At 46.2% G+C, this 144179-nt stretch overlaps 4 protein-coding genes across 4 annotated transcripts; 1 reads left to right on the top strand and 3 right to left on the bottom strand.

The window, feature by feature from the left end:
• The first annotated feature begins 8920 nt into the window (after window positions 1-8920).
• Window positions 8921-12090, top strand: LOC115317841. Its single transcript, XM_040216429.3, has 4 exons — window positions 8921-9068; window positions 9210-9300; window positions 10064-10510; window positions 11602-12090. The coding sequence occupies exons 1-4, from the start codon at window positions 9001-9003 to the stop codon at window positions 12088-12090; spliced, it is 1095 nt and encodes a 364-aa protein (XP_040072363.2). The 5' UTR covers window positions 8921-9000.
• A 2762-nt stretch (window positions 12091-14852) lies between these two features.
• On the bottom strand, window positions 14853-16584 carry LOC121047676. Its single transcript, XM_040503130.2, has one exon. It carries the CDS (start codon window positions 16084-16086, stop codon window positions 15031-15033), a length of 1056 nt encoding a protein of 351 aa, XP_040359064.2. The 5' UTR covers window positions 16087-16584; the 3' UTR covers window positions 14853-15030.
• A 2434-nt stretch (window positions 16585-19018) lies between these two features.
• On the bottom strand, window positions 19019-35093 carry LOC121834196. Its single transcript, XM_042287940.1, has 9 exons — window positions 35071-35093; window positions 33429-33572; window positions 31720-31871; window positions 28407-28511; window positions 26941-27052; window positions 25449-25616; window positions 22532-22722; window positions 20375-20491; window positions 19019-19180 (listed from the first exon to the last, which is right to left on the bottom strand). The coding sequence occupies exons 3-9, from the start codon at window positions 31816-31818 to the stop codon at window positions 19019-19021; spliced, it is 954 nt and encodes a 317-aa protein (XP_042143874.1). The 5' UTR covers window positions 31819-31871; window positions 33429-33572; window positions 35071-35093.
• Window positions 35094-38218: 3125 nt separating this feature from the next.
• Window positions 38219-78168, bottom strand: LOC121834201 (laminin subunit alpha-like; the record flags this gene model as incomplete). The annotated part of the gene is made up of 16 exons (XM_042287945.1): window positions 38219-38307; window positions 38802-39013; window positions 39541-39627; window positions 39695-39751; window positions 40906-41127; window positions 43409-43624; window positions 44355-44506; window positions 47265-47388; window positions 50965-51221; window positions 53469-53627; window positions 55365-55529; window positions 57725-57859; window positions 60204-60338; window positions 64135-64272; window positions 65670-65807; window positions 78135-78168. Coding segments are annotated over 14 exons (1977 nt in total), but the record flags the coding sequence as incomplete, so codon positions are not given.
• Between the last annotated feature and the right edge of the window lie 66011 nt (window positions 78169-144179).

The raw sequence follows: 144179 nt of genomic DNA on the forward strand, positions 1-144179 counted from the left end.
AATCGAAGAGGACCGAACACGCGGACATGTGCGTTTAAATGACGTAAAAAAAAGTTTGTGTAGCCGCGGGAGTTGCGGTCTTGTCTGAAAAATGGGTAGTTCTTGTGCGTTGAAGTGCCGGAACAGAGCTTCCAGGGGAATTAGCTTGTTGAAGCTGCCGGAATCCCGGAGGAGACGGAAACTGTGGCTTTTGAGAATCAAGCGTGGCACGGGGGGGAAACCTCCCAACTGGACGTACCTCTGCGAGGCGAGGTATTGTTCATTCTTAATATTGTGACGCGAACACGGTGGACACAAGTGCACTGCGACCAAACCGCGTATTTTGTGATCTTTTCTCTACTGCCGTGGAAGCGTCCTGTGTACTTTCGCTTCACCGCAGAAAGACGAGTGGTTCAGGCCTGTGGCGTCGTGCGATGATGGATTTGTAAGACCGTATATTTTGAAAGCATGAGCCTCTCATCAGTGGAATAACTGTACTATGACCTGAGCCGCTGAATACACAGCTTTGACGTCTACCAAAACGTTATTCGCTGCAGGACCACTTCCAACCCTCCCAGTTCCAGACGAGGTGCTCTGACGACTGGAGGAGACAGAAAGCCACCAGCAGTTCCAAGCTTGTTTCTACATTCTGAAAGTCAAGTGAGTGCATGTAACGAGGATAAGTGAGATTTTTGTTCCTTTGGTAATTACCAAGATTATGAGAGTAAATTAAAAGCAATAATTTATCTTGTGTTAAGATGTTTTTACTGACATGATTTGAAAGAGGCACAGGTGACCTATAATATTGTGGACTTGGTGTGCTGTTGACATCTCTGTTCCATGCCAGAGACCTTTTTTTAATTTGGAGTGGTCCTTGTGCAAGGGTGCATGAGACACCATCAGTCAGTGTTGCAGCCTGACGCAGCACAAAGCCCCGCCTCATGGAAATGTAAGTCGAAATCCAATAACTCATATTCTGTTGCTTCTGTTAAGTTAATGCATGAGGCATTCGTCACTCTCAGCTGCCTTGCAATGCAGCGACAGCCTCACCAGCTAGGTATGTGTCATGGTTCTTGGTCCAGTGGGTGCTGCCCACCTCACGAGACACCCCAAGCCATGCAAGAACCTAAATACCTGGAATGCGCCTGTCCGTGTCGTATGTGTCTCTTTTTTCGTCCTGTTCGTTCGCGCCTTTTAACTTTTTAATCTAAATACCTCGTGCCTAAATAGCCAAACTTTCCAAGCAACTCTCATTTGCTCTTTGCATTACTGAAGATGCCTCCCACAAGGGAGGTGAAACGTTTAGCTAAATTATTATTTCCGTTGTGCCAAGCCGACTTTGTTACTGGTTATCATGTCTTCGCCCGGCTTCTAGAGTATTTTTGCATGCAGATTCACGTAAAAACAAGTATAGCAAGTCATCCCTTGAAGTCCTACTGCATGCAGCATGGGAAAACAAATGTGAAATTGGGGAATCTGGATCAGGACGTGCAAGATTACATTCAAAAGCTCCGATAGAAGGGAGGCATCATTAACCAGACGACCACCATTGTCACTGGTTGGGGAATTGTTAAGGGGAGACACTGCCCAGAAAAAAAAATTTCTGCAAAAAAAGCGGATTTTGAAAAATGACATTTTTACATCCACCAACATCTAGAGAGTATTCCAAAAAAGTTTCATTAATTTTCACTGTATAGTTAATTTTTTATAAATTATTTTCTGTCCACCAAAGCTATAGAAAAGGCAGGGTTTGGAGCACTTTGAACACATTTTTCTCCGTTCCACTTTTTGGTATAAATTCCATTTTAGTCAATCTATCATTTGATAATGGCAAAGCACGGAAAGCTCATTCTTCCCTTTTCCTGACTGAAATTTAATAAGGAGTGCGGCTATGGAACTTTTTTGTCACTTTACGGATGTCTTTTGAAAAAATGTTGACATTTTGTCGAAGGCACAGAAGACCAAAAAGTTGACCAATTTTGCAGAAGAGAAAATTTATAGAAATAAATCACTTTTTAGAAAACATTTTCCATAGCCGCACCCTCTAGGCATTCTGCTACATATCTAGCAAATAAAAATCTTTAATATCGCAATAGTTTTCTGACGATAGATTAACTAAACAATGTAGGCATGTTGCTGGTAAAAGCTACTCCAATTTCCTTCTCATCTACCTGAGAGACCTGAAATTTTGTAATACACCCTCTAGCATGACCACCAGCCTACCCTGTAAATTTCATTAATTTTAAGACAAGGGTTCAAAAGTTGACCCCCCTAGGGGGTGTGCCCCCTTAAGGGGGGACACTACTCAAAAAAAAAAAAAAATTTTTCTGCAAAAAAAGTTGATTTTTGAAAAATGTCATATTTACATCCACCACCATCTGGAGAGAAATTTTTTACTTTGAACACATTTTTCTCCGTTCCACATTTTGGCATAAATTTCATTTTAGGAAAACTATTGTTTGTTAATGGGACAAGAGGAAAGACTCGCTTATTGTTTTACCTAAGTGGAATTTTATGGGCAGTGCAACTATGGAATTGTTTTTTGACTTTGTGGATGTCTTTTATAAAAGATGTTAAGGTTTTGTGGATGACATAAAAGGCAAAAAACTTTATTTGATTTTTCACTGCAATGTTAGTATAAAGTAAATTACTTTATGGAAATTTTCCTTTCACAGATGCGCTCTCCAGGCATTCTGCTGCGGCAAAATGGGCAAAATCCATGATAAGAAGAGTGAACCTCGTCCGTAGGAAAGTAACGCGGACAGCCAGGGAAGTTCCAACTGATTTCGAAGACATCAAGAGCGAGTTTCTAGCAAGAGTTGAAGACGTGGTGCGCGAAAATTAGATTCCGAAAGACATGGTAGTTAACTGGGACCAAACTGGCTCGAAGCTAAGCCTGGTAAGCCACTGGATCTCCACAGGATCTCCACAAATCTCCTTGGTTGGACGTGACAACAAGAGAGTGATTACTGTCCTGATCGCAATAGACTACTTCCATAAAGCCCTGCATGCAACACGGCGCGCGTTGCACTCTGGGAACTAGTTGGCCAGGGAGGAGGGTGGCATGGTTTCGGTTTCGATCGACACGTCGACAAGAGATTGTTTTCTGGTCCCGAGAGCGTCATTTGTGGTCTCTAAACTAACCTAAATGGCCAGACCTCGAAGCTTTAGCACAAGCCCGAGACGTATAGCTTGTCTTAAAACATGCTTGTTTTATTTTTGTACTTGAGCCTTCCTGTTAGCGCTCCAATCGAGGTATGTGGACGAGCCAGTGCTGGGAGTCTCGACGCTGCGAAGCTCGGGTGCTCGGGGATCTTGCTTGTGTACGAACCAACAAGCTGTAGCAAACAATAAGTATGCATACATCGAGCTCGCGCCTTTACATTAGTGTTGTTGATCAGGAAGTTTGTTTGCTTCGTGCGTCCATAGACGAAATATTTCTTTTTGCAACTACTGTTTTTCTTAATGTGCCTGAGTATGCGAGGTAAAACTCGGAGGTGCCATTGAAAAGCTCAATTTGAACACACTACTTACCTCTTATCTGTACTGACCCGCAGCACTGCACGAAGTGAAGTCCCCACCCGCTTGCATTTCACTAATATTCAACATCGCGTATGCGCATAAAGTTATCCTGCAATCATATAAGCACATTCGCGCATACAGACCGTTTTAAGAATGCAAAAGTCGAGCACTTGTGTGACGAATGTCGCACCGTTCGCCGGAAGTGCGTCAGACGGGCATGAACCCCTATGCGGTCCGCATTGGAGTTCATGCCCGTCCGGCGCACGGTGCGACATTCTTCAGACAAGTGCTCGAACGAATTCAAAGCGCATTTGACGGTTGCTAATGGCCATAATATTTGTTATGTGTTTGCTTTCTTCCTGCCTGACTATGCCGAGATAATTTCAGACACACCGTTCCCGGCACAGATCTCGGACGTCAGTAAAAGCTTGTCCAAAAAGGCTTAGCGAGGAGTAGGAAACGCTTGTTAGGGCCTCCGTCGTAGCTAGCCGATCTCAGCGTTTGCGAAAAGTGAATCTTCTATCAGCATAAAATTTGAGTGGGAGATATATGATGTCATGAGGAAGACATCATAGTAACTTTTGTGCAGTAGTGAGGTCGAATTTATTGCGTTTCCTTAAAAGTTCATGCGTAAACGCTGGCCTCAACTTTGATATCCTGTGAGGATGCGGCTTGCTTTTCGCCCAATGAAGTAACAAGAAGCGGACGTTTGGCAAACAAAATGCGTGTAAGGCTCCAGACGAACAAATTTCAGTTGTAGCTCACTGGTACTAGACGGGATTACTGACATTTAGCTCAAAGATGCACTCGTGGGGTGAGGTGACTAAGCCACGACTTACTACGTTCACATACGCACGCACAATATCCGGTGTTTCGGGAACCAAGGAAATTGCCCCGGTCTTTGTTTTGTATCGCTCCAGAATGAGTGTATTGTACGTTCGTGACAAGTCAGATAATCGAAAACGCAAGCAGCGCGTTCGGTCGCGGCGTGATAGCATGAGATGGAGCTGCTCAGTCGAAACCGAAACTGAGTGGCCAACTAGTTCCCAGAGTGCACTACGTGGTATTTCGCCGCAATGGGGCGCGTCGGTTTTGGAAGAAGTCCATTGCACTGGGAGGAGCCGTTCTGCCTCCCCAGATAATCTACACGGGAAAGACAACGAGATGCCGTGTAGCAATTGGTTTTCCAGCCCCCTGGGACATCTCGCATTCCCCAGACCACTTGAGTACTACCAACACGATGCTGCGTTACATAGACGCCATGCTTGTACTATAACTATCTACATTAGTGCGAACACATCTCTGCGTGGCCCGTGGTACTATCAGGGCCTCCTGTCGACTGCTCTTTGAAGTATGCGGAGAGCAAGTTCGTCTGCTTCTTGTGCAGGGGTTGCAGTAACGTCAGAACGCCGAGCTCTGATTGGCTCGAATGAAAAAATAGTGGGTCGCCACGACCCACTATCTAAACGTCGTCTGCTCCTTTGCAACGTCGTCTGCTAATCAACAGCTGTCTTACCTTTACGAACGAGCTCGACTTCACCTTTCAGAGAGGGCAGACGAAATAACTTGAGAGGTAAGATGTGTTCTTGTCTAACAACTAGCAGACACACATCAAGGAGTGAAGCCAAAGGACTCGCGGCCGAGATGGCTGACGCGCCAAGGATTGTTTGCTAAGAACCGAGAACGAGGGAGGTTACCGTCCGCAAGTTCCCTCTTTTCGTGTACGGCGAGACTCCTCACCCTTTAATGGCTTCAGCGGGTTGGCGCGGTTGACGCAGTTTACATCGTCTGCTTTACGTCTGTTAGTCAAAGCAATGGCTGTTTTATCTTTCCTGCGTCTGTCGGAGATTCACCGCTTTTTCACAGACAAGAATGCGGCCTTCGAAAAAGGCGAAGGAAAATACCTTGTAGGATACGTCCTTTCTTTTGAGGCGAAGAGCTTCACTCTAGTAGCGAATATACAGGCGTCGTTTAAGAATTGTAGCTACGCAGTAAAAATGACGCTCTCCGATAAAGGCGACATTTTAGAGAGTCACTGTGAGTGCCTTTGTGGGGCCGCAAAGTGCAGCCCCGTGGTGGCTACTGCACTTTATGAAAAAGTTGTCCTGGAGCCGCGCGCGCGCACCCACAAACTGGAAGGTCATTGAGTTTGTGCATGCGCGCGCTTTCCGCGGCAACGGTCGCGCCCGCGGAGAGAGCCTTTTTATGGTTTTCGCTTTTGTCACCTTATTTTTGCTTTTGTACTGGGTTTGTTTTAGGCGTCGGTTAAAGGCTGCCGGTTTGCTTGGTTCCGAAGTCGAAAAGGAAGCGGGACCCGCTTTCCTTTCAGCTTTCGTCACCTTTGCTCGGTCACAATGGCTTCTTGTGATTTTTCTTTTCTTTTTCTTTTTTTCAATGATTCTCTTCTTTTTTTTTTTTCCGTTCACGTTGGACCGAAGGCTGCAGCGGTCGTGGCTTCGAATTGCGCTTGCTCGGAGGAGGCGGAAACAAGCTACCCGTGAAGCAGTGGATTTTGCTCGACAGTAAAATGAGTCGCAAGTAAGATACCAACCCGAGATTTGAGTTCAGTTAATCTCCTGTCTAGCTTCGCTATACACAGACCAAAAAAAATCACATTTTTAAACTTTTGTGAAACTTTTCGAGCTCGGTACCCGAGTCATGGCCCACCCCACAATTTTTGAGAATTTCAGGCGGTGGTGGGGGGGGGGGGGGGGGGGGGGCGTTGACTCGGGATATTACGGTATATATTTTATAGCTTTCATAGTTGAACAGTACAGCGCACATATACTGAACTACACAAAGTTAAGCCTCATAAAAAGTCCTACCTCTGGAACACGAAAGTAAAAGAATAAAGGTCTCAGCTGTTCTACAAGGAGTGCGCTCTGGAGAAGGAGCACATGCAAGTACATTCAAATAGAACATACATTGTCGTGGGCTTCGTTCGAAGTAGCAAGGGCCGCCTCCGAGATGTTCTGAGCCTCGTCAATGATCTTGGCAATCTCGTCGTAGGCCAGGGCCGAAGAAGACGTCTGCTGTGTGGAGTTCAGGATTCTGCAAAGCAGTACTCGTTCAGTAGGTACCCTCGTCGTCTCCCACACGGAGCCACGCATAAAAGCATTTGGACGTCCACCAGAACGTCTGGTAATAACAGCAAAACACCCTCGGCCAAATACAATTCAGATATGTCTGCCCATGAATTGGCCAACTACAACCAGAACAGAAATTCTCCAATATTTGTGTTGCTCGCATTAAAGGTTCTAAGCAGGTTGCACACTTAGTGGCCTGAAGTGAATGGTGCTGTCAAAAACTCGCGGATGAAGATGACGCAATACAGTGTCACTGGACGGGGTAAACTGAAAGCCTTGTTTTGGATGACAACCTATTAGCTCGCTAAAATCATGTTTGCCACATTTTTCCTGTTTGGATGTATCAGTTTTCCTCGGACGCTGACACTCTTCGATTGTGGAAAGCTTCCCGAGGTGAAGACTAGAATAAATGCCACTTCTAACGAGGGTTAACATGTTTTAGCTCTGTTGAGCATGCACAGGGTAGTCCCAGCTAGAAAAAGTAAAACTTCATGGCCTGCTTGCTCAGCAAGCCACTGGCATGGTAAAAACTTTTGGGGAAATAAATCCTACATGATTATAAATGAAACTTGCTGAAACCGTGCATTTGAAGTTAATAAACCCAAATATAATGTTTCTCATTTTTTATTAAAAAATGTCTTCTAAACACATTTCTTTAAGGGGTTAGGACATGCCGAAAATAAAATGAGATAACTACCGTAAATTCCGAGAGATAGCCCACCTAACATTGAGAGCGGGTGAAAATATAGGAGTGGGCCAACTTTCGGAGTACGATCGAGAAAAGTTTGAAAAAATTGCTATATTTAGGTTGTGTCCCTTCCAAGCTTTCTTATGGTGGGAGGGACAACAAAGCAAAAATGACTGTACTTCCCAGTCAGCAACGTTCGCTTATACCTCGCCAAAGCTAACCAGCCGCATTTATGCTGAGGCCATCATTGATCCCAACACTACTTGTACTAGACTGGGCTATCTCACGGTGTTTAATAAAACATAGGAAATCAAGCCAAAAGTAGGGGGAGGGCTATTTTTCGGGGGTGGGGCATCTCTCGGAATTTTACGGTATACTGCTATCACACATTGTATCTTCCTATATTTTTTCCAGCATTAGTAGAGATGCACGGAAACTGGAGCTTAAGTTAATGTGTCTTCGTATATCAAATTGACTCCGTAAGTGTGACGTCATGGGTCCAAACAAATCGTTGCTAGGGTCGTTATGGACAAATACATGTGGCTCGGTTTTGCTGCGAAAACTTGAGCGTTCAAAAATCAGGAGTAGGATTCATACTTCTAAAAATCACATATATACAAAGCTTGAATGTCATATATGTTTCGACAGAAGTGTGCCGGTAATCGCTACTTTCTGAAATATTTACGACTGCAACTTCCGGTCCTTAAGATGCCTGCAGCAGACGACGAATGCAAGAAGTATGCCGTCTGCCACACGCCGGCCGGCCAAGCCGGCGCAGTCGTTTGAATCGCGTGAATAAAGACGATATTCTGATATTGCATTTGTTTGAAATATAATGAGTTTCAGACACTTACAAGAATTCATAGTGGGATAAGATGCAAAATATGGTTTTTCGAAAGTCCTGGCGTCGATCGAGATGATCGTCTGCTCAAAGATCACATTTGCACCCGTGAGAAAAGCACTTCAGGCGATCGGTTGACTTCCCAAATTTTGTTTGAGGACTCGCGCTATGGGAGGGTGCTTCGTACCTGGTTGTAACCATCGCGTGGAGAAAGATTCTTGTAGTTTCTTTAGATTTCCGCAAGACCCCAAAACGCGAAAGTACTGGATAAAAAACATAAGGTGAGTACATGTAGCACTGGCGGACAGTCGCCTTGGTGTAAAAAAAAAGGACCGAACCAACCGAGAGCACGTAAAACCCGTATTCTGTTCGGTCATAATGTCTTAAAATATGGCGCTATATTTATATATTATTACTATAACATTGATAAAGTAGTTGCATGCAAGTAGTAGTGAGAGTAAAATCCAGCTGAAACCTGCAGTAGTCTTACATTGCTATGGTAAAGCAGCGTTAAGAAGTATGCCTGTGTCCATGCGCTATCCGGTTATTTTGTTTATGCTTATATATCTACCTTTGCTGTTGTTTTTTCATTGTGCTCTTCATATGTTCCCCTTTACGGACTAGCTCTTGAATTTAGCATATTTAGTACAAGACTGGTGGATAGCGTTCTCCTTGTTCACCTTTGTTTATATATACTTTTAATTGAGTGTTTTATTTAACTATATATTATTATTATTATTTTATTGAGGAACAACTGCAAGGTTGTTCATGGGTACAATAAAACGTTGATTGACTATTATTATTTTTTTAGGAGAGCAGACAGCGAGCCGGGGCAACAAGCACGCATTTGCAGTTGCCATTTCAAGGATGGAAAAAAAAGCAAAATGCCAACCATTTTCCCTTGGAATAAGGAAACTCGTTTCCAATTTCCAGAAACCCAATGTGGACGGAGGTGAGGACCTGAATATGCGTTATATTTCATTATAAGGTTAATAACACACAATTAATTTTTTCTATCTCTTTATATTTAACAAATATTGTTTGATGTAGCATATAACCTGTGTGTATGCTTTGCACACATTGTGATTTGCAGGAAGCGAACAGAACCCCACACACCACAGCAGGCACACAAACCTACCACGTCAAGAGCTGTACTAGAAGCGGAGAATTACTTCCTGCAGAGAGTATGTGTGCTTTTAATATGTTCTTTAATTGAAAAGATGTCACATCAAACATGCCTCTTTAACATATGAATCATAACCATGATTTTTCATCTGAAGGTTTAAGTTAGCATGCCTACATGCACATATTTTCACATCCAAGACAGTGGCATCAGGAGTTGTGCGGGGAGGGGGTGGAGGGGGGGGGGGGTGACAGGGGTGGGGTTGATTGATTCAGCCCCCCTTGCACAATATATCTTACTAGTATTACTTCAAACATCACCAGCTGCTTCAACACGGCAGATTATATAGTATAGCGAACAATGATTGAGAACTAGAAATAAGAGACTTAACTGGGAAAAACTTCAAAGAAGGGTTTGCTCTGATCTTAACTTTTGATGCACTTCAAACTTGAGTCAGTTGCCAAATTAAGATAAATATTTTCTTTTCTCCGGTTTGTATGCTGATTATGACTTGTCAAGGTTCCTCTGCAGATTTTAAGGGAAACCCATGTATATTGGGCACAAAATAGACTAAACTAATCATCAGCGATCATAATTTACTGTCAGCACTACTACATTCACAGAATATTATTATAGCATGCAACTCTGCATTTAAAGTATACATAAACTGAGAAGCGAGCTTACAATTTGACAGCATCAGTTATAGCACACATTTTTCGTTCCATTCAGGTCAGAGGGGGGTTACAAGTCGTACATACTGTAATTTGAGTACATATTTTGCTATGATATATCATATATATTAGGTTCACTAAATTATATTACAGGAGGAAGAGGCTTCCGGGAAAGAACACCAAAGACGGTTCACCTTCAGTTCAATTGAGGAGAAAACCAACCTGGTCGTTCTCTACACGGGGCTGCCACACAAAGATATGTTTTATCTCTTGCTAGAGCTGTGCCAGAGGTTCACCATAAGCTACCATGCGGGATGGCAGGTGCAGTCCATTGAGCTGGCTGACCAGCTATTCATGACTCTCGTCAAGCTGCGCTCGAACACCACCCACCTTGACCTTGCTGTTCGATTCAGCTGCAGCACTGCCACAGTCTCAAATGTGGTGCTCACATGGGTCAACATATTACACAAGGTGCTTTGCGATGGGCTGATGGGCCAGATTCCTTCGGTGAACAAGGCCTGTCTCCCGTCATGTTTTGCCAGCTTCACCAACTGCAGAATCATCCTCGACTGCACAGAGGTTGAAGCTGCTGTCCCAAAGGTATTAAATACAACTGAAGTTTTCAGCTTAGCCATATGAAGGAAATATGTATTATATTCTGCCATATCACACAAATACATTTCATTGCCTTAGTATCGAAGAGCATTCTGCTCTATCTTCCTAGCAGTGAATTTTTAGGTCACGGGCCTCAGGGTGCTGCCTCCGATTTGTTTTTTGGCAATCATTAACTTTATAAACTACAGAAGTAATACAATGTCAAATATAAAATGTCAGAAAAAAAAAAACACAAGAAAGAATTGCAGCTGCTACAGGACCTGAACGTACACAGCTCACATACCGTTCAATGTTTCACACATATCACATTCTCCTGCCTGACCTATATTTCTAGCAATTGTTTCGCAACACATGTGTTTTGAGTGCTTGTAATATTGGGTGCCTCAGCCCAAATTTGTAACAGCCTATATGTAGCTGGCAAGAAATGTTGCCAACACATACAGTACTGCCTGAAAGCAGATGCTGTCTTTGCCCAAGTGGTGATGTAACTTGTGAAGAACGTCAAAGTGCGATGATTAATGATAATCTTGTGAGAGACAAGTTTGAAATAGCTAAGTAAATAATTGATGCCATATAAAAACTCAAAACTTTTATAAAACATGTGCATAAATATCTACATGAACTCCTGGAACTTCTGCTTCTCCCCATGCACGCGGAAGCACCGTGGGAAAGCAGCAGTTCGGCTGAGCCTCGATCTGCTGGTTTTCTTGATCATGGTAGATCTCCATCAAAACATAACAAAAATCACACACGTCTTTGCTGCAGTCAAGCGCACTTCCCTCTTAAGAAGCTGGTATATAAGTTCTCAAACCTATGTGTTTCCTCTTAGCCCAGGTTTTCCGAAGAGCACTGAGTGAAATTTTATATTTTATAAATGTAAGATAATCTACCTTAAAATGTATAATTACTTACCCACTTTGTGGCGGAGGGTGTTAAGTATACATGACCCACTCGTGCCACTTCAAGAGATATAATTTGAGTGCTATTGTGTTTCAGGACAGTCTGAGCTAATCTGCTCATTTGTCTTTCAAAAATCCTCAATAACTTTGTTTTCATTTTTTTCTACAATGCAACAGGAGATGAAACTCCAGAACATCTTGTACAGCCCCTACAAGCGCAGCACTACTCTGAAAGGCCTGGTTGGTGTGGCGCCAAATGGGGTTGTGACGTATGTCAGCAAACTCTACCCAGGATCCAACACGGACAAAGATATCGTGAAGGACTGTGGCGTGCTAAAACAACTGGTGCCAGGGGACCTTGTCCTCGCAGACAAGGGCTTCCTGATCAGAGACCTCCTCCCTCCTGGAGTGAGCCTTAACATACCACCGTTCCTCTCAACGCCACAATTCACACCACAACAGGTCCTGCTGACGAAATCAATTGCCAGGGCCCGTGTGCACGTTGAGAGGGCGATCGGTCGCATTAAGGGCTACACGATACTGGAATACATTCCAGTTACATTTTTTCCCATCGCTTCAAAAGTCTGGGAAGTCTGTGCTGCTCTAACAAATTTCCAAAATCCACTTCTGAAGGAAGTCGAACAGTTTTACAGGCCGAAGAACTAGCCTGGAAGTAGCTTTTGTAAAAGGGGTGTGAATAATGATTTTCCAAATCAAATCGAGCGCGAATCGAATAATTTTCTATTAGTTACCGAAGAGTTGGGTGCAGACTATAAATTATTATGTTTTTTTAGAAAGCATTAAAAGAACAAAATGCTATATACAAATTACTAGAATTAAAAGGTGTGATTAGATAGAGGCAGAAACTATAACAGTTTGTACGAGTTTTCTGGCCACAGCAGGATTTTGGCAGAATGTAAAGTGCAAAAGAAGCATATAAATCACATCAAGAGGCCACTCGGAGTCAGTCAATACAAAGTATATACCCAAAACAGAAGAAACGAACAAGGTCAAGATGCGGAATGTGAGCTCACAACTCAGATAGCAGAAACAATTGCAAGAAAAAAATTATACAACTTGTAATTACACGTCTTTCCACAAGCCACATTGGGATAGAAGTAGTTGAAGATTTATAATTCAAAGCATGCAAGATTAATTTCATGAAAAAGTGTGCAGTTAACAGTATACGCGCAGTAGAAGACAGGTAGAATGACCCCATACGAACATTGACCGGTACTGCTCGCGATCATCCTGTATAGGTGTGTGGCAAAGGCCTGTGAAGAAAAATTTGTGGCATGAATCATTTAGAGTGGTACTGAATCTTCGAAAATTATTAGAAAAATATTTGAAACTTTAGAAAACATTTCATTCAGATGCTTAAGACGCTGAATCGAATAGGGCGATATTTGACCCCTTATTAGAAAATTATGCAGATTTTTGCACCCCTAACTGGTAAGCTACTCCCAGGTAAAGCGTGCACATCCACTATAAACTCATTACAAGTAATCTGGTTGAAGCAGACATTTGTATACTTATTTGCCAGGTTTGGCTGGTTTTTCTTCCTGCCGGTGATTCAACCTCGGATCTGCATAGTGCCCACTCTTTTTACAACGTACCAAAATGTTGTTCATCATCAAGGTCTGAATTACGAGTTTAGACTGTTCTAGGCCAAACGCACAGAAACCTCACCTTAGCTTACGTTTTTCATGCACCTATTGTTCTATATGTCGAAAAATGCCTTTTTAGCAACCCAGCTTGTAAATATATTGTGGGTGCAGCAGCATTTCACCAGTTTGGCCCCTGTGTTATGTGTTCAATTCTCGTACTGGTGAAAAATGTGTGTGTCATCACAAGTGGAAGTCACCTACTAAAGGCAGGTGTTTCTTTTTAGAGGTTTGCGTTATTAAGAAACAAGGAAAGTAATTCAGGACACCAACCGAACTCGCATGGCATGTTGCATTGCATGTTGTTATGTGCACTTCTTTTCTTGGATGAACTTTTGATTATTAAACTATATTTCAAACACAATAGTCGAGAGGCCATGGATGTTCTACAATAAATGAAACACGGATAACTTGGTATAATTTCAGTTGCCATCCATACTTTCCCCTAATTTCCTTACTCAAATACTGAATGCATAAGGATTTTTTGACCAAAAAAAAAGTTTCTTGGCTGTCTTTACCCTAAGAAAGGTGTATAGGCAGTTTAGACATGACTGAGCCATGCATTTAAGCCTTTGATTATAAGCTTCCTCACTAGCTTACATAGTGGCTAACAAGATTTGGAAGTCTCTTAATTATAATAATGCTCAATTCTCTGTTCTCAGCGAAGGTTGCTTGGGGGTTTCTGCTATTTTAAAAGATATTTGAGAATTTAAGTGTGGAACTGGAAGCCCCTGTATCTGTGAGGTATATGTCAATAAATATTTCCAAATGAATTCCTATAAATATGTGCCAGTGAGTACTGCTTGCTCCAGTCCCTACCTATTTAACATTGCATTCAGCTCACTGATGGAGAGAGCTCTGTAGAAAAAAAAAACAAAGTATAAAATACAGAGCGAGATTATTGAGGAACACTAAATAGTTCACAATGGAAGCTTGACAGGTCAGAGATGTAACTGTTTGAAAGACACAGCTAGTATAAAAAAATACTGAAGTCATATGCTTCAGACAAAAACTAAATATATGTGGCTGCAGTAATGATTAACAGCTGGGCTGGTCATGTCTTCCTTCGTCTTCACTCATTGAATGATGTCTCTTGATGTGTAGTAGTGCGAAATGCATGCAGCCATGTCTCTCGTGTAGAAAAGACAGGATTCGTTAGATTGAACTGGATCATTTTCAGTTTCTTTTATTTTGCATGAATAATTATAGACAACAAACTGTACAGAGCATGACATAGTAGGCATAAACCAATGAACAATGGCTTTTATATTTGTGGTTAAATGCGAGAATAATGCGAGAAAATGCAATGTCATGTTTAGACTGCCTGAGTTGAGAATGTGGAGCTAAAAATACACTAGCATGTGCATAGTTCCCCTCTGTAGCAATACTAGTAAACATGTTTTGTATCAATTCGTGGCAAAAAGATGCTCCTAACATGAGAAGTAGTAAACAAATGACCAAATGTGTGATGATGAAGAGCAGCACCTGTAAATGCCTTTGTGTTCGAGTTCAGGGACATACGTAAGATGAGCATGAAAGTCAGTGTTGGGTAAAGTACACCTAAAAAGTATTTCAAGTAAAGTACCAAGTAAATGAGACGTGATGTACTTCAAGTAAAGTAGTAAGTACACTGGCTGCAATGTACTTGAAGTAAAGTACTATAAATACAATGTACTTTAAGTAAAGTAGTAAGTACACTGGCCAGTACTTGAAGTAAAGTACTATAAATACAATGTACTTTAAGTAAAGTACTACATGCTCAGAGAATGTACTTCAAGTAAAGTACAAGTTACCTAAACCTACTTGAAAAAGTACTTTTAAGTACAATGTACTTAAAGTACTTCCCAACACTGATTAAAGTACACGCAAGCTGGTCAGCTATCATGACTGTAGTAACCGTGAGACAAGAATCATGATTACTTTAATCATGATCTACATATTGCTAGTACGTGAATAAGTGTGGAATAAAAGTGTCATGATAAAAGTGCAGTAGAATGTTGAGATTAGCTGCCCACTCTGCATCCTTCTTAATGCCAACAGTGATACTGCCTTTTGGGTTCCAGATCGTGAGGTACCCCTTAGTTCGCTTCGCAAAATACATCTGAGCTTGGAGTTGGTGGTAGTGGTCATGGCCTTTGTTCACAAGCACGCTGCTGCCATCATAACGTAGGCTGTAGTCCTTGGCGTCCTTCAAGTGGCATAGCAACGACCCCTCACGAAATTTCCATGGGCATTTTACTTCAAGAACAGCCTCGTCTCCAACAAGACCATCTGGTGATGCACCTAACAGGCCCGACTCGTGCAGCCAGAGCCCTGTTGGCGTTGGCGTCAGGCTGGTGGCTTCGCTAAATGCCTTGATAGCATCTGGTTCGTGGATGATGCCCCATTGGACAGCTTTTACACCTTCCAGTGAGTATTCGCCAAGTAGGTGACGAAAGAGTGAAGGAGGAAAGCTGTCGTTCTCACACGCCTTGAGGACTTTTCCAAAGTTACTCGCGGTCAGGCGTAGCTTTCTCTCCACTTGCCACAGCGGATTTGTGCGTTGTCCAGCTGTAGACTCTGCCAGCTGCTGGATCTCTTCACGTGACTTTGCGGCTTTCTCAACCAGATAGGCGGTTCGGTCGGCTGCCTGGGTGTATTCATCACTAAATATTAGGTCCTCAATAGTGACATGAATGGGCATGTCTGGCTCTCTGGACAACAGCCATGTGTAGCCAACTGTGGCCCCAAGAGCATCCAGGCGACTCCTAATCCAGTCTTTGTCCTCCTCACTAACGGGCCGATTCAGTGAAGCGGAAGTACATGGACTCGGAATCAGAGTCTCGACTGGTCCAACCTGTCTGTCCTTTGAAGTCGTCTTCATGGTCCATGTGCAAGCTCGATCTGTGCAGGAAATATTTTTATGAGCAAAGAGGAGGAGAGCTGCCATGTGATGGCATCGAAGGGAACCTCGAGGGCAGTTGCAGGTGGCCCTGGCCACAGTCTTGGGGTTCGTCATTTCAACCTGAAGAAAAAGATTTTTTTATAAAATTCCCTAGTTCAGCTCTATGTACCTGTCATTAGAATTTCCTGTTTGCAAAATCTTACTCAGCTTCACGAGCATGCTTCTTTGAAGCTTGACAGCGACATATAGCTATATCCCAATTAATTTTTTAAAATGTATTTATATGTTATTTTCTCAATTCGATAGATGAAAACAATTAAGAGGGGTCTTCTAAGTTGTCTAAAGTTCTTATAACTACAATGTATTTTACATTGAACTATATATTTTCGCGGTTTCAACGTAAATCAATGATTACAAGAGGGGTCTTTTTAATTGCGCACAATTAAAAAATCAGCCTTCTACAATGAAATTAACAACACTAAAAAGGGGCCCACTAGTCTACAGTTATTAAAATTACGATGCATTTTACAGGTTGTACTCGCATCGCGGGTTCGATGGAGATCTTCAACAAAAGATCACATCCACAAAATTTGATGTATACAAAAAAAAAAAAAAAAAAAAAGCAAACTAGTGCGAAATTGCGATAGACATGCGATTCTTTAATAACCTGACAACCTTAATAATAATAATAATAAACGACTTACCTCGACGGCGTACGATCTGTTTTTCATGCTGGCCTGCACTACGCCGGTAAATCACTTAAGATCGTCGTCGTAACTGATTTGCATGACATGGTTGGACTTAACGGCATTTTCACCCCTTTCAACTAAACTCGGTTCTTCACAGAAAAAAACGCACAATGCGGAGGCCTCTACTGCCATAGCGATGCACTTGTTTTTGCCGCAATAGACGCCCGCTGCAACCGTGTCGTCTGCTACCAAAGCAAAGCGAAGTGTAATACTCCCAAAATGGCTTTCATCGTCGGAATACGACACTGAGACGACAATAACATCTTAATAATTAGATATCAAAAAGTTAGGTTGCTTACAAAAAATTATTTACTTACTCGTAAGCAAACATTTAGCCACATCTGGAGTCTCCATGCATTGGTCCATAGCAACGTCCCTAGCAACGGTTTGTTTGGACCCAGACGCCATGTTGTGACGTCATCACTTACGGGGTCAATTGTCATTATATCAAAATATTTTACACTTCCCTTTGAATTCTATATATACGGGTTTGAATGTATCACTGTAACGAAGTGGTCATTCACTGCTGTCGCAACACTCTAGCTCCCGCCCCCGGTGTAAGAAGGCTCTTTAGGTGTAGAGACTCCGCTCTCCGCCGCGACCAGATAATGACACCCTGCGCGCTTCACTTCACGGAGCCACCCCTAGATGGCGCCGTAAGTTTCAGGCCATCCGGCAGCGTACCGGGCTACTTGTGCTAGCTGCCTGCTCGGCGTACAGCTTGCTTTCGGTGGCTACGGGTTCGCGTACGATGTGGTATGTAGGTGGGGCCACTATCATCTCTCTCAGCACACTGATGTTTACATAACCCGAAAAATGGCAGGCGGACAAACAAGAGTAACTCCCTAATACCAGCTGACGCGGGGGTCTACGAGTGAGAAAGAAATATCCCTCTGCTGTAGATAATTTCTAGCCTAGCTTACATTAACGTCGGTAAGCGTTTGTAAAATGAATAAACTCTGAATGCATCGCAGGTAAACGATAACTTGAGTGCGACCGAAAGAAAAAAAAAAAAGAATGCACAAAAATAAAGAATGTTTAACACAAACCTTGTTAGCGGATAATAAACTGAATTGTTTTAAGCTCCGTTCGCGTGACTTTTCTAAAAAAATATATATATTGGGTTCGCAAATTACTGTTAATTCAACTGGACAAATAAAAAAAAAAATTTTTTTCAACATGCGGGGCAGCTAACGTGATTATTCTTTTACATATTAAGGCAGCCTTTGAGTCCTGCTAAATTGAACTGCTGACCGAACTGGCACGAAGTTACACATTTTGCACGCAGTTTAATGAAAGCAGCTTTCTTTGAAAGGTTTACTTTGTTAGTACACTTACGTTGGCATGTAGCAGATTGCAACAAAAGTTTATAGTAACCACACTCGTCAAGGAAAACAAACCGGTTGTATTAATGGCACTTCTGATATAAGTATAATAATAATACAATCACAAACTTAAAAAAAAATAAAAGAAAATTGCTGTAAAAAGAGATGCTGTTCAAACATTGCTTAATGTATGACATACTCTATAGTTGCTTTTGGAGTTCTTTTCTACATTACGAGTCGCACAATCGGGACTCTTCCTTCTTCTCTAGAGACTACTTCTTTGCATCTCGGTTTTTACCTTTGAAGTCCTGTTGCATTCTCATGCGATCCGAACCCTTTTGCACGTTCGACTGAAACCAGAGAAGCGTCTGCCTTCCACGGAGGTGTCTGCATTCCACGAGAACGCCAGACAGAATCCGACCCTGAACAGATGGGCAGTCTGTTGTGTCTGCGTCTACCGCATGCAAGACAATCCCATACTAGTCGCCCTCAATTCGGAGAAGAACAACAACCGAGCATGTGACTGATGCATTCGGCAGACGTCTTTATCCTGATCGTCTCTTTTACTAATATTTTCATGTCATTGTTTTCCCTTTCTAAAATGTTCACGTTTCCCCAGGCTGGAGAGCAGTCGGCGTGTTCATTCAAATGTTTGGCCATTTCCAAGTTCGGATCTTTGGTTTTTTACATTTCTTTTATGCTCTTTTCACCATTGCAAAAAAAAAAAAAAAATTGGAAACAATTAGAGGGGGCGGAAGCAATGGGTGACTTGGCCCACGTTTCGGCAGAGGGCCGGCGACCGGATGGCCTGAACGTTTTGGCGCCCTCTAGGGGCAGGCGGAGAAAACATAGGAAAGGAGGGGAGATGATGTGTTCGCCGTTCCGACGGGGCGAGGAGAGGAGTCTCCACACCTAAAGAGCCTTCCTACACCGTGCTCCCGCCTTTGTCCGTGCCCTCCCGACGCAAGGGACTCACGTCTGGCACGCCCTGGCCTGCTGCTGGAGCTTGTGCGAGTGGATCTCCGCCTCCCGCACGTAGGGCACGGCCTTCTCAGTCGCAGGGCTCAGCTTCTCCAGGAACGTCTGCAGTTGGTCCACCATGTCTCGCAGACGGGCAGAGTTCTCACGCAGGCCCTGGGGGCAAAACGGGCCGGGGCGGTCATAATCTGGAGGTGCGTTGCATCGTCAAAGGTGCATTCCATATTCGCCCGCATTATACTTCACGAAACCGACGGGCACACTATTCTGGCAGGGGCAGTAGTGACACTGAATGCACCTCGTCGCTTCGCGGTGATGTTCAGCGCCATTTTGAGACATGCAATGCCATCTGGGATATTAAGAAGGAACTCTGCTTGAAGTTTCCGTTTCATTTTTTTTTCTCTTCTGCGAGGGGGCGTTATTTTGCGTGACTTTAAAGTTCCAAGATCGTGAGTGATCGTACAGGCACAGCGTCTTCGCTGCACGCCGACGCCCCTCAGCAACATCACCTGTCTCGTGATTCCGGTGCATATGCAATTAGTTTTCTGGATAAAAGTGGCAGCAGTGAGTCAGAAGATGACTTTCATTGGATCTTAGTTTCAATTGTGGCAGTGGGTCGAACCAGCAGGAATTATCCACAGGTGCCTGTCGGTACGTTTCGTGTTAGCTCGCTGAAGGCATTTCTTGCCTCCGTGAGCTTCTGTGGACACACTGGGTGTGTTCGAAACGCTTTATTTTTCACCTGCAGGGCGTCAACCTTACGTACAATTGGTTTTATGCTGTCAGCAGGAAAACGAGTGGAGTTTTCTCTGAAAAAGCGGCCCGGTCCTGACCTCGGCATCAGGCTACGGAGTAGCATGGAACGAGTTGGGTGGGGCTTTAAGGAATGGTACGGTCGTCACAAGGGCTGCAGAACAAGAGGTTTTGCATGGAAACTTTTCAAATTCGCAGGACTTGTTTCTAGAAAAGTAAGCTACAAAATATATGTTTTAATTTTTTTTACTCCTAATACTTTGCAAGGTACATCAAATCAAAATAACTTCTGCATTGGTTACACAAAATTTGACATTACATTTTTTGTGCTACATAATATCTTAATGACATTTTCGTTTTTGAAAAGAGAATTCCTTTAGCTACATTTTGGTATGCTTTGTACAGAATTATACCTAGTAGGGATATTCGCAGCTAAACAATTTTTCCTTGAGATCACCCCATAACAGCCTCTTTTCCTGTAGTAAGAAAGATTTAAGTTTACTCCACTAGCAAGCATATTATGTAAGATTCTGAGCGCATTTCCCAACACTCCTTGTGAAAGGCCATCGCTTTCAGTAAGGTAGCATGGGTGCTCACCTCATAGGCGTTTTCTGCGTCCGGGTAGTAGTCCTGGCAGGCCCGAAGGAGTTCCCTGGCCTCCTTCTGAAGTGCCTCGGACTGCAACTTGAGCTCCTCGCTTTGGGCAATGATCCCCTGAACCAAGCCACAAAGAATATTCAATTGGAATAATCCGCCAGCACACAGAGCCACCAAAGACGAGGTAACAAAATTCCATGAACTCATTGTAGAGTGACAATAACATACAATTTATCTCAATTGTGTTTCACTTGTCTTACCTATCTTACTAATCCTTTTAACTTGTTTTTGTACATTTTTCTTGTTTTGCCGTTATGTTTAGATATTTGTTACTTTATAATAATAATAATATTCTCTATTTTGGGTGCCCAAAAACAACCAGATCGGTCTTCCCCTTGGTGCACCAACACAAACAGCAAAACCAGCAAACAAACAAAAAATCCTAAACACACATAAAGTTAAGAGACAAATGTAAGATTATCCAAATGGCGACGGTACATTGAACAGCTGCAGATATATCAAGGTGGGGTGGAGCAATGGCGTTATAGAATGACTGAATCCGAGAGAGAGGTGAGGCATTGCACAGTGGGTGAACATAGAAGCAAACAAAATGTCCGGTTAGACGTGAATACAATATATTCTATATTGTACCCTACATAATATCCTCCCTTGGAGAGCCTTAAGGGTATGTTGAATAAATAAATAGATAAGAAGGTTTGAAAGTGCACTACACAACAAGTAACAATGCAGCTAGAAAAAATTGCAAAATACAAAACAAAACAAAAATCACATTATATTACTGGTTACATTAAGGGGGACACTACCCAAAAGAGTTAACTTTTGAACCTTTTGCTTATTATGAATTAAATTTACAGTATATACTGGCAGTTGTGAGGCAGAATGCAGTGCAAAGCTTCATCTGCATACATGAATTGTCAAATAAATTATAGTCGTTTTTATCAGAAACACACTGACTTTGTTTGAGAAAACTATCGTTTGAAAAATAATGTAATACCAAACGTTTTTCTTCACTAGATCTGTAGCAGAATGCCTCAGCGTTGACAAACGTGCATGCAAGATGCCATTTGTTTAGGCTTTTACTTTAGAACAGTTATTGCTACAGACGCCAGCACATGCAACGCGTGGAACACCATTCCCTGCATTCTCCTCGATGCTTGGGTAATTTAGCAATAGGTCTATTAAGTAGATAAGTTATCAATAGGCACCATTTTCAAGATCAGTAGACTCCCAGGTAGATAATAAAAGTTTCTCGAAGATTTGCCACTGTGCGACCAGCGTCGGCCATGTTTACGCTCGCACTGCCCTCTATTTGTCGTCAAAGTCAAAAAGCCAAATTGGATGTTTAGTGTTTATACAGCGTAAGGTCGCTCTGCCAGGGGGGGGGGCGACACTAGTTTACACTGTAGATGAGCAATTTTGCCAGTACAGTACGACTGCTAGCCTGGGTCTTTAACGTGCATCACGCAGTAGTGATACACGACCACACACCGGTACGATGCTCATCCAGATCGAAACGGGCAGGGGTGGGGCTCGAACCCTGGCTTCTGCAGCGCGAGCTTTCGCTCTACGCGCGTCAAGCTGGGTGTGCACTGTAGCCCACTCGGCCATTGATTCCCCCCTCTTAGTCGTCGTTCTCAGCTCTTGCCTGCCTAGTTTCCTTTCCTTCCTGTCTCCCGGAGGGGTGCTCCTGTTGTGCATGTCTAGTTTCCTCCAGCTCCTTAGGGCGGGTCTGTTTTGTGTGCTCAACAGCTTCGCAGGTCATGCACCTTCACACAGTGGAGTAACTTATGATTTCCGTGTTTTTTGTCAAATATGATATAGAAAAAAAAACATTTGCATACAGCAAGCTGGTTTATTAAGCCCCTCAATTAGCATAGCTGCGACAAATATGTCATTTACATGCCCCAGTTAATAAATATAGTTATATCAAAATTAACCGAGCTTAGAAGTGGACAAGCGGAAGGTTGGGAACCATGGGCGCCGACTACAAGGGACCTTGTTACCATGATCAATGGCAACATGAGAAAGAGAGGTCTGTGGAGGGCAACTGCTCTCGGAGCAACGTGATTTTTAATATGGTGCACTGCACGTTAGCATGGAGCAGAGCCTCTGGCTCAGGATGGCAGATGCACTCACCCTGAACGGGGAGCTGTTAGCCGTGTTCTGCAGGTGGGCCACCTCCCGCACCATGTCCTCGACCCTCTGGGTGTGGTTGGCCAGCTCGTAGAGGCGCCCCTCCAGCTCCTCCGCCATCGTCTGCCGCAGGTCCTCCAGGGTTGCGTCGTTCTGCACCGCCGGCAGCGAGAAGTTCTGCGCACGCTCCAGGCCTGCAACGGCACGCAGTGGGCACCTTCAGCAGAGAGTAGAGAGGCACGGATGTCGAGCACTCGGCGACTTATTACAAGGAGGATTAGCCAGGGCCAAGGCCACTCATCCTTCTATAAAAACAAAAGGAAGAGCTAAAAGGAGGGTAAAAAAAAAATTGACTGCATCTCCACGTGGTGAATGATGTTGATTGGGGTAAAGCTCTGGTGGTGCTTGTCTGCGCAGATGCTGAGCCGCAGCATGCCGAGCATTTCGTTCCTTTTCATCCATGTCAGAAAGAGAATGTGTAGTATGGAACGTGGTTATATACGCATTTGAGCATTTGACCGCAGCGCCTTCTCGTCTATTAACGTTGAGCCAATGCATGCAAAGTTTAACGCAATTATATACGCATTTGACCGCAGCGCCCTTTCCTGTATAGACGTTGAGCGGCTACATGCAACCTTTCATCCATGACACCCCCAGCTCTTAAGCTACTACCAGATCTCAGAGCCCTCTACTCGTCTTGCAGTCGTGGCCGAGTGGTTAAGGCAATGGACTAGAAATCCATTGGGGTCTCCCAGCACAGGTTCGAATCCTGTCCACTGCGCAAACTTTTTTTTTTTTCATTTTTTTTTTGCACGAGCATGTGAGCACGTGAGCTCACGAGCACGAGCACCAGCAAGATCGATGTGAGCACGGACACCGGACGGACAAGGCTAGACCCTAAGGAGCTTTGCCCCTAAAAGCCATCACTTCAACAAATCTGCAATGATAATATTAAGGCTAGGTTGCAGCAGCATACGTGACATCACAGTTTACACTGGCCTATTGTCTGTCTGAAATTTTATTGCAATTTTATTTTGCTCTTTAAATACTAGATAGCATTATTAAGGTCACCCTTTCTTCGTGTTGGCGCCGTGGATGTAGCCTCGATGGAGAAGAGCGATCAGTCGCCCATCTGTTCTTGGACTGAGGACTTCTCTCGGTAAATGCTCAACAGAAGAAAAGCAGACCAAAAGCAATATGAAAGCTTTTGCTTGCAGCCTTTGTATATCACCAAAATCCTGCAGGAGCGACAACGGCAGGTGCAGCTTGGTGAAAAAAGAGCAGCGAGGGACTCGGCTGCCAAAAGGAGAGTGTTGGACCCAGTAGTGACACAAAGTCAGTCGCTCTTAGTGGCCGCCCGGCAGTTCAAGTGCCAGTTTACATATATAACCCATTTAGTATGGCGATAACGTCCAAGACAGACTGGTTTTAGACGGACGGGAGCAAAAAAGGGGCTTCTAAATGCTACAACGCCTTAGGTAAATGCCAAAGACTGCTATTGAACAAATATTCTAATAGTTATAATTAACAATACACTATTCAATATCTGCTTCGAGATGAACTGCGATATTCTCGCTTTTACAGCGTACCTGTTAAGGGCTAGTTTCCCCAGGATCGTGTCCACCAGCAAAGAAATGATGACACCGAACTCTGGACACCTGCTGCCATCTATGAGCGATGGCGGCAACCACACAACTGCTTGCCGCCGTCGCTCGTAGATGGCAGCAACCTTTTTTTCGGAGGAAGAAAAGTGGGAGTGGAACGAGCGGCGATGTGCGCAACAGCGTGAATGGTTTCGCAATTGCTGCGAAGCCGCTATCACCCAAAGTTCCACCGCGTCGAACGGCTCAGATTCCCTTGGAATAGAAGAGCAGATTGCTCGCCTGGAAAGACATCACCGAGAACAGAAGCTACAGCTCCGCTGCTCTTCCTTCTTTACTAAAGTGGAAAGGCTGAACGTTTTTTTTTTTTAGTGCGGAAGCATTAACTGTCCCATGGAGCGAGCCGATGTCATCAGCCGTGCGAAATGGCAGATAAATTCGTGAAGCCACGATTTGAGGCATCCCAGCTTTGAAGCCGCATAAAACGCCACACAAAACGGCCAATAAATGAGGCCGCCGCGCGTCAGTTTCAATTAGCACCAATCCATGGCGCTGCCTGCCCGCATCTCCAGCGCACTAATAAATGGAATCGGCTGGCGCGCTCGGGTGGCGGCACGGCTGCCGGAGCATGCCGGCCGATTCCTGCAGCTGATTCTGTGCCACTGCGGCACGGCCGGTGTCAGCGAGGCGCGGCAACTTCACGAGGACGTGTGCAAGAACGACATTCATACTTTCGCATTCACAACTCATAAGAAGCCTTTTTTGTTGCCAAATTGGAACTTGGAAAAATAATATTTGCATATAGCAAGCCGACTTATAACACCCCTCGATTAGGATAGCTGTGACAATTTTGTCGTTTACATGACATAGTTAATAAACATAGCTATAAGAAAATTAACCAAGCTTAGATGCGGACAAGTGGAAGGTTAGGAACAACCTGCATGAGTTGAGCTGGAGTTTTCTTTAAACGCATGGCACACGGTAGTGGAAGGCTTCGAGAAACTATTCGATATTCGATTTAAAAATATTCGGTCAAAATCGCCATTCGCTTCGAAATGGCTTCCAACTCAAGATTCACTCTTCGCACAGGGTTACTAAAGAGACAGCCAATTTTTAACTCGGCCAATTGTCTACCACATGCTAAGACGACAAAAATAGCAGGTGCCACATCTTTGCAGTAGATTTGGAGCCATCTTAAATCGCCGGCGCGGTTTTCGAAGCGCGTGTCCGGTTGGCCGACGGAGGCAACCTTAGTGCCATTAGAACCAAAGCAATGGATCGATTCATCGCGGCGGCGGAGAAGTGAACGAAACACCCACCTTCTCTGGCCTGCGCCAGCTCTTCCTCTGCTTCGGCGAAGGGCCTCATGAACTCGGTGGCATTGAGAAGCTCCACGATGCGGGTGGCTTCGTCGAGCAGCGGCTCCACGTTGGCGGTAGAAGTCGAGCCCAGGCCCTCGGAGAAGGCTGTCAGGCTGCTCAGAATGTCTAAAGAGACGGGGCAGAATGGAGCAGCTAGAAGAGCTATGCTTCACACTTTTGGGGGTTTATTTTTCTTAGTTTGGGGCTGTTTTTTCTGGGTTTATTTTTCTTCTTGGATTCAGTGTTTTTCATAGTAAATTTTGGATGTCAGGCAAAAAATCTGCACTTATGGGTGCTTAAGTTAAAAAAATAAGACATGGACGTCGAATTCCTCGCTCCTCAACGAAACAAACGCGTGATGCAAATACTTGTAAAACATCCTAGTACCGATGAGAAGATGAAAGGAGAAAACTGGCATGGCACAGTTCTTGACGAAAGCAGCTGCAATGAGGGTCAGTTCGGGGGGCTGTCCCGGGTCAGTACAGAATAAAGCTGTACATAAGGCTCTTCTTTCTCCAAAGCTTACTGGAATTCTCTCATCCAAGGACAGCTCCAATTAGGGTTTCTTTGGTGTTTCCTCCAATTTTTAGTGCAAAACATTCTTTGGCTAGGAGCTCTGCATTTCGTGAAGCCCAAAAGTAAAACCTGGATCAAAGTGTGGCTGTAAGGCTTGACACTGATTCGTTTTGAGCGGGGGGAAGAGGCCATCGGCAGTAAAAGTGCGTTTGCACTTAGTGAAAATCGCACCCAGACCTATAAGATTTATTAAGTGGGCGTTTTTCCAGCATGTCACAACACGTCGGCGTAAGTAGAGCTGCTATTTGGAAGAAAAGCCCTGCAGGGCGTCCACTCTGCGTCTGGCAGATGTCAACTGGACACCCTGTCACACCTTTTGAAAACCCGGGTCAGCGCCAGGAATCGAGTGCACATGCCACGCATTAAGCCAGCTCACAAAAACTAACGCACAAAAAGAGAGCATAGATGCCACACGTTTAACATGCAACACAATTGCCCAGTTTTTCACAATGTTTCAGTCGTCATCGAAAACATCGAGCCCTACTTACGACACACATTATCTGAAATTTCAGGAAATACGCCGTATCTAAAGTGCGAAAAGCCGCATTTTCAAATCGTAATGGCTGCCCATTGCACCCGCTCTGCACAGGCAACAAAATGGCAATGCCCGCAAGACAATCGGGGGAATACAGTGCCGATACGCCGAGCGTAGCTTACTCAGTGGGTCTAGTGAGGAAGACACAAATCCAACGAGGGAAAGAAGGAAGCGGTTGTCAAGATTAAAAAGACACCTGGCTGACCCTTAAATCTCACCAGCCGCTTTCCTTTCTACCCTCGTCCACGCTGGCTTCCTCGTTCGTCGGCCGTCGTGACACGTCGTCAACTACTTCGACGGAAGCAGCCGAGCTTTAAATTAAAACGCACAAAACGGTACCTCGCATCTCCTGGACCGTCTTCTCCACGTTGAGCTCTTCCCGGTCGGCTTCCAGCCTGGTCTTGTACGCCGTGTGGATGTTCGCCGTAGCCGAGAGCGCCAGGCTCGAAGCCTGCACGAAAAAGAGCAGAAATCGTCGGTGGTTGCGCGCCCTCCCCAGAGGTACAGCACCCGTTACGCGTGGCGTGATTTACAACGTCTCGGTTTGCCGATTCCTCCATTTCCACCCGATCACGTTGCACGTCTGTCGCGCCGGCGTGATCCCAGCGGTGGCGGAGCAGCGGCATGAGCTGCAGATGCCTGTTCCGCTGCAGCTCGTTTAGCAGCCAGACGGTCGATGGAAACCGAAGCAGACCCGAAATGGGACACTGGGACGGCGGGGACCGTTGTTTCCAATCGCCTTTTTTGCCGGCATTTCTACCACCAACCGTCACAATCGCGACATCCAACAGCATGACAGACCGTCTTCTGCGACTTAATCTGAGGCCACATCCCAGCCACTTGCAACACACAGAGAGTGTAGTGCAGTAAACACACCAGTCAAAGGCGTGTTCCAGGCGTTGTGCACCCGAAACGCGTCTCTGACCGGTGAGCTTGGCATCCCATACTGGCAATGCATCAAAAGCGGCTCCGAGTGGCAACTGGCGTTGCAGAAGCCATCATGTCGTGCTGTCGGACGTCGCGATCCTGACAGCTTGTCGAAGAAGGTTGTGGGGATCGTGATCCCTGAACATTCTGTCGCGTCAGCGTTTTGGCGCGCCGTGGCGGCCGCGCTGACGTAGCGAGAGGTGGCACTGCTTATCACTGAGTGGCTTCCTCCTTTCCCCCCTGGGGGCGATTTTCGTAATGAACCCCCGCAGAAAGGAGATAGACGTGTCGCTCCTTGATTAGCCACTTCGCCCCGCCGTTATCTTAAAACCAGCGAACAGCGAGATCTTTCTCTCTCTTCTTCCTGGGATTCGGCGGCGGCGACAACGGGGAACCGCCCGGCGCACCGGTGAGCATTTACCTCGTCCTTTGTATCTTTGTGAACGACTGTTCGGCCGTGGGCGATTTCCACACCAACGGCGTTCACCAGCTGATAGCCGCTGTTTTCTTATTTGTTTCGTTGTTAATAAACAGAGTTTATCACCGTCACCAACGTGACTGGTGTCTGATTGCGCTCAAAGAGCAGCATGCCATGCGAGTACGAACTCGCTTCGTGGTAGAGCGTCTCACCGCGAACGTGGTACTCCCAAAGGCAGTGGCCCAAAGGAGAACCACAAGGTCTGGCAAAAAACTAGGAGCGAACGCATCGCAACTAATGGCCGCCGAAGCTTTTGTGGAGAGTCAAGCCAGAGAGCAGCCTACCGCATCTACCTCCGCTTTTGTGTGGATCGTGGGAGGCGACAACACTTCATGATGTGAGTGGGTGGACGGAGAAGCTTTCCAGGCACCATAGTAATGAAGGCGAGAGAATGACTCACGTCCTTGCGCACTGTCGAGGCCAGTGCTTCCAGATCGCTGACGTTCTGCGCCAGGGGGCTCACGTCCAGGGAGGCGGGCTTTCCGCTGAAGCTCATCAGCTGCTCCTGTCGAGGGAAAGAGCGTCTTATTTTATTTTCTCGTAGTCTCGCAAAGCACGGAGAGTACTCTGTCGAGAAAAAGAGGCGACAAATTCGGTGCACCAACGTTTGCTCTGCACGTGGCATCGCAACGGCAGTTGTTAGACTTTGCACAAAGCGAACGCGCCGTCGGGTAAAGTTCATTGATTGTTTGCGGCATACGGTGAAACACCACTAAAACAAACAGCTGAAGAAAATTTTGTAAACTTGCCCAGCAAAACAGCACTATGTCCACTGCATCCAATTAAGTGAACTCCCACTTTAGCAAACTTTTTTTTTAGGTCCCTCAAAGTTTGTTTGAGTGTTATTTCACCGTATTTGCTCCATGAAGTCCGGCCTCAACATGGTACTTGGGAAGTATGAGCCCATTTCAGATAATATATTCAAAGGGACCATACCATTGTGAGCATAATAAAATTTATATATATCCAAATATAAAGCTGGGAACATTTGCCATTATTTTCCCTGTTCGTTTGCATGTAAGGAATTGTTTATTAGCTCGATCAATGACAGAACTGAAGAATTGGGGCTGTATTTGGGTCGCTTAAAGGGGTACTACAACAAAATTTCGGCGCTCATTTCTTGGTCTATATGTGTTCAAAGGAGCAGCATCACATCGAACATACCAATATCTTGTAAAAAAGGCTCGAAAAGAAATTTTAAGACTAATTAAACGATTAGCAAAGAGCACCTGATGGATGTCACTAACGCCTCGCTTGTAATGTCCGTCTAGGAACCTTGACAGCTAGTGACGGAGGTTGTGTCGCCTCCGGCCACGACGAGAGAAGGGGGAAAGGAGGAACTCCCCTCTTCCCGAGAATGCCTTTTGTGTGCCGTAGTAGTCGTTATTGTCCCCCTACAAGATTATAGAAGATTAACCCGTCGCTCAAAATTCGTACAAAAGCAGCCGCTTCGGTGGCTGGAACGACTAGGCCATCCTCTCGACGTCAGCCTCGCCGTAGCTTTGCTCGTCTTGAGACGACCTACGTCACGATTGCGTTGGATGTCACGTGGTCTCCGCTGGGCCTTCTCCGAGCGCTTGCCAGAGTGGGCCGTTTATAACGAAAAATACAGCCACCAGAATCAATATACAAACGTGCGATTGTCATTTACGGATATTAGGAATCATATTCAACCTATTTTTGAACACAACGGGAATCTTTCAAATATTGTTGAAGTATCCGTTTAAACCCAACAGTACTCCGTTTTTTCCCCCTTGAGAACTAGATCGGCAGCATATGCCGGAGCCATTTCATTCAACAAGCCGACTTCTCGAGCGCCGGCTCGTCTTAGCCATAATAAAAAGTGGTATGTATAAAAACTGAGTACCACCCGAAGCTCTTTTATCTCATCAGCTGCTCCATCAGACGCAGTCGATTACAAAAGAAGGAAATTTGAGCGAGCTGGAAAACACTGCCTTTGTGACCAATAATACACAGAGCATAGGTGTCCACCATGAAATCCGGTGAGATTTGAAGCCTGAAATACCAAGAAAAAAAACTGAGGTACACCTAAGCACTTCTTATGAGTTGTGAGTGCGAAAGCATGTGCATCATTCTTGCTCTACGCGTGTTGGCGCGCCGGCTGGCGCTGACCTGGCGCTGCGTGTCCGGCGAATGGGAGCCTGGTCGACGTGCGCTAGCCAATGGGATCGAAACGGCGTAAAAGGTGCCATGGCTAACCGGCGAATGGGAGCTAGCTTGATTTGGAGAGCATTTAAGAGCCGTTTGCGTGGCTTCAAAGGTGATGACGTCGGCTCGCTTCATGAGACAGTTAATGCTTTCGCATTCAAAACCGAGTATGCACCCATGTCTCAATAAGTGCCCACCCCTTACTACAGAAACATTTCAAATATAAGCCGAGAAAATATGAAGCGTCCATCCCAACAAACTTCTGAGCCCACCGAGCTAACTGAAGTGCTTCACCACACTGGATGCCTCTTCAAGAAGACAGCGCGATGCAGTAGAGCAGGCTTGACGAGAGTGCCATGTCTGCTTTGAAAATTAGGGTTTTGCCAGACCCCTATATATCTCCTATACTGTTCAATCGGATCAAACAAAAACCTGCCCTACCACGTAGCCCTTCTGCTTTTCTGCTTTCAAACCGAACAAGCACTCATCCCCATATTTTTAAATGATCTCCCGTACAAGAAAACAGTGCCAAATAAATGCCAGGGCAATGATAGACAAAACAGGAGCACTCTGTACTGTTTCTGTCTATTTTTTTCCTTACGTTTATTAGGTGCCGCTTTCTCGTACACGACAGACCTACCAGCCCAAACCACCACTTGCTATCTTTAACTTTGCATGACGCTTGCTCGGTATTTTACGGTATGTTACATGAAACAGGTCCAGAGCGCCTACGCAAACTTCCGCACCTGAGTGCACCTAATAACATTGCTCTCAATAACTCAAGAAAAAAGTAAGCTTTGCTCACGGTTCATACGTAGCGCGAGGTAGTTCTTACAAGATTTGATTGTGGGAGAAGGAAACAATGCTCTTGGCCTTTGGAATTTGTATGTCTTAATTGATAAAATAATTTACAGCTAATCTAAATGCCACCAAGATATATTTTAATTTGCTACATAAAGAAGAAAATAATTGATGCTCCGCAAGGAGCTGCACTTTTAAGGCGTTAGCGTTATAGGGCCAGCCAACCTCAGGAGCTGCCCAAGCACAAAATGTGTAGGTAGGTCAGTTTCTAACCACTAGACGATTCCGAAAAAGAGCGGTGACCGGTGCCAGAGATTGAACCCGCCACCGGCGTGGAAGCCGAGTGCGGTGCTGACCGAGCTACAAGCCCAGCACGCAAAAACGGGAGGAGCAGAAGCAGGTGGTGTAAGGTGGCACGAAGAGCAGAGGGGTGGAAAGAGCGAGAAAGCGTGCTTCACTTCTCTAGGTGACCCAGAAAATTCAGTGCAAAGGCTTTGCATCCGGGGGGTGCTGAAGGGAAGCGCGCTCAGTGTCAGAAAGAGACAATGGTGTGATGCAATTCGTTTCCATAAGAAACCCTGCCCCAGGCACCATCCAAACTATAAGCACCGCTTAACCTTTAAAGCTACAGCATTTAAATGCGATTGGGAGGTTGACCAAACATGCCGCCAATTTTGATGACTACAGTTCTTTGGGGAAATACAAGTACATCCCATAATTTGAAAGAAAGACGAGGGACCCACTTTCAGGTCGTGCGCAGTCTGGTTGACGAGCTGCAGCCGCTGGTTGGCCAGGTAAGTGGAAGAGATGTCACGCATCTCGTCCCCGATGTTGTCGATCATCTGCTCCAGGCTGTCCGTGTCATCCAGCAGGGCGTGCACGCACTCGCCACACTCTGCGTCCCTAAGCAACGCACATCGGTGAATTGTGCTGTGTGCACATTTAGACGGCAAGAAGTGAAGACAGCCCCAATGTACATCTGGTCCCTACTTTCCTGCAAAGCACTTGGGTGAGTCAATCGCTGCAATCCATAAAGAGAGCTCGGTAAATGACAAGGCTGTAAATACAGTCTAAGCTCGTTACAACAAACATTTGGATATAACATACCGATCTATGAAGTTCGGTTGGTTTTCCTTTACATGCCATTGACTCAACTTCATATCTGATACAACATACTCCTCTTACAACAGACCGAAATCTCGGTCAAAATCAAAGTCTGTTATAACCAGCTTAAACTCTATGTTTAGGCTTAAAGAACTCTTTGCTGAGACAGTAGGTGCGATGAAACGTCATGCCCAGTCGCGCAGCGCACAATGCTTTTTAAGTCTTAACATATATCCAGCCTCATCATTTGCCAAGCTCGCTCTGTAAATCAGAACGACTGGAATGTAGACTTTTCAGATTTCTTAGAACTGTAGCTGAGAAATTTATCCAGTGCAGTACAACTGCCAACCTGGGGTCTTTAACGTGCACTGCGCAATGGTGACAGACGACCGCACGTCGGTACGATGTTTGTAAAGATAGAAATGGGTAGCGGTGGAGACTGAGCCCGGGATCCCTGGGGTCTGCAGCACGAGCATTCGCTCCTCATGCTACGAGCCGGTATGCAATAACACACTCGGCCATCCATCGCACCACGCATAGTTCAGTCTAAATATTTTAACTGCTTCTTCAATTCTACTGGCTGTAATGCGCAACGGTTCCTTTACCACACGTGATGTGCGCAATAAAACTAAAGCAGACGAGAGTAGAAAGTTGGGCTTGTTGGTGATTCCTAAAGATTAAAAAGCGCGACAGGACAACGGACACAGAAGGAGACACAGACACAGTGCGTATCGCTGTGTCTGTGTCTCCGTCTGTGTCCGTTGTCCTCTCATGCTTTTTAATCATTAAAATAAAGCAGTTGAATTATATGTGCCACCCAGAGAGGTTGTCAGCCTATGACAAACCTTAAAAAAATCTTTTTAACCTTTTGATTTATACGATTGGTTGCAACGTTTACGTGTTCTGTCACAGAAGGACACCTACTCCTTTTGCTTCCTTTTTTCTGGCACTTATTCTTTGAATCTATAGGGTGCATTCATCTGCAGGCATCTGTCTTAGGACGATGACATGAGGTCATTCTGCAACATAACACGACGCGTCTTTCTTTTCTGTGTTCAAGGATTCTGAAACTTTGTGACAGACCCCCCCTCTCTCTTGACTGTCAGCAAAGAAAACCCCTCCCACTAGAGGCAGTGGTACAACAAAGCAGTGCACAAGCCTAGAGAACATTGTCAACAGTAGTGCAGATATTAGGAAGCCTGACGTCACTTGACAAGGTGACGCCACGTCACACCATGACATCACATGACATTGCGAACTCTTCATACATTCACAAAACCCTCACAATGTGACCACGCATTTAAGGCGCCCTATTTGAGCCTGTCATGGCTGGTGAATGGAAGCCCACCCTTGCAGCCCTCGCGCTCCACGAAGACCCATCGGTAGGGGCACCGGTCACACTTGTCCCCTTCCACGCCGGGCAGGCACCGGCACTGGCCCGTCTGCTGGTTGCACACGGCACCCGCCGAAAACTTGGCCGCACAGTTGCACGCTGAAACACGAGGCACATTGTTGGACGACATTCGGAGAGCATCTGCCACATGAAACGCCCTCCGACGAACCATAAAAATTACTTTTCCATGCAAAGCACTGAAATATGATGCCAGGACACTACCCCAAATATGTTTTTTCTATAGAGTTTCTATAAAAAGCAAGCTCGAACCAAAACCAGAGGACAAGGACAGAGAAGAATGTGATGTCAGACTCAAGAAGTCCTTGGGGTCATTTCAGTCCCCTGAACCTTTTTGTTGAAAGTTTATCTAAATTGACATGTTTTTCTGCATTTCAGTGGTAATAAAATTGTGCGTTATGGATTTTATATATTTATTAATGAATATGTATCTGACTCAGGCAGCCTATTACTTCTAAGATACATATTGAGAATTGAAGCGCTCCCCTGGGCCGACGACTTTGTTGGTGATGGTGAGATTGTTTAACGAAAGCCAGGGCGACTGGCTTCGACGAAATCCATTCTCTAACTGGCTTTTTTGCTCCAGCTTGCTCTCTCTACCCATCTGACCTTGTTTTTTAGAGCCAAACGACAATCCCTCGCAGTCACTATTCGGCATTCAACGCTACACATTACTTGATTTTCTTGAGGACCTAATTTTTGCCAATTTCGCAACTTGAACAATTTCGAAAAACATCTTTTACGCGAATATATCACCCCACGGGGAAAGGGGTAATATTCGCCCCTTTCCCATAACATTTTACTCCAAATCGCAAAACTTTGTGCCTCCAAAAATGACTAAATATTGAGCTCGCAAAGCTAAAGTTCTTTACAGTATCCAACAATATAACAAGGTCTGCACCCTCATCGTTATCATACATGACTAAGGAAAAAAAAAGTGGGGGAAGCGCCAAACAGTGGATTCTCCACAGGTGGTTTTTGCACAAAATCAAAGTTCAATCACTGGCCACAAACAATTTTTCTCGATAGTTACGCCCTCATAGTTGCGTTCCTCTAATACTATTACAGGCACCCATAAATGACTTGTCACTACAGTAACTGAAACAAGTTTCAAACAGGTGCGTTTAATGTCCTATACTGCACGAGCATGCAAAGTGGTACAAAAGCGGCAACAAATTACAACCCAGGAGGCAGTGGCAGGGTCCGCCAGTGGTCGCAATTCTCGCTGTTGGTCTCAAAAGTGCGAGCAAAGAAGGCGAAGCTACGAACGGGTCGCCACTGTCACAGCCTTTCAATTCCTGGCTGCCGGAGTCTCCGTCGACTGACCCTACAGCAAAACAGACGTCCACCATAACTGCTGCTTCACCCCTGCTTAAATCACAGTCAGCAACTAAACGCGACATCACGAGGCGGAAATTGAAAAGCCAAAAACGAGGATTGAAAAGCCAAAAACGAGGACACGACGAACACATGAGGCGGCACCAAGAGGCGAATATCGGGAAACCAGAAATAAAGGCGCAATGAACGCCACGATTGAAGATGCGCCGGTATTGTGGGCGCTCGCGAAAGAGCCACTCACAGATGCATCCGTCGGCCGAATAGCGCCAGTGGCCCGGCTCGCAGACGTCGCAGCGCGGCCCTCCAGCCCCCGGCTGGCAGGGGCACTGTCCCGTCTCCAGGTCACACTGCTTGGACTGAGAGGCCAGGCTGCAGTCGCACGAGCGGCAGCCTCGGCACTCCGAGAACCCCCAGTGGTTGGGCTGCACGGCCAGACACACGCCCACTCACTCACCGCAAGCCCAAGGGCGGTTTGTCCGCCCAAAATGTTGAGCATCCTTAAAAGGCGGGCCAAGAAGAACACGCCGGTACTTTAGAACTTCTAGGCAAAACAGCGATGAGGAAAGAGCCACTGGGAACAAAACCAGCAGCATGAGCTTCAACCATTTCAACTGGCTGACATCCTTCCTTCACTGCAGAAATGACACGTAAAAGTTTACTGCCGATTAAAATAACGACCAGAAGTCCTTTCATCTGGTGCCGAAACCCAGAAATGAGGTGCTATAGAAAGAACCCGGTCGGTCAACTCGAGAGCATCTTCAGCAGCCAACAAAGGCCTAAAATATGTCCCATCAAGCCACGACTGACCATTCTTGAAGCACGTAAACAGAAACTTTTCAGCTCTCAACAAATGTTACATAAAAAACTTTCAGCCTTTCCACTCTGGTGAAGAAGGAAGACCAGCAAAGCTGTACTATGGTCAGACGACCTCAAGGACAACTTGTTGGACGACTTCTTAGACGACGCCTACAGAAATTCAGCCTTTCCACTCTGGTGAAAACCAGAGTAAAAAGGCTGGAAACGTTGCCGCCATCTATGAGCGGCGGTAGCAACCAGACAACCGGCAAGCCAGTTGTCTGGTTGCCACCGTCACTCACAGATGGCGGTAGCTGTCCAGAGTTTTGTGTCATCATTTGTTTGCTGACGAACACGATGCTGGGGAAACTAGCCCTTAACAGCTCCGCTGTAAAAAGAAAGTAGTTTTTTGAAGCACATTTTTTTTAACACATGCAGTTCGACGAGATAAATCTTTTGGCGTTTGAATTTTTTTAAATGGTCCACAAACAGAGAGGTTATGGTCATAAGATGAGAAGCTGATAAGCTCGAAAATTACTCCACTAGGGAAAGCACTCCGACACGAGTATGCCACGGCACCAATACATATGCTCGTTGACGATGACACAAGACATCTGTTTCTCATTTGCATCATACCGATTCCATGGGTTTACTCTAGGCACGAGGGGATTTTGAGTTCAAAGCGAATTTGATGCGGATAGTGATTTTGGCCGAATATTTTCTAATCGAATATGGAAGAGTTTCTCTGAGCCTTTCACTACTGCACCATGCTTAAACGAAAATCCTGCTGAACTCATAAGGGTGTTCCCAAGCTTTCACTTAGAAGTCCATTTCTAAGCTAAATTCATATACAACTATATTTATGGACTGCGGCCTCAGAAAGTTTAATGCCTAAGGTTTTAAACTTTTAGAGATACCCCGATATACCTACCGTAGAATACTGTGCATCCACCCATTCCGCACTAAGCGCCTACCCTCAAAATTTAAAATATCTGAAAAAATATGCACAGGACATATATATAAGGGTGGTTCAAGTGACCAGGCTCGACCTAAAATGGGCCATATAAATCAACGCCTGCATGTAGCCATGTAAACTTTTCGTCAAAGGTGTATGTGTTTCACAGGTCGGTTTTTTCTTGTAAAATTACAAAGTGTAGTTCTCTTTTAGTAAAAAAAATTGGGCCAAGAAACCTGCCAGGGTCTATGGCGGACGGCGACCCAGACGACCAAGTCCAGTAGCAGGGTGTGTTTTGCGTTCGTATTGATAGATGGCGTCGGAGAGCAGCGCCTAAAGGTGCAGCCGACCAGCGAAAGATAGCAGACGAAATCCGTTGGCAGAAAAAGCGCCACCGTTATGCAGACGCGTTTCTTTACTTAAGTTTTGCTTTTATTGTTTGCATTTATTTTTTAACCGAAGGTACACTTCAAAAAGATTATATTCATTTTAATAAACCACGGTGGTCGCGAGCCGTCGCAATCAGGAGGGAGCGCCATCTATCAATACGAATGCCAAACACACCCCGCTACCGGAACTCTGTCATCTGCGTTGCTGCCTGCCTTAGACCCTGGCAAGGTTCTTGGCCTTAATTTTTACAGAAAGAGAGCTACGCTTTTGTAATTTTACAAGAAAAAACCGACCTGTGAAATACACCTTTGACGAAAAGTTTACATGGCTACGTGCAGGAGTCGATTTTTACGGTCCATTTTAGATCAAGCCTGGTGACTTGAACCACCCTACATGTAAAATTGATGACCTCACATGCGCCCATCCCCTATTTTTTCGCGATTATCTTCAAATTTTGAGTACCTGCTTGATCGGTATTTTACGGTAATCGAGGGGATTTATACTACATCTTTGTGCATAAAAAAAATCTTTTCTTCAATCTCGTATTTTATGTACAACGAAAAGGCAGTCACTAATGATAAACGCAGGTTGCCCTCTAATATATGCTCCTGCATAATAAGCACAGTCTAATTCTTTTCATTTTACCGCTACACAGATGATAACGTTCACAAAGCTCACGCAACTCCAATATTTACTTTTCCAAGCGCTGATCGCGGCAGCATAGCCCCATTGAGCAGGTTTCTTACCAAGCACCGGTACGCTCCGGAGAAACAGCACCCACGGAGCTACCTTCTGCGGGTGCTGCTTCTCCACGGAGCACCAGTGCTCGGCAAGAAACACAGTACTCGGGATTGACCCGCCGTCATCAACACTGAAGAAATATTAATATCACAGTCACCTGGAAGCAAATTTTGAATAGTGTATTAATCGAAACTATTATTTGAAAATTTCTACGATCCTAGTCAATCCTAAGCTGTTTTCCCATCAAAAGATAAAATGTTATTTGTATGCTTCCAATGAAACTACAGTTTTCATAGAGACGTATCCTCGACTGTTCCTTTTTCTTCTACTTTGAAACTTCCTCTTTTCCTGCCTCAGTCTCAGGCTAACATCAGAACAGTTTTCACTCGGCCAAATGGGAGGCCACCACGAGACAGCGTATACCACTCATACTGCCAGAGGGTGCAGGATGACACAGTGATATTGCGGTGATGAGCGGTCAACTACGGCAGCTTACTGCGCAACAGTCGCAGAGGCTCCCTTCCACGTTGGAGTGGCAGTTGCAGGTGCCCTGGAGGGGATTGCAGGAGTGCATGCCGCACTGGTTGCAGGAGCACTCTGCGAGAGAAAGCACGCAGGCTCCCGTTACACTGCCGGCAATGGATGCAGTTGCTTCAAAGCTACGGGGCCCTCTTACACAATAAACGATCGAGTGCAATGTTGCGAGTAAATGCCTGCGTATGTAATCCCTTTACAACATTTCATGTTACAATGTACCACAATGGGCGTTACGATGTACTGCAACAGACATTTCGAGCAACCTAGTTTCTAAGATAAAAGAACCCTTACGCAGGTTCTTTCTTTTTAAATGGTGATACCTCTAAAAATTACCCCCTGCGTCATAAGTCCCGCAACTTCTCACCCAATGATGATGCCACTATTACAGAACACTTTGTAAGATACTAAACCTGCAAATACGCTATCCTTCACAATATCTGCACAGTAACAGTGCACAAAGGTTTCATTCTCACACCCTAGCGAAGGGAAGCATCTTAATTTAAGATGTTTCCATTCCCTAGTTGGACTGTCAGTTGGAGCAGGCAAGCGCTTACTGCGACAGTCCTTGACCGAGATGGTGTCGCCGTAGAATCCCGGAGCGCACAGTTCGCAGGCGGGTCCGGACGTGTTGTTGAGGCACAGCACGCACTCCCCCGTCACCGAGTCACAAGAGGCCGGGTTGGCCGGGTCAATGTTGCCGCTGCACTCGCACGGCTTGCAGCTGCTGCCAATCACGTCGGGCTCGCCAAAGTAGCCCGCATCACAGCTGCATGGAAGACCGGTTTTTTCATTTAGCCAAAACTCTGTGAGCCTGCTTTGTGACTGTGCAACAAAGATCGTGCATGCATGAAAGAAAAATAATTAAGGCTCAAAAAATTCACATATCCAGGATAAACTGAATCTCTCGTGAAACTCTCGGTAAAATGCCTCTAGACCAACATCAGGGTGTTTACAAACAAGTCCGTGTTTGCCAACGCCAGGTGTGAGCACTGCGTGTGCACAGAAACCAGATTCACGCATAAAGTATCTGCGCCCGTAGCAGCGTCATGGCAGTGGTGCGACGTCAGTCGTGCGTCTATGCATGGGACTCGTATGTCAAAAGACCAAATACGTGCAGAATGATACATTGATAGACCGAAGCAGCCAATGAGCCTATGCCAATAGAAGGTATCAACAGACCAATAGGTCATCAGTTTTGTCCATCCAAAGTTTTGCTCGAGTTTGCAGTTGTTCCAACACACTCCGAGATGCCTCGGCCCATTAACAGGTTAAAACAAGACAGGTCATGCTTACACGTCGCAACGAGGTCCGTAGTAGCCCTTCTTGCAGTTGCAGCTAATCTCTTGTCCGCTCGGAGACACTTCGCAGCTGTCGGCGAAGCTGGAAAAGAAATAAAAAGAAGCGGGTGTCAAGCAGTCGTCTTCGATTTCCTGTCACTGGAACTCACTTGTTGGAGGGCAACGGGATCGGGCAGGCACAGATGAGGCAGTTGTCGTGGTTCCCCCTGGTGGCATCCCCGTGGTAACCGGGTAGGCACATTTAGGGACCAATATTGGATATCCCGTACAGCTTTATTTCTTTATTCGTTAAAAACATAACTTTCACACCTGCTGTCTTAAAGAAACTTGGCACTCTTCGTGCACAAACTTAGTGAACATCTCACTCGCCTCCAAATATCATCTTTGCAGCAGTCCTAGGTTTACAGTGACGAGCGAAATAAATTTCCCACTCGGATCAATTAAGGTGGCGGCCCTCTTTGTTTTTCGGAAAATTACTCCAACTCCTTTTTCGGCCGCAACTAGAGAAAATACCCCTAATTACGACTCAAACTCAATATATAAGAAGTGGAGAACAGCTAAATGCCCTTCTGCCCCAGCACTCATGCAACGTCACCCTCAACTTATCAGCTCAAAAAGCAAAAGTTTCGTCTGTGCGCGCTTCCGCCGCCACAGCTTGGCATGCGAAAAGGCGCCGCAGGCTGCTGAACGCGTCTCACAGTCGAACGCCAGCTCCTCCGCTAGCGGCGCTGCTCGCGTTTTTCAAAGCGCCCCCTATAGTTCCCGCACGGAGTGTATAGGTAATTTTCGTAACTAAAAAGAGTGTAAAGTTTTTTTCGGAGAGGCCTTGTACAATTTTTAAACAATAAGGAACTGATAGTTAGCAATAGCTGTACGACAAAAGTGTGTAGTCAACAACTGATAGAAGTGATGCAGGTAAGTAATTGTAGTCATTCAATGTTCAAGGAATGAATTATGCACATGACATATTAGCCCTAAGAAAGGCCATCAACTCCGCAGGTTAGCCTCCAAACAAAGCAACCTGATGATGAAGCGTTTTATGGTGCAAAATGCACCAAACTAGGTTACACATCACATTCTTTTAGTATGACATGTGACCTGAGAGACACGTGTTGTATTGGAACTTGTGTAACAGGCCAGTGCTAGAAATAAAACTGTGTAATCAATCGAACAAGATGAGAGGATGATCTCCCGGCGAAAGAACAGGCTGAAAGGGCACAAAATATCTAAACGAATCTCGCAAAAACGATGGCACCATTTTTACTCGGCACCAGAACCAAGCCATGGAATGGGTGGGATGGACACAACATCTGAGCAGTGTGCAGAGCGCGGCGGAAGCAAAGCAGCCCGTGCAGCGCACCTGTCGGCAGAGCAGGTTGTAGTTGCAGTGGTGGAAGTTTGCCCTGCCCGTGGCCAGCCGGTCGGCGCCCGACAGCACCAGGTCTGCGGCCACAGAGCCGTCATTGTCCAGCGAGTGGTAGAAGAAGACCAGGGCGTGCGGCCCGGCCCTGGGCACTCGCAGGTCCAGCCGCAGGGACCCGTGGTCTTCGTCCAGGTGAGCCATGGGCCCGCTGTGCAGCTCCTGGGGACGACCGCCACAATGATGGGGATCACGGGTCTTATGACGCAAAAAAGAACTGCTTTGTAGGCTATACTGTGTCCAAACTAGGTTATATTGCTGCGAACGGAACAGTGATGGAAGCATACACAGCTACGACACGGGATAACTGCGTATGTATATACATTTATATGCATATTTATAAAAAGCCAAAAGGAAAGCATTGTTATCATTTTGATATAAGAAGCTAAGGATGTGTTCTCTTTTTCGTTAAATTTTTGTGCTCCATATAGCGTGCAAGAGCAGACGCTGATAGATGCTTATATACCGTTCCGATGTTTACAAAATCACAGCCAGCATGCTATCTTTTCCGCCGAGCACACGCTTATTCATTGATTCGGAAAGCGAGCAAAGCACCCACCATGCGCACGAATATTGAGCACTGCACCGGCTTTAAGCCCTTTGTTTACAAACTACTCGGCTATTGAACACCACACAGCTCAGCTCGCGATCTTCATGGCCTAGCATGCGCATGTTCGTGGCAACAGAAAGCGAGTAATGCATGCATAAGTACGAACATTGAAAACTGTACCGGTCAAAAGTCCTTCTCTGCCTACGATTGCAATTTGTACATGATCAAACGATAGTCATCATTTATCCACGTCTAAAGAATGGATTGCACGAAGCGAAGTTTAACAGCGAAATTCTCGCTGCTAAACTCCATCGCAACGCACTGCCTCCTATTTGTTGTCACCAGACGAGCCCGGTACATGCAATCAAGGTGCCGGTTGTACTGGCGACTCCATAACTTGTGACAGTACAGAGGTTGTCTGCAAATGAAGACAACCAGCGTATACAACCAATGCACAACGCAATCGACAAATGTGGCGTTCACGTTAAATAGGTGCATTCAAATGGTTGAAACGTGGTTCTAACTTTGGAGCCAGTTCTACATCACTGGCTCATGTTCCGCGAACAATATCTACAGCTCGCCTAAATCGACGGTCAACAACTTGTGTCCCAAGCCAACCCTGAGCTGCATACCCAACTGGGAGCAGGTCGTTTGTTCCGGAAAAGTTTAGCACCATCTAGAAGGAAGAGACTACAAATAAATTGCCGGTGAATCCCTCTTAAGAAAGCACTGTTTTAGTACGAACTTCAATGCAAATTCAGCCCGCAGCGGTACTATAAAATTATATCATGGCTCAAATACTGGTCTAAAAAATGAAAAAAGTGGTAGATCACAAAAAAAAAATAGCTGCATTTTTAAAATAGTAATTTCCAAAACTATGATATTTTAGGGAGTTTTTAGTGCCAAAGACCCATGTCTTCCCTTAAAGGGTAACTCGAATTAGTTGTCGAACTAAAATAAGTGACTGGTATCGATTCACGGAGACTAAATACGAGCACTGCCAAAATATTACGCTAATGAGAAAGTGCGATCCACTCTAAAACCGATATTAAAGATGTTACCACCAGCTTATCCTCGGGCATTCGGCGAGTTGGCGTCGGGGCCCAAGAAACCTTGGGCCCCGTCGTCACGTCCGCACTCAAGCAGGTTACTTGTTCGTATTGCCACTTCCCTTACCATGCTTTTCTGCTTTGTTTTCAGCTGTCCCAGCGTAAGATTTCTGCTCGTTATGTTACGCTTTAGTGGTTGTTGATTGTAAGTGCTCCTCAGCGACCGTGCACAAAGATTCTCGACTCCCTGCTCGCTCAATCGGGTCGTGCTGCCGAAGTGCGAGGAGCCCAAGGGACTGGCATCGTTGCACAATGCCGAGCACTCCTTGCCAAGCTGTGGGTTGTGCAAACAACCTGCTGCGCAACCCAAGCTTGTGTTTTCACCGGTTCCTCACAAACTCAGAGTTGAGGAGGGTGTGGGTCGACGCCGTTTGTCGAATCGATTCTGGAGGACCGTGGACACCGAAACCTTCACTGGCGGCCATAATCGAGTTCGTTCCTGTGTTTGTGCCTGGAATCAAACTTTAGTATTCAAAGAGGGAAGGAAATTACGGCAGCCGTACACCTATGCGCTAGATACCCTGGTTTCTTGTCCCCGCGTAGTGACTTCAAAATTCCTCTTCCGGGTGGTTAACCCGTCGAGAGCGATACCCACCTTGATCAGCAAACCGGCCCAGGGCCGGTAGATACATTGAGGTCTACCTACTATCTACCTACTAATGACGCCTACCTACATTGTAAGCGCCATTTGAAGTGCTGCCACACGGTTCTCAGACAAAGCACACGAGTTGGAGATATCCACAAGAAAGCTTTTCAAGCCACGGCCCGAGCCGAGCTCTCGTACCTCCAGGACGTCCGCGTCGTCGAGAATTTGCACGGGGGCACCCTGTCCGTCCGCTCCCTGGGCGGCGGCCACCGGCACGGCCGTGTCCGGCAGGGCCGGGTAGCGCAGTTGGCGGCAAGGGCCCGCCATGTTGCCCCCCCGCAGGCACGGGTGGCGCACCCGCTCCTGCAGCAGCGTCGCCTCGTAGAAGGCCTCGGGCAGCAGCACCATGTAGTCCTGGGAATGCGGGGCCACACTCACTCCCACGTTCCGGGGGGCCGACCCAGCGAATCAAATCAAAGTTTTACGTGCCAAACCAATGAAGGGCATTCGGTACGCCTAAGCGTACTAAATAACCGAGGATCGAGTTCAACTGCCCGGGGACCTTTTTACACGCAACCGAAATGTTGGCTCCCAGCAATAAGCCTCCATCAAATTGCAGGGACCTCGGCCGAGATTCGGACCTGCCACTTGGGGATCCGTAGGCCGGTGCTTTGCCTCAAGACCACCAAGGCGGCAGGCCGACGCGCAGCCTTCCTCCCCGTGGGTATGGTGGCAGAACGTGTCTCCGACTGGTGTAATTACTGCATCCTCACACGTCCTCTCTCAATTTCTGACTGAGGACATCGCAGAAGTGGCGCGCCATCGCCTGCCGTGACCCCCGGCGGCGTCGCAGCCGTGGAGTTCTACAGCAGGTCGCACACGAGCTTGACAATCCACAGACGCTTGAGCAGCCAGGAGTTGGCATGCCACGACGACGACGCCACCCTCGCTCGCTTGCCTCTTTTTGCAAAACTTCTACGACCAACTGCCAGGATTGCAACGTCCGACAACGTGACATGCCAGCTCCCGCGACATACTCTGTAGCCACTTCGGGACCACTTCACTGCGTGGGAGGGACAGGATGCTAAGTACACCGGCCAAAGACGCGTCCCGGGCAGGCAGGGACCACGCATGCGCTACGTACCAGGAAGACGGGCCGGGGGGCCTTGATGGAAAGGGTCCATCGGCCGGGGTTCAGCACGAAGGGGAGGGCAGTGACCCCGTCCTGCCCCACCACCCCCTGGAAGCGGGGCTCTCGGCTCGGGGGCAGCACCAGCGTTTCCGTCTGCTTGCTCTCTGAAAGGGGTGCCACGTGGGAAGGTCGCTCATTCTAGAGGGCTGCAGGGGGTTCGCAGCACAGAGGTAATATAATAACCCAGAGGGAAAGGTCCCGTGTATTCCGGCCACGCTCAAGGTCATTTCCGCGGCCGCGCAGCAGGGAAGGAAACAAAACTACAAAAGTAAAAATACTCCCCGGTTCGCACAGTCTCAAAACTCAATGCTCGGTGTAAAGTGGCTAGCCCCATCACCATAGTGACAGTGTTTATGTCCGCCCATTTCGGCATCCATATCACGCACATTCTCTCGCGCGGACTCGTGTCCGTCGGTTTAAGATGAAAAAAAAAAAAAGGAAAAAAAAAAAACTTTTAGGCTTTATTTAAATGAAAGGGCATCACGCTGGCGGAAAAAAATAACGGAGCAGCACTTCATGGCCTCGCAATCCCAGCCACCCGACGAGCTCGCAAAATGTTCTTTAAAAGACGACCCTGCCAGAGGCGACAGCGGCGCACTCGTGCATGCGCAGGAAGCGTGGCACTTGAAACGCTTTAGACCAAAGCAAGTATTAATTACCTCTGTGGACAGTGAAGAACCATCGTCGGACTACTGCATGGCATTTATTTTTGTGTTGGCGTGCGTCTCATAAAATCTGTTCTATGAGGTATCGGGTCAATCTTCATTATTTTACTTACACGGAAGAATTGGCAGCAATTTACTTTTTGATTTTTTGAAAGCTGAATCTGCCTGCACGTTAGAATTGGGGGTGCGTCAGAATCTTGCAAACAGTTCCTTTAAATAAAAAGCTGGCAGAGTGATATTACATATACCAACTACATCATTTATGACGTTTTAAAGGTAAGTCCAGATATAACAAACTACTGATAAAACTACCACTTTTCACGGAACTGTCGCGTTCATTATAGGTGGGTTTGACTGTAATTGACAAGCACTCGAACAACTCAAACTCTTTGTGGCAAAACGAACATGTCTAATTGATCGTCTGCTTTCCTTCTCCGCTTCTCTGTCGCTCTCTTTCTCGTTCTTTCTCTCTAAACTACCGATGAAAGTGCTTATGATTTGCCATGCCTCGCTCCCATCTCCTTCCCCCCCCCCCTTGCTCATAGTGACAGGAGCCTCCATGAACAAGTACTGGGAAAAATTTGGGTGCCAGTCCACTACTTTAGAAATAAAGTTTGGCGCCACCCGGTGGGAGATGAAATAGGGTTCAAGTATTTCCAGGATGAAACAAGGCAACATCAGAAAGGAGAGGGAGGAAGCGTCTCAGAACAAACTTGGGGGCAAAAAGATGAGCCACAATAGGTATAAAAGGGACTTTGGGAGAGTGCAATGTAGATTACTGCAGCTCAATGGAGCCTGCAGGATCTAGCTTCCTTGGTTGAGGGAGTGCCTGCACTCAGCTGAGCATGTGCTCATATATTTTCCTACCAGAACCTCCTGAAGTTTTCGAAAATAGTTTGACTCGTGAGGCTTGACAGTGTTCCTCCAAGAAACAGACAATTGTGGCGTCTGTTTTATAAATTTCTTTTATACCTGTTCCAACACTAAGACCATGCGGTGTCCTGTACAGTGAAATAAATAAGGTACCGCTATTAAAGTGCAGCATAATTTAAAGTGGGATCGACTGATTCATGGGCCGACATACGCACGAAATGCTAGGCGACAGCATTTCGTGATCAAAGGGTACGCTAATCGTTCATCTAGATAATAAATTTAGCAGAAAAAACGAAGCGTTCCCAAATCTCTGATCAAGCTCGAGTACTGCAAAAGAATGCAGAAGAATGACAACTAGCACTGGTAGCTTTGAGAGCAAAGGTTCTACTCTAACTAACTTCAAACATCTACTGTACCACTTTATATGCACAGCGAACATATAATCACTTTTTCTGGCATGAGTTGCAATGTGGTGGCGCCAGTGCGCAAATTAAACACTAGATGGCAAGTTTTGTAGCATTTGCAAGATTGTATTTACACACTATTTTCGGGAAGAGGTCTCTCATAGCATTGTAAGACGTAGTTCGCTCTTACGGTGAAAGAATGACGCATAAAAAATGAGAGAATATAGGCGAATTGGAAGTGTTCCAGAGCTACCCCATAGATGGCGCCACCGAGTTTGTTGCCAATGAGAAAAAGGGCGAACAGATGTACACTCGTTACATGCTACATATTAGCCGTGAGAAGGGTAGACTATTATCACCACCAACAGCCCTTTCGGCTATTTTGGAGTGTGACGCTCAAAATTTCTTCAAGGGGTGTTTCTGCCAATAAATCCAAAACATTGCAAGAGCTTGCCCGTTATCACTGTGAAAAGGCATTCGATCCTGCTGATGACACACCCACACAATTGATCGATAGTCATCTCTAGTTGCTACAGAGAGTCCACATACTTTTCACGTCTGTCCAAACACAAAGCACTGCTAGTCTGCTGCATTTCAAGCAAATCCTGACTCTAGTGACTGACAACGTGAGGACAGCAGCGCTTTCTTTCGAGCGCCCGGACTCTGGCACGCCCTAGTAGCCTTTCGCCCTGCTTTGGGAGCCTCGCGAGACGACAAAGCGTCGTAGAAGCTAAGAAGCTTGCGCTGGAGGCGGGGCAACCGAAACTCCTCCCCGTCGTCCTCATCCTGTCAGTTATCACGGTGAAAACATTTTGCCGTGGTAATTGGATAGTTTTGGGTACAATCGAACGTGCAGCCTCAGAAAATGGTTCGTACAAGGACGCCGGTCGAGTAGCCCGTCCACGAGAAGCGGCACTGACCTCCGTACGTGTCCGGAGTGAAGCTGATGTTGCAGTACACATTGTCGCCGTTGAGGCTCACGTAGCGCGCTATCACCTGGTACAGCCCAGGCTTCTGGATGTGCAGGTCAATCAGGATCTCCTTCTGCGGGTCAGGAAGGCATTGGCACGACAACCGTTAGGGAAAGGACTCTAGCGTTTCTTTTAATGAGCCAGAACAAACTGCGTAGTGCATGAGAACAACTGGGTTTCTTGATAAATGGATCACCCACTCGTTATAACTATAACGATAATAATCATCTTTATATTTCCAATCTTCTAAAAGCCTCCGGGTCATCTGGACCATGCACAGCACATTGCAAGACAAGTGAAGGTTGCTACCGTGACAATAAAACAAAAACCTTAGAAAAAAAAAAAACAAATCAAAGAAGAAATGCATCTGGCAGTATAAGAAAGGTCTGAGTGCGGGAGGATTGACAATGGGCCAAAAAGGTCGATAGAAGAAGACTCCTAACAATTATGCGGGTCTGGCGATAATTCATGATACAGTATAGACCACTTACAACGTAACCGCTTATAGTGCAGGACCGGGTATAACGCGGTTTTTTTAAACCACCGGTTCACCTCCCATAGAACTCCATGTAATTACATACCGCTTAAAATGCAGGCGCGCGAAGGGAAGTACCGGTTATAGTGCGGTTTCTGGCGCAGCCCGCCAGCCGCGCCGACGACCGGAGCAGCGAGCTCGCTTCCCTGTGCGACACCAGATAACGACGCTGACGCAAGCTGACGGCGCGAGCCGCAAACTGCACTCGCGGGGCAAGGAGGTTGCTCGAAAACGCGGGAAGAAGCGAAGAGGGAGGCTTCAGTTGCCATAGTGACGGAGGGACGCACGCACGAGTCGTTCACGTGCGTGCGTCCCTCCGCTGCGTTGGAAACAGAGAAACAAACAACCGCAACGACAGACCAATCGCAGGTCGAGGACAAGTGTTCGCGCGCGTTGTATCATGCATGCCGGTCGCGGGCCGGCCAGGCCGCCAGGCCGGCTGCTTCTATTCCGCAAACATGGCGTTGGTTGTGATCGTCGTCGTAGACGGCGTGCATCTCATCGTTCTGCGTAAAAGCGCTATCCTTGACTGTGAATTTTCGTTGTGTGTCGCTATGATAACCCAGCACGTACTAGAAGGGAAGATCCACCTACTCGTGCGGCGATGTCGTGGCGGCGCTCTCAAGACGGCAAAAACGCCCGTGTCGTCGTGTTTGTTTACTTCGACTACAGTGGTGATTTCTAAGCATTTGTGTCCTCGAACATCGCCCGGATTTCTTATTTGGCGCAATTCATGCGTGTGCTCAAGTTCAAGGTATTACTGGCGCGTAGCGTATGAAGGATACAAATTTTCACGCGTTTTCATCTCCGGAGAAAAGTGATTAGGGTTAGCAATCCTGAACGCTCGCAACGTCCGTCCGCAACCCGCGACGCCATTAAAAGGCTGCGCCAGGCAAAAGCCGCTAATTTCTTTTAAAATGTGTGACGCACTTGAGACATAACTGTACTAGTCTATTGAAATAAAGACTTTCCTCAAACTAAGCTTATTTTTTCATCTAACATAAAATAAATTCTTTTACAAAGGTAAGTTGTGTCATGGCATGTATTTTGGCCTCAAAAATTGATGTTTTGGTTATAGTGCGGTACCGCTTATAGTGCGGATTTTCGCGACTCCCGAGACATACGTTATATGCGGTCTACACTGTATACCTATTAGCGATGTGCGCGGCCAAAAGCGTCGCTGTCGTCAGCTTTCCACGATTGGCCAAACCATGGGCATATGAGCACTGTCAGATTGTCAACTTTGACGGTGTTAGTTTTGGATTGCGATGTCTCCTAGCTTCTACTGTGCTTTTTAAACACACCATTGAACTCGTCGTCGCCCCCGATGGTAAGTAGCCAGAATAACAACTGGTGACGTCACGGCGAGGCAAATCCCAGTCGTGACGTCACGGAGGGAAACCATAAGAGGGCGCCACCAAAACATCTCGGCGCTAATAGGGAGTATTCACTGGACGCCACATTTGTGGGTGCTGTTTAGAGCGCATGCTCCGAACGAGCTCACATCAATAGGCTGCTAAGACCGGCACTCTTCATGGGCCGGAATGCACGTTGCAAAAGGACTGTGGAAGCTCGCAATCAGCACGCGCTCAGCAGTCGCGCACACAGCTATGGCCGCCAGTGAATACTCCCTATATGCTCAATAAATGATAGCATTAGGATTAGTCCCTGCATTATACTGTCAAGAATTGTGTCTTTGTATACTGATGTAGATGCCCTCTAAGCAGTGCGAATAGGGCAAGGTGGAAAACGATCTTAGTCTTGGGCAGGGTGTAAGATAGACAGGTGGGGAAACGGCCCATAGAAGCCTACCGCAGCGCCGTGACCGGATTGTGTACTTGTCTGCTTGCGGGTACCCCCGATTTGCGACAGATGGTGCTGCGGCGAGAGGAAAAAAAGTCGGAATCGGATTTGCGTGCAACTCTACGGGAGAGTGCGCAAAATAAACCGAGAGCACGACAGTCCCCCATTGAAAATCCACGAGAAACCATCTCCGTCAGTTTAGCTGGTCGCCACCGGTCGCCCACCCGGAGTGAGAGTTTGCGGTGCTCCACATAGATGGCGCCACAGAAAAAGAGAAAACCGAGGGGGACACAATCCGGTCGCTCATCTGACTCTCGTTTCCCCACCTGTCTACCTTACACCCTGGTCTTGGGCCCGTACCATTTCAAGTATAGAGTAAGACTCAGTCAGACCCAACAAGCAAATGGACAGTTTCCTAGTTCTCACAGATTCAAATACGGTACCAACTTCAGTGCTAAAGTTTGGTGATTTGCGCATACCTGCGAGAGAAAACTGTGCTAAAGGATCGGGGTAATGCCCACATTAAGATGAACACCGCTGTTGAGAGCTCCCAGGTGCTGGTCCCGTCCCAGGTGAAAACCATGCAGTCCACTTTCAGCTGGATTAGGCAACCAGTCTTAGCTGGATCCATTCAGATTGTCTGATTTTCAGCTGGAGGCATCTGAGACCACACATGTCAGGCGACATAATAACAAGACATTGCATGTCGTGTTGCGTGGTGCTCCAAACAACGTCGTCATGCGAAGCGTCATGTGATGCAACACACCATATCATGTGATGCTGATGAATCACTGCAATGTCACTCTTGCTATAATTATATATTAACAGTTCACCCGCAGCTGCATTATGAAACTGGTCCCAGCCGGATCCAGCTAAGACCAGTTCCATAATCCAGCACATTTTTGTGTCTTTTCTTATACAGACTCTCCCGTAACAGATTGTAAGGTTATATGGTATAACAGTGCTGTCTCGTCCATAGGGACGCCTCCGTTCCCCAAAACATTGCGAGTTGTTCATTATAACGAGACAAAAAAATGTGTATTTACCCAATTCATCCTAGAAAACCTTGCCTATATAAAGGGGGCATCCATTTTAATGGGGTTCGTATTAACGACACATGACTGTACAACGTACAGTGCAATCCACTTATAACGATAATTAAAAAACCTGAAAATTCAATCGTTTTAAAAGGTTAGCACTGTATCTGAACTAGAAACCCTAGAAACTGATCATTATAAGCAGTACATTGTTTTATGTGGTATCGGTATAAGTGGATTGCACTGTAGCGAGTAGAGTATTTTTGTCCCTCACCTGAATGTTGGAGAAGATGGCGTAGCCCTTCCAGGAGAAGCCCGGGAAGAGGCCGCTGTCGAAGTCAAAGCGGGCGTTGACCCCGCTGGGGGTGTGTCCGTCCTCCACCTCGTACTTGTGCTGGTGCAGCGTGGGGAAGAAGTGCGCCTGCAGGGGCTCCGAGCAACGGCGCCCCGTGATGCGGGGCCGGCACTGGCACTGCCCGCTCCGGGCGTCGCACGAGCTGCCCACCGCTCCGCCCACGTCGCACTGGCAGTCTGCGCAACACAAAAGGAGCGGCACAGTGTTGCCAAACTATTACTTATGCCTATGCTTAAACGACAACTCCGCTTCAGTTTTGAAAAAACAATGCAGTCCTCTTCAGTATTCTCTACGAAGGCCACACGTAAAATATTACGACCAAGTTCTCTCTAAATGTTTCTTAAACGGTCTGGCTGACTTTGGAAAGTGCCAAGTTGCCAAAATTGGGCGACTCTAACGGGCGTATTGAGGCACTGTTGACAGCGCAGTCGTAGCCGACATTGAGTTAAACGTCATCAATATTGCAATACTTTGTTTAAGCTGAAGTCTTGGCAGGCTTTCAGCGTTCCTGCCAAGCACGCACGCTCAAGCAGTGCAAGTACCGTTCGGGGCCACATGGTCAAGCTTGTAGCGTCGGCTGCATCAGGACTTAAGCTGAAACGAAGTCTACTTTTTGTTTGTTTTTACTTCCCCTGGCAAGCTTAATGGGGGACGTCACCAGCGTCTCTTCTCGGTGCTCGGCGGTATCCAGGTGATTGGCTAAACACGCCTACGCAGCCCGCTTCTCAGCCTTGGGAGAGCCGTCCAGCCGTCCTGCTGTTACCGCCGTCTGACACGTCTCAACCGTCGTCATCATCGCCTCGCCAGCCGCAATTATTGACTCTCGCGAGTTTTGTACACACTACGTGCACAGACTGATGCCGCAGTTATGCAGACCTTGTAAGATATCGTAGACACCAAAACGTGGTGAAGACTGCAGTGCAGAAGACACTTGCACCTTGCACACACCCGCCCTACAGTTACTTACCCTGATCCCGCCCATTGTTGCGTAGAAGATTATGTGACCGCACGTACCACGCAATAGCTATATTTTGGGCGGCCGGAAGCCAATGTTGCCTGACGGAGCCAAAGTTTTGGTTTCAGTGTCTGCTCATGTTTAAAGTAAGATTTCACAAAATATATCCCATTTCTTGAGAAGCAAATGATGTAGTGGCTTTTATTGGTGCTTTTAAATGTGAAATCACTCATAATTTTGAAATTTTCTGAATTGAGTGGAGCTGCCCTCTAACACAAATTGCCACCAAATTCACAAAAATAAAATACAGCGAACAAGTCAACTAAAATGCCTCCTACCACATATGAAAGGAGGTGCAAAAAACAGTGAGGATGAATAATTGTGTACAGCCAACTTTTCCCCAGCAGATAGCATCCTTTATGGTGGCTAGCACCTAACATCAGAAAAGGTTAAAAAAAAAGAGAGATTAAAGGATTTAAAGATCTAGCACAAACCACACATGGAAGTGTGGTTTCTGCAGCACATTCTGTGAACACAGGTTTTTGTAAGCACGATTAGGCGTGTACATTTGTTTCAGAGGCCAAGTTCAGCTTTGTAAAGAACTGGTGGATCTCTGGCAGTCGCAGGAAAAACAAGGCAGTCATTGCTACAACTAGCAGACAATGCTCCTTTTGCACACCCATTAGTATATCCTCTGGGCAGAGCTTTGTGCTTTGACATATCACTTTCCTTTAGCCCCCGTCTCCCTGATGCTTTTTGTGCTCAAATAATGCTGCTGCAATCTGGTGTCCTGTTTAGACCACCCTCACAGCTAACCTGGAGTCACTTCAAAATTGCAGTGCTCATATTATAATAACCAACTATCATCAAACACCCAGTGTTTCATTCATGAAAATTAACCTCTCTTTACCTCTTCTTTTATTGTGCCATAGGTTTCTATGTCTTCTCTACAAAATATATCATACTAATCCTCTCCTAAAAGAAACACTCTTCCTCGACCATCAGTTCAAAGTTGGCATTCCTCACTGTCAGGCCTCAGCCTATAACGATTCCTTCCAACCTAGAACATCATCAGAGTGGAACCACCTGCCTGCATCTATAATATCAATACCATCGTTAGATTTGTTTAAAACTACCATTAATAATAACTTTTGAAATCCCGTAACCGCGTTCAACTCATATGTATGTCTTTTTACTGTGTTCAGTTGCCCACTACCTTCTGTAATGCACTTTCGGCCCCGAGGGTATTGCAATAAATAAATAAACAAGTAATAAAAAGTTCGCGAGCAAATACCTGCACAGTCAGTGAAATAGAGAGAGGATAACTACAAAAGAAAGTACAGTATGAGACAAGCAGTGAGGAAAAGAAGGTTGCCGTCCGGTCAGCGACCGAAAGCACCCCACTGCCCTGGATGCCCATCTACAGAAGACGGGAGTAAAATGCCAAGGCCCAGAGGCCAAGACCCACCCTGGCAGCCGAGCAGGTCCTGGTCCTGGAGGTGGAAGGTCCCGTCGAGGCACTCTGTGCACTGGCGCTGGCCCACGTTGGGCTTGCACAGGCACTGGCCGCTCTGGCCGTCGCACACCCGCAGCCCCCCCAGGGTGCCCGGGGAGTGGCACTCGCAGTCTGCGCAAGGGGAGGGAACGGCGGCGTTAGCAAACCACCTCGAGCGCTCCGGTTTTGAGGCATTGTACCTTAAAGCGTGGGTTCTCAAACAGGGTTCCCCAGAGCACCCTTAAGGGTTCCAAAAGCAGCCTCAAGGGTTCCTTGGAGCACCCCCAAGGGTTCTCCAGAGCACTCTCGAGGGTTCCCAAGAGCACCCTTAAGAGTTCCTTGGGGCACCCCCAAGGGTTCTCCAGAGCACTCTCGAGGGTTCCCAAGAGCACCCTTAAGAGTTCCTTGGAGCACCCCCAAGGGTTCTCCAGAGCACTCTCGAGGGTTCTCAAGAGCACCCTTAAGAGTTCCTTGGAGCACCCCCAAGGGTTCTCCAGAGCACCCTCGAGGATTCCCCAGAGCACTCTCAAGCTCCCCAATTTCCTCGACCGCACTTGTCCCAAAGTAAAGTGCCTTTCCAGATTAAGTAGGCAGATTTGAGCCATTGATTGATGCTTAGCTATGAGCCAAGCACTACCTAGTAAGTGCATGATTGTTTAGAAGGCCTGTGGGCTTTTGTGCTGCTTTATTGCATAAGGAGGGGTTCCTTGGTCTTCAGTCGAGCCAGATAAAGGTTCCTCAAGGTCAGAAAGTTTTGAGAACTTGTGCTTCACTTTGTCCCCATTCTTCTAGTGCAGTCTCTAACAAAAGGCAAGATTAACTTTAAGAGCATGGGGGTGCTGCACAGATTTTGGATGGTTTCATAATGTTGCAAAACCACAACCTGACCAAGTGCATCTCCTCCCCTCAAATGCGAGCAAGCAGAATTGGGTTCTTTATGCTTTTCTTTAACCGATACCCGACACCGTAAGGCTTGAATAACAGGCTTAGGTTGAGCTAATTGGTACTTGTCAATACAAGGAAGTCAGCTTGAACATTAGACAAACACAGAGAGGTCTGTATGTTTGTTTTCTCTCTTTGCATTTGTCTAATGTTCAGGCTGACCTCCTTGCATTGACCCTAAGGAACGTCATGACAGGTGGTCCTGGTGCCTCAACCATTCTTTACCGATTTCTGACAGCGGAAGTTACAAACACTGTTTTCCTCTTTTGTCTAAAAAACAAAATGATGCTGTTTTAGACAAAAGAAAAAGCCAGGCACATGAGTGCACAGAGTTTGCACTGCCTCCACCAGATACCATCACTCATGACGCCAAATTTAGGCAGTGGTGGCAGTATTGAAAAGTCATTTTTGAGAACAAGACAAAGGAAGGAAGGACGAGTTCTTTTTCAGAGATCAATAAAGATAAGAATGGCTAAGTGGACAATTCCACGTGCAGATTCAAAGACGCTAACATTAATGAGACATGCCTTCAGCGGAATGGCGAGTTGCTGCCATTTGAACCGAATTCTCGAAACCCAATATGGCGACTGCACTGCCAACCGCAACAAAACACAAACAAAACAATTGTCGGCAAAGGGAGGAGAGATGCGACACTCCAAAAACTATGGCGGCAGAAAGCTCCTGGACGCGACATGAGGCCACGAGAGGTGATGCCAGAAGTGTGGAGGGATATGCCCTCAACGATGACCAAAACCAAGAGACGCCGTTGTACGAAAAGGAGAAATGACTTGGCGCCAACAGCTGTTCTGGTCACCGCCGGGGCCCCGAAGGGGACCAAGCGTGGTGTCATGTCGCCTCCAGAAGCTTTTGACCTCGACGCCAAAAGTGTATACGGTGTCTCTATGCCAGACTACACCCGAGCCTCAACCTCGCAACCCTGCGGGTCGCTCGGCTTGAGGTTCCAGTAGAGCGGGCGGCACTGGTCGCAGATGCGTCCCGTGACGCGCTCCTTGCACTCGCACAGCTCCCCGCTCGTCAGGCTGCCGCAGCCTCCAAACGTCGCCAGAATCCCCGCCGGGTTGCAGTTGCAGCCTGCGGGAAGCCATGCCCCCTTCCCCTTGAGACACCCTCGCAGACAACAAGCTTAGTAATTCTCAAAAACATCCGTGGGATGCCTTACAGATCGAAGGGGCAAAAACATTTACAAACTGTTACGTAAAATAGCTTAATGTACACTGCAAGATACTGTTAGAGAAAACAAAGAATTGGCAGTTTTTCTTGTCTTTTAGAATCGAAAGAGCATGATACAAATTACTAGTGTGGTGGAAAGGACTCGTCTGGGGCCCTCACCTAACGGCAAAATATAGTGGCCGCCGGTACGTGATTGAAGTGAAAAGCAAAAAAAGTGGCGATGGTGTATTCGCACTAACAGTGTCGCACAGTGTACACGCTATGTTCATACAAAACTGAGCAAGTAAGGCAGAAAAAGTATACAATGAAAAATTCAAGATTCGGCTTTGAAGTTTGTATTGGGAAGCTCGCAATGGGTGACTAGGTACGACAGAGTGTGAACGTAAGCCCAAATGGCAATATTTAGGTTTTTCGTCTTAAATTTGCTCAAAATATTTATCGCTGAAACACTGGTCTTGACAAGCAGAGATATATAAAAGCTCTTTCAACATTACAGATAAAAATGACTGCCGTAAAAATCAGATTCCTTTAAGAAAAGACGTACCACAACACCTCTTTTTTATGTAGAGACAGCGCGTGGTCCGAACTCCATTCTGTCATTCACTCTCACCATCACAACGAATAATGCGTTTTTTGTGTATTTTTGTTGAATATGTCAATATAAAGATAACAAACAAGAGCTAGAGAACTACAAAAACTGCATTTTCGAAAACCTTAGCTCGTGGAATTAACAAAAAAGTGTTAATGTCAATTACAGTGATGCCAATAAGCAAGTTCAAGTCAATCGTGATACATAGCAAGAATGTGAAAACCTTATGCCAATTTGTCCGTTATAGTAATGGACTGAGTTTGAGCACATGATATTGTCACGGATGAAAAAGGATAGACAAGCGTCAAACCGAAAATAATGGATTTATCCGCAAACTTGCGCCAGAAGTAAAATAAAACAAAAAAAAAGATCGCCGAAAAAGCAGAAGCGAGCATCGAGGTGTCGGCGTGACAGCTGGCTGGAGCGAGAGGGAGTCGGCAAGGCCGTGCTGGGCCCCTTATCTATTACCCTCGGGATCTCAAACATTCGGCCTAGAATGTTCGAGCGTTTTAACATTGGGGGTAAAAGTAAACACAAATCATTACAAGTATGAATAGGGTTCCGCGTTTACGGTTTTTATTTTTTTCCAAATTCGGCATACTTTTTTCGGTGTCTATTTTAAAATTTAATTTTCGTTTTTTTTCGGTGAATATGAAAGTTTACCTTTTTTTTCGATGAATATGAAAAAAAAAAACACCATCGGACACCGGATCAGATGATCCTTGTAGCTGTGATACTTGTGATCACTCAAAGAATAACGGCACATATACATAATTGGTCTTCGCTACAACTTCCGTCAGGATACACCTCAAAATCGCGAAATTTGCGGGCATAACCTTCCGCGCGCTTCTTTCTGCTTCCCATTCTGACGACGTGACCGTCTGAGGTGATGACCGTACAGTGACCAGCGGAATGGCAAAACAAATCCATTTTATTTATGTTCTCAACCACAGGGAAGTTTGAGAGAGGGTGTTAAGAAAGGTATTAACGGCTTTCCTGGATGTCCCCTGAAGTGCATGAAGCGATAAAACATTATACTAGCCCACATCCAAACATTTTTTGGGGGACCGAGACTTTGACACACTAAGCCCGATCACAGAAAGGACACAGATGTCCCGTGAAGGCCAATCCAAGACCTCTTTTGTTGAATATTGAACCTTGGAAGAGGGCAATCTAGAAGACGTCACACAATGTTGAACCCTGCAATGCCCTCTCCCCCCCACCCCTCCCCCCATCCACCTCGACGCGGCCCTAAAAAAACTGACCTTTTCCGGTTAAAACCGAATTTCAGAAAATGGATTCGGCGTACTTTTATCGTTTTTTATCGGTTTTAACCGAAAACTCCAAACCCTAGGTATGAAGTAGCGTTCCCCCTCAGCCATGTACACGGCTATTTCAGACCAATGAGATACATAAAAAGATGACAACAAACAGAGGCGAAGCAGATTATGATGCTACGAGAGAAGCACAACCGAGACAATTTTCTATGTGTTGACAGTGTGGATACCTTCGCAGAGGGGATAGTTGTAGAAGCCCTTCTTGCAGCGGTCGCACTTCTCTCCGTCGAAGCTGGGCTTGCAGAAGCAGGTGCCGTCGCTCCCACACGACAGTCCCACGGATCCGTACGAGTCGCAGCCACAGGCTGCAGGGGACACACTGAGGGTCATTCACTCCAGGGCGCAGCAGTTCTCACGAGATTTGAAGCATCAGAGGACCTTCGTGCCAACTTCTCACTAGTGTGAGCTCAGACGGTGCAGAAATGTTGAAGGACAAAATTACCTAAACCAAAAATTAGGAAGTCAAGATTAAAATTACATGAGACTGTGCGACACAAGAAAAGGAATGTCTCAAACTTAGCTACTGCGTTTATTTCCTCCAATTCCTATACAGCCACGAATCTAGCACTTGATAACCGACCTCACAGCACCATTCTTTGTTACAAAGTGAAAGATGGGAAACCTTTAGGTTTCCCATCTTTCACCACAGTCCCGGGTAATTTTCAACACAACCAACATCCACCAGCTCACTTGCACACTCACTGTATTTTTGAAAAGAAAGCCACTTTTCTTCATTTACGTAATCAATCACAAATTGCAAAACCGCAAGTTATTACACATTCAATCTTCATGCTGAGCAATCTGGTCTGTTCACAATGTCCCGCATAATGCTGAATAAAGACCAGTGCTGCAAAACACCGGTTCAACCATCCAGGCAATTTTTCACGTACGGGGCCTGGCACAGATGATCAAGTTTTAGCAAACAAGCAACATTTTCGCAAGCGTCACATTTAAACTGAACTATGTAGCGTTGCCAGTGATGGAAGTGCCATTTGACCTTTTGGAGCAGGCCTTGTAGCAGGCAAAATGTTGTTTTGGAGCAGGTAGTGGCCCCTTTGGAGCAGGGTCCGGCATATGTTGGCATATTACTTGAAATTGAAATAATGCTGCTGTGCTATTAAAGCCCATCCCTGTTGGAACACAGCGTCTGTCGCCTTTTTAAGACAGGATATATCAAATTCAACAAAGTAAACAGAAAAAACCTTTTTTTTTTAAATAAAGTTTATCTGCTCATCAGATAAAAAAAATACAATTAAATATGTCACACTGAGTTCTGATGGTACAGGATATTTAGTTTTATTACCCTGCACTTCTTTAAAGGTATCTGCAGCAGCATCTAACGACCCTTACTGTTGTGGAATGTTTTAGTTCAGATTATAGTTATCTTTCGGGCAGCAGCTTCAAATATTGCGGTATCTGATATTCGCTTCAAAAATTACGATTCATTTTCGATGTGCTGGCGAAGTCACGATCGGATCATGGCGAGTTAACCCGTTGAGTGCGCTCCTTGGCATGCACCGACGCGCTGCAGAGAAGCGACACCCGCGGAGCAGACACCGCAGTCGCGCAGTGCTTTGTGCTCTGAAAAGGACGGTAAGGCTTTACCAGCACTACATCCAGAGTTTGGTGCAACTCAACTAGACTTCGTTTCAGCTTCAGTGCGAGCGCATCTGAAGCTGCAAGCACGCGCATGAAGCTTGTAACGGTGCCCACACTGCACAAGCCCGTGCGCGACTTAGGAATGCACAGCATTGGGCTCGCGCTAGCTTTGACTTCGCTTGCAGCTAGCGCTCGGGAACAGGGCGGGCCAACATTGAAAACATTCACAAGCTCGGCCTTTTTTCTTTTTTTTTTTAAATAGGCAGCTCAGTGGGATGGTTCTTCGCTTAGCCTCTGCGGCTTTGGTCTCAGATGTTGCTGACGTTCCTTTCAATGATGATGATAATGCGCCCTCGCAGTTTCGGTTTGCGTAACAGTTGCGGCGCGGAAAATACCGTGGTACCGACACGCGCTCTGATAAGACTTCAGTTTCTATTTTTTATTGCTACATCTCATCTCGGCGCAGGCATGGCGCAATTCTTCGGTAAAATAACAATTTGGCGCTACATGTAGCAGGATTGCGTCCTTGGCGCAAATTGGCGCAATTGGCGCAGCACTTCCATCACTGCGTTGCAGTAGATTATTTCAGTGGAGCTCAAAGTTGTCTTTCCAGTGTGATATAACACCCTAAAAACAAAATCTTACGGGGGCTGACAAAAGAATATAGTTTTTATGCATCAAAGGGCTAAAACATTCGTGAAAGGTTGGCATAGCCTGTCAAACCCACCTATCCTTGGAATGGCACCTATACGAAAGTTTTCAATTAGTTCTTAGGCACCGCTTTTCACCTTTATGCTTTTCCAGCGAGACAGCTCGAAAGATATCTAAATTGTGCCAAAGATGATCAAATGCTTTACGTAGAGGGTGAAGAAAATCCGGGGTCTTAAGCTCTTGGCTGGAGAAGTTTGTCCGTAATATTTAGAGCGAGAAGACTGAAGACCTCAATTTTCACAAAATTTGAATGTGAATGCAAAGCCGACAAAGAATGATTTGCAAAGTCCATTTCAAGCCCCCCATACACCCTTATATGTATCGCAGAGAAGCACTCACGGTTGCAGTCTGGGTAGCTGTAGTAGCCCGGGGCACACTGGTCGCATCGCAGGCCCGTGAAGCTGGCCAGGCAGTGGCACTTGCCCGCGTTGTCGCACGAATTGCCCAGGGAGCCCTTGCTGTCGCATTCACAGGCTGCACAAATAAAGCACGGACCACTGCTGGCACTCTCTCCCGTGGCCTTGCTACAGTGTGACCACCGTCGACACGAGCAAGCAAAATCTGTGCACTGCGCTACCCTGCGCTGCTCACAACACTGCGAGGCACCACAGTCTTCTCCGCCCAAACATTGCCTCTGGAACAAAGTGTTAAGGCAGCAAGTTGCTGGTAGGAATAGCAAAAAAAAATTGCCAATGACCTTTAGCTTTAAATTACTATAATCGGGGTTCCGTGTTTCCAAAGTTTATTTTTCTAAAATTATGAGGGTGTTTTTCGGAGTTTACTTTTTGCCAAAAAGTCCGAGTTTATCGGAGTTTATTTTTGTTAGATCCCCAATTCTCCAAAATTTGGAGTTTAATTTTATTATGTTTCTTTTATTTTTAAACATAAAAATAAAAATAAATAATATAGGGGTCTATACTTGTGCTAGGTTCAAGAGAATGCACTTGTATGAAATAATATTTCTTTCGATGGATTTGGCATTGGCACCCTAGCTATTGGCAATACTAAGCTGCCCAAAGACAAAGCGTGCAAACAATGTTGCCTTAATAAATGTCGATACCTTATAATTATTAAATTCTTCGAGGTAGTCACTGGAAAGCTTGTTTTCATTCCACCGTGTTCCATCACCTTACCCGTGGCTGTGCGGGGTGGAGTGATAAAGGGTGTAAATATAGATGCTTCAACTGCCTTTCAGCTTCCCATGAAATCTCTATGGTTCGTAGATTTCACTCCTACAAAAACACAACCCTCCTTCCTCTAAGAAGCCCAGATAATATGGTCCAAACTGGAAACCGGAAGAGTGACTTTTGTCGTGACTTGGGAGCACAATGATCCATTGTTATGAATGAGCCTTTGGCTGAGATGAACGGTGCAACAACTTTTGTCAATATTCCTAGATTTGAAAGAAAACCGAGATGGCATTTTCTCAGCAGCATTGAACCTGTGCACTGATCAAACTTAATTGTAGGATACTTTTTTTCTTTACATTGGGACACTGAAATTTTGAGTTTATCAAATATAAATCCGAAGTGACGAAAACTTCGCTGGCGGTTGCTTCTCCGAGCTTTTCGGATTTATCTGAAAACACGGAAACCTACCTAAAATGCGTGAAATTCAGTATTTAGGAGAGACTGTTTCAATTGTTTGGGAGAGATTGAACAGTTGTTGCAACAGTGAAGAACCTATATTTTTATCACTTTTGGGGAAACAGAATTTGTGTGTCATGTAACCTGAAGTGGGGAGGGAGCACTGTAGGACTGCAAGGAAGGGCACTGGGAGAGGGAAAGAAGGGAAAACAGGGACACTGAATTGGTGTCACATGGCCAAGGGGGGGGGGGCAGAAGGAGGGGAAGGGAGAGCACCCTAGGAGAAGGGGGAAGAGATGGAAATAGGAAGGAGGAGGGAGAAGGAGGAGAGGGAAGGGAGGAGAAAAATGGGGAGAGGGAATTTGTGTGACATATGGCCTATACACCGACACGCGGGCTTGACGTCACGGAGCTGCGGCGGCGCTGCGATCGCGCCGGAGCCGGGGGGTGTGGGCAAAAGCGCGCACGTTTCGCATGGGCGTCATAGCATTTCAGCATGCCGCGAAGCTGTTTTGCCGTTAATTGCGCCAAAATGTACAAGAAAAGCAGCGGAGTGAGCTTCCACAAGTTCCCGGCAGACTCTGAAGCGCATAGAAGGTGGATAATACCCGTGGATCGAAAAGAATGGTCACCTCGCGCGAACGACCGTTTGTGCGGCAAACACTTTCTTAGAGGCAACTGCGGCTTTCATTTCAATCTCCGTCCCGATGCTTGCTTATGTGCAGGGAAACCGTTGACCGATCGAGACCGCCCGGATTTTGTTCCGACGGAGCTCGCGCACAACGCACCGGCCAAGCGCTCGTCGGAAGCTCGCTACGCCCGTGCTACCCAGCAGAAGGGGATCGGCGACAGAACGGCAGTGTTGTAGGCGTTACAAAAAATAAAATAAAATAAAAGTAACGAAATATGTTACTCGTTAGTAGCAAATAAAAGGTACGCGTTACTGTGCTACGTGATGTAAAACTAAAAGGAACGCGTTACCGCAACCGATAAAAAGTAAGGCACGTTACTTCTGCGTTACTTTTTTTAAATTATGATTTAACACATTTTACGGTTTTGACGATACAGGTCATATATCAAGAAACATTATGTTCATGCAGAAACTGAACATAATTACTTTATCTCTTTTTACGGTTTCAGCTAAACACTTACGAGAAAAAACGCAAAGAAAACATGGCGCGCCTAGAACACGGAAACAATTGAAGTATAATTTCTTTAAGACTTGCGATGTAGTAACGACTAACGTAACTACGTTACTTGAAATAGTAACATAAGTACATTACCCGCTACTTTGTCGAAAATGTAACGAGTAGGTTACTATACGGTACTGAAAAAAGTAACGCGTTCCTGGTAACGCCGTTACTTGTAACCTGTTACCGCTACGACTGCAGCACGGACAAGCCTTTACTAGTTGTAATGCCTTGTGGTCATGAGGCTATGAAAAATATTATACCTTGACTTGAAGACGCTCTGTGTATTTAATCAATTAATGAATACACACACTTCCGCAGACCCGCAGTCTGCAGATCCCGCCGGCAGTGCGGAAACCGACTCGATGTAATCGTAGACCTCGAGAGACTTGTATGCTTGCTCCGTGTCGGCCGTGAACTTGCTTGGCGAACAAACTAAATAAACGACGACCTAAGCCCTCGACTTCGGTGGCAGCAACTTTACGTCGGAAGTCCAGCAGGCCTTGTTTACGGCGTACGGATCCTCGTAGGCAACGCCGTCCACGCAGTCGGGCATAGCATACGACATACGTTATGAGGAAATACGACGCACAAATAAAGATGCAAGCGTCCCTACAACGTCAACAACGAGCGCACGCCATAGAGCGCAATGGCGAAAACACGGAGAGCGGGGCTGCTTTTGCCCGCATAGCTACCGCGCATGCGCGGCCTTCCGGCCGTGTTGGTAAACAGAGCCGCTCCGCGTGTCGGTCTATATTTCCCTGCGAAATTTAGCATGGAAACTGAATTTTTTTGTTGGTCATGCGGTGTCAGGTCAAGTGACGTTGATTTTCCCCGCTAAATTCAGCGGAGAAGCTCGATTGGTGTTTAGGTAAAGTGACATCCATTTTTTCGGCCCTCATCGAGCCCACGTGCTCGATGGGGGCCGAAGTTGTCGAGTGCATGCAGAAGGTAGAGCTTTTCCGCAGATCCTGTATTTCAACAGGCTACAAGATTGTGCAATAAGATTTGTGCAAAAGATTGCAGATGTGACTAATCTACAGTCGTGCAGAAACTAAATTGCTCTGAGCGAACGAGCGTTTCTTTTCTGAGGAGTGCTTTCCTGCCGGTTTTCCTTCATACTAGCGCTGACATCAGGACTCGTCCATGTGAAACAGACAAGGGGGGAGCCCATCAACGCAAAGAAACCGCTGTTATCATCCGCATCTTCTCAGCATGGTCTGATTGAAAGGGGAGAACACACACTTGATTGGAGCTATTTAGTTTCTGCGTGACTGTACACTCACGGTTTCCACAAATGAATAAAAGCGCCCATATTGCTCCGTTCAATAAACAAAGCTTTCCTGCGTTTTTTTGTCGGATTTTTGTGTCTGTCCTGGATAGCTTTTTCAACTTACACTATTTAAGAGCTTTCACCATGAAGCACCAAAATAAAAGCAGTCAACAAGCATTCCAAAAGAAGAGCAAAGTCGCAGGAGCACAGGAGGTACTCACGAATGCAGTTGGGGAAGTTGTAGAATCCCGGGGCACATTGGTCGCAGCGTGGGCCCCCGTACTGGGGCTTGCACAGGCACTGGCCCGTCTGGTTGCTGCACACCTCCTCCGTAGTGCCCGTCGGGTCGCACGAACACACTGTACGGACACCGGGCATGCACCATTGTCAGGACACGCCATTTTTTAAAAGTTTACTAGGTTTGTTCAATCTATACCTACGCCTCCCGCACCAGCTGCACTCGATGCACGTTGTCGTGTTCGATTTACGAGTGCAGCGTATCTGAAAGCGTATGCTGGCCCAGGCGAAAGTCGGCCCACCAGCAGCTGGATAACGAAACTGGTCTTTGCTGTTCCATCCAGTTCCATCATCCAACTGCAGGTGGGCCGATTTTCAACCGGGGAGCAACAGTGCCCCGCGATTTTCTGCACCGCGTTACAGTTTTCCACACCACCGTAGGCCGATGCACGTAAGTCGAACGAATCCACCACACTCCCAGAAATCATTTTGAACTGCGTGGATAGGACCTACCGTATTTATTCGAATATAGGTCGACCTTTTTTTTTTTCGGAAATGTTGTCAAAAATTAAGGGTCGACCTATAATCGTGACCAAAGAATTTCGACCTAATTCGCAACCAAAATTTGAAACCCTACCGAGGGTATGGAGCTATCAATCACCTAGCCGTTGTCGCGGTAGAGCCGCGCGGCTTCTTGTTTCAAAAAGCTTTTGATGCACAAAAAGAACCGAACAGCAGCAGCCGACAGTCCGTGACCGCCCGCTACGGCTCTCGCGCACATTCCTCGGGCATCGAGTTTCGCCATCACGCCTGTAGCGTTCCCCTCGCTGGGCAAGGGGGAAGGCGAGGGAGAGGAACGCGATGCGCCATGCACTTTACCCTCCTATGCGCTCCATTCCTCTCTCCCTCGCAAACGCGCAAAAAAAAAAAAAAAACCACCGGAGGTATTTTAGTTTTTTTTTTTTTTTTTCAGCGGGTCGCGTGTTGCTCAAGGGGCTCGCAGCGTTGCTCGTGTCTTTGTGTTTGATCTTTCGTCGCTCGCCCGTCTCCACCTTCTTTTGTTTCTTCTTGTTGTCATTTATTTTACAACGGTGTCAGTTAGGTATTGTTGCCAATTTGCGAGGATGTCTACCAAGCTGACGAAGCTTTTTTGACATCGCCCTGTGATTTAGCTGAGAGTGCTGTAAATAAAGGTTTGTTTCTTTTGCCCTAACTTTCCCCTGTTCCTTAAAAAAAAAAAGAAAGGTCGACCTATATTTGAATTATTTTTTTTATTCTCGGTGGGCTCAATAAATAGGGGTCGACCTATTTTCGAGTAAATACAGTAAGTGACAAACTGACGATTGCTCATTTACGACAATGATTTATCGACGCACCAAGCAATACATCCATTTCCTCAACTTTGTTCGTCGTTACTTCTGCGTTCACTTGATGAAGCATTCAATCGACCGACTTGTACGTCAATCGGGCAACCATTCGATCGACCGAGACAACATAAAGCAAAAATGAGCAGACTCACGTTTGCAGGTGGGGTAGTCGTAGAAGCCCACTTGGCAGTGGAGGCACTGACGGCCGCCGTAGCTGTTCCGGCAGGTGCACTGCCCGCTCTCCGCGTCGCACGAAGCGCCTAGGGACGCCGACGGGTGGCAGTCACAGGCTGCAAAAGGACAACCGCCAAATAAAGAACCCATGGAACACTCGAGTCCCTTTGTTGACTGAAGCTACAGTGCCTGGAACAAGTGTTTGACTGGCGCGTTTAGCGTCCCATTCCACCCATGCATCAAAAGCGGTACCGAACCGGCAACTGACAGCATCGCAGGAACTGGCATACCATCATGCTGCGTTGCTATCCCAGCTGTTAGTCCTAGAAATTTATTATTTATTTATTTATTTAGGAATACTGCAGGCCAATTGCGGCCCAAGCAGGATTGGGGGTTACAAAAGTGGAGTCAAAAAAGTGCAACACCAGGTAATCCGTAAAATGGGAGAGGGGAACAGGGGAAAATTATGCAAAAATTTAAATAAAGCATATGTAATAGCTCACAACAAAGTTGGGAGGGGTGGCGGTAGTGGGGAACAGGAAAATGAAACACAATGCAAAGAGTTACACATCAAACAAATGCTCAATCGACTCCAAAACATTGTCAGATATAAATAGGTGATGAGGTAGGTTGTTCCATTCTGTTATGGTTCTGGGAAAGGAGTATTTAATGCAGGCGGGAAAGGGGACAGGATGCGAGGACCATTGTCGTCATCGCGTCCCATCTCAAGTCCGTTTTTGTTTGCGTGGACCGTCTTGCTGCAGAGTGAACTGCAGCGGAAGAGGATTCTGCTGCCCCACCCTCCGCTCCCACACCACGGCAAAGCCCACAGCCGGCAACAACATGGCACTTCTACCACCACATTACACGAGAATTGGGGAACCACATTCCAGGACGCGGTAAACGCACCAGTCGGAGGCCCGTTCCAGGCCCCATATCAAAACTAACTGAAGTGTTCAGTGATATTAAATCATGAGGGTACAGTCGAGTCCACTTATAACGATACCGTTTACAACAATATATCGGTTATAACGATGAACAACGATAACACCGTCCACTTTTATATGCTTTCAATGGTAAAATAAACCGCTTATTACGATGCTCCAGGGCTGCGATATCGGATATAGCGATTAATTCTGGTTACAGCGTGCGCCGAAAATGCCAGCCACCGCCGGCTCTCCGCGGCATGCTGTGCCCCGCGACACGCATCCCTTCCACCCCTCAGAAAATGAGTCGACTGCGCCGCTTGCTAGGAAGGAAGCAAGAGGAGGAGCAGCTTTCCTTCCGAACTCCCCTCCCGGAGACGCCGCTTTGGCCTTGTCCGCGCACCCGGTCGCACCACACGCGCACTCGGCGCACTGGCGCCACTCGCTCGCTCACTCGACTGTTGTGTGCTCGCTGCTTAGATTATCTTTCTCCGACTTCGTTTTACATTTCACTGCGGACGGGGCGTCGTGGCCGATCTGTCTGCGGCGCATTCTACGCAAGATCGGGTCTGGACGACTTCCTTCATGCAGACGATGTTGTGGAAACGTCCGAGTGCCTCAGTGATGAGGCGATCGTCGCGCGTGTACATGCTGCTGACAACGGTGAGACCGACGACTCCGACGACGTGGTTGAGGAGCCTACCCAGGTACTGTCATCGCAGGAGGCCCAGCGGATAATACAGTCCCTCAGGGACTTTGTTTTCGCGAAGGACCTCCTGCTAAGCTACGTGGAGCACCTAGATGCTCTAGAAAAAGATGTGCGCCAGCTTCGCGTGAAGCAATCAAAGCTGACAGACTATGGCTTTTCTGCAAACAAGTAGTTGCACTTGCACAACCTTACTTGCCTGCAAATAAAATGTTTTGATCTCTCTTTTGTCTTTTTTTCCTCAACCCGCTTATAACAATTATCGGTTATAACGAAGGTATTTTCTTGGCACTTGGATATCGTTATAAGTGAACTCGACTGTATACTAAACGGCGGGAAGTTAGTGAGCCCCGACAGGCATTTGGTGTTTCTAATAAATTAAGCCAGTACTGCCGCTAATCTGGGGTCTTTTTGGTGCATTACGCGGTGGTTATACAGCAAGTTCTCATTAACTCGAAGTCATAAAAACTAGAAAGAAATTCGAGAGTAGAGCAGTTTCGAGATAAGCGAGGTACCGAATTTTCATTACACTGATCGTGCATTGTGCAAATGGAACCCTTCCGACAATCGCGCCAATTGACTTGGCGCTAACACATGCGGCAGGTGCAGGTGCGGTGGGGAGAACAAAACAAAATGCAACAAAATTAATATTAAAAATCAATAAGAAGAGACAGCAAAACTAAGAAACAAAATGCAAAAAAAAATTGAAAGAATAAAAAAAAAAAGATTGAAAGGATAAAGCTGGAAGATAACGCTGAGTGCGAGGGAGACAGAAACAGGGGCACCAACCACCAAGCCATATTAGGGAAAGAAAAAGGCTCAAAGTATACCTAATCACTTCTTATGAGTTGCGAATGCCAAAGCATGCAAGCGGCTTGTCCGCTCCCTTGTTTCGTCTGCTGCATACTTTTCATTGCGGGTCAGCACGCGCTCACCTGGGCGCGCTGACCTTGGACGTTCCGTGTTAACGCTACGCTAACGGACACGCAGCGCCGCGTGAGCGGTCGTTGAAACTGACATGCAGTGGCCAATGGGAGCCTCGTCGACGCACGCCAGCCAATGGGATTGAAGCCGAAAATCCATCAGCTTTATTTCACTCTTTTGGGATTGGAGAATTTTGGTGCCGCTGGCTAGCTTTTCGCGTGGTTTCACAGCTGGGAGTTGGCTTCACTTGGAGAAAGGATTTAAGATGCCGTTTGGCGTGGTTTCAAAGCTGATGACGTCAGTTCACTCCATGAGACCCGGTTAATGCTTTCGTATTAAAAGAAAGTGAGACAACAAATGTCCTTGAGGCACATGTTGCTCCGCGAAGTGCCTTTGCTGCACCTGCGCACGTTGCCGCACTCATGACACGGACATTCTTTTTCTTTTTCTTTGTGCGTTGTTGCACACGTGCGATGATGCACAATTTTTTTCTTTTTTGTGTGTTTGTGGGTTTCCTTCAAGAACCAATGTTTAGGCCACCAGGTCATTATTTGCTGTGCTCTGCCTGTTTTTCTTTTTTTTGTAATATTTGTTGTCAGGATTTCGAGATATCCAAGGTGGGTCTGAAACCTTTTTGAGATAAGCAATGAGTAAATGAATTGTGCCTATGTGAGTTCATTTTATGGCTAGGAAATCTTCCAACTTAACCAATATTTCGAGATAGCCGAGTTCGAGCTAACGAGGGATTACCGTACACGAATGCATAACGGTACGATGCTCGGTGCAATCGAACAGGCAGGGCTGGGGAGTGAACCTAGGATTCCTCCACGCACACCAAGGTGCGGCACGTTAACACACTCACTCGGCCACCATTCTCCCGCTGGTGCCATTCATTCTGGTATAGCCAAGAAATAAAGCATGGGCTAGGATGCATGCAGCATAGAAGATGCAAAGATAGCAAAAACTGATAGAGGAATGAGTGACTAGTTAACATGGCTATACATAGATACAAGAGGAGGAAGAAGACCCACAAAAAGGACATGCACGAGGACAGTCCGTGTGTGTCCTCTTTACGTGTCTTCCTCCTCCTGCGTCTCAGGTTTAGTCACATAAAGATGGCAAGCAGCTGTGTCCGAGAAAGTCTCAAGTCTTTTCTCCTTTCTTGGTCAACTGTCATGTTATCACCTTATCCACCTTACTCATTTCGCATTTCCTGAAAACAAGAAAGTGCGATCTGAATGCTCAACGAACGGAGGAAGTTTGCCAGCTTGGTCGCATTTTGATGCAAGCCACAACTTCCTGACGATGACTGCTACAATCTTTGTCACCACGACGCCCAGTTTCAGCCTGGCTACCCACTGTGAATCTAAACACCAATTCATCGTCGCAGCAAGGAACTGTTAAAGTGGTGCTTCGACCTCAAGGTTATTCGCTACATGAGACCTAAGTTGTAAGTCGTTGGCCAATGGCACATCAACATTGTCACGCTGCCCTCTGCGACCCGTAGGCGATTCACGTCTTCCGACTCAACTGAACTAGGTATGCTCGGTAGGACTGTGAAAATCTGCTATTTACGAGACTCTGTATTTTGACCTAGTCTTGTTTAAGCTGTTAATTCAATTTTGTGTTGCATAAAGACGACGAGTCTTTCACAAGAGGGGAGTAATGCCACGTGCAAATAGCCGAGTCAGCAGCGTGATCGACTCACATGCCGCTTACCCCGCCAGCGCATGTCCTTCTTTCTTTTGTTTGCGTAACTGGAATGATGAGACGACTCTAAATTTTTTTTGTTCGAGCTCAGAAACTTCTAGATACCCACGCGCTTACAAAAGTACCTTCGCTTGGCTGCTTGAGGCAGTTGTCCTTTCGACACCATCAAAAGTCTTTGTTAATTTATGTTTCTCAGCACAAGTTCGGCGCATTACACACTGATTTTAAGTTTAATAAAGAAGTATGTTTTTATTCGTGACAATATTTAGATGAATTTTGATAATTCAATCTTCTGATATTTCAAACTAAAGTGTGTGGCTTCCAGGGCCCGTTTGCTCAAGCGCTAACCGCGGCTAAAGTTAACCGCAGTACCTAGGAGAGGGATTTTGAAATCACGTGACTGGCTCGGCAGGAATGCAGGGAAACATGGCGGTGCCCCGGTGAGTGAGCGCCGCTCGCTTTGAAACTAATATGTCGTTGTAGCTGCAATATTGGGCGCGTTAGTCAGCAATGAATGGTGCCAGAGGCTTTCGCTTTGCCTTACCTCATTTAAATCGCAAAGCATGAGCATATGACCTCGCCGCATTTTTTAGATAGTCTTTCGATTCTGGCCATTCCTAAGCCTAAATGAACGCGATAAATGTTAGCATGGCAATGTCTTTGGAAAGTGGATTGCCTTGACTCAATCGGCCGGGTATTAATAGCACACAAAGCAGACAGCGTCCCAATAGACCATATTAGACCTTTCTCTAAATTTCCCAAGCACCGAGGTGCATGCTACAAGTGTAGTTACACGCGTTGCACGTGCTGGCGTCTGAAGTAGTAACTGTTCTAAAGCAAAAAGTCTAAAACAAATTTTGTCTTGCACGTGCGTTGGTCAAATATTTATTATGATTATTTACTTCGAATCTTTTATAAGAGGAAGGCCAGTGCGCGCGGACCGCAGAATTATACTTCCAGCGTTCTTCTCGATGCTTGGGTAATTTAGAAAAAGGTCTATAGGGATGCTGTTTGCTTTTGTGAGCAATCAATACCCGACCGATAGAGTCAAGACAATCCGCTTTCCAAAGATGTTGCTAAGCCGACAATTACCACATTCATTTAGGCTTAGGAATGGCCAGAGTCGAAAAACTATCTAAAAAATGCGGCAAGAGCGTTGCTCATGCTTTGTGATGAAGTGAGGTAAGGCAAAGCGAAAGCCTCCTGCACCATTCGTTGCTGACTAACGCGCCTGGTATTGCAGCTACAACGACATATTAGTTCCAAAGCGTGCGGCGGTCACTCACCGGGGCACCGCCACGCTTCCCCGCATCCCTACCGAGCCAGTCACGTGATTTGAAAATCCCTCTCCTAGGTACTGCGGCTAACTTCAGCCGCGGTTAGCGCTTCGAGCAAACGGGCCCTGGAGTTTGAAATAATGAGAGTCGACTGTAAAACACCATTTTTGCTACCCCAAGTAGCAATTTATTTTAGTGTAATTTCTGGAATCTTTTATTCAGACCGAACACTTCTTTTTCAATAAGCTAACGGCATAAAATTTAGACTATTTTTTATAGCCTAAACGTAGCAAGCGTTCAAAACAAATGCAACCTAGAGCATCAGATACACAGAAAACACAATATTAGCAAATGCTACTTTTATTGAACACATCTGGAGTTTCTGTTGGATACATACAGCGCTGTGAAGAAGTACACCATTCTTATATGAAAATAAGCTTCCCACCAGTGAAATTTCTCATGTTGGACAGCCTTGTTGTAAGTCAGGCACGTTAAAGAGAACCCTGCCCAAGTTTTCATAGACACTCACAAAGTTGTTTCATCCATACAATAGCGACTTCAAGGTATATGTGTAGAAACTTCCCAAAGTGCAAACATTATGTGAAGAAACTGCATTTCAAAGTTGACGTCCTCGCAACCCCCCCTTATCGGTAGCTGCTCTACCGGCAACAATGAAAAGAACTATAGAAAGACCGCTGAGGTCACATAACGTAAGACATGGTGTTCAAGATTCGCCATGGACAGCATTGTTGGTAGTTGGACTTGTTTGTGCTCACTCTTTTACCCAGTCTGTCGATTGACAGCTATTTAGAGTGCATGATAGGACCTATTTGTGCTGTAGACATAAAAACATGTACATGTTGCCCCCCCCCCCCCCCCCCTTTGAATCTGGCAGGCGAGACCACTCGAAAATGTTTGAGAGTAGCTGTGTAGAACTGACATGTTCTAACATTCTGATGACACAATTATTCATATTAAAAGGTATGCTTAACCGAAATTCGAAGCTTGCAAAACAACACTGGGGCGGTACGCGGGACGCTGCAAAACCCCCAAAACATCACACATACAGCATTATTTCTAACGGATGGCCGTATTTTTGGAAACATGTGGGATTCAACAAGGCCGACGAGACATGTGATGTCGCGATTCTCATTCCCTCTCCTCTAGGCTTCATCCCCTTAAAGGCGGGCGCTCAAAATTTTCTTCAGCGTGGCAGAAATTCCCCCTCTTTTCTTTTTTTCCTCCTCCCCTTTCCTCCTCGCTTTTTTTTTTTTGGCCTTCTCGCACGAGTGCTAATGGGCTTACCGGCCCCCGGACAAAATCTCTGTATCCCTTCAAGGTTCTCTGCTTCAATCCCAAACATCAGGGATTAGTTAGGCAGCCTGGACATGAGCTCGGAAGGGTTCGGGCTGGCTCGCTTTTCTCCTTTTTTTTTCTCTTTTTTTTTTCTACTCTTTGTCTGCAGCTCTAAAACACACTCAGATAGTCAACACCAACTAGCCCAACAACAAGTTCTTTTACATTCAGATACTTCCGCGTGCGGCCACATACGCTACAACACCGTATACGGTGGTATATTTTTTCTCGAGTGAACGGAACTTGAACATCACAGCAGAAGGAAAACAAGATGGGTATTTTTACCTGAACTTTGAGCTCTACCCAGAGAGTTGAATATTGGTTGTTCTAACAACGGCACACTGAAGAGTGATTGTATCACTATTGTGTTTTTGTTTTTCTGTTTTTTTACAAAGTAATAATCATGAGTAACTACAAATCAAAGATATTGCAGTCAGAGGGACACAGTCTGATCATTTCTGGGGCATAATATATAGGTTCGCACTACTGGTGTTTTCTAGAGTGACGGCCGCCTCGTTGAAGCTACTAAGAAGAGTAAAAACAAACTTCCATAAAAAGTGAAACGGTTTATGGTATATTTCATACCTTTGAAAAAAATTTCTTCGTGGCCAAAGGTGCATTTAGTTTCTGTCAACAAATGTAACTGAAAACCCGACAGCCGACCAATATCTTGCGTATCAGCAAAGAGAACGGGAAACACGGAGATTGAACCGCAATATCACAATTTTCTTCACGTAAAATAGTGCAACTAGCAATAGTAGCACCTTATGCCATTTATTAAAAGACAGGAGGTATTACGAAGTTTTCATTCTCTTCTGTTCCGATTTGTTCGCTGATTAAGAAATGGAATGCGCAGATAGCCTCTGCAGCCCTTGCATCATAATTGTTCGGTGCTCTGTCAGGGTGGGCGAAGGCCAGCGACCATCTCCAAAAAAAACCCAGGTGTTCGGAAAGTGTACTACCGCAAGTTTTGGGGCTGCTTGGCTAATTTAGGCATCTGGCGTTGCCCGTCCTAGTTTGAAAAGAAGCGGAACAGCGGCCAGCTCAACGTTGTCACCAAGCGGGAAATCATACCGAAATGCGTCCTTGAACACGTGCGAGATCTTTACCCGAACCCCAGACGGGATTCGCTACAATTCATCTAAAAAAAAAACTATAAAAAGGGGTAGGTTTAAACGATTTTGCAATTTTTGAATATAGTCATGCGGACTAACTGTCCACAAGTACAGAAATAAATGCAGTACAAAATGCAGAGCTCTATTGTAGTCTTTAGTCCATACTTGTCTTTCGCGCTGTACGCGAATTAAAATAAATTCTGCAATATCTGTAGATTATGCCTGTTATGTTGTCTCTAAAAGAAAAGTAATCAAGCATGATCGGTATCGTGCCACCCAATGGGTGCAAATACAATTTTATGTGGAATTCAACGTCAAAACAGTACTTCCGCGGGAAATAATGCATCCGTCATTCTTCGTCTCCCTGAAGCTATGAACTACCAAATCTCGGCCACAGGACTTTTGGGTCCACAAAATATCACGCTCAGTAGAAAAGTCGCCTTTTGTACCAAGGTACTGGAAATTATTTATTTTTCAAACAGGTCGGGTTGTGATGCGTGTTTGAGTGTAGGACCGTTGGCTGGGCACTGGTTTGCGCCAAGAGTGCAGTGCTTTTTTTCATGCTGCCTGCGACGAGTGTTGAAATTTGAATATAGTAGAAATAAAATCAACTGACGCTCCTAGAATTATTTTAAACTCGCGCTTTCTTCAGGAATTAAGACTTTGATCGTACCTTTTATTCATTGTCGTCTTCGAACAACTTGCCGAGGAGGCCGCGCTGTCCGCGTACGCGGCTTGACAGATAAGTTCGAGGATGCTTTTCACGAATCTTTAAAAACCAAGCATAAAAATGAAAGACGCTTGCAAATCTCTGTAACGCGAAATTAGAGCGCAGCCACTTTACGCCAATGAAACGAACTTTATGTTTTGGGCAGACGTCTTGCGAGAGTTGCAGTATTTTTAATTATGCCTCATAAATTAAATGTTTAGGACTAAGTACCAAACTTTTTTAAATGTATTAAGAACCGAAATGTTAATTGGAAAGTCCTAGAGCTCCTTGAGAAACACCCCAATTAGCTGTTTGCAACGTGATACGACTGCCGTGGCTTCCTTCTGACCTGTAACAAAGCTTATGAAACATGACAAAATACCTTGTGATAAAGCGCCCGCCCCATCATAAACTCAATTTCGAATGTCCAGAAATTTGTTTTTAGAGGCCGGGAAAAAAAAGAGAGATGCATGCAAGGCACGTGCTTCACGCTTTATTTATATCAGAAAAGAACTGCCCTCTGTTTTATATACAGCGTTGATTTTCTTTCTTTTTTTTTCACCTACAAGATATTAGAAAAAAACATGCAAATTAACGTTTTGTGGATGTGAGCTACACGGCCAGGTGAAGATTGGGTTCAAGAAAGAACGCAACGAAAACCGACTGGTTACCTAACATTTGTTAATTAACTTTTTGAATATAAAAGAAAACGGGATAGTTGATTCATAAAGTTGTTGGGCATTATCGAAAGCCACCAAATTGTCCAGTGAAAATTAGCGCCATTGCGATTTGTGTAGGTGAGCTATACGGCCAGGCGAGGATTAGGTTCAATAAAGAACGCAACTAAAACCGATCGATTGCCTAAAATTCGCTAATTAACCTTTTAGTTAGAAAAGAAAAACGACATCGTGTATTTAGAAAGTTGTTGGCCGTAATCGCGAGCCACCAAACCGTCCATCCTTAAAAAGATGTAAAGCGCGTACACTGTTATACGGCGTCTTGATAGGGCGTCGTCCTAATTTGGGCGCGAAAATATAGTTCTGATTTTATGTGGGCTCCATCTCCGCGTGGCACAGCCTAACGCCATGAAGCCAAAACGGCAAATCATGCGCATCGCTGAGACAACGCCACTGTAGAAGGGGCGAGGAGTGCGGCGGCCGAAAAGATTGCGGTAACACGATTCGCGTCCAAATTAGGCTTTTTAGGACGCCGTGAACCATTTCACGTGCACTACATCTCTTTAAAAATGAATGATTTGGTGTTTTTGATGACTACAGATAAGGCACAAACCGAAATTGCGTAACTCGAACGTCTTTTGTAGAAAAATGTCTAGTCGTTAAAAAAAAAAATTGCCCTGAATAAGCAGGATTGTAAGGCAGTTCTTTACGTCCGGCGACATCATTACGGCATGGAAGGAGACATTGACCACAGATCATACGCTGTGTATGCTCTGTGCATGGTCACTGTTTTTTTTTTTGTTTTGTTTTTTTCGTACGAGAATGAGCAAACATTTGATACCAAATAAAATAGATTTAGCATTCACCAAATTCCACTTGTTTTACTTGATTCAAATCGATATTTGAATTTATTACACTTATCTTGTACCCGCACACGCCTCCTTTATTCCCTAATGAGTTACAAGTGATAATTACATTGTTTTTTTTGTCGTGCGAGGTTATCACAATTTATTATTAACAATCGAAGCTGTGCGATTACGCGGAGGCGGCGCATTTGAAGATATTCAAAATTGTTCTGAATACACAAACAGCCTCAAACGTCTTGCTGTTTGGGTCCTTTCCTACACGTATGACCAATAATAAAGCAAAAACCTTATAGAGGAGACTATCTCTATCAACTCAACGCGCAAACACGATGTGAAGCGTGTCTGCGTACGTTGGAAAAGAGATACCGGAGAGCAAACCATAGCGTCGAATGTCCATGTATCAAAATGTCCGTGCACCGAAATATCCGCGCACCGAAAAGTCCCACACCAAAAAGTCTTTGCAGCAAAAAGTCCGTACACTGAAACGTCCGTGCACCGAAACGTCCGCACCGAAATGCCCTACAGCAAAACGCTCCACGCCGAAAACTGCTAGACCCACTACGGATGGGGTCCTCCGTCACCTCTGGCGGTTTACGAACCATAATGATTCAGAACCACTGGTCTATGGAGTGCCATCCCTGATATACAGAAAACGCCGCTCGTACTTCCCGTTGTCACCATGAATCCGACAACGAAATATGCCAGATCAGATATTTATATTAAAATTGATACTTTAATGACTACTTCTTTTAGCAGAACGAGGTATTTGTGCTCTCACAACAGCAAAGAATCGTCTTCCAAACCAATGCTAAAAAAGAGCCAATGCAACTCGTTGGGAAGAGCAAGTGCCAAGCTCGCTCAAAACAGTTACTCGGTTGGTTCAGCTCCTTGTCGCAGGTGTGCCGGCTGGCTTCTGGATAATCTTTTCAAATCCTCGAAGCTTTCATTTCCTCCACCCCAAACTTGTAAAAAAACAAAAAAACAAAAAAAAAAACAAAAACAAGCAGTTAGCAAAAAAAGAAAGAAAAAAAACGGAAAACGGCGAGGAGGAAACGAGAGGCTATTTCGTCCTTTCACAGTGGCGAGAAGGAAAGTGAGGGTCGGGTTCCTTCTCTCTGCTTGCAGGCCGGCCTTTAAGCAGGTGAACCGAAGCGGGAATGAAAGAAGCGAGGCCGCTTCCCCTCATTCTAAAGTGTACCAGAAGTATGATGTCACATTTCTTGTTTGATTGTGCCCTTTCCTTTCCAAGAATACGGCCATCCGTTTGCGATATTAATGTATGAGTGATGTTTCGGAGTTTGTAGAGCTCCCATTCAAAGCTTCCGCGACCTTATTTTATGAAATCCAAATTTTGGTCCAGCATCCTTTTAAACAAGCTTTTTCAAATATTAGCGTAATGAACATACAACTGGACAACTTGCTAACTCACAACAGCATCCTCCCGATGATGCCGTACAAAGGTTCTGTCACACGCACCAACCGAGGGGATTGCTGCAAGTCCATCCACCCTCAACTTTTAGTCACCTTTGAGCCTGAAGAACTGCTGTATGAGGCCCGTCCAGCCACTGAGCACACAAAGAGAAACACGGGAAATAACACTCAGTGAGGAGCAAAGTCTCTGGGCGGAAAGCCCTCCATGACAAATGAGCACTGTTGGGTTACGGCAACGGCGTAATACACAGGTTCTGCTTCTTCGATGCCTTCACCGCTGCGGTGGGTGGTCGTAGCTAGTCGTAGCAGATAGTGTCACGTTTGTTGCTCGTACCAAAACACCAAAGCCGTGTGGTATTCTTGTTGCCGAAGTTCATAAGCCTACGTTCCCGGTTTACACACACTACACAAAGCCAGCCACGAGCAAAGCTAGCTAACCCCGTTTTTTCTTCGGCGACAAGCCGCCAGGGCGGTGACACCGCCGCTGAAACTTCTGCCTCGGCTCTTCAAACCAGGGCCCCTCAGTGCACAAGCATGACACTTGCTAGGCTGCTCTGCCTGTACCAAGTGACACGCGCCCGCATGTTCCCTCTCATAATTCTTCTGACTGTACGTGCCCCGTATTGTACACGGCCATACTGTGCACATGGCGAAAGTTCCCTTTTGAAAGTGCTCCACGGTCGGCTTACAATGCTGCGAACACATAGCACATGACCACTATAGGTGACAACACTTGGGACACTTGCCATCCGTCGTTGTGGCGCAAAGTCGCTTTCTCAGTCGTCCTCACAAGGGGCAAGGAAAGGCAGGCACTGCATAAAAAATCAATACATATTATAACACTGGTTGTGGCAAACTAGTTTCAAAGATGATACAGTCATGTCTTCTTAATATGGACACCTCCGTACTATAAAAATTTTTTTTTCTATAATGTAAGGTGTTTATATGAGAAAATTAAATTTAAAACAAAAATTGGATAACAAGCATAACCAAACAAACAGTTTATTCAGCTAAAAGATAATGAGATGCGAAGTTTGCTCTATCGCTTTAGAGCCGTTTAACATGTAGCACTACTGTCGTTTACAAGAACAGATACCCAGGCTGTAAAGTGATGATCGGCTGAATAGCAAAAGATGTTGCACTGTATGCACAAGCCGGATGTAATTGACACTTAGCTGCCGGCAGTTAGGATCCTATAATCTTATGATCGCAGACGGGAATTACATCTGGTGCCTACGGCTGGAATAATGTCTCGCTTCGTAATAGAAAAAGCACAAAAAAAAAACACAGGATGGAGAAACCGGGTGTCACAAATTCAGGCTTCTCTTCATTTTTTTAAATACTTTTATGATCTTTTTTTTGGACCACTTTAAGTTTTGGTACGGTCAAAAAGGGGGAGTGTGGTGCCACTTTTAATCTCAGTTCGTCCCGTCGTAGTTCCTTTCTAAGTCCCCAACGAATTTGCTCGTTTGCGGAATGGGTTTTTGTTAACGGGCGACGTAGATCATCCCAGGTCACAGTTTGTGGCTTTGACCTCGCGGATGGAGGGGTGCGTATGCTGGCTCGCGTATGGTGCCGATTTGACATGCAGGGGCGCCGCCGGGATACAAAGATGTTTGCGCTGGCTAGCACGCTTTTTGAAGGCGGCGGCTTTGCTCAGTCTGCCGCCTGTCGTGTTCTATATATCGGCGATAATTGATGTTTTTGGACTCGTACGGGGGAATGGATGGGCACATATGTTTGGTTGTCTGAAAAATGTAATAGGTTTTGCCATTTGGGTCGTTGCTGTGTAGCTTTGTTTTTCTTGAAAGTTGACTGACCCGAAAGGCGGGGAAACAGGAGGTTGGTCGGTAGACGAGCCTATAAAAGGGGGTTCGGGAACAAAGAAGGTAGTCCAACCCTAGAGCTGGCCGGGTCGCTACTCAACGCGGTTACTCCCTGCAGATGAGTCATGGAACGTGTAATTTTTGGCTTCTGCCCTGCCTGTCGGACAAGTGTTTGAGTTTGTTGTGCTGAAGCGTGTGTGGCTGTGTGGTGCGCGGTGTCGACCTCATCAAGCCTCTAATTGGACCGCTGGACTTCGAGACGCCGTTCTTCGGCCGACAACTCCAGACTACGGACTGCACTGGACTCGGCACCTACCAGAAAGCTAAGCCTGGTTTTCTAGGACTTGTCTACTGCATTCTCTGGCTCTGAAGTACGAATTGTTGAATGCTGGGAAGATTTTTACACAGTGCTACTTTCTGTCGCGACTGTTTTGGGGGATTATCCCATGTGTGTAGCGGTAACGTTCGAGCTCCATCTCGGTTTGCTCTCGTTGTTAGTGTCGGGTTTTCGTCACTGTTTTGTTGGCTCATTCCGGTTTTATGAGCGTCGAGTCTTTTTAGTATTAGTTTCTGGCTCGCAGGGCTCCATAGCTTTGAGCTGGAGTGTGGTTTGTGTTGAGTGCTCTATTGCCGTGTACAGCTTAGTTTTTCACTTTATTAAATCTAATCTTTTGTTTGCTTATCCTCCCTGTGTCATCATCTTTCTCTACTGATTATACACCAGGCGTGGACCTAGCGCTAGTCAATGGTCGAACTTAGCTCTCTTGTTCTTTTCCCGTAATTTCTCGTTTATTCTCAGAGTGGATCATTGAATTATTTTTATTAATTTGAACCCCACTCCGTGACACCGAAACATATGGGAAAGCACCACAACGTATTAACATTAAATGTTCTTGAATTATACCTCACCCATGCTTGCTACGTGATGAAGCCCAAAGGTTAGTTCAATGCCAATCAATATTAAATGTCTTTAGATGGGCACCTGCTGCCCGATCATGGCCTTTATTGCAAAGCACTGTTCACACATTTGCGAGTCCTGCAGTGCCTTGTGGAATGGTGGGCGATACTTGCCGTTCCGCAAGGCACTGCAAGACAGATCAGGCTCAACTTTTGAATGTCGACATGCTTACGGAATGCTGCAGCAAACCAATCATTCGCCGAGGGAAAAAGAAAGGAAGCTGCATGCCTCCGTGTGCTCATTGCCAGTGTTTTCTGCTCTGCTACGTACCCTGCTTGTGTGCTGTGATTTGCAAGCCAGCGCGGGATATATTTCCTTGATTTGTTTGTCTGTTCAGCTGTGCGAGGTTGTGATTGAAACAACCAAGAATTATAGACCGCCATTCTTTTCATCAAGCTAAGGCTTCGCTCATCCGAACCGGGGACGATGACTGCTGTTGTTTACACGATTTTCGACAGCTATGTGGAGTGGCTTTGTGTTTAAAATTGCAATCCTAAGTGCAAAAAGAAGTTACCGCAGACTATATTGTTAAAGGTTGATTTCAACTGGCAGGCTCTGGCTACAACCACCTTAATATTCATTCAACATTGTTTGCATTTCTACTTACCCGTGATCGCTTCATTTGCCAAACACGTTAGTGGCCGGTCACCTTACCAATGAAACTAATGTGCTGGTGTCACCGGCGAAGAATTCCCTCAGGGCTACATGCAATGCACAAGCCAGTTTGTAGCCCGTTGTGACTGAAAGCTTTCACTCTGGGGAAACGTTGTTGTCACAAACGCAGTCAAAGAATGCGATAGGATTGAGGGAACAGGGGGATTGTCTAAGTTGACCGACTGCATGAGCATATGTTTCTATCGCCACCGTGTTTCCTCCACGCAGGCGACGGAGAAAACGATATAGAGACTCCTCGCGCTTGCCAATGCCAAGTTTCTCTAAAACGTCGAAATACGAGACACCCAGCAGCGAAGTGTCGATATTGCCGGAGAGAGCGGCGGGACAACGATCAGCGCAGGATCGCGGCTTCGCCACTCTTATGCGACGGTGTCTTCGGTTTCCGCTCTCTGCAGCTTCCACCGGGACGCTAGCCGTGCCTAATTGTGCTAGCTTTAAGCACCACAGTTCATAGGGTTCCCAGCGCCCGAGCGAAAGCTCGCGCAAGAGAACCGGCGAGCAGTCGAGTCGTTTCCAATCGACGGGGTGGCTAAACGCCGGTTGTGTGAATCGGGCTTAACGCCTGAGCCGGCTTGGTCAAAGCAAATCTAACGTTCTTGAATGTCATGTAATAAAAATCTGAGACGTGCTACATTCTATACAAACTTGATAAAAAAAATCAAACACTCACCTTCGGCTGCTACGTCCGCCGTACCGCTTCAAGGCAGAAGCAACATGGCGCTCGACGTCTTGGGGTGTTGGGCTCACGTGGTTGGGCTGGGGTGTTTTCAGTGTTGCTTACACGCCTAGTCGTGTAAACCGAAACCGAAACACCAATTTTTACTACCCCAAGTAATTTTTTGACGATTTATCACTAGCAGAGCGTGTAAAAATATGCTAACGAGTGAAAATGGGGTGTAAACAGGCGAAATATTACATTTTCGCTAACAGTGTACTTGTAAAAAACGCCTTTATCAAGGGGCTTTAGCAGGGACCCTGGGTTCAGTCGCCCATCTGCATCCTACCGTCATGCGATCGTGTATCACATATACGCGTAATGCACGTTAAAGACCCCGAGCTAGCAGTTGCACTGCACTTTTTATAACCTTCATCGGGTAACAATGTCGTCCTACGAAATTGCTGCTCTCTAAAAAAACTAACGACTAATTTTGAATGCGCCGTTACATCGCATTTTTATTGTGTGTTCGCGTTCTTTTTTATTTTTAATTTTCTGTCTACATCTTTGATTATGTGGCTCTTACTTATAATGAAACAGACTATAGTTGTCAGACTTCTGGGAAAATAATATATAACTAAGAAAATGGCACGTGAATGTAAAAGTAAAAAAAAAAAAAGAAAGAAAACACGCATAGGCGCACTTAATAAAAATAATTGAAATAAGAGAATTGATTATAATTGTGTTTTCAAAGGTTTGAGCGCCCCAAACGCTATAAAAGCGAGCTGGGTGCTTTGGATGGCGCGCTTGTTCCAGTGGGGATCGTTGAGCGCACCAAACGCTATAAAAGCGAGCTCGGTGCTTTGGATGGTGCGCTTGTTCACTGGAAGTGTAGTTGAGGACAGTATGCTCGCACTTGTATGTTCCGCTTCGCTCGCAGGATAAAACCAAATATCTTATTGGTAATGTATTTAGTGAGACAAAGCTTACCTTCTGTATATGTGCAATGCCCTCAGTGTTCGCGTGATTACACGCTTGTTTATCATTATTGTTTTCGTTTCAAACAGCGATTCAGTTCGTGCTCTTTTATGATGAATGATTAGAGACCAAGGTAACCCAAGAGCATTCTTTTTCGGGAATTCTAGAAAAAAAAATTATGCAACTTGCCACGTGTGCCACAATCAATAGAAAATATTCTAAGCTTCACATATCACCGCTTGCCTGACTAAACATTGTTGTTTGTCAAGAACAATTGCGATCGTATGAAATCACGTGGGAAAAACTCGTTCTTAGCACGCGACCGTTGGCATGCAGTGAATATATAATCGGCGCCGAGATGATTGGTGGCCGTCAGCAGGTGGAGTTTTTCTACCAATCCAGAGTTAGAATGTCTTCTTCTTTCTGCTGTAAGCAATCAGGAGACAACTTACACCAAATCTGAGGGTAATAAATTACTGTGAGCATTCAAACACAATGGCCTGAGCAGTATATGTGTACAAGCTTTAGCTTTTGATGCACCCTTAACTTTCGACACGCTCAACGCTAGTGTAAAACGTAGGGCTGTTTCATTTTAAATCAGCGTATCATGTGCGTGCTCACACTATATTTTATGCAACGTCAAAGCCTACCCGTTTTCATCGTTTTCATTTTTGCACACCACTACTTGCGCGCATGAATCACCAAATTAAGACTGGCAAAGGATGTCACAAAAACAATTTGCAGAGTTGTTTTTTTTACCGCAAAAATGAACTACGCATTGCCTAACGCTCATTCTCCGCCCAAAGGCAGCGTTAGGTCACAACCAGATGCCAAAGTTTCATCCCGAACGGACACCTTATTCAAAAGTTATAAGTGATTTTCTGAAAATTCCAATGGAAAAAATGGAGCCCATTTTTGCCGGTTTTTCGTTTCTGGTGCCCATAGAGCCCCATATGTATTCGAAAACTCTGTCGGCCGCTATTTTCCCATTGAACTTTTCAGAAAATCGCTGATAATTTTTGAAGAAGGTATCGTATTGGGCTGAAACTTTGACATCTGGTTGTACCTCTAGCGCTACCTATGGCCGGAGAATGAGCGTTCGGCGATGCCTAGTTTATTCTTGCGGTAAAAAGAAATCCTGTATTTTTTTCTTTTCTGACACCCTGCAAGTTGCTTAACTATGTGCAAAAGCTATCAACAGACCCAGAATCGTTGCATGGTCAGTCATTGCATTTATCACCGTATTCGTATCAAAATTAATAATTATTATTTATTGCTGTGAGTTTATTTTTAACCTCGGAATTTTTTTATTATGACCCCCGCACCGGTCCTACTTTGGGTTTACCAAACTCAACATCTAAACCTGAGTGTCATTTTTTGTGTTTTCCAGTCTCGAGGTTTGCGTCAAAATAAACACCCAGCTACCTAAATGAGACACCTGACCGCCCAAAAGATAGTCTTTTCTTTTAGGTAGTTAATTCCTCAAGCTAGAATTTTGGAAACCAGACTATGGCGTCATCATGTTTTGCTGGAAATCCACAAAGGTCCAAACACATGCACGATAAAAGGGCCGGCCCGTCATATTGCCGCCCGCAGAGCCGAGAAAGCAACGCTCGGTCACGGACTTCTAGAAGATTCGCGTTTATTCTTCCACCAGACGGAACTTTCGCCCTGTTTTCTTGTCCTCGAAAGTGCCAGTTCATCCTCGCGCCGAACGCGCGACGCTCAAACCTTCTTTGCCGAACTTTTGAGATGGTGACGTGACGCACTCTAGATAAGCAGCTGCCAGTGACCTCGTCGAGTTAGTGTCGCTCTCGGTCTTTGTTACGCTGCTGAATCGCCGCCTGCTTTTCTGCTGCCTCGACGCTCTTTGTTTACTTTCTTTTTTGTTTGGAACAAGTTCGCTGATTAAACCTTTCTTTTTCAGTTCACTGTTCGTCCTCTCGTCATCTTCATTCGTATCAGTATAAATCTGATCACATTGTAATATGTGTCATTGGCCTCTGAAATCTCCGATAACGGCGCACAGGTAAGTTTATATTTTTCAACGCGTCGGTAGTTTTGTTGTGCATGTGTCTCGCCATTTGGTTCAGGACGATTTTCGCGTTTTGTTCTGCCTACATTTGCTGGAGACGTGAGTTCGGAGCGTGGCAACTGACCCCCTTGCACGAGAACTGGCGCAGCCGTGCGCGTTCCGAAGAAAGCTCGTGCAGAGAAAACCAAGCAAGGGACCATGATTCTGGATATAGAAGAATATCCAACTGTATCGAAGCGCCACCACACACGATTTCTCGCATACTCCGCAGTGCAAAGAAAGTGAGGCTATGAAACCCCCTTGCCATCAGTGAATAAGAAAATACCTAGTTTTCTCTCGATTTCTGCCACCATTCACTTAATCTTTGCTTGGTAATCTCTACAGTCTTGAAATCCACTCTCCCTTCGCTGTCTCTAAAACCCAATGACTTTATTAAATCTATGTTGTCTTCGGTAGGCATAGGGTGAAGCCCTTTACAGTAGAGTATCAAGTGCTCAGCCGTGTCGTCCTCCTCTCCACAAGCAGTGCACACTGTATCAATTTCCTGGTACTTCAATCTGTATGTTCTGGTTCGCAGAACACCCGTTGTTGCCTCAAACAGCAATGAGCTTCCCCTAGAATTGTCATAAATGCTTTCTTTGGCAATAACTTTTTTGTTTAATCTAGCTTTCCAGAGCCGTCTTTGTCTGCATTCCCTCTAGCCACCGATCTCTTTCTGTGGCCTTAACTTTCTTCTTAACTGAGACTTGCTCTTCCGTATCTTCGCTATAGCCCAAAAACTTTCCTCTTAATTTCCTAGTGCACTGTCTCCACTTTGTGTCTACACTCCTCATGTATAAATAGCTGAAAACCTTTCGTGCCCATTGCTCCCCGTCCATTTGCCTCAACCTATCCTCAAATTCTACCTTGCTCACCGCTTCCCTGCTCTCAAATGATGCCCATCCCATGTCTCCTTGTACTCCCTGGTTTGGCGTTTTGCAATGTGCCCCCAAAGCCAGTCTACCTACTCCGCGCTGTTTTATTTCTAGTCTCGCATGCACTTCGGATTTCATGCATAGCACTGCGTTTCCAAAAGTCAAGCCAGGCACCACCCCTTTCCAAATCTCTCTCACCACCTCATACCTGTTGTAATTCCAAAGTGCTCTATTTTTCATTACGGCTGCATTTCTGTTACCCTTACCTATTATATACTTTTCATGGTCTCTGAGATATTCTGCACCATCACATATCTATAGATACTTGTATTTACTAGCTCTCTCAACTGTAATATTCTGTATCTTCAGCCTCTCAACTTCATCCTCGTTAAAAATCATGACTGCCGATTTTTCGCTACTGAATTCTAAACCTAATTCCTCTCCTTCCCTACCACAGATGCTCATTAATTCCTGCAACTCTGTCCTGTTGTTAGCCATTAGTACAATATCATCCGCATACATCAATCCCGGTAAGGATTGCTGAATTTTTTGGCCTAGCTTACTGTAAGAAAGGTTGAACCCAAGCCCACTCTTCTCTAGTCTATCCTCCAATCCTCTCAGATACAACATAAACAGCAAAGGCGATAACGGGCACCCCTGCCTAAGGCCTCGTCTTATCTCTATTTTCCCTGTCGCCTTTCCTTCCCATGTTATAATCACCTTGTTATCTTTGTAAATGTTCCTTAATAGTGCTGTTAGTCCTTCATCTAGGTTTAAGTTCTCCATTATGTCCCACAGGTTTCTTTGGTTCACATTGTCATAGGCACCCTTGATATCCAGAAATGCCAGCCAGAGCTGTCTGTTTTCTTTTTGCGCTATTTCTAAACACTGTGTTAGAGAAAATAAATTGTCCTCCAACCTTCTTTGTTTTCGAAACCCGTTCTGTAACTCGCCCAGTATGCCCTCGCAATCTACCCATTCCTCCAGTCTGTTCTTTATAATCTGCATTACCAACCTGTAAATAACCGGTGTCACGGTTATAGGACGATAATTCCTAATATCAGACTTATCTCCCTTTCCCTTATATATCATACTCATCCTACTAAGCCTCCATTCATCTGGAAAATTTCCTTTTGTTATCATGGTACTCACTACCTCCCTTAGTTTTGCCTTAGATTTAGGGCCCAAACTCTTCACCAGCTTGATAGGGATACCATCTGTGCCTGTCGACGTGCCACTAGGGACTCTTCGTTCCGCCTTTTCCCATTCTCTTTGTCCAAAATCCGCGATGTCACAAACTGGACTGCTACTTCCTTCGGTTCTCCTATCTTCCACATGTACCCGTTCCCAAAATTTCTCCTCCATCACTGCTCCTATATATATTGTATCGCATCATCTCCCTCTAATTGATCTCCCTGATGCGAGAGTATGAACCTCTGTCTAGCTTGCGTTGTCTCACCGAGTGAGTTCAAGTGCTTCCAAAACTTCTTGGCAGCGTTTCTATCTTTTTTACTTACATTACTCATCCATTCCTCACCCTTTCTCTGAATTTTCGCATTGATCAAACTGGATGCCTCTCGGCGACATGTTATAAAATTGTCCCATTTTCTTTTTACTTCCGTTTCGGACTCCCCACTACGCTTGGAATACCTGTGTTCTCTAGAGGCTTCCTGACGTTTTTGTATCGCTTGCTTCACTTCTTTGTCCCACCAACTTTTTGGTCTATGTACTTGCTTCCCCTTTCGTTTACTCTTAACTTTGTCTAGTTCTAGAGCAAAAAGCCTAGTTAGGCTCTCATAGGTCCAATCTGTATGCCGTTGCCCTGAAACTGCTGCCTCTATTCTTTCAACAACTATTTCCAACTCTTTGTCGCTGCAGGAAGTTTGCTTTGAATTATGTTGTCTAGTTTCAGCATTCACTTCTCTGGCAAAATTCAGCTTAATACGTTTGTGATCACTACCAAGACTTTTGGAACCTTCTTCATCTATTTTCATTACTTGTAACTTACCATATATTTTGTGTGACATGAGTACGTAATCTATAGTTGAATGCAGATTGCCAGTTTCCCAAGTTATGTGCCTGTCACACTTCTGACAGGTATTACATAAAACTAAGTCATGTTTTTCCACCAGCTCTAGTAATATGCTTCCAGTTGAGTCCGTATACCCATCCAGACCCTCAATATGGGCATTCATGTCTCCCATAATAATTATTTCGGAGCCTTCCCCTAGTTCACTAATGTCTCTTGAAATGCAATCAATCATTTTTCTGTTTTCCTCTTTAGCACCTGTCCCTGTCCATAAGTAAACCACTCCAAGGACTGTTGATTCCCCAGCGACTTTTCCTTTCAGCCACAAATGTTCGGCGCACTCCTTTCTGATCCTTTGAAAGTTCATATTCTTCTTAATAAATGCTCCAATTCCACCTCCCTTCCTCGTTCCCTCCATTCTGTTGCATTCTTCCCACACATAGTCAGGGTTGCAAGGTGGCTGCTCCATGTCTCTGAGATGTGTTTCCACAAACCCATACACCATTAAATCCTCCTTTCTTAGTTGCTCCTCTACCTCTTCCCATTTTAACCTATTTCTACCACCCTGCATGTTAATATATCCAATGTCTGATTATGCTGTTTTTTTATACCTGTTCTCACGTTTTCTCCTCTTTTTAACCCTGGGTTTCTCTCCTGACTTCGTTGGGTTTTCAATTACTTCAGTGCCCCCAGGGCCCTCGGTCCCCCCAAAAAAGCAGTCACCGTGCGGCCCATCCTATCCCCCACCCTGTAACCCGTGGCCTCACTGTAGTGAATGCCATCTGCAAAAGGGCGGGAGCCAGCCTCGTACACTTCTCTGTTTACTTCCATTACGTCGTACCGAAGCTGTCGACTCATTCCCTTAATTACTCCGTTGGCTTCGACAACCCTCCTCTCCGTTAACCCGGACTGCCCCCGAACTTCTGGAATGGTGCACACAACCACATGCACATTCTCAGACACGTCCCTCAGCTTACGTATTCCCACGTTTAGCTGCTTTCCGAGGTTCTGGCTCCTACCCTTCAGCACATCATTAAGCCCCGCATGAACTATTACTGGGTTCCTTCCTTCCCGGTTATCCCACACCCCCTCACGTGCTGCGGTCATAGCATCCACCATACACTTCCCTGGCTGGACCTCTACGGTTACCCTCTGGTCTCCCTTCACCCTGTTATGTACACCCCTCCTAACCCGTGCTACGTTAGAGCTCCCCACTACCAGTACCCTCGATCCCCCTGGTGCCTGCGCGCCTTTGTCCTGCGACTTATCTCCTGTCACCTGACTGCCCGACGCCTGCTGCTCGAAGGCGCCATTGAGCTGAGGTTCAATCAGCTCTCCAGCGTCGTCGAGCCCGCCTGCCAACAGGCCGGACTCCCGACCACCAGGGACCCCAGCCTGCAGACTGGTGGTTCGTCCCGCTAGAACTGACACTTCCTCCTTTCTTCCCTCGCTACTCTCACTCGCTCGAATTACCCCTTCCAGGCGCTCTACCCTACTGTCACACTCCCTCTTACGCTCCTCTAAACCCGCCTTTCATACTTCCCCCAGCTCTTCCCCCTGCTTCTCGAGGCCGACCCGCTGCTCCCTCTCATGATTAAGCTGCCTAGTCAGCTCCTCTACCTGGGCCTCGAGACCCACCCGCTTCTCTCCTTCTGCCTTAAGCTGGGCCTCAATCTCCCGATCTCTACCCTCCCATTCCCCAGTTACCTGCTGAAGCTTCACACAAAGCCGACACTCGAAACTCACCCCCGCCGCCTCCTCCAGGCTCCCGAAACCCGTCTCCTCCAGGTAACACCACCTCCCACACCCCTCGCACTGCACCAACTCGTCCCCACCCTTGTCATGCCGACCCAAATCTAGACCCATGTCTAGACCGGGAACAAACCGTCCCTTCCCGCCAAAAATTCAAACAGAGCCTACTTTGCGAAACTAACGTTAACTGCTGCTGTTCAAACCTAATACTGCTACCGCATAGTCACTTTCAATCAACTCTCAAAAAAAGAGAGAGAAAAGAAGAAAAACTGGCACTTAGCTTCGGATGCTCGAGGAGAACCAGGAAACACGTCCGCTCACCGCAACTCAGTACGAGTGGCGGTGGGATCGCCTGGATGGATGGATGGATCTGGCTAAACCCTGTGAATCGGGCGGTGGCTTGCGCCACCTAGCCAACATTATAAATCTAATTATATGTTTTGAATTCCAAGATTAAATCTCACCCCTGCCTCGATTTTAGCCACCAGTCTGATAACCTCCGCTTGGTTATTTCTACCCGTGTAAAGTCTATTTTTCCTTCACTGTCTTTAAAACCCAATGCTTTGATTAAATCCGCCCGGTCACTGTTAACTGTTGGGTGAAGCCCTTTACAGAAAAGTATTAAGTGTTCAGCCGTTTCCTCCTGCTCCCCACACACACTACATAAAGTGTCCATCTCCTGGTACTTAACCCGGTACGTCTTAGTCCGCAATACTCCTGTCCTGGCCTCAAACAACAAAGAGCTTCCCCTAGAATTATCGTAGATATTTTCTTTGCAAATTTCCTGTTTGAACATTCTGTACGTCTCTAGTGCTGGTTTTGTCTGCATACCCGTTTCCCACAGACCCTTCTCTGTTTCTTTTATCCTTTTCTTAACCCGTAATTCCTGGGTGGCGCCCCCACTGCCGCCCAAATATTTGTTTGATAATTTTCTAGTTCGCTTTCTCCATTTGGTATCTACATTCCTCATGTACAAATAACTGAAAACTTTCCTAGCCCACTGCTCTTCCTCCATTTCCCTCAAACGCTCCTCAAATTCTATCTTGCTGCTAGCTTCCCTGCCCTCGAATGACGTCCATCCCATGTCGCCTTGTACCCCCTGATTCGGCGTATTTCCATGAGCTCCCAAAGCAAGCCTACCTACGCCCCGCTGTTTAATTTCTAACTTTGCTTGAATATCTGGTCTCATGCACAGGACCGCATTGCCGAAGGTCAGGCCGGGAACCATGACCCCTTTCCAAATCCCCCTCACCACTTCATACCTACTGTAATTCCACAGAGCCCTATGTTTCATGACGGCTGCATTCCTGCTACCTTTCATCGCTACATGTTTTTCATGCTCCGTTAGATACTCAACACCATTATTTATCCATACCCCAAGATACCTGTACTTATCCACTACCTCCAACATGACCTCTTGTATCCTGTGCTCGCCACCATCTTTATCATTAAAAACCATCACTGCCGATTTTTCTTGACTAAATTTAAGACCTAGTTTATCTACCTCTGTACCACAGATATCCATTAATTTCTGCAAATCTTCTTTGTTGTCGGCCATTAGCACTATATCATCTGCATACATCAGCCCCGGTAGTGATTGTTTAATCCATTCACCTTGCTTGATGAAAGAAAGGTTGAAGCCAAACCCGCTCCGCTCTAGTTTGTTCTCCAATCCCTGTAAGTATAACATGAACAACAAAGGCGACAAAGGGCAGCCTTGCCTAAGCCCCCGCTCTATCTCTATAGGCTCCGATACATTTGTTTCCCATTTTATACGCACCTTGTTGCTATTATATATATCTTTTAAAAGATTAGTTACTCCAGCTTCTACCCCTAATGTACCCAGTATGCCCCACAAATTCTCTTGAATTACACTGTCGTAGGCTCCTTTGATATCCAGAAACGCTAGCCATAGGGGCCTTTGTTCCTTTTCTGCTATTTCGATACACTGCGTTAAAGAGAACAGATTGTCCTCTAACCTCCTTTGCTTCCGGAACCCATTCTGCAGCTCCCCCAGCACCCCCTCGCTCTCCACCCATGCCTGCAGTCTATCCTTTATAATCTGCATCACCACCCTGTAAATCACCGACGTCACCGTTATAGGACGATAGTTGTTTATGTCCGCTTTGTCCCCCTTTCGTTTATATATCATGCTCATCCTGCTTAGTCTCCATTCATCGGGGGCTTTCCCATCCGTTACCATTTTATTCACTGCCTCTCTTAATGCTTGCTTAGATTTTGGGCCCAAGTTCTTGATTAACATAATGGGAATACCGTCAGGGCCTGTCGATGTGCTACTAGGAACTCTTTTCTCTGCCCTTTCCCATTCTCTTTGTCCGAACCAATCCATAGCACTTACCGGTCTGTTCTCCTGCGATAAAGCATGTGCCTCATTCCTTCGGTCTTAAAATTTTTCCGCCATCATTGTCCCTATATGCTGCATTGCCTTATCCCCTTCCAGTCGAGTACCTTGAGCTGTAACTATAAACCTCTGTTCTAAACTTGTCTTATTACTCATGGAGTTCAGATGTTTCCAAAATTTCTTGGCTGCTTTTTATCCTTTTTGTGCACTTTTGACAACCATTGGGACCCCCTTGTTCTCATTTTCTCACTGATTAAACAGGATGCTTCCCTCTATAAATTATGAAATTATCCCATTTTCTGTCTACTTCGGCTTTTGGTTCCCCCCAGTGGTTCCCCCCTTTGCTTGGAATGTCTGTGTTCCCTGGATGCTTCCTGGCGTCTCTCTATGGCGTTCTTAACCTCCCCATCCCACCAGCTCTTGGGTTTATGCCTTCCTTTTTTTTTTTCTCTAGGTCGGACCTTGGATAGCTCTCGCTCAAATAATCTCATTAAATTTGTGTAAGTCCATTCTGCTGTGGTATCGCCAGAAATTAATTCCTCAATTTGTTTGGTTGCTATCTCCAGTTGCTTCTCCGAGTAAAAGATCCTGACCCCGCGACCCCGCCATCTTTTGGCTAGCGATTCAACCTTTCACGCTATGCGGTAAACAGCGGCTTCGAGTTTGTTCTTTCGAGAGCGGCTTTTGGAACTTTTGGTTCGCGGATTGAGTTTGCCCTTCTCCGTGATGTACGGTTGACGAAGGAATTGTGACTCGAGGAACACCTAAGGTAAGACGCAAAGTGCGCGAAGTAACTGGGTATCGGTTGTCTCCGTTTAACATCGCAGTGCTGTCGACGAGAAGACTGAGTAACTGCTTTCGAAACGCCTGTGGCGGGAATCTGGCTTCGGAAATAAACACAGTTCGCGGAAAGCTCGTGTTATGCTTTTATTTGCTGCTCCTCTCGTCCCGTACAAGAGACGTAGCGTCCTCGTCAAGCCTTATTGGGCTCGATTTGCTCGATTCGGGGCCGCCATATTGAGATGCAAGCGACGGAGGAACTTTGCTCCCCTGCTTCAGGGACGAAAGTTTCTCCCATTCTAAAGGAACATAGGTTACAAGACCGTTCCTCCCCTAAGGGAGGACTATCCATACCCTTTTTTCTAAGAGTGTACTAGAATACACCGCAGTCTAGCCTTCGACCTGATAAAACGTACTGGACGGAGCGCGCGCAAGCCTACAAGGAGTCCTTCTACAATCAACCATCCATCTTACACGTGACATGTCACGCGCACCAATCGCCAGAGAGATCTGCGGTCACGCTGGCCACAAAATCGTTTAAACTTTTTATGACTAGGCGTCACCAATATTGCAACGTGCCCCCTCCTAGTACTTCTAACCTCCTTGGTTACAGGGGTGCCATCCCCGCCTCCCCAGCGGACGCGCCGCGTCTTGCTACCGAGGTTAAAATGCACCTAGGTCGGGACGCGCTACCTGAAAGCACCGCTGAGGCATGGTTGTATAAAAACAATATTAATTGTGCCGCAAAACCCTGCAAACTAAACATTTTAAAAACATCACGTGGCCATAATTTTGTACTAAACTCCAATGAATTTCATACAAAAAGAGTCTTTTCCCTTTGTGTTTACGCAAAAATATGCTATGTAAAAGTTCAAGGTGACAGCAGTACAGACAAATGACAAAGAGTGGCGCTGTTGTCGTATTTAGCTCGGTCTCGGTGGACGCCAGCGGCCCAGGTTTCGACGGCGAGTTTCCCAACTAAGTGTTCTAGTAACGTTGGCTGTTGTATTGATGTTTGTATGTGCGATGCATGTGTATGCGCTCAATATATGTTCACCTGATGCTTGTAGTGTGCGTAACGTGTCTACATATGTTAGAGATTCCCGAAGAAAGGGAAACGCAATCGTGGGATAAAAGAATAAAAATATTGTTTTGTAAAACATGAATTGGGCGGTACCTAGCGCCACCTAGCTACTTGCGATTACTATGCTTGACCCTGCCATCTGGTTGTAAGCGATTTAACATCCTATTACGCTACGCGGCTACGCCATAATTTAGTGTTACCGTGCTAAGATAGGCCAAGAGGTTGCTTCGGATTTTTTTTTTTTTTAGAGCGGCTTTTGGTTTTGCGGGCGAATGATTTTGACTCCTCCGTGATGTGCGGTTGACGCAACGGTTGACGAAGGAATTGTGGCTCGAGGAATAGCAAAGGTAGGACATAAAGTGCGCGAACTGGGTGCCGGTTGTCTCCGTTGAACATCGCAGTGCAGACGATGAGAAGACTGAGTGACTGCATGCTTTCGAAACGTATTTCTTTATCTGCAGGAGAAAGTCGGCTTCGGAAATAAATACAGTTCGCGGAAAGCTCGTGTTACGTTTTTATTTGCTGCTCCTCTCGCTCTGTACAATAGACTTAATGTTCTCGTTAAGCCTTATCGAGCTCGATTTGCTCGATTCGTGGCCGCCACAATGAGATGGAGTCAACGGAGAAACTTTTGCTCCCCTGCTAAAGGGACGAAAGGTTTTCCCTTTCTGAAGGAACATATGTATCAAGAGCGTTCCTCCCTTTAGGGAGGACTATACTGACCCTTTTTTCTAAGAGTGTAACATGCCTCGAGCTTCATATCGGGAGAGCAGCTATCGAGGTGGTTACTGCAGTTACTCAAACTTTCTCTTTCCCCTTCCCTTTTTCAAAAGAACACGTCAGCCGGCGCTAACTTTTCGTTTCGGGAGAAGACCCAACTAGTCTCCGAGCAGAGTAAACACCAACACGCTCGTTTTTAATGTTAGTCTCCGGGCTTGTTCAGCCCACGTTGTCTCAGTTTTTGGACTTAAAGGGCAGCTCCGCCGTCAATTTGAGCGGTTTTATCGAAACATATTTTCGGAAAGGGTACTAAAAATTTAGCCTATAGCAGCGGTTGAATCATTAAAAAACTGTTTACATAATTTATAATCGTTAAAATACGCTGAAACCGAAACCGAAACTAAATTGCCACTCGACTGGTCCGCCATTTTGATGTGACGTCACATATGGTATAAACACTCGCACGTGTGCAGTTTGAGCCTGGCCAGCCTGGCAGCAGGTCACTGTTTTGCGTTCGTGCCGCGGATGAAAATGGACTCATCAAGCTCGTCTGAATCGAGCAACGATGAGGATATGCGGCTAGATTTTGAGGACGATGACGATACCCGTTTTCATACGATCCGCCGGCATCGCCTCCGAGGGAAGCCAGCGGCGGCTGCATTCGTGATCCGCCGCCATGTGAAACCAGATGCCGCTTCCGAAGCGGAATGGTAAGGCAGTTTTTGTTGCTAGCACGCCAAGAAAAACTGATCGACGTTATGCCTTTTAATTGGAGGCACTTTTTGTTATATCTTGGTGTCTGACAATAGACGGTTTTAGTAGACCGTGTTTTCAAGAGACGCCTTGGAAGTGGCGACGTTTTCGCGCCGCCACTTCCAAGCATGCTCCAGCGCGCGCCCGGAGGGTTAGCGGGCCTCTGATAACTATCTGCTAAAACTCCCTATGGACAGAAGGCACGAGCGCGGGGACGGAAGATCTTTAGGGCCTCGTAACCTCAATTTCCATTCTCGCGCTGTAAAAGCGTCGTTTGAGACAACATTCGCGCATGTAGCTTCGGCTTCGTGAACGTGCATTTCATCAGCGCGCTCGCGTGTGCTGTATAAACCGATAAAATAAGCAAAAATCAGACAGTCCTAGCACCAACAAGCTCCAAAGCAAGCACCCTGACCAACATGTGACGTCACGGCAACGTCAGTGCCATCATGGCAGCCTCCGTGTGCCGCTCTTCCTCGGTGTTGCCAGTAGGGCGGCAGCAAGTGATTTGGGTGTGGACGTGTAAATTTCAAAATTCATGTTCTTCTAAGAAAATTAATATTTTTCTGAGATATTTCGTACACATGCTCAGGAAGTGAATCCAAATACACGGTGAAAATTTTATAGAAATCGGTGACTATAAAAATTACGGCGGGGAAGCCCTTTAAGTTCAATGTTCAAACGCGTGATCAAAATTGTCACGGCTTATAATCCATTTCTTACAAGTGAACGTCGTGTGGTCCTCGGATGGTCGTGGCAGCCTTGAAGAAATAAAAGATTCTCACCCCTTTGCGACCGTCACTTGGGTGGTTCGACGTATAGACGCTTTACACACGCGCCAAATTAGAACCGCCATTGCTGACCTTCTCTTGTCTTACCGAGATGCCGAGCAACTGAAACGGTAGTTGACGATCCTCCACAAAGGCCGACGCTTTAAAAAAGGACACAGTTGAATCTAATATGGCAATAACCTGGCCTGCTATAGTAATGATGAAGTGAAATAAACGAAATAAGAGGAAACAAAAACTGAAGGTCAGTTATGGCGGCGTCCATGCACGGCTGCTGCAAGGCGTTATAGTCAAGAAAAAGAAGATGGGCAGAAAAGAAGACAGAGAAGTTAACCTAGGACATTAAAAACATACTAAAACAATTTTGAACTTTAGTATGTGCCGTTTCGTTCCATTATAATATGATAAAAAAAAAAAAACTGCTTCAGAGTTTTAGATATTTCTTTCAAATATCTAATGTTCGACCTTTGCGACCAAGGAAATGGGCATTTCATTTAAAATGCTCACCATCCGACAAACCGAAAGTCGCAGCTGATTCTATGCTGAAACAACTTGCAATCCGGTTCTTTAAATGGATACTACAACGAAATTTCGGCGCTCATTTTTTTGGTCTATATGTGTTAAAAAAAGCAGTATCACATGGAACATACCAATATCTTGGTAAAAAAGTCTCGAAAAGGAATTTTAAAACGAATTAAACGATTAGCAAAGAGCACCTGGTGGATGTCGCTAACGCCTCGTTTGTAATGCTCGTCTAGGAACCTTGACAGCTAGTGACGGAGGTTGTCTCGTCTCCGGCCACGACGAGAGAAGGGGGGAAGGAGGAACTCCCCTCTTCCCAAGAATGCCTTTGTGTGTCGCAGAAGTCGCTATTGTCCCCCTAGAAGATTATAGAAGATTAACCCGTCACTCAAAATTCGTACAAAAGCAGCCGCTTCGGTGGCTGGAACGACTAGGCCATCCTCTCGACGTCAGCCTCGCCGTAGCTTTGCTCGTCTTGAGACGACCTACGTCATGATTGCGTTGGATGTCACGTGCTCTAAGCTGGGCCTTCTCCGAGCGCTTGCCAGAGTGGGCCGTTTATAACGAAAAATACAGCCACCAGGATCAAAATACAAACGTGCGATTGTCATTTACGGATATTGTGGATCATATTCAACCTATTTTTGAACACGACGGGAATATTTCAAATTTCGTTGAAGTATCCCTTTAAAGTCGCAATTGTTTTTATGTAAAAGGAAGGTAATGTAGCTTGTATCGTCCAATACATTGAAGCATCATGTTGCTAACGATCGTGCCACCGCGTAATTGATGCCGCGGTATTACCGCTGGCAGGTCGTAGCTCTGTCAGAAATCTATGTGCACTCCACCAAAGAAGCACCACAGATTCATATTTTCGCGCGTGCCGCCGCGCATGCGCACACCTTCTGGATAACGTGCCGGTGTTGACACCTGTCGCGATCAATACCACGCGCTTCAGGCGAGCCCCTCCCCCGGTCCCAACACTACCCAAGTATTCTAGTACACTGTAGTCTTGTCTCGTCTCCGGCCACGTAGCAAGTAGCAGTCATGAGATATTAGTGAATCATAATTTAATTCGATCAGCATAACAGCACAACGCCTAGTGGCGTCCCAGTGTGCTTAAAACGTGCAGCTGGGGGCACAGTGGAGACCTTTGAAGTCCAGACGCAACCGACGCTACGAGGTCATAAGCCCAGTCAAGCAGCGTCAGAAGCAGAAGTCACTGGTCCTTTTCTGTTTATGATTGGATCAGCGCCTACATAACGCGTGCAGGAACACGACGAACACCATGATGGTGTGCTTTTGACACTTTCTTGTTGGTCCTATCAGCTCGCAGCGTCGGCATAAAATGTTTGTAGAATCTGTCTCAAACGGTGATAACTGCTGTTGAACTATCGAAATCGAAAAGCGTGCCAAGGTCAGAAATTCTCATTCCGAAACCGAAATCGAAGTCCTCGTCGAAGGAAAGTTTAGTCGGTCGCAATTTATATACGACATAAATACAATTTTTATACGATTTTTAAATATTTTTGTGTGGTTAGACTATTTATAGCGTAACGAAAATATAACGATTTACTTTAATTGTGATTATGATTGATATACCTGCAAAGCCAATCCAATCCATTATCTGGCTGTTTTTCGCCGTGGCGGTAATCACGCTTTTCTGCTTTTGTTCCGTTTTTGGTGCGCAGTTAGTTGTGCTATAAGCTGTGGGTTGACTCTAGCTCCAAGTGGCGGACTAGACGCTCGGTGACACCGACATATAGGACTGGTGGAACGACGACACACGACACTTCCACAAGGTATGGCTACCCGACATGTAGACGCAGGCGCGCGCTGTTTGCTTCGGTTGCATGACGCGAAAACTATAGTGAAAACTGTAGTTCGCCGCAGGCTTCTTCGTGAAGTGCCTTATCGTGACATCCTGACAGCGCTTGTTGCTTGCAGTAAATGCTTGTCTGTAGGCTCATTTCTTACTTGATCACTTATAAGTAGCGACCGCATTCTGTCCAATTGTTCACGTCGGCGAGCTGCGCTCTTTTGAGCCTTTGGCTACAGTGCGTTCGAGTCATAAAGTCTGCTCTGCATCATCGTGCGCTCAACTCTTTATTTTCGGCGAACGGAGGTCTGAAATGCTTCGGTGCGAGTTTGCAATTTCCGCGCGCGTGTTATTAGGTCTGTTCGATTCGGCCAGAAAGTTCTGAACTAGTTCTGTCCGAGTTCAGAGGAGTGCAGGAGTCGTGCAGCGGCGGCACAGAACCAGTGCAGCCGCCGCGCTAGGACTGGCGCTGTGATCGGCTTTCCGAGCGGAAGCGCTGCATGGGTGTCGTCTGCATCTGTTGGCTCTTGTTTCTCCTCGCCACGCTAGATGCGACCTTTATTGAGTCGCGGTTTGATGAGACCATTCGTGTTTCCTTAGTTTTAAAGTATAGTAACGGAATCTTCCCTGTGAATATTTTTTTATTCGCGGCTACTAAAAACGTTTTCTGCACGAAATGTGTTTCTGTCTGCATTTTTAACGGCTGTTCAGTTCATCTCATTTCCATAAGCGCTCGTGTCCTTCACATTCATTTAGCTACAGTAGATTCATTCCAAGTCTCCCGAGTTCCGCATTTCGACGATAGGTTCGCGGCATCAGGATGATTTTGCGTCGGGAGTCACTGGCGGCAGCGTGCGGTCGATAGCGGTCACCTCGAAGACGAAGGCCTCACGATAGCGTTTTGGCCAATACAGTTATCAACCGTAACTTTGGCGTCAAGCTGAAGCGTTTATGCTGATTCTCAAGAAAGACCTGCATGGAACTACCAAGCCAATGCCGATTCTCAGCGCCGTTTTTCCCAGACCCGTTATTGGGCTTCCAGATATCAGCGGACAAAGCATGCGGTATTGTGCTCAGCTGCATGCGAGGGCCAATATACTAAATTCCAGACCTCTGCAGTGTATTGGATTCGTCAGAATGCATCCAAGAGCAACTGAAGGCGGGGCCTATCAAGACTGCACTACCTTTCCCGTGTTGCTAAGGGAGAATATCAACACTGTGGATCCCCACACAGCATGAAAAAGAAACAATTTACGTGAGCCAGTATTTCAACACTTACCACAGGTAGCCAAACCTACACGAGCAGGTGCCTAAAACGCTTTCAGAATATCATAGTCAATCAAATTCCTACCCCCAGTTATGATATCAATTCCGCGTCCACCGCGGGTACGTTATTATCATAAATGAGATGAAATGCAACGTCGTATCGGCGTTATTGTTAAACATCGCAGACATTTGAGCAAGAGCTGCGAAAAATGGCACCGCGAGCAGAGACGAACGAGGAGTGTCGTCTGCAATCGCCCTCTGCTCTTTTCGTCTGCTTCTGCACGGACGCTGAACTGACTCTGGAGGCGGTGCAAGATTTTGAGGAACTGGGCCTGAACTCGTTCAGAACTGGGATGAATCGAACGCGCCAGTGCAGCGGCCGTGCAGCTTCCGGTTGAATCGAATGCACCAATACCTGGACTGCTGAACTAGTTCAGCCAGTTCAGGCGAATCGAACAGACCTACTGTGTGTTTGAAGCAACTCGCCCTCACCGCTGCAAGAGTGGTGCAGGCTTTTCATTTGTACGGGATGTCCGCGAGAACACCGACCCCTGCTCTTTGCACCGCAGAGATTAACTAGACGTCGCGGAGAGCTCAAACTCCGTCACAACGTAGCCCCAGCCGTTCGAGCAAGATTCCAAAGTTTGAGCACCAACCGTTATCATATTCATAAGCGATTTTCCGAAAGTTTCAATGAAAGAATGGCGGTCCACGGAGCTCTCGAACACATAATGGAGCTCTATGGCGCCATAACCGAAAATGGGCAAAAGTGGGCCCCATTTTTCCATTGAAAATTTCAGAAAATCACTTACAAGTTCTGAGTACAATAACGATTGGTGCTGAAACTTTGGCATCTTGCTCGAACGGCTGCGGCTACCTTCTGACGGAGTTTGAGCTCTTCGCGACGTCGAGTTATTTTTGCCGTGCAAACGTATGCAGTGTAATTTCAACCTGTCAACTGTGATGGACATGCCCCATGTAGATATCTTTTTGCTGGAGAGTTTTAGTATGCAGTCCCTGCTAGTACTTTTATACACAAACTCATGTTTACAAACAAACCGGAGCGCCCCTAGCGGACGCCACCGGTGCTGCGCATGCGCGGTGGACGGTGGGCAAGAAGCACGCCGTCACCCATAAACAAAGCATTGAATTGCATTGCTGTCGGCGTCGGTGTGAGTCCCCATGCTTTTTGTTTTCACGTTGGAATTGTTGATTTTACGTCCTCCTAATAATGTCTGACTACTTGAGCGGCTTCAGCGAAATGGACTTCTTCCAAAACCGACGCGCCCCATTGCGGCGAAATAGCACGCAGTGCACTCTGGGCACTAGTTGGCCACTCAGTTTTGGTTTCGACTGAGCAGATTCATCTCATGCTATCACGCCGCGACCGAACGCGCTGCTTGCGTTTTCGATTATCTGACTTTTTTACGTATGTAGAATACACTCATTCTCGAGCGATACAAAACGAATGCACTTTCCTTGGTTCCCGAAACACCGGATATTATGAGTGCGTATGTAAACGTAGTAAGACGTGGCTTAATCACCTCATCTTTGAGTTCAATTTCAATAATCCCGTCTAGTACCAGTGAACTACAAGTGAAATTCGGTCACCTGGAGCATTACAGGTATTTTGTTTGCCAAACGTCCGCTTCTTGTTACTTCATTGGGTGAAAAGCAAGCCGCATCCTCACAGGAGTATCAAAGTTGAGCCCAGCGTTGACGCATGAACTTTTAAGGAAACGTAATAAATTCGACCTCACTACTGTACCAAAGCTACTAGGATGTCTTCCTCGTGTCATCATATATCTCTCACTCAGATTTTATGCTGATAGAAAATTAAGTTGTTGCAAACGCTGAGATCGGCTAGCTACGACGAAAGGCCATAACAAGCGTCCCCTATTCCTCGCTAAGCCTTTTTGGACGAGCTTTTACTGACGCCCAAGATCTGTGCCTGAACGGTGTGTCTGAAATCATCTCGGCATTCTCAGGCAGGAAGAAAGCAAACACATAGCAAATATTATGGCCATTAGCAACCGTCAAATGCACATTGAATAATTTCCTTCGTTTGGCGCACCGCATAGCTATAGGGTTCATGCCCGTCCGGCGTACTTCTGGCGAATGGTGCGACATTTTTCTCACAAGTGCTCGACTTTTGCTTTCTTAAAACGGTTTGTATGTGCGAATGGTGCCTATACGATTGCAGGATAACTTTACGCGCATACGCGTTGTCGAATATGAGTAAAATGCAAGTGGGTGGGGACTTCACTTCGTGCAGTGCTGCGGGTCAGTAGAGATAAGAGATAAGAAGTGTGTTATAATTGAGCTTTTCAATAGCGCCTCCGAGTTTTACCTCGCGTACACATGCGTATTAAGAAAACAGTAATTGCAAAAAGTAATATTTCGTCTATGGACGCACGAAACAAACAAACTTCCTGATCAACAACACTAATGTAAAGGCGCGAACTCGATGTATGCATACTTATTAATTGCTACAGCTTGTTGATTCGTTATTAAGCAAGATCCCCGAGCTTCGCGGAGTCAACATTCCCAGCACTGGCTCGTCCACGTACCTCGAAAGGCTAACAGAAATGCTCAAGTACAAAAATACAACAAGCCTGTGTTAAGACAAGCCATACGTCTCGGGCTTGTGCTAAAGCTTCGAGGTCTGGCCATTTGGGTTAGTTTAGAGACCACAAACGACGCTCTCGGGACCAGAAAACACGAGATAACGGCCGTTAATAGTCCACGCTCTGTGTGTAATCCCTTGTCGACGTGTCGATCGAAACCGAAACCATGTCCCTCTCCTCCCTGGCCAACTAGTTCCCAGAGTGCAACACGCGCGGTGTTGCATGCAGGGCTTTATGGAAGTAGTCTATTCACGAGGCTCGTTACACCGCAAAACTTTGCGTGAATATTGTGCCATGCGGCGATTCATTTCACGTGGACGCCGCAGAATGGGCGCTAAAGCCTGACTCCCACGGTGAGATTCATCCGGCTATTTTCAGTCGCGACGTCGCTCGGGTTGAAAAGCGTGGACCGTAGCTGAGATGGTGGACGTCGATACGGCCACTGGTAACAGTGATCAACATCTTCTTGTATCAACTGTTTACACTTAGCCTACTTACCCCAACCAACCTTCAAAAGTGTTTTGAGGCCTGCACTTACTTCTTATCGTAATTACCGGGTCAACGCTTAGTTTACGGGCCGCTGTCGTTTGAACGAGCTGTCGACAAAAAGCAGACAAGTTTGAAAGAGCAGACGACAGTTCGAGCGGATGCGCAACAGAGTGAGGGCAAGATGCACCGCGTCCCGCGTCAACAAACCATTGGAATGTCACGTCGTCGGCATCTGTGTGAGTATGCATACTCTTTTTCGCGTTGGAATTGTAGATTCTACGTCCTCATAGCAATGTCTTACCACTTTAAACGCCTGAGCGAAACTATCAAGGTTCGTTAAGCCGCTAAACTTTACGTAAATAATTTGACGTGCGGCGATTTATTCGCATGAACGTCGCAGAGTGGACGCCAACACCATGATGAGATTATTCTAGCTATTTTCGGTCGCAACGTCGCTCATGCTGCAAAAGTGTAGAAGGTAGCTGCGATGATCGACGTCGATGCTGAAAATCGGAAGCGGGAACAGACCAAGCGTAACAAGTCGGTGATGGCCACTGGTACCAGTGATCAACATCTCGTATCTACTGTTTACACCGAGCCAACTTAAGTCTTTTGAGGCCTGCAATTATTTCTTATTGCAATCACCGGGTCAAAATTTGGTCGACGGGCCGCTTTTGTTTGAACGAGCAGACGACAAAAAGCAGACAAGTTCGAAAGAGCAGACGAAAGTTCGAACGATCAGGCGGCCGTGTGAATTTGAAGACGCACCAAACCCGCGGGTGGTCCGGACAACTTGGCGGTTTTCTCTTGTTCATGTTGGAACACAACTACTACATCTGGCGAGCACAAAGTGTTTCCCGCACAAGCAATCGTAGTTCGACAGCATCTGGTTTGCTCTTGTCACAGCAACTATCCACATTCTCGAACGAACGGAGGGGGCAGGAACACATGAAAACTGATCTTCAAACCTTTCCAGACTCTCTTGGTACAGCCCCGTCGCAGCATTTTGACGGGAAGGTAGGTTTTTTGTCTGGTTTCTCCCAAAAGAACGCAGGACTGCATGTCTCGCACCGCGACTTCTGCCCACCATCCCAGACTGGGAGTGCGCCCGACGCGCCACCACCGCAGCGTGACGTAGGACAGTTGAGTTCGTGCACAAGGTGTGTTTTCTCGTATGTCTTTTAGCAAAAAGTGTTATCTTTAAGTTCATGCACTTCTCCTCCTTTAAAATTTATATATCACATTTTCATTTTCTTGATAATATGCATGCGTTTTGTGTGCCTGCCCTTTATGCAACACTGCATGTATGTGTAAACGGTGCACCCTTATGTAGGCCCCTGGGCTGTTTAGAGCACCGGAAAAGTGCAAATAAAGGGGCGATGCAACAATTTAATTTTCGAAAGACTTTGCAGATTTAAATTTTTACATTGTTTATCTTGCCAAAAGAGATGGAGAAACCATCCCATTCTTTTGAAATATTGCGATTGGTGCGTAATAGCAAAGGCAAGAAGGGGATATGTTGCGATTGGCGGCTGCGGTGTTTATTTGGGCTTCATATCGGACTAGAATAGGAGATATAATCGATGAACGTGCCATTTTTCAACGAGAGCATTCGTCACTGCTGCCTCGGAAAACAAGGGGATGACAAGGGAAAGAGATTGACATCTTGATCTGAAATTGAGGTCAGCGATTCAACTATTAATACTTGAAGGGTCCAGAAGTATTGTGCGGGCATATTCCATTCAGCTAGCCACCCAGTCGTGGGCAGACGGTCTCTGCCAGGGACCGTCGAAGCACACCGTGTTGAAGCAGGTCGGAGCGCCTTGCTGGGTCTATATTCCGCCGGGCTTGCCGAGCTAGGCCTTGGCGGTCACTTGATCGGTGGGATTGTTGCTTTTGTAGCTTTTCCCGGACGTTTTTGGATCCAGCGTTCATGTCCGTCGTGGTCAGTTTCAAGTACTTCCTTTTTTCTTGCTGCTTGAAGTCGGGACGCGCGAGAAGAGCACAAAGAAAAATAAATATCCGTTGTTCGTCGCGAGCAAGTGACTGACTGAGCGACGCTCTCGGCCATGTTGACCGGATTGTAAAAAAGTGTGTAAGGGTTCCATCGTAACCTGCGTAAAAGTTACAATAATTTTGTTTTGTGAATACGACTTTGTTTTTACGTTCTGTGGGGCACATATTTTTGGCGGAAGTTCGTTTCGTGAATCTAGCCTCGGTTCTTGGTTTTGATATGTTTTGTCAACAGCATATCGATACCTTTTGCTCCTAGCATTGACGCTGGCAAATGCTGAATGCACTGACTGAACGTCGTCATTTTAAGCTCAACATACTGTTTCGAGTTGACACGTTGAAAACTAGGTGCCTTCGATGAAAACATGATGCATGCCTGCTCGTTCCGGGCCATGTATAGTAGCTGTTTTCTGGCAGAGTAAAAGCACGGGGCGAACTTGGCGTGCCCGATTGGCCTTTTTACAAGCATGTCACAAATGCGCAACCTTTCAGGCAACTATGGTCTGTGAAAGGTTAAGAGTTCAGGGAAATTCCTCCAACCTCTTTACACTTTAGCAGAGTAAATACTGAAGAGGAGATCACCTCCTCTCCAGACTTTGCTCTGGTAAAATGGAGTGAACTGGGCAGTTTCCCCTGAACACTTAAGGCACGTTTATACTTCAATGTAACGTCGACGGGCGCTGCACAGCGCAGCGCAGCGCAGCGCACATTGATACTGATTGGTCGCAGATATCGAGTTCCTGGTCGCCAGCCAATAAAAGGCGCCGCGCGTTCTGCACTACGCCGCGTTCAGTGCGCTCATCGTCGGAGTATAAACCAGGGTGTCGAACTGGTCACTAATTCGGTTCGGGTTTGGGTTCAGTATCATTTTATTTTGTTCCTGTTTGGTTCTGGTTTAAGGTAGCGCACATAATGTCACTGCGGTTACCGGTTTTAATAAGCACGAACCGGTTTGAACCGGCTCCAAACTCGACCTTTTGATATTGACCAAGCACTTCCTGTAGCCCTTTCTGAGCACGAGATACTTGCAAAAGGCTCATTTCGAAACTACTCCCGCTTCAGGCAGATCTGAAAACCCTGCACAGTGATGTGCGCGAAGGACGCCATTAAAGGGGCACTGACACCCCAAAGGACCTATTTTTTTATCGTCTAAATCGATACAAGTTGTAGTCATAGACACGCAAAAAAAAAAAAAAAATGCATCGCGCAAAAACTTTCTCTGCGCGCGCGCAACTTTTTATTTTTGCGTTTATATCTCCCGCCGCTCACCTCCTTGCTTCTTTTGATCGGTGACGTCAAAAATCAGAAAATTTAGAAGCTTCGTAGGCGAGATTTCTATAACATTTAATAACGGCAATCATAAAACATGTTTTTTAACGCAATTGCGAACGCACTAGTCCCTCTTTTTGAAATACCAAGAATCTGAGTTCGGTGTGATGTCGCTTCCTGGATTTGTATCCTCCCTCGGAAAACTTGACGCTGCTCGAGCAGAGGAGGATCTGCGAGTCTGTGAAGAAATCATTTTTTTTCCGCGCCGGCGCCATGATTCTATCCTGCCTGATCACCTCCTCCTCGCTTCGGGTCGCGGTGGAAACGGCGCTTTGCTTCACAGCGTGGAGCGGAGGTCCGAAAGAAATTCGAGTCAAAGGAGACCGCAAAATTTGATTCACTGTACTGGTGCAGATCGCGCGGGAACTTCAAATTCGGCATTTGGAAATTGTTTTTTTAATTCAGAAATACTGAATTCCCAAGTTTCGAATTTTGAGGGTAATGTCCCGGCACCGTTTTCAATCGTTTCGGATAAGAAACAAAAATATGAATTCAATGTGTCAGTGCCCCTTTAATGTGGCAAGCTTGATATTTGTGTAATACAGTTCTTAAGTGAACTATATATAAGCGATCGACTTTCCATTTTTATGGTGTCTTTTGCACACGCAGCTGTGCAATATTTTAAGCTCTGTCAGAAGAGGGCGTAATTTCGGGATGGGTCTTTCCAAAAAAGAGCTTATGGCCGGTGCCACCTTTAGTGTTCTTGTGTGTAGCGCAGGCTTGCCTTGCTTTCTGAATCGACAAAGACGAAAAGGCTAACAGCGCGCAGAAAACGGGGACTAGAGGAAGTGCAAACAGGACAAGCGCTTTTTTCGTCAGTATAAACCAACTAACCCACATCGCCACCCTTATTCACGACAAAGACGCACGTGCTGGGCTGTGAAGATCACACGCTGGGCTATGATTTTGTAGACAGTAAAAAGGCCTCTAGCTGGATTGTTTGCCCTCTATATATTTTTATTTGTTTTGCACTGCACACTCGTGTTTGTTACACATGCTCGCTGTTTTCAGCACCCAGTAAGATGTCGCAGCTATCCCCCAGAGTGGCTGACAGGGGAACGGAAGAAAACATGTGCCGCAAAACACAGAAACACGTACGTCATGTGTGCATTTGGGGTTGTTTATCATATCCCGTGGAGTTGTGGTCATGTATACATCGCCAAGATTGGCCGTTGTGTCAATGACCGCGAACATGTGAGCACGCACTGTCGCTGCGGTCAACCTCAGGAGGCTACCTTCTTTTACACTGCGTCACTTGCTTTTGTGTGCCGAAATTTGAGAGCATCACAGTTTTGGGGAGGGGTGCTGACAAAACTGCACGCGAACAGCTGGAAGTGTACGAGATAGAAAAGGAAAAAGTCCAATGCGTCAGCCAAACCTCGTTATATTTACACAAAAGAGAAATGGCTTTTTTGAGCACATGTTGATGCAGTGATGGTCTGCTGATTTGGTTTTTTTCCTTTGTGTTTACTTTTTATCAAACATTGAGTTGAAGTCCAGCGCTAGTCCTGTTAATTTTTTTCCTGGGTCCGTGTTTGTTTGCGCACTGCTACTTGTTTGTTACCTGTTCTTATTGTATCCCATCCTATAAAATACCCGCCCGGGGTGCTTAAATGTTTAAACAAGTGAATAAATAAAACAAAATTACAAAAAAAAGTGGGGGCATATTGAAACCATTATATTTATTTGGAATTATTTTATCTCGCAGCGAAAAGGGAATATGTTTAATCAAACCCCGCTAGAGCGTTTACCTGTTATGACATTTCATAGAGTTATATATACTTACGGAGCCTTTCTGTTCGCGCGGATTAACATGGATGTCTATCGACGACTTGTTCAAGTTGGCTCGAAGCAGTGAAAGCACAAACTTGAGACCTGAGAAGGTTCGCTCTACGCTGACTTGCGCATTTGGCGGCGCCAGAGCAACCTTGTCTAGCTAAAGTTCTCGTCGTTCAAGCTTGTGGTTCTCAGTATTCTGTAACGTAACGAGTAAAGTAACCTTTTACTTTTCAGTGAAAGTAATTTGTAACGATAATCCATTACATTTGAGGCTCATTAGTTTGTAATTGTAATGCATAACATTTTTCCAGTCAACAAGCACAAGTTTGCTTCCAAGGTGCAGCGCGTCGGCGAATCATCGCCGAATAACGTTGTCTCCAACACCGCAAGCTTTTTTTTTTTTGAGGTAGCATTTTTAACGCGTTAAAGAAAATATTGTTTTTCATTGAAATGAACCAGAGGCGGCCCTACAAATTATACGACCGATGCAGCGCGGTCCCACTTTCCTTCAGCGTGTCTCTGCACTGAAGCGGAAGGTGACGCGGTGCGATTGCAACTGCGGTCCATTTTGAGGTCAATCATTAGCGGACTCGTAGGCGTCCGTGCCTAGAGTGGTGCAATCCGCTCAAACACTTAAACATTTCGTAGCCAAGCAGTGCTTTGAAATCGCCGCCACCCCTACTGCGCCACCAAGGTCAAGCCAAGAAACAAAGTAAAGTTGAAGCTCTTCAGGTGCCTAAGTAGAGACGGGAACTAAGCGAGCTCGCTGACCACGCAGTCTCTTTGTTTTTCTGCTTTTGATGATGTATTTTTTTATTACGCATGCAATAAAAAAGAAATATAAATATCTCACAGTACGTAGGATTAGTCTTGGCAATATCAGAGAGAAATGCGCTCACAACTTTTCCCATGAAGACCAATTATTGAAACAATTGGCCCTAAACTGCTTTTGTTGAACCGGTAACTGCCACATCACATTATGGTTTCGTTCCGCTTCGGGTTCAATAGGAACTGTTCGGTTTCGGTTTTGCACCAGTTCGGTCAAAAATTACGGTTTCAATCCGGTTTTCGGTTCTGGTTTGGGTTCAGTTTGACACACTGGTATAAACAGCCCTTTAACCTGTGTAATGCAGCTTGTTTTTACGATACAACAGTTCTTAGTGTCAAAATTTTTCTTCGGTGGCATATCAATACTTTTTGCTCTCAGCATCGTCTCATGTTACCCTGGTTTATGCGGTGAACAGACGAGATGGGAGGGTAGCTCGAGACTTGGGTAAACAGGTTCCAGTGTTTCACTCATATGTAGATGCCGCCTTGAAGTTGACTACACTTCAGAAGGTTCTGAAACACTTGAAACTCAAGCTCATAGCTTGTTACTTGAGTACCATGTTTATGGTAGTTTATTTTCTTAAAATAAAAGCTATTTTGTTCTTTTTTGGGGGTTTATTATTATTGTTTTTTTGCATAGATCCTGTATTTTTTGTTGTCAGTTTTCTGTGTCGAAACCGGCATTTATTGGGCTTTCATCGAAGACAATAGGACATGAGCATGGAATTCCTCACTTTTGGTGCGTGACTCAATTTACCTGGAAAACATCCCCGTACTGATGGCAAAAAGACATGAGATGAGACCTATGGTTCCGGGGCAAGGGGCGTCGCAGATGGTTTATTGGAGGCTATGTTCCAGGTCCATGAAGAACAACGCTGAAGATAATGGTGTTCTTCCCACAAAGTTTTTCTTATACTAGAATAGCTCTAATTCGCAGTTCTTCGGTTTTTCTAGATTTTTGTCAAATCGCCTGGGGGAACAATTGTTAGGGTTTATTGGTAGTCACCAAAGACACTGAATCCTACTTATGACTAGGAAGTATTGAAGGTGCAAACCGTGTGCTTGACTAGTGACGGGAGCACTTCTGCAGTTCTCCCTCTGGTATTGGAGAGCAGCATAAATATTCTTAGAGAAAACAAAAAAGCAACAAAAAAAAAAAAAACATGCCCAGCTGTCTGCCTTACTTTAAGTGTGCCTGTTGCATAAGCTACAAGGGCATGCTCTGGGCTTTTGGCATCCCTCGAAACATGCATGCTGGTGCAGTGAAAACATTATTCGGTGCAATGATGTTGTGCTTGTGGCTTTGCTCACAGGGGAAGTAAAATGAACCATAAACAATACTTACCCGGACCTGAGCTTGTAAATCCTAGTTCTCTAGTGCGATAGGGAAAAAAATGTACGCCGTAAAGTACCCAGCACGTGCCTGCCCGTGTTGCAATGAGTGCTTGCCACCTACTTCTAAAACGTCTGAAATACAGGCGAAGGGCCTCAAGCGGCCACTCCGGGAAACTTCGAAGCCCACCGAACTAATTGAGGTGCTCTACTGCATTGGCTGCTTCTCCAAGAATCCAGTGCTATGTTGTGAGGCTTTATGCACGTGCGTTGGTGCGACGCGGTAAAGCTCGACTCGGGAGCACCGGCACAAAGGGGTGAGAGTGGTGAGTCTGCTTTAAAAAATTGTGAGCCATTCCACTCTGTGAAGGTGGTTGGCCAGCAAAGCTGTAGAGCAGCACCACAGATGGCTCACCATGAGACACACAAAAGCACTTCACCAAATGTTTATTTACAGTATGTATACATCATCTTGAAAGAGTAGTGATGATTGTTTTCTGATCGCTAAGATACTGTCAAGATGGGTTATGACAATGTCGACGGGAATCGAAAATCACTTTGCTCTATCTGCTATTTCGTTATAACCGACTTAAGGCTTTACATATACTATAAGAGCTGCTGCTTTTATATATATGTAAAGAAGTGACGTCACGCGACTGGAGCGGGAGAAGGCACATTGTTCTCGTATGTATCTCTACTATCACACATTTCAACGTCTTTCTTTATCAAAATGCACATCGGGGTGACAAGTCGTATATGCATTTCCATACAGTAGAGCGCTTTTACATGCAATTTCTGACTTTTCTTTTTACACACGGATACCAAAAATTCACGGAAACCTAGCCATATTCTCCTTTGCTGTAAAATTGAGGGTTCTATCAGACCCCTGTACTGCTCCTATAGACCTTTGAAGTGGCAGTCTCGCATGAGGTGGTTTACAGTGCGCGTCACTGGTTTCAAGAGTGTACTCCATTCCTTAGGGATTATCTCCAACTCTTGTGTGGGTGCCTGTTCTGTATTTCACAGTAGTTGATACTAGCACAGTGTAAACAAAAATCTGAGGTGGATCTATGTAGGAACAACACTCATAAATACATATTACGGTGCTAAACGGATATGCTGTAAACAACTTTATTTTTGTTGTTTACAGCATATCCGTTTACAGCATATCCGTTTGGCAGGCAACATTGCTGCTGTGCATCAGCTACACGCTCTAACCACGCGGTACCAATTTCGTCGTTGCGTACCAGGCAACCGGGCGCAGCTCGACGCGAAGGCAAAAGTCCTTTGCTATGACTGGTCTTCCGCTACACCCGACGACGCCTGCACTGCCACGGCTGCAGCTTGTGCTTTAGCTCAGAAAAGCACTACTTTTCCCATGGGCTTGCTTTAAAAGCATTGGCAGAACGTGAAGTTCAGTAAATCGCACGTAAATATGTTGCGACGGGCTTGTAGAAGTATGCCATGCTAACAGCCCAGTCAATTCAAACATGCCATGCTCAACTGCCTCTCTCGCACGGGAGCACATGAGCGTTCGTGGCGTATGCGCATTCCAAAAATCGCGTGGCCAATGATGAGCGGATCTGCTTTGCTCGAAAAAGTACAAAACAAGCAAACAAATTTTCCTGAGCATGACGTAGGTAGTGCAGGGTGGGCTGCGCCGGCATGGTTGTATGGACTGGGCTGTTGGCTATCCGCAGCTCGCTTGCTGGGATTAGCAGATCTTGGGAATTCCAGGCACCTCAAAATTTGTTGGTCAGTTTCATCAATTTTCAGGCAGAATTTGATTGAAATATGTGGCTTGTGGCTTTTTTTAGGCGATAATGAAGAGAACTGCATTGTTTTCTTAATGTTGAAAATGAACCGGAGCTGCCCTTTAATTGAGAAATATACCTGACAGCTATTTTTGGCTTCTCATTGGCTTTCTAAACCTTCCGTATGCTTCTATAATCTGCGAAATTCAGAAAAAGGCTAATTAACTTTGTGAACAACACGCTCTGTTTCTACAGGGTGATTCAAGGAGACGCCTGGCTCTTTGAATCAACCGCAAAATTAACCTATCACGCTACTACTTTGTGCAGCGTTGCCCACAGATGTTGCTTTTTTTTTTGTAAAATTTGCAAAGAGTGAACTTGCCTGAGGTAAAAGTAAAGAAAGAAAAAAAGCTTAGCTCCTATAGAAACACAGCGGAAGCCGCCGGTCTTCAAACAACACGGCGCCATTTCGCGCGGGAGACAAGAGATGGCGCAAGCGGTCGCGATGCCAACTGCCGCCAACGAACGACCATACGACGCGACGACGGTGAGAGCCGGCGTTTCTAGCAGACAAGGAACTTCACTTCCTCGTTGTTACCGTACCATTTTTTGTTTCTGCGACTGTCGCCGCCTGCGCAACGCGCGCCGCTTTTGAGTCGAAAAGATTGTCTGTAAAAACGCCGGCTCTCGGCGCCGTATGTTCGTTCGTTGGTGGCGTTCGTTGCACCATCTCTTGTCTCCCGTGCGAAACGGCGCCGTGTTGTTTCAAGACCGGTGGCGTCGCTGCATTTTCTTAGGAGCTAAGCCTTTTTCTTTCTTTACTTTTTCCTCAGGTAATTTCGCTCTTTGTAAATTTTACAAAAAAAAAGAAAGTACCATCTGTGGGCGACGCTGCTCAAAGTCGTAGCGCGAAAGGTTAAGAAACCGAATTTCGAGGTCAATTTAAAGAGCCTGGCGTCTCCTTGAATCACTTTGTATTTGCAGTAGGGGAACTGCTGCACCACTTGCATCAACCTGTGCCAAAACAAATAACCTGCTACATGCTGCTCCTGCATTGGTGCACAGTTTGTGCCAAAAGGGAGCTGTTCTCAAAAAAGAAACAAAGTGTGGCACGTGGCATTGTTGATGAGGCCACTAAAAATAAAGTACAGCTGTGTTTTTTTTTTCCGGATGTTTGAGTACTGTGTGCAAAGTGTAGGGTTGCACAAATATTCAAATGTTAGAATAGTAGTTTGAAATACAATGTAATTTGATATTCAATTCAAAATGAGCTGCAATGTTCATACTTCCCAAGAGGTTGTTGGGAGTGGGTTAGCCCCTTTGAGTGTGCTTTTCGTCGAGCACCGGTGCGCTGCGGAGAAGCAATACCTGCAGAGCTGACACTGCAATCTTGCGACTCGCTTCGCCGCAGCGCAGTTTCACGCTTAGGCTATAAACACAACTAAAAAAAAAAGCGGTACGATGCGCACGTGTGCTTGGTATATTAAAAAAAAAAAGAAAAGAAAGGACACGAGATTGTTGATATTTACATTACAGTAAAATTCTCAAAATTTAACTGTGGCTATTATGCAAGGGTATGTGTTAGGCTGCAATGTTGTAACAACCTGCGTTCATTTGTGCTTGTTTTTTCCTTTTTAATTCAGAATCGAAGGTATTTGCGAGGATATTTATAAATACCCTTCATTAGTTATGGCTGGGCTCCTTTATAGGTCTAATTTTATGTCAAATCTGTCATTTACTTGTCATCCCGATGTAAGTATGGGACTTTCTGAAGGCACAGTCTATAAATATAGCTAGATTAAATTTAAGAGAGCTCATAAGTGGGCAATTAGAAGCTTAGGAACAACCTTTGCCGGTTCAGCTAAATTTTTGTTTAAGCATGATGTAACAGTAGTGAAAGGAGTAGAGAAAGGCACAGCAACTATTCAGTATTCAATTAAAAAAATATTCGACCAAAACCACTTTACACTTTAATTTTGCTTTGAACCCAAAATGTGTTTGCACACGCCTAACTACTACAAAACAGAGACCAGGAGACACGTTCAGCACGAAAGTGTCTGTTTGGTGTCGAACTTGCAACAATTACGTCACCGTGATACAAACCCTCCAAAGTAGCCAAAAACATCTTTTTACGTCAAACACGGACCGAAGACGCCATCGGTACTCCTAATAGGTTAATTGAAATGTCTGCAAAATTACCCACGTATGATTGTTCAATAAATAAATAAATATCTGTAGAGGCCAGGTCCTCTGTTGGTACGACACTTTAAATAGTCCCTCAACACTCCAACAACTGCGGTTTTTAAATTTTTTGACTTGAAGGCTCGAAATGCTCTGCTTCAAAAGTGGGAATCTCTTCTCCAAAACCAGTTGTTTCCTGCTACAAGAGCTGCTCAAAATCACCACTTGTCAGTCCCACCATTGTATTTGAGTTCAGGCTTTGCGAGTAGTGCTGGTCATTTAAGGGTAGATTGTTCTGTCTAGGACGGGAAACATTGCTTTGTTCCTTCATGATCTTGTTGACAATGAAGAAGCTCACGAGGACATTTCTTCCGGTGTGTCCTGCAGATCTTGGCTGGATTCGTGCGGTTGCGTACTGAGGGAATGGCATCTGCTATTCCTACTGACAAGGTCCGGAAGGAGGTGAGACTGTACTGCGGAGGAGGAGGCTAGCTGCATGTCTGCAAGGTGAGTGATGCAGCTGTTTCCTTCGTCCAGACTGCTCTCAAGAGAAGACATAGCTGCGGCATTCTCTCAAAGACTCGGTTTTTGAGACATCCTGGGCAAGATAGCCGCTTCACAAATCCCGTTTCATCATCTTGCGAGTTGATGTCCAGGTCTTTCTTGCAATGTTGTTCGTGGCTTGCGGAGTGTATAAAAAGAACCAAGACACAGACATATAGTTAAAAATGTCTGATTATAAGAGAAGGAAAAGACAAGTTTATGCACGCAACTGTACTATAAGATGCAGAGTGTATGACCATGCAAAAGTTCTAGGTAGCTATGAACAATGGGGATAGAAACTTGTTGGGACTAAGAGCAGAAAAGCCGAAGGGTCACTTTGTAGGGTGGTTTCTGTTTTGATCCGGTCGAATGGTGTAGGACCTGTATAGGAGTCTGGTGGAAGCCCCAAGTTCTAAAGCAGCTGTGCTGCTTTGTCAAGCAAGCTTTGTGCTGGCGCTCACATGTCGAGCTTGGTCGCACAGTACCAATTTCTCAGAGAAGCGGCTGACGCATGGGTAGTTTTCTGGGAGTAGGGGGCACTCGATATTGCCTTTGCTTATATTTCAAGTGTTTCAAACGGGGTGGGCACTTGTTACGACATTGATGCGTGCTCGGTATGTTACGGTATCCAGTCAAAAAAAGGACCACAATATTACAAGACCGGGGAAATAAGCTAGAGCTCTCAAGTTCAAGTGTTAACCCATCAGAGACTGGTTTCTTTTTATTTCAGTGGAGCTGCGTTTATATTTTAAAAATTGTTTCACCTAAATCACGGATACAGAAGAAATCACCCATTGCATGCTCTTAGTTTTTGAAATATGGCCTCTGACATATGGTGACGCTGGCCCCTTGGGGTAAACAAAGATGTGTGAACTGAGGATATTTTATTTCAACCTCGAAAATAGAAAAAAAAATCACTTTAGCGGGCAGTTTGCCACTGTTGGGTATTTAGACGCAGTTAGGCACAGTTAGAACAGTTGGAAATTGTTACAATAGGGCATGAAACATTCTACGCACGTGCCAACGTCGCACTTTGTGGTGTGTGCGCATGGTAGTTCACGGTTGTCTTCAGCGCACCTATGCCTGGAGTGGGTCATTTGATTGTATCGCACACCTCCAGATGCACTGTCATCGTGTGCCCATCTTTCTTTCCTCGATTGGGGAGGAAATGGCTGCGCCTGCTTTACCAAAAAATCTTGCGCTTGATGAAATGTCACCCCAGAAGGACATGAAACTGCAGGTACAAACTGCTTTCCCCGGAGCTGTGCTGAATGATGGCGTTGACAATAGCCGCATCTCGGATGAAGTAGAAGTGCGGCTCCACCACCTCTTCGACCTTCTCTCTAGAGCAGGGGTGGCCAAGCTGCCGCTCACGAGCCGCATGCGGCTCTTCGCCTGTTAAAGCGCGGCTCGCGGCTTTCCTCCACTGCCCCTTCCCCCCCCACACACACACAAACACACTTCCCCGCCTCCCTCCCGGTCACACGAGCACTTCCCCAAAAAGAGAAATGGAACGCGTTTTAAATCGAGACAGGTAGCCATTTGGTAGTCTTGTGCTACTGCTACCTTACTCGTACAGTTGGACTGCTTTTGACTTGGATAGATAGAAAATAGTTTGAATTTCGTTTTTTTGCTGTGGACAAAAGTCCCCCCCCCCTCCCTCCCTTTGTTGCCTTTCTTCTTCCATGCGGCTCTTGAAAGTTTCGTGGTTTTGTTTGCGGCTCTTAGGCCGGGTCAACCTGGCCACCCCTGCTCTAGAGGGTAAGCGTTATGCTTTTGATCAAAACGATATACTTCCCCTATCCACGCATTGTAGTCTTCCACAACAATGGGATACTTCACGGGTAGTTTTTGTCGAGTTGCCGTCATCCTCTCTACATCCACCTGCTCCTCCGTCTGGTTCGTGGTGGTTGGATTTAGGCAAACATTCTTACTGTCCCGCCATTGGTAGGCCGTGACATCATTTTTCTTGTGCCAGATGTAGCCACCTTTGTTCATCTTGTCAACCTTGACCTCATTGGGTAGGTCTGTGCCGTCACGTAGCTGCTAAAGCAAACTTGTATAACAAAAAAAAACAAAAAAACAAAAAAAAAAAACGCTGACTACCAGGGGGTACAATTCCTTCAGACAGACAGCACAATATGCTCCCAGAGAGTTCTGTTTTTTGGACGATCTTAGTTTTCTCCTTACAACCTACAAGGTAGCTAGCATTTGAGTCCGCCAGGCACCAGACTTTGAAGTCCCGCTTTATTTTTGGCTTCATTGGCATGTACCGTGTTTGCACGATTCTAGCACGCCCCCGACTGTAACGTGCAGGTAAATTTAGCTCTGAATAGTTTTAAGAATAATTTGATGCCGATTGTACCGCACAGGTAAAATAATGAGTGCTGAACACCACATCCGTGAAAGACACACATGAAACCCACCCACACGCACTAACAAAACAGCCACACTAGTCGCCGTCGGAGTCCGACGTAAGTTTCAAAATCTCGCCCTCGGTTCCGTCAATGGCGTTGAAAAGGTCACACTTTTGAAAGGAACGTACGACCATCGCCCGCAGGAGTGCTTTCCAGGCGTCGTGTACCCATTGCTCCAGGGCCCGTTTGCTCGAAGCTGGTTAACTAACCGCGGTTAACCGGATTTCCCTACGACGGGGAATTTTGGGTCACGTGACCGGCAGAGTAAGGACGGCGGGGAAACATGGCGGTGCCCCGGTGAGTGAGCTCCGCTCGCTTTGGAACTAATACGTCGCAGTAGCTGCAGTAGCGGGCGCGTTAGTCAGCAATGAATGGTGCAGGAGGTTTTCGCGCTGCATTACCTCACTTAAAACGCAAAACATGAGCAATGACCTCGCCGCATTTTTTAGATAGACTTTCGACTCTGACCATTCCTAAGCCTAAATGAACGCGATAGTTGTCGGCATGGCAACGTTTTTGGAAAGTGGATTGCCTTGACTCAATCGGCCGGGTATTGATAGCACACAGAAGCATGGAGCGTTCCCATAGACCTCTTGCTAAATTTCAAAAGCACCGAGGTGCATGCTACGAGTGTAGTTACACGCGCTGCACCTGCTGGCGTCTGCAGTAATAACTGTTCTGAAGCAAAAAGCCTAAAACAAATGTTGCCGTGCACGGGCGTTCGTCAACGATTTATTATGATTATTTACTTCAAATCTTTTATAAGTGAAAGGCCAGCGCGCGCGGATCATAGAATTACACTTCCAGCGTTCTTCTCGATGTTCGGGTAATTTAATAGGTCAATTTTCAGTGGAGCCAAGTTACAGGTTTTTCAATTTATGAGTTCTTACATGCTGGCCAACCATGCTGCCGGTGTACCGCCCGCCTTTCACTGCTCACTTCTTTCTCATCGTTTTTAGGACTCAACTTCGTCGTCCTCTTTCGAAGTCGGAAGGAAATTTCAACGAGGCTTTTCTGCACTTCATACAGCCAAATATTTAGAAAATTTCCAAACAAGGGTTAATTTAGTTTTACCTTGCCAATTATTTGTACCGCGAGCAATAAAAATGGTTTCTTAAGCTCAAATGTATGCCACGCTGCGTCGCGAAAACCAGGCAGCGCGCATTTTTTGGGTCCCCCCATTTCGGGAACCTTTCCACAGAAGCCTATTATATTCACTACAGCCAGTAGGTGACACCAGCCACCGCCCCATAATAAAACACGGAGCTATCGCTCATCCAGCCCTCTTCAAACTTGGCTAGGTACTTGTAGGTACCTAGTAGGGAAGGTCGGTTAACTTTTAACCGCGGTTAGAGTTAACCGGCTTCGAGCAAACGGGCCCAGGTCGTCGAGCGTTGCTTTCTTCAGACGCCCTGCTGGCGTCAGTGTGTGCTCGTATGCAGTGAGCCACTCGTTGTACGCTGCACGCACATAGTCCTTCGTTGGTTTGTTTAAGCACACGTCCAGTGGCTGCAGTTGAGACGTCGTCCCGCCGGGGATGATCACCAATGTGGGGGAGCATTTTGCAAGTTTGTCCTTGACACGCTGGCTGATGTGGCATCTGAACAAGTCTAGAACCAGCATAGAAAGCACTCTCAAGTCGGCTCCAGCCCTCTTTCGCCGTACGGCGTCAATCCAGTCGATCTTAAGGTCGGTGTCCATCCATCTTTTGGGGTGCATCTGAACAATGACATTTTCTGGGAACTTAACATTGGTAGGCAAAGTCTTCCTTTCAGAAATCAAAAAAGGGTTCATCTTGCGCCCATCTGCCATGCATCCTAACGTCGCCGTAATCAGTTTTTTTGTTACCTGCTTGGCTCCTCTTGTTCGACCGTGTAATTCGAAGGCATGTCGAAAAACATGGGTGTTAGGTCTGCGTTTCGGATCTGTCCTATCATGTGGCCCCTATATTGTCGAAGCTTGATCATAAAACATTGGAACATGACAAACTTCGCTTCATAAGGTTTCTGGAGCTTCTGACAAATGCTCGCCTTTCGTTGCAGCGAAAATCCTTTTTGCCGCATGAACTTGGTGATCCAGCTCCTACTCGCTTGGAATCAAGAGCGGCGGATCTTGTAACCTGTAGCAAGTGCGAAAGAATTGGCCTTGATGACGTCCGAAGAGGCGGGTAGTTGCGCCAATCCTGCACGCACGTTTCCGGGATGCCCAGTGATCATGACGCTGCTTGATTACCTTCCTTTCCAGCAAGGATGATCACTTTCTGTTTGAATGATGCCTCGTAATGAAATCGCTTCTGTTTCTCCATCTTGCAACGATCGCATCAGCAGCAGCTTGGCTCAAGCTTGCGGTGACACGAGACAGCACGGCGCTTGGCCAATACGAAAGTGAACATTGTGGTACGTGATTATGTGACTGAATACGTGATTATCTGTCTGATAAATGGCCGGCCAAAGATACCCTCGCGTGCATGGTGCTCGTGTTTGAGGCGCGACGGTGTCGGTTGTTTCCGTTAGTCGCTTTGCCGTGACTCGGGCATTAGAGTCTGTCTGGAAAGCTGCACTCTTTATGAACACCTGCCTCCTGGCACGGAAGTGGGGGCTCCTTCACTCCAGTTTGTAGACATGGTGTTGTGTGAGGCTCCTTTTGTCTTGGGACAAACCAGGGTTCTGCCACGTCATCGTTACAATGCATACAAAATACGGCACAATCTGCAGTGCCCTTTGTTGTCCAAAGCATTCTGTGCCTACCATCTGCACAGATTTGACCATCGAGGAACCCCAGGAACTTGAAAAGAACCCACGTGGGAGGCTGGACATCCTCCTCGCCAGCTTTACTCTTGCCTTTCGCCGCTCTCGTCTCTTAACATAGCGGTTGCGGATGGCCTTCCACATTCTGTGACATTCGATCACCTCCAAGCCTGAAACCGGGAACCTCATCAGGATGGTACGAACAAATGACAATAATTACAATCAAACGTTACGAAGGAATAAACAGCATTGACTTTACGGGTTGGAATCGCAAAGTCGACCTGCTCGTGCATCCTACAAAAGCGCAATGTTCACTACGGAAGTACCTGCGGAAACGTCTCGAGCATCTTCGAAGGATGTTCGTTCGATAAATGTGTGGGCTTCGAACATGTCTGCAGTCAGTTCTTGAGTGACCAATATGACCATCATGGAAGGAAAAGCCTCAGACAGTGTCCCTGAAGACCGTCTCTTGACCAATCGGGATTAGCAGTGTGATCGCAACTTAAGAGTATGTGACTGAAACATCTCGTCATTATGGTAGGTGCACGTGCCACCTCCCTTGCATCCAGTGGTGTAGCCAAGGAGGAGGCTATCACTTTGCCGCCAATGCACCAGCGGCTCCAAAGTTGGTCCTGTGTCGCTGTTTTGCCGTCGTCCATGTGCCAGGGACTGGAGTCGGCAGCTGTAGTGATTCGGAGCTCGAGGGCTCTGCGGGATGTTGCCGCCAATTGCGGCGCCGGACTCCACGTCCGTACAAAAGCGTTCAATTTTTGTACGTTAGCCACGGATGTTCTGATAAAATAAATCGACGTGACCCATCTCTTTTCACTGGACATGGGGGCTCCTTCCGAGACGTGCAGGAGGTCGTTCCTTTGGCTGCCTCTTAAAGCTTTGAGGCAAGGTTTTGGCAACACTGCAGAATTGGCGAGTTCCTCGATATTGTCGGCAGGCACGGACATAGTAATAATAGTTTTATTTGACACGAATTCAGAGATGTGATTCAAGTACGGCCCCGTCCAAACGAAGTAGGGCTCATGAGTCAGAACCCGGCAGGTGAGTGTCAAAAAAGTGTACTCGGTTGTTAGTGGCCCGACTAACGGGGGAAAGCGAAAAGTTGCGAGGTAATGGGAGAGTTTTACGTATATCATTGTAACTCTTTTACTGCCTTCCACTCATGCGCTAGTAAAATTTAAACAACATTCAAAAGTGCAATTTTTCTTTGACTTCACTTTTGTGAAGTCGCAACTAGTATGAAACTGGAAAAGGATATGGGTGACGACATAAAACTGTAAGTACTCCAAAATATTGTAACTGAATATCGCATAGGATGCTGCAAAAAGTCATCGGTGCAGATTGGCATATTGAAGTTTTTTAATACTATAATTTCCAACAGCAAATTAGTGGCCTACGAACAAAATGAGCCTGTTTGTGTTGAGTGTAATACAACTATCCAAAAAACCTTCAGCAGCGACTAAATAGCGTCATTGGTTACGACTTTAATAATATAAAGACACGTTCAATTACTTCATGGCCACATCCCTCCAAAATGCATACTATGGTTTAGGAGCGTATGAATTAGTTTTCTAAAAATCTGTCAAAACAGGGTTCATAACGGAACTTCCATGTTTATAATTAATACACAATAAAAGTTATTGAACAAAAGGTAAGGGTGCAAACGAGCTGGTGTTGGTTTAACATTTTGACTACCGTAAAATACCGGGCAAGCGCCCAATCAAATTTTGGAGATAATCGCAAAAAAATGGTGGATGAGTGCTTGTCCAGTCATCAATTTTACATATAAATGTGCGCATATTTTCTCAGATCTTGCAAATTCGGTAATGGGCGCTTAATGTGAAATGGGCGGATGCATGGTATTCTACGGTAAAAATCTCGAGACTGGGAAGAGAATGGATGGACAAACACAAGACCTTGTGTTTTTCCATCCCTTCCCAGTCTTGAGTCAAAATGTATAAAAATTATGCTTGCTTCAAAGCACTATTTTTTGCAAAAGAATATAAAAAATACCTGAGCCATTAACGTAATTTTGGCCGAAACAAATAGATATGTGTAAAACACATTTCTATTCACGCACGAGGGTCACACAATGCAACCGCTTTTCTGGATAGTCTGTAGTAAAGAATTACAGGACTGTTTATTAACTAGGTCCCATTTGTAATTTGTGGTGCATGGAGAGATGTCATTATTTCCGTGCTTACTTGACTGCAAAAAAAAAGGTAGCTTTTTTGTTAAAAAAATTTTACTTGATGTAATTTAGGTTTATTTTATTTAAATAAGATTTATTTCATATAAATTGGATTATATTTAGCGGATTGGGACACAGCGCACAAGAAACGAAGATGGAGTAGAAGGGTGTACACAGGACAAGCGATTACTCTCAACTGAAGATTTTATTTAAAAGAAAAGGAGTTGAGTAATGCGGATTCTTGGGCGAGTTGGTACTGAAACTTGGAGAACATAATAGCGCTTCACGACTGGGACGAAGAGTAGGAATGAGACAACACAATGCACCAACTTCAACTGGTTCGTTAGAAAATCAAGGGTATAAATACTCTGCATCATCGCGCCCTTCAACCAATCCCATGCCACGCCACTGATCTCAAGAACTGTGTCTCTTTGTCGCCCAAATCGATCGACGCCACGCTGACACATCGATCTCCGTAGTTTTTTTATCAGGTCTGCCTCTATAATTTTGCTTACTGTATTATCTCTGTTTTCTAATAACAGTGCACAAATTAAATTCAGGTTTGCACCCACAGTCATGGAAGTGCATCGACAAATGACCGTCACGTTTTCTAGCCTGCTCACTAGACATAAAGAATTTATACTATTCCCTTCCGCACGACAAACTACTGACCTGCGTAGAGGAAAGCATCGATAAACACGGGGTGGTGGCCTTTCAGAACGCAGCAGGAATGACTGTAGATGACTTTCTCGAATTGCTTACATTTGATCTAAACTCGACCTTTGTTGAGTGGAACAGGGGAGTGTATATTCAGAAGCGAGGGGTGTGTATTTGCTAGTGTTTAGCTCCAGTTTTACATGATATATTTTTAGCCCATCATGACAGAGTTCTCTCGGAATGCCTGAATGACTTTAATGGTAGCAAGGTTTTTAGATTCGTCGACAATTATTTAGTTTTTCTTCACCATGATGTTTCTCACTTTTCCTTGGTGGCGAACAGCCTTTTAACAGTTTTTAGTACCATCCTTGATCCTCTCAAGCTTACGCACGAGGTACTTGTGGACAACGTCATACAGTTTCTAGATATCAGGCTCACACTTTTGGAACAACACGTGTGTTGGAAATACCAACCAAGAGCAGATAAGCCCCTGTTGCCGTTCAATTCATCTCATTTGAAACTTGTTAAGAGAGGAATTGTAAATTTGTGCTTTGTGAACTCCATCAGAAGGTTGTGTCATCATGCAATGCCTTAAAGTCTGAAGGAGCAGTCAGAACGCTTGGTGGCTGCCGGTTTTCTAGGGACGCTCCTGGTGTCGGCTGCAGAAAAAGTTGTAAAGAAGCTACGAGTAGTAGCGAGTCCTGACCAAGATGTGGCTCAAAAGAAACAAAGTCTGGCGGTTGTGCCTTACATGCACAAAACCGCACGCAATATCAAAAAGATAGCAAACCACGTAAATGCTCGGGTGGTTCTTTCTGCACCGGAAAAACTTGCCAAGTTGTGCAAAATGACGGACCCTCACCGCAAACCACCGGTTGGCTGCGTGAAGAAGCATCGCAGCTTGTTTGTAGAATGCCCAGCGAGAGTCGTCCATCAGATCTCGCTGACGTGCGGTAAAAAGTATGTGGGACAGACGGGAAGATGTCTAAATGACAGATTGCGCGAACACAACCAAAAAGTGAGCGGACAGCTTGACGATCATTTGTCAATGCACTGCCTTGACTGTGGGTGCAAACCTGAATTTAATTTGTGCACTGTTATTAGAAAACATAAAGATAAGGCGGTAAGGGAAAGTTTTACACATGCACACGCCCTAAATTTTTACACATGCAGAAATCAAGAGGGGGGTCAGGACATCCGGACCTCCCCTCTGAATCCGTTCCTGGCTGAAACTACCGTTTGCAATTCGACATTGGAAGCAATTGCCAAACTTGTGGTTCCTTAGCAAATCTCAAATTGTTTTGCAGCCATACAAATCCCAATATTGACCAGTAGATGGGCGATATGGGACAGGCACGTCAGAAGCCACCTCTCTTCTCATTTGTGTGTTGGCAAGAAGTTGTCACTGAAATATTGCCTGACCGTAGACTGCAAAACGGATTTAATTTTGTTTCGTTAGTTGATAATGAACGATAATAGTCAACAGCCGAGAATGATCTCGCTCTCACCCATGACCAAAATAGGAGCCCTGAAGGTAATTTTGGCCACCAACTGGTTGACGTCAACTTAGCCAGCTTGTCTGCACTCCGAATAAAGACCGGTAGCTACGAAAATGAAATAAAAAGTGAGTTTCAGACGCTATTCTTTTTTGTCGCCGATGGCTGGAGCACATGAGGTAAATCTTGACGCGAAAGAAATCAAGTGACCTCGAGAACACTTCCTCCGCACATAGAATAACGTGGGGCAAACATCTGTCAACATGGCATCTAGCTTAGTGTGTGGGAGGAATCAAGATGCTTCCTTTCGTAACAACAGTCAGGCATTCTTTCACAATGTCCTTGACCTTCATTTTACTTTACCACAAGACTCTGTAGGAGAAAGCAGGTGATCCCAAATCGGTTCTAGATTTTCTTACCGTGTAAGCAAACTTGCCTCTGGGCTCACGCCTCATTTTTCAACGTCTGCTGCCGCTGCAGAAGTGAACGCCACTCCCCCCGCAACAGGGAGCACTTTGGTGCTGATGGAAGAGAGTAAAAATGTTTTAAACTCAGACCCGATATCAACTGTGCTTGTTCTTAGCAGTAAGTGATGTAGCATATTACCGTCGGTGCTGAATCTGGCCCTTAAGGAAGGCCAGTTACTTGAAGAGGTGCCATGTTGGCACGGCAAGACCATCGCGGCCAGCACCGCTCCGGCCTCTTTGTTTCTTAGATTCTCTCGCATACTTGGCCCTCATGGCCAGCCAAGCCTGACAGCAGGCGTTAGAGTCGCTGCCTGAAGTGAATGAAGTAAATGTGGCATAAATAACTAAAGTATCGCTTATGAATACAAGTTTTAGAACAGAAATCATGATGGAACTAGATTTATAACACAACTTCAATTAGGACAGCCAATAGGTGCAACAGTCATGCACCAGGTTTGCTTGCCAGTATTCAACCCAAACTTTACAAACCTCCTTCAGCATCTTGAAATGTAGTCTTTTTATGTTCTGCCTGTTTGATCTCTTCATTACTGATCGCTCGATTAATAATGGCTTCCCATTTCGTGCCATGACTTTGGGAAATGGTTATGCGAGGTACGCAAACGAGAGGTGCGAGCAGTGGGTTGTGGGTGGGTGTGCGCTGCCCACTCGGACGTGAATGGTCACAGACAGCTGCAGGGAGGCCGCATCTGTGGCTCCGAGGCAAACCGCCGGCCCAAAGAATCGAATCCCCAGTTGGTGGGTTGGAATCCTAGCTGGAGAGAAGGTGCCAGGTAACCGAGATTTCAGTTTCACGTTCAAAGAATCCCAGGTGATGTAAATTAATCGCTGAGGTATGCGACGGCCTTCCTTGATTTGGCATGCAGAACTTCGCAAACGTTTCTTTGCGAATGGCAGGGAAGTCTATTGGCACTATCGCCTCCGGCGTGACCCAAAACAAATCTTTGATAACACTTTGGCGTCTTGCGAGCTTCGAGTGTACACCCAGGCGCGTGCAGCTGACCGTGAACGGGAACGTTCATGCATAGTGAAAGTTAGACAGAAGGCAACAAGCGTGCGACGAGGGCAGGCCGTCCAGAGGTGCCCTGGGTTGAGGCGCAAATTATATAGTTCTGTTAAGAGGTCATACTCACAGAAAGCGATTCCAATTGCCTTCCAGGAATTTTTGCGCTTCCCAGTGTCCCTGTAGTCCATACGGCTTGCGTTCCATAGCCATGGACACCGCTCAATTTCGATGATGAGTGCTTCAGAGCAAGGAGCCACTGGAGGAGCTGCCATGTTGTCAACGGAGAACAGACTCATGACTGGCATACAACGCCTTGATTCGTGATTGGTCTGTTCCCATACTGTGATATTTAGTCAGACCTGTGTATACAAAAAGTACAAGGGACAAAAACGGATCCATTATGCTTTGTACCATGCACATCTAGCATGCAAATTACGAATTCAGAACCAATGAATACTTTCGTGAAACTTTCATTTGCATTTAATTTTTTTATGTTATTGTACTGCGCAATTATTCTTTTGTTTCTGAAGAAAGCCTGTGTTATGGGGACTAGCCGAGAAACCAAAGTAAAAAAAAGTCATAAATTTATATTTTGATAACTGACGCTGGCTTTAGTGTTTTAAAGGAAACCTGGTAAGCGGGAGGTAGATGCACAACAAAAATAACCTGAAAAGTTTGAAGTTGCTTGTATAAAGTGAAGCAGAGTAATAGCGAAACAATTCGAGTCATTGGGTGTCATTGAGCCATGGCGTTGATGCAAAATGCGCTGCAAAAATCGACACCTGCATATACCCACATTTTCATCGAACGTGTATTGTATAGGGAGACGCATTCTTGTGAAATCTCTCGGTGTAGTTGACTCGTTCCTGTAAAAATTTAGAACATCTTCAACGAGGGCAATGACGAAAAGGTTAGCAGATAACTTTCGGTCGTGTTTGGTGCTCCGGACGAGAGATGGTGCCACCTTTCTGTTTGGAATGTCAAAAATAAAAGAGGGGAGGGGAGAGCCCTCCCTCCCTCTTTCCTTGACGGTCGCCCGACCTCCCATCCCGGTAATCATCTTCCGATGATGGCCTGCAGTGCTTTGTCATTCTTGTTTATTTTCGCAGTTATGGTTGCTGCAAATATATCCCATGGTTGAACGTTAGGAAAGTACAATACTTCTGGCTAGTGAAAATCAATTACAACAAACTCCCATGAAACTGAACACACTTAAACTGAATTCATGGATACGTGGAACAAAGTTGGAATGTTTGGTTGGTTTCCTGTAGATTCTATGCAGAAAAAGCTTGCTTAACACAAACCACTTCGCATGCCCATTTGTTGGTTCAAACGTTTGCAGCATAGTGCACATTCTGTGCAACTTCCCTTAGTGGGGAAGCTGCTGAGGCTGCCGCACAATGTCTCCTACCCTGGGACGACGGAACGGGAGTTTGTAGGAGAGAGAATATTGGTGTTGACAGCAGTGGCAGAGGATTACCCACATTTCCTGCCATATTGCCGCCACGCTCATAGCCGAAGACAAATGTAGTCAAAGCTCTCGAGATAGACAGTCGTGTCAGTCGTGTTGTATAATCTTACTCTATAACAGTGGCTCTCAACGAGGTGTGTGTTGTGGACCACAAATGCTGTAGCAACGTTCACAATTTTTGCCTTGCCATCTGACGATGGTTACATCGCCCTTTCTCTCGCCTTTTGCATCGAGGCTCTATCGTCCTTCTCGCCTTATTTCGTTTTCACTTTTCAGTGCACATCCCTGCAGCCTGTATGCGCGGATAGCACTGACGGCCCAGATACTGACGGCATTGAGTTCTCGGAGTAGTGGAAGTAATGTATAGTAGTTGTCAAAGAAACACTTAAAGTTCCTGAACTTTGGCAAGTGTTTCATGAGCCTCATCACAATGGAGCCACCAATTTTGAGGTGCTTGTGCTCGAGCGATTTCCCCATTTCTTTTCCCTGATACAGCTTGAAGTCACTTTGCCATAGTATGTGAGCTGCAGCGGACAAACACTGACACCTCCAGGGTTAGGTTTGTTTTTGCAGAAATCGCTTGGCCGCAACTCTACTTATGAAAGGGATCATCTGCTCATCAATGCTGTTGTTTTCGAATGTAGTAAGTTCCAGATACCTCTGTCTGACAGCATCCAGCACGGGGTGCACCTTCCAAAACTTATCAGTTATAGCCCGGGGCGAAGATGTCTCCGTGCCGTGCAAAGCTGACCGGAGCTTGAAAAATCTGTTGACCCCCATCGCCTCCGATACGCTGGGGATCTGCGTTGCCGGCTGCCAGTACATACGTATGCGGGGAAACTTGGGCGTCCCCATGATCATCATCATCCCGAAGAATGCTTTAACATCCTCCGGAGTGTTTGCGAGATTTGTTTCCCGAGGTGTGCAGTCCGTAAATGTTCATGCACCCCGCAAACTATACGAATGGTGAGTTCAGAAAATACCTTCGAAAGTATTCCCATGGCTCAGCCACCTCCTCTAAAGTCATGTGGTTGTCATCCAATGTTGTGTCAGGGGACTCGAAATCGCTGTTTGTCCAAACAGTCTGCACCTTTTGATTACGCGCTTCCTCCGCTTCATCATTTTCCTCTGGAGCAGGAGCCGGCTGTTGCAGCCCTGAAGGCCTGCCTCGTGTTCCAGGGGGTTGACCTAAGTGACAAAAGGCATTCTCTTTAACTTAGCTAAGCAGTTAACAATGTCATCCAAATATTTAAAGCGCCTGTACTCGCAGATCGATGAGGCTCTCTGTCCTCCTTAACAGAGAGGCCGACATCGGATGCATTTCCATCGGAAATTTGCATTAGCAACCTCTGTGCTGTGGCACTGCCGACCCTCGTGCGATTTCTCGCATGATTTCGGATGTCTGAATTGGGAAGAAGCAACACATTGTCACTAGAATATATGAATTTCCAATGAAAAGCTCCTTGCAAGAATGCTAACGGCACTATAGCACTAATGTTTTCTTCGAAGAACATTTTTGCACAATGTGGCCATAGCGGCACGCTGTACGTGGGGGGATCGGTGGCCGAGTGGGCTAAAGCGCGTACCCAGCTCGACGCGCGTGGAGCGAAAGATCGCGCTGCAGAACCCATGGATCCTGGGTTCGAGCCCACCCCTGCCCGTTTCGATCTGGATGAGCATCGTACCGGCGTGCGGTCGTGTATCACTACTGCGTGGCGCACGTTAAAGACCCCAGGTTAGCAGTCGTACTGCACTGGCGAAATTGCTCATCTACAGTGTAAACCAGTGTCGCCTGATCCTGGCAGACCGACCTTACACTGTATAAATCACTAAACGTCCAATTTTTGACACATGTGTTTGCGAAATTCACTAATCCGTTAGAGAAGCAATTACTGCATCCTAACATTTCAAGCTACTGTGTTACATTCATTAGCATCTTTGGAATGCTTAGGCATGCAGCAAGTCTCGTCAGAAAACATCCAATTAAGCAAAGATTTGTTTTTCGGAGCCACTCGCCACCCGCGTCGCTGTAGAACAAGGAGGCATCCATCTTGCAACGGTGTTATTAATTGTAGTTAAAGGCAGCCACGGCAGATGGCGCCACCAACCCGCTCCATAAGCTGTACACGATCGTGTACAACCTGTCTCCAGCGGTACAGGCCCACATCTAAAGAGTAAATAAATTTGCAAAGTCGAATACACAAATGTGTATGCCATGTCTAGAGCCCTGCTCGGATAACAGTTTGATTATGCGCATCCGATCTGCATCTGCAGACTTTGGATCCGCATCCGAACCGCATCCTCAAACTTTTTACATTATTGTATCCAACCCGCATCCGCATACTTTGTACCCGTATCCGAACCACATCCACAAAATGTGGAACCACATCCGACTCACAATCCAAGTATTCATTGTATAACAAAACACCAAGCGTGAATGAAAAAAAAATACAAATAGCACTTTTTAAGCTGTTTGCTTATCTTTGTACAAATAAATTTTTGTGTGACCATTCAAAGGGGATGTCATTTTATCATTATCAGTTTCATTGTAATTATATTAAAAGCGATCAGCCTTCCCGAGACACTGTGCGTCGAAAAAAAAATTATCTGAGTTATGTGATTGTCAAACAGGATAGTTGGGCGAATTGGTATGTATTCATAATGGAACAGCGCGAATTTTACAGGGATAGAGGAAGGAACTGGACAGGACGAGCGCTGACTAACAACTGAAAGGTTTATTATCAGGAAATCACGAAGGAAACGTACAAACACACGACTCTCCAATCACGATGGAAATGCGCATTCGCCTCACAAGATTGGGTGCTATCTGTTACACAATTCTATGTGCGTCATCCCCGATCTAAACATTCGACCTCACTGTCGAGCAAATTCAAGGAAGCCTGACTCACGCAGGCTGGCCCCTCCGCCTTTATTCTATGAGCTTCGACAATCAAGCTTTTTGGTCCCTGTGTTTATACAAAACAATGGCCTTGTCAAGTAACGGTGTACAGGCGCAGTCCCTGCAGTGTAACGCCAAGTGGGAGCTTCCTGTTTCTGTTAAAGAACTCCGGTGCACCCGCAGGCAAATGTTGAGGCACTGCCCCGTCTGTCCGATAAATACCTTCCCGCACGTGTTTTGGAATCGGTCGTTAGTCAGCGCTCGTCCTGTCGTTCCGTCAAACAATTAAAAAGTAAGAGAGGTTCATAGTCGTCCGGCTACGGCGCAGTTGGACGAATATTAACTACCAGACTTTTTGGCTAGGACTCTAAGCATACAAAAATGAAACACACAGGCAGTTCATGGGCTTCCTATGTGCGTGCGCTGTTGATTCCGAAAGTTTACAAACCATGGCACCACAGGGTCGCGCTCACCGTCGGGGCACTTGTTTTGTTTTTGGAATCATGACCACACTACTCTTTGCGGAGAGGGGGAGGTCTCTTCTACTTTCTTTTGACTTTTACGTTTGAGGTTTTCTTTTCCCAAAGAAAGTTTTCCGCTCTTTCCCTGCCAGTGTACTAGCTTTCTGGAGACGATTGCCACCATGTATTCTTTACTTTTTCTATAAATAGCATTTTTGACGAGATGGAACACTAACTGAAGGGATCTTCAGTCAGAATCACATCTTTCTTAGGATTCCTATCGTTTCTTCGAAACGCGTTTTGTGGAAACACGTTTCGTGGACAACTTTTCATGGACATACATTTTATGGACACGCTGTACGTTTTGTGGGCCCATGTCCCTGTGATGTTTTGTCTACAACGCACTTCTTCACTAAGCCGCTAAAAGCTAGCGCGTGATTCATTAAGGCGTGCTTAACTAAACCGTGCCCCCCTCCCTCTTGGCAAGACGCAAAAAGTTTGTTACGAAAATAGCACGGCTGTGTGCGATGAAACGTCTCATGTTTTACGATGAAACAAACACGGGAAGCCTTCCAGTCAAACGTCGCATGTCGACGAAATGATCTGTTGATGAAACGTCAGCCGACGAACTGAATGCCACCGGGTAAAAATTTAGATCCGGATCTGTGGATATCCGCATCCGCAGCCCCTGACATCCGATCCGCAATTCGCCAAAATTTGTCTAATTTTTATCCGCATCCGCCCGTTTACTGCGGATATCCGCGGATAATCCGTGGTTATGCAGGGCTCTAGCCATGTCTGAAGGGATGAAGAAAGGTCCCCGTCGTGCCCCAGTGCGGAAACATTTTTATCAAATTTTTTGGGCTGGTTACAACATGGAGTGAAGGGACTCACATTTATGTTAGTGGTAAAGAGAGCTTAAAAGAAAGAATAATGTGTGCATTAAACTTCTCAAAGCGTGTTGCGGCGAGATCCACAGGTCACCGTCTTATGCTGCCACTGCGCTTCCCCAGCCGCCAACCAGAAATGGGTTTAAAAGCTAGACAAACATCATTAGCTTTTGGAGACTCACGTTTGCCGTTCAATGGCCTTAGGTTTCGAAGGCCCGAGTTACGAGCACTTGTCTCCGACTGCCCGTCTGGAAAGTTGTCGTCGGATTCGTTCACGGGGCGTACCTGGCGTTGTTGCATGTTCTCATAGAGTTGTGAAGCAATACTCTAGAGCACGGAAGGTTATCCACTGCCTTGAGGTTTGCCTGAATTGTTTGTTGGAAAAGCCTCCACCGTGCAACTAAAATGCCAAATGCATTTTCAGAAATGCGTCAAACCCTCGACAGCCTTTAGCTGAAACAATGTTCCAGGAGTGTCGGGGTTCGGCTCGGATAAGTTCTCGTGAACTTCTCCATAAGGGGAAATGTCTCGTCTCGAACTAGAAACACGAAAGGTATTTTTCGTGGATGACAAGGAAGCTGGAGAGTACCTGACATTTTCTGGCCAATGAGGTACTGTCTGGACACTGTCATTGCAAGAGCCAAATTCGCCAATGTCAACCATAAAAAATTTGTAATGAGCATTACCCACTGCCAAAATGATGATGCTGTGCGTTTATTTGTAGTTGATGGTTGCCGATCCACAAGCTTCCAGTGCATTGTGTTTACCGTCAGTCGCACGTGCAGAGTTTTGGAAATTTTCGGGGGTCATTAAAAGCATCTGTAATTTCTCTTCACACCTCTTCAGTTCGGGCATGCATGTACGATGGTGTTAGGACTTCTCGCAGTCCTTGACTTGTCTCCTGCACACCCTGGCTGGCAAATGAGAGGCTGTGACAGTAGCTCTTGGCGACGGCTCGCCGAGATGAGCCATGTGCCAGGTGCTTGAAGGGAAGAAAGGAAAAAATTATAGCTGCCTTTCAAAGGAACGCCTTTGGAATTTAATCTTTGCAATACTTAACTGGGCATGTTTATCCTGAGTCGTGCTTTTAGGGGAAGATCTTCCTCGGGCATACTTCTTTTTGATACTGTCGAGATCAGTTTGACGAAATCAACGGGACTGGAAATCACTTTGCTATATCCGCTTCTTCGTTATATCTCTACTCCTAAACCCCCCCCCCCCCCCCACAAAAAAAAAAAAAAAAAAAAAATAGAAAGAAAGGGTTGTTACGGGTTATCGTGCCTGCAGAAAGCGGTCGAGGCTTCCTTGCACGCGCGCTCTTCAAGATCGGAGCTGCTTCTCGCCAACTGCGAGAACCTCCGATCGAGAAAAGATCTTGCGAGCTACGTACGGACCGTGTTGACAGCTGCGACGGCCACCGCCCTAGGATACCGGCGGTGCACGGCATTCTTTACGTTTATCCGCACTTCGATCAGATTGGCACCTTTTGTTTCAAGGAGATTGCCTTCGACTTCCCCATTGAGGTGCCGGCGGTGCCGGGACTCTTCATCGTTCAGTGGCGATGACTCGCCGAATCGGTGCTTCAGCGAAGTTAGACTTCCGCGCAAGAGCGCCCACGCCGACCAGCGATACCAACACTGAACATGAAGCAAACAAAGAAGCACGCATGGCACCGAGTTTGCGCTCAAGCTCGTCTTTCGTTGGTGTAGAAAGCCTAAATTTGAGAGAGGGGCAACTGCTCAATCATCTGGTTTGTGGGCTGCGTTTTCAGAACAAGAACAAGAACAAGAAAGAAGAAGAAGTGTCATGGCGTCAGCCGGTCGCAGATCAGGGCAGCTGAGCTGGACTCCTGCTCTTTTCACCATGTTGTGCTTTTTCGTCGTTCTCTGTCAAAGCCAAAGAATGAATGTCTCCGAACTGATTGCTGCGGAACAGCGGGTCTCGCCCGAATCAACAGTCCGGGACGGTAAACGCCTGCTTCCTCGGCCCACTAGGCCTAAAACCAGCCACTCCGTCAGTACCACGAAAATTATGCTACTTGGACTATTAATACTCTCCGGCGATATCCACTGCAACCCTGGGCCCTTCCGCGTGCAGTGCTACAACGCAAGAAGTCTCCTGAACAAGGTACCTGAACTCAAATCCGACCTGGCCTGTAATTCACCCGATGCATTGTGCGTGTGCGAAACGTGGCTTAGTGACTCTGTTCCGGACCATGAAATATTTGGCCCCGAGTCGCCGTGTTCAGAAGAGACCGAAGTGGACGTGGAGGCGGCGTCCTGGTCGCCGTAAAACGTAAATTCTCCCCTGTGCGCCGTGCGGACTTAGAGGCTCCCAACTCCGAGCTGGTTTGGACCGAACTTAACTGCCGAGGCGGAAAACTGCTTCTCGGTTCACTGTAGAGGGCCCCCAATACAGGTCATGATGTCTTCGCTGAGCTGTGCGCAGTTTTCGATCGGATCAGCTCCCGTAAAGAAGGACACATGAACATTCTGTTAACTGGGGACTTCAACCTCCACATCAACTGGAATTCTGTTGATCCGATGCCAACAAATGAGACAGAGGCCAAGTTCCTGGACTGGATGCAGTATGCAAACCTCACACAGATTGTCCGCTTTCCAACGCACGTCCGTGGCAATGTTTTGGGTCACACCCTAGACCTATTTCTCTGCCGGAACCCTGCCCAATTACTATCTGTGTCTGACACTCCCCCGCTATCTAACTCTGACCACATTGGACTCTCCTCCTCCTGGAACTTCAGCTGCACAAGAAAACAAATAATCTCAAAGCAGGCAATCTTGTTTAACAAGGACGGACGTGACTCACTGGAACGCTCTGTTGCCCTGGCTCCTTGGTTTCTCTGCACGGACTTTCTGACAGACTACAACCCATGGGACCTATTCTATGATATGTTCTGGACTGCATGCAGAGACCCTACGCATACTATGATCTCTTCCAAACACAAGAAAGGCAAACCATGGATAACTGGACTCATCAAGCAGCTATCAAGCAAGACTAGGCGCTTCTTCAAAAGGGCCTCAAAAACACAGGATGCCACTCATTGGGCGGCATACAAGGATCTCTTGAGACAGCTGAAAAGGGAGATAAGAGTATCCTATCGGAATTACCTCTGCGACATGGCAAGCCAGGCAAGAACATGCCCCAGACGTTTCTGGCAGTTCTACGGATCATTACGACGTAACAGTGTTGCTACCCAGTTTCAAATAGGAGGTACATGCACTGACAATGCTCAGGTCATCGCCAACTCCTTTGGCCAACACTTCAGCGATGCTGTGCCGGCGTTTAACAACTCCTGCCCTCCTCCCCAAGTTGAAAGTCCCCCTGCTGAGAAGCACAACCTCACAGAGTCAATTCCTATGTTCGTCCCGTCACCCGTTACCACCGAGGACGTTGCGGCTGCCATCTCCCAGCTGAAACCTGGCGCCTCCCCTGGCCCAGATGGCATTCCCCCCTTCCTGCTGAAGGCCTGTGCTGCGGCACTCTCGTCCCCATTGGCAGACCTGTACAACTACTCCTTTTCCAGGGCACTCATCCCTGATGTCTGGAAGCTAGCGCATGTGACCCCTGTCCACAAAGGAACGGGGAAACCACTGAACTCTCTCGAAAGTTACCGGCCAATAAGCCTCACCTGCATCCTCTGCAAAATATTTGAAACCTTAATTTGTAGTAAAATATCCACGCACCTAGAAGTCAACAACCTTTTATGCAGCTCTCAACATGGCTTTAGGAAGGGGCGGAGTTGCGAAACTCTGCTCTCTCTCCTGCACCACGACCTGAGCAGTGCCCTGGACAGCTCGAAGGAAGCAGATGTTCTGTCCATAGACTTCTCGAAGGCCTTCGACAGTGTGAACCATGACCACATCCTTACCAAGCTCCCAGGCTTTGGGATATCCGGAGCAACCCTTAAATGGGTATCGAACTTCCTGGGTAATCGCCGTCAGCGAGTTAACTTCCACGGTGCCTTTAGCCAATGACACAATGTCAGAGTGGGTGTACCTCAGGGCTCTGTTATAGGGCCACTCCTCTTCACCCTCTACATCAACGACCTTGCGGTCGACATACAATCTAACATTCTTCGGTGTGCAGATGATCACATACTGTTCCGCATAATCCACTCCTCTCACGACCGCCAAATCCTGCAGTCCGATCTGCACAAGATCTGCAGGTGGTCAGAAGTTAACGGACTGCTCCTCAACCCAGACAAAACTGTGTACCTTAAAATATGAAGAAAAAAGAAACCCGTCGACGTCGTCTACAATGCACAAGTGAAGCGCATACAAGAGGTCACAGACACTAAGATTCTTGGTGTTTGGTTTGACAAGACCCTGTCCTTTAGAAGGCACGTTGACTACGTCTGTAAAAGGGCGAGCAAACTGAGAGGCTTCATAACCAGGACAACAAGAGAGATGCCAAGCCATGCCTTTTGTACACTGTACACGGCTCTTGTACTGCCGGTCTTGGAGTATTGCTCCTCTGTCTGGAGCCCCCGCCAGGTTGACCTACAGAGGAGACTAGAGTCGACGCAAAGAAAGGCCACAAAGACAGCACTCTACTTGCAGGACAAGAGGGCAAGCAAGCTACCCTATGAAAGGCGGCTGCAATCCCTCCGGTGGTCCAGACTTGATAAACGTCGACTGTTCTTCAGACGGGTCCTCCTCTACAGGTACCTACATGGTGTCTGTCCCATCCCCGATGGTTACTTGAGGAGGTCTAGGCGAGACCCCTCGAAACTTGAACAGCGCTTTGCCCGCACCATTAGTGCCTCTACCTCCCTCTTTGTCCAAGCGCCTACCCTGTGGAATCACTTACCAGATGCTGCTCGCCAGGCCCCAAGCGTAGACGAATTTAAAGATCTGGTGCGGAATCACCATGACACCTACTCTCTTCATTAGACTAAGTATTCTCACCCTTTTGTAAATTACATTCCAACATCTCCATTTCATCTGTTAACGTATGGCCGAGGAGGAAATCAGCATATGTATGCACGGGCTTCTGCCTTTTGATTGCCTCAGGCTCTCGGTCGTATGGTTGTTTTAGCCAATAAACACCTTTGAACCTTTGAACCTTTGAAGTTACAGCCTGCAAGGAGTCAAAACCCAAAAGTGTTCCCCTTCTGCAAATGCGTCCACCTCTATGCCCAGTTTTCTCTCCACACCGGCCATGTGATGACCGAATGCAGCCATACTTAATGCAGCCAAGTGCTCCCAATGGTTGGAGTTGGTCTCTCTCCAATATACGCTCTCTCCATCATCTCTGCCGGTGCATTGTTGCTATAGCGCTCCGAATGCCCCTATCGGCCTGCCACGACGGCTTCAATGCGGGCGGTGCGGAAAAGCCGCTTCACTGATAAGGAAGGGGGAGCGGACGACGATGTAGAGGCTGCTGCCGGTGGCCTTTGCAGCGTCGTCTGTGGCCCGTTCTGGGTGGTGGCTCTGCCGCAGCAGCAAGGTGCGGCCGTCTGAGACTTAGAAACTTTTTTTATTTATTGTAAAATTTCTCTTCAGTATAATGTTTTTTCATTACCGTACCATTTTTTATTCATTTGTTTTCCTAGATAAGAAAGCTCACTCCTGTTTTTCTTCCATCGTTATACTACAGTGTGGACCTGACAGATTAAAGGCATTTTTAAAAAACGTTTAAAAATCTGACACCTAGGTGATGGACGTGTTTTTTAGAACATAAAAAGAAAAATCACTTTCCTCAAACAAAGTTCACAAATAAAGGCGCTAAATGTTTTACGGACCTAGAGCGGAGGCATTTAGGCCGTCTTTATGCCATTGAGAAAAAAACGTTCATTTGGGGCACTGGGCCATTTGATTGAACTAAAGGTATAAAAGGGAGGCAAGAAGAATTTCTCGCATTTGTTTTAAGCTGAAATGCAAATTTCCAACGTACCAGTTCCCACTTGACCAACACACTCCAGTTCGACCACATGGAGACTGGCAGACCTTTACAGCACGAGCAAAATCCAAACCTCTTGACATCATGTTCGTCTCGAACCAGCATCATAGGCTTCGACCATAAAACCGTAATAACAAACATATACCATAACCTAACTTATTTGCAAGCACCAGCAGATCCCACAACCAAGACATTCATTTAGAAAAGCAAGCAAGCCATCTGGCACGAGACAATGATGATCAAGGAGACCCCTAACGCTTTCCAGCAACGGGCCAAACCAAGAAGCACAGTGAAAGCACGTGAAGCCTCGGAAGAAAGCAGCAATTAGTGAAAAGGTAGCCATGATGGCAAGTCACGTGGATCAGGCAGTTTAATGAGAGTTAGTTTGATGGCAGTTACAGATAAAGGTGCGAATAGAAAGAATGCAGATAGGATGAGGAAGACCATGTTCCACCTTCCAACAGAGCACACGACCATCTCTGATCTTCATGTCCTATACTCCGTGCGACCACAATTTGGAGCACGGCCGACTCCCTCAGCAGGTGATGCCAATCCGGCGCTGAGACCATGTCACGTGACCTGCCGTTTTCGTGCGGCGTCGCGCGTAGCACACATTCACACGACGCGATTACAGCGCGTCATTGCCTGTGATGGTGCACAGCATCTGCCATGCTGGGACTTATGGTGGAACGGAATGTGGCAGCACCCACTATGCTCAGTCATTAGTGAAGTCATAAGTCTCTGGTTCTACCGTAAAGTCTACTTGACGAGCTGAATCCCACTACTCTCAGCCTGACCTCCATCTCCTTTCCCTGCACCTCCTGCTTTTCTCTTTCGTGTCTCTCCATCTCGGCCTCATGCAGCTTCTCCCTCTCTTGCCTCTATATGTCCTCCCTTTCCCTGTCCTCCTACGGCTGTCGTTTCTCTACTACCTCAGTGTGTGCTAGGTCCGTTATCTGACGGATGAAATGCAGGTGTCTGTGATTGCCCATTCGCTGCACGAACAAACGAATGTGTGCCAGGGACTGTGCTATCTCTTCCGTGTGCTCTGGAGGGCAGTCTGAAATCCTCTGGTTAGCAGCGGCAGCCCTCAGGACCTGCTCCACTGGTGTTTCCACCATCCATGGACCTCTTTCGCTTTACCGACCGAACACCAGCAGGCCGAGGTACATGTCGCGGCGCAACAGGGGGCTCGGTCACTTCCTTCACATCCGCAGAGGTTGGGCTTGCTGGATGTGTACTCTCTGGTCCACGCTGTGCAGCCAACTACTACCTCATCATGTGCTAGGTCCCTTACCTGACGGATGAAATGCCGGCACCTGTGAACAACCATTCGCTGCATGAACGAATGGTTGTGTGCCAGGGACTCTGCTATCTTGTCCGTGTGCTCTGGAGGGCAGTCTGAGAACCTTGGGTTAGCAGCGGCTGCTCTCAGGACCTGCTCTACTTGTGTGTTTCCACCATCCATGGACCTCTTTCGCTTTACCGACCGAACACCAGCAGGCCGAGGCACATGTCGGGGCGCAGCAGGGGGCTGGGTCACTTTCTTCACATCTGCAGGGGTTGGGCTTGGTGGATGTGTACTGTCTAGTCCATGCTGTGCAGCCAACTACTAGCTCATCATGTGCTAAATCCCTTATCTGACGGATGAAAGGCCAGCGCTTGTGAACAACCATCCGCTGCATGAACAAACAAATTTGTGCCACGGACTCTGCTATCTTGTCCGTGTGTTCTGGATGGCAGTCTGAAAACCTCAGGTTAGCAGTGGCTGCTCTCAGGACCTGCTCCACTGGTATGTTTCAACCATCCTCTTTCGCTTTACTGGCCGAACACCAACAGTGGCCGAGGCACATGTCGGGGCGCAGCAGGGGGCTCGGTCACTTCCTTCACATCTGCAGGGGTTGGGCTTGGTGGATGTGTACTCTCTGGTCCACGCTGAGCAGCCGACTACTACGTCATCATGTCCTAGGTCCCTTATCTGACAGATGAAATGCCCGCATCTGTCAACAACCATTCGCTGCATGAACAAACAAATGTGTGCCAGGTACTCTGGTATCTTGTCCGTGTGCTTTGGAGGGCAGTCTGAAAATCTTGGGTTAGCAGTGGCTGCTCTCAGGACCTGCTCCACTGGTGTGTTTCCACCATCCATGGACCTCTTTCACTTTACTGGCCGAACACCAGCAGGCCGAGGCACATGTCGGGGAGCAGCAGTGGGCTCGGTCACTTCCTTCTCATCTGCAAAGGTTGGGCTTGGTGGATGTGTACTCTCTGGTCCACGCTGTGCAGCCAACTACTACCTCATCATGTGCTAGGTCCCTTATCTGACGGATGAAATGCCGGCGCCTGTCAACAACCATTCACTGCATGAACGAACGGTTGTGTGCCAGGGACTCTGCTATCTTGTCCGTGTGCTCTAGAGGGCAGTCTGAGAACCTCGGGTTAGTAGCGGCTGCTCTCAGGACCTGCTCTACTGGTGTGTTTCCACTATCCATGAACCTCTTTCGCTTAACTGGCCAAACACCAGCAGGCCGACGAACATTTCGGGGCGCAGCAGGCAACTCGGTCACTTCCTTCACATCTGCAGGGGTTGGGCTTGGTGGATGTGTACTCTCTGGTCCATGCTGTGCAGCCAACTACTACCTCATCATGTGCTAGGTCCCTTATCTGACGGATGAAATGCCGGCGCCTGTCAACAACCATTCACTGCATGAACGAACGGTCGTGTGCCAGGGACTCTGCTATCTTGTCCGTGTGCTCTGGAGGACAGTCTGAAAACCTCGGGTTAGCAGTGGCTGCTCTCAGGACCTGCTCCACTGGTATGTTTCCACCATCCATGGACCTCTTTCGCTTTACTGGCCGAACACCAGCAGGCCGAGGCACACGTCGGGGCGCAGCAGGCAACTCGGTCACTTCCTTCACATCTGCAGGGGTTGGGCTTGGTGGGTGTGTACTCTCTGTTCTACACTGTGCAGCCAACTACCTCATCATGTGCTAGGTCCCTTCTCTGACAGATGAAATGCCGGCACCTGTCAGCAACCATTCGCTGCATGAACAAAGAAATCTGTGCCAGGGACTCTGGTATCTTGTTCGTCTGCTTTGGAGGGCAGTCTGAAAATCTCGGGTTAGCAGTGGCTGCTCTCAGGACCTGCTCCGCTGGTATGTTTCCACCATCCATGGACCTCTTTCGCTTTACTGGCCGAACACCAGCAGGCCGAGGCACACGTCGGGGCGCAGCAGGCAACTCGGTCACTTCCTTCACATCTGCAGGGGTTGGGCTTGGTGGATGTGTACTCTCTGTTCTACACTGTGCAGCCAACTACCTCATCATGTGCTAGGTCCTTTATCTGACAGATGAAATGCCGGCACCTGTCAGCAACCATTCGCTGCATGAACAAAGAAATCTGTGCCAGGGACTCTGGTATCTTGTCCGTCTGCTTTGGAGGGCAGTCTGCAAATCTCGGGTTAGGGGTGGCTGATCTCAGGACCTGCTCCACTGGTGTGTTTCCACCATCCATGGACCTCTTTCACTTTACTGGCCGAACACCAGCAGGCCGAGGCACATGTCGGGGAGCAGCAGTGGGCTCGGTCACTTCCTCCTCATCTGCAAAGGTTGGGCTTGGTGGATGTGTACTCTCTGGTCCACGCTGTGCAGCCAACTACTACCTCATCATGTGCTAGGTCCCTTATCTGACGGATGAAATGCCGGCGCCTGTCAACAACCATTCACTGCCTGAACAAACGGTTGTGTGCCAGGGACTCTGCTCTCTTGTCCGTGTGCTCTAGAGGGCAGTCTGAGAACCTCGGGTTAGCAGCGGCTGCTCTCAGGACCTGCTCTACTGTTCTGTTTCCACTATCCATGGACCTCTTTCGCTTAACTGGCTAAACACCAGCAGGCCGAGGCACATGCCGGGGCGCAGCAGGGGGCTGGGTCACTTCCTTCACATCTGCAGGGGTTGGGCTTGGTGGATGTGCACTCTCTGTTCTACGCTGTGCAGCCAACTACCTCATCATGTGCTAGGTCCCTTATCTGACGGATGAAATGCCGGCGCCTGTCAACAACTATTCACTGCATGAACGAACGGTTGTGTGCCAGGGACTCTGCTATCTTGTCCGTGTGCTCTGGAGGACAGTCTGAAAACCTCGGGTTAGCAGTGGCTGCTCTCAGGACCTGCTCCACTGGTATGTTTCCACCATCCATGGACCTCTTTCGCTTTACTGGCCGAACACCAGCAGGCCAAGGCACACGTCGGGGCGCAGCAGGCAACTCGGTCACTTCCTTCACATCTGCAGGGGTTGGGCTTGGTGGATGTGTACTCTCTGTTCTACACTGTGCAGCCAACTACCTCATGATGTGCTAGGTCCCTTATCTGACAGATGAAATGCCGGCACCTGTCAGCAACCATTCGCTGCATGAACAAAGAAATCTGTGCCAGGGACTCTGGTATCTTGTCCGTCTGCTTTGGAGGGCAGTCTGAAAATCTCGGGTTAGGAGTGGCTGCTCTCAGGACCTGCTCCACTGGTATGTTTCCACCATCCATGGACCTCTTTCGCTTTACTGGCCGAACACCAGCAGGCCGAGGCACATGCCGGGGAGCAGCAGGGGGCTCGGTCGCTTCCTTCTCATCTGCAGGCGTTGGGCTTGGTGGATGTGTACTTTCTGTCTCTGGTCCACGCTGTGCAGCCAAGAAAGCAGCTGATTCCTGGAAATGCATTTGCCACTGTCAATAAAAGCCAAGCAGTCTAGATCAGGGCTCAGCAACCCTTTGAAGCAGCTGGCCGAGGAGACGCGAAGTTAATGTGGGGTTGGGCCAGATGGGGAACAAGTGTGTGTGTGTGTCTGTGGGATATGCTGGTACACACTAAAAATGATCTGCAGTTATGAAGAAAAGGTTATTTAGGCTTAAATGCTTTAGCACTGCACTGATTTCTAAAATCTAGCCTACAGAACACTTGAGCCCCTTCCCAATACAAATATTAGTTGTCAATTTTGCTTGCCAAGATGCAAACAGGAAAGTTGAATGTACTAATTAAAAGTCACGCAGAGGTGTAGAGCTCTTTGATCCGTCATTTGCAAAAGGATGTGTGTCTATGTGTGTTTTATCCTCAAAAACATCTGTTTACACAGCGAGCATCAGTGTACTCTTTAGATTCAAAAATACCAACATGGAAAGCCAATGTAAAAATGAACTGAATGAGTCCTCTTACTCATCATGAAAAAACACGGCGAACGAGTCCTCCATCTCATAGGCTACTTAAAGATGGGCGAGCTCCACTGGATAAATATCTTGAATTTGCCATATGTCTGTCTGATCTTATTCCTGAAAAATGCAGATGTTGTTTGAGTCCTTCCTCAAATCACGTAATACTGTGAGTTTGAAGAGTTTTTGTTAGCGGTGTCTTTGCAACAAGAAAAGTGAGTGATTTGATTCGCTACAATCCGTTTCAACATACCACTTTGCAAAACAGTTAAATTAATGGCCTGGGGCCAGCCGATGACTGTCGGAGCGAGGCATGCAAGAGCATACTGTTTGAGGTTGCAATCTTCTTGCAGAGGACCGTCGCTTACCTCGCTCTGTTACTTCGATTGCCTTGTGAGAGATGCAGCTCTAACCTTGTTCAAAGTTATTCTGATATGAAGTATGCTGCACTGTCGGAATACTTGAGATAAAGCTCTAAAGCTTTTTTCATCCGTGAGAATCCCAGGTTCGAGTTTGAAGTGAAATATCAACCAGTAATGTCAAACCAAATTAACATCGGAAAGCTATGATGGCTTTCCTTGTACAAAATACACAAACCAAAAAAAATCTGTTCGGCCCAGCGACTGCACATGGGTAGAGGGTTTACACTGTGCCAGGGGCTGACCCCTCATCTAGGTGGTTAGCCAGTGTGCTCAGTATTTAAGATATAAGGGTCATTAAAAATGCATCAAGGGGGAAAGGGGGGAAGCAAGGTGGTGCTGTTGGCATTATGAAATGATGCAGCTCTGAAGCCAAAGGAAGTGCCACAAGGTGGAAGCGCTGCATAGAGGAACACACAAAAACGAAAACAAACAGCTTTTGTAAGCTACAGCCTATGCTCATTAATCTGAAAGACCGAAAAGAAAGTAAAGACGGGCAAATAGTCACCACAGGATCTTGGTCATCAGTTGGCTTGGTTGATCCAGATGCCTGGCTGTGTGATGGAGGCACGCCTAGAATTCATTAGAAGTTTCATCGGACATTACCACTTATGAAAGACACCTGGAAACGTGACTATAAACCCACTAACATAGTGACGAGGAGACGTTGAAATACACTCCGTGCTATCTTACATCCAATTTGAGTGCTGGACTGGCTTTGCTTACGTTCCTGTAGCCTCTCACCCGCATAATTGACAGAAAGAATGTTGTAGTTGCATACTAAGTAAACTGCATGACTATGCGAGATACGGTAACCAATGGGAAATATGAAAAGTGTACCACTTTAACCTGTAGATGTCTGAGGTTCCACAACCACTGCACTCTGTTCCTGCCGCCTTGGCTACCTCCTTGGCTTAGTTATCCCTCAGGTACTTCCACTTTGCCTTTCAGATGCATCGTCTTGAGAGGAATATGTTGATTCTAGTGGCGGAACACTCTTGACAGACATGATATACTCATGCCAACGTGTGAATGAGATTACAAAAATTCCATAGGTAATAGTAAAGCTTCGTAGGCAACGAACAGCATGCACAAAATGCACGTCCAAAGCACTTGTACAACAAATTTAGTCCCACCCTTAAAAATGAAGTGCCAAGCTCTCAAGCAAAAGACTGTAGTATGTTCACTGCTAGGCTGACAGGGCAGTAGAAGCTACATGCTTGTAGGAACAATGAATAAATGGTCGCACGCATACAACGTTGTCATACTCTCCAGGTAGTTACGGGCATAGAATGGATCAGGCACTGAGCGGCAGGTGACTGACTGATCTAGAGACAGAGGGTACATAGCTTTCACTGCCTGTCAGCTTGGCAATGATTCAAGTACAGACTTTTAATACGGATCTCACTAAAGTCTGCTATGTGTGAGATGCTATGTAGGCTTTGTGGGCCGATTGTAACAAATCTATAGAACAAGAATAATATATGTTTGTTTCGGGCGGTATGGTACTTTAATTTTTCATTTTGTTTCGTGAAATATTTGAAAAGAAATGCTTGGCTTAATCAAAAGTTACAATTAAAATTGGTGATTGATTGTCTGCGGACACAAATGGAGTTCAACCTTTTCCATACAACCGAGGCAAAACTTTCTCATGGGCTGAACAAAACTGAATGAACAAAAAGAGCAATAAAGTCGACGCAGTGATTATCTTGCCTTCCTTCTCATTTTT

Source organism: Ixodes scapularis, unplaced genomic scaffold, assembly GCF_016920785.2.
Source record: "Ixodes scapularis isolate PalLabHiFi unplaced genomic scaffold, ASM1692078v2 ptg000597l_1___fragment_1__unscaffolded, whole genome shotgun sequence".
Classification (NCBI taxonomy): domain Eukaryota; kingdom Metazoa; phylum Arthropoda; class Arachnida; order Ixodida; family Ixodidae; genus Ixodes; species Ixodes scapularis.

Coding starts and splice junctions, on each gene's coding strand:
- LOC121047676 (XM_040503130.2), bottom strand. CDS start 16,086: ATGACGAACCCCAAGACTGTGGCCAGGGCCACCTGCAACTGCCCTCGA.
- LOC121834196 (XM_042287940.1), bottom strand. CDS start 31,818: ATGATCGACAACATCGGGGACGAGATGCGTGACATCTCTTCCACTTAC. Junction 28,512..31,719: donor AGACTGCGCACGACCTGAAA/GTGGGTCCCTCG, acceptor TTCCCTCGACAG/GAGCAGCTGATGAGCTTCAG. Junction 20,492..22,531: donor CTAACAGCTCCCCGTTCAGG/GTGAGTGCATCT, acceptor GGCTTGGTTCAG/GGGATCATTGCCCAAAGCGA.
- LOC115317841 (XM_040216429.3), top strand. CDS start 9,001: ATGCCAACCATTTTCCCTTGGAATAAGGAAACTCGTTTCCAATTTCCA. Junction 9,069..9,209: donor GAAACCCAATGTGGACGGAG/GTGAGGACCTGA, acceptor TGTGATTTGCAG/GAAGCGAACAGAACCCCACA. Junction 9,301..10,063: donor AGAATTACTTCCTGCAGAGA/GTATGTGTGCTT, acceptor ATTATATTACAG/GAGGAAGAGGCTTCCGGGAA.